Source organism: Lactuca sativa, chromosome 3 (assembly GCF_002870075.4).
Source record: "Lactuca sativa cultivar Salinas chromosome 3, Lsat_Salinas_v11, whole genome shotgun sequence".
Taxonomy (NCBI): Eukaryota; Viridiplantae; Streptophyta; class Magnoliopsida; order Asterales; family Asteraceae; genus Lactuca; species Lactuca sativa.
In genome coordinates, this window is record NC_056625.2 from 205,511,427 (window position 1) to 205,655,605 (window position 144,179).

Below are 144,179 nucleotides of genomic sequence, written 5' to 3' on the forward strand. Positions count from 1 at the left end.
TCGCACCGATCAAGTTACCGTAATCGGATATGGTCGATTCTAAAAATATTCTGATTACTAGAATGGGATGTTATTATGAGTTCTAAACGCGTTAGGACACCCATTAAGTCATAATGGAAGTCCCACATTTATGACTTAATTTAATGACGTAAACGGAAACGAAATTGAAAATGCCGAATGTATTAACGGAAAGGGTTACAAATAATGGAACGAACTTCGGGTTGTCACAGAGATTGACATTTTTTCTACCGATAGTCATGGTCTTTTGACCTGGTGCATTTAGTTTTGGGTCCTCTTTTCTGGCGAGATTCGATTGATAGTATTGGAGGAGGCTCATAAGTCCAAGTTCTTGATCCATCCTGGGGCCACCACGATGTATCGAGATTTGAGGCTTAGTTATTGGTTGCCCTGTATAAAGCGGGAGATAACATGGTATGTTGAGAGGTGTTTGACCTACCAGATGGTCAAGGCAAAGCACCAAAAGCCATATGGAAAGCTTCAACCTTTGGAGATTCTTATGTAGAAATGGGAGCAGATCACTATGGATTTCATCAACAACTTGTCAAGGACGACCAAGTAGTTTGATGCGGTTTGGGTCATTTTCGAAATGTTTTCCAAGAGTTCTTACTTTCTAGAGAAGTTGTCCAATGTCTTTGTGTAAGAGATTGTCGCTCGCCACGATGTATCTGTCTCTATCATATCTGACCAAGAAGTTTAGTTTACTTCTCAATTTTAGCAGAAGTTTCATGAGGAGTTAGGTACAAGAATCCATTTCAGCATTGCTTATCACCCCTAGAATGATGGACAGAGTGAGCGGACCATACCGACGCTCTAGGATAAGATGAGGGCTTGCGTCATTGATTTTGGTAGGAGTTGGGATTTCTACCTTCCCTTAGTTGAGTTTTCTTACAACAAAAGCTATCATTCTAGTATCGGTGCACCATTTTTCGAGCTTCTCTACGGTAGGAAGTGTCATACACCAAGTTGTTGGGGAGAGGTTAGTCATAGGGTTATGGGGAAGGGTGAGGTGGTCCTTTAAAAAAACAGAGCTTATCTAGTAGATCATGTAGAGATTACAGATGGGTTAAAGCCGACAAAAGATTTATGCCGGCAGATGATGGTCTGTGTTAGAATTTCAGGTAGGGGATATGGTTCTATTGAAGGTATCACCTTGGAAGGGTGTTATATGCTTTTGGAAGACGGGCAAGTTGGGGCCCCGATTTATTGGACAATTCCGAGTTGTAGCTAGGGTAGGCAACGTAGCATATTGATTAGATCTGGCTGAAGAGCTTAGTCAGATTCATAAGACTTTCAAAAGTGTTTGGTGGATGGTTTTGTTATGGCCCCCATAAACGACATTCAGGTAGATGAACGCTTGAATTATGTAGAGAGGTTGGTGGCCATGTTGGATAGGAAGACAAAGGCGTTGTACGTCAAGGTGTTATGATTCAAGTGGAGGAGAATTGTAACACCCGTTCATTTCAAGTTAACATTTCATTCATTAATTAGTAAGTTAAGTTCGGGACTTAAGTCTATGTAGGGCATAGATAGCCTCTACGTTGCATAGAAGGAAAGACGATGCGAGGTCTTAATGAACTATGCGGAGCGTAGTTTTGAAGTACGCAAGGCATACTAGCCAGAGTCTAAACCCTAAAATCGGGGTTTGATCCCTAGTTAAACACCTTAACCCTCATAAAACCTTCCACCTTCAGCCACCATTCTCCTCAAACGGCCCCTTTAAAACTCTAATCTCCATTTTTGAACTCTTGAGCATTTTTAAGTGTTGTGTGCTCATATTTGAAGGAATGAAGCTCTTAGAAAGCACTTGGGAAGCTTCAAGTCTTATGGATCTAGACCTTACATCTCCTTAGCAACCACATGATGTATAAAGTTCTGAACTTGGTGAATACTTTGCAAGATCTTGTTAGTTATAGGGTTTATGTGCATTTTTCTCTCATAATCTTGGTCTAGTTGAGTATGAGCTAGTCCAAAACTTATGAGTAGTCTTTTCAGACATTTTGGAGTGCATGGAGTCATAAAAATGTATCTTGATCCTTTATTTCCATCCATGCATGATTTATGGGGCTTAGAATCTTATGATAAGTTAGGTTTTTGGAGTTGGACACTTTCTAGCAATGTAAAATCATAAAGTAGGAAACTTTATGAATTAGGATGCTATTTTGGGGTTAGATTTAAGTATTGGGTGAAAGGTCTTAAGAGGATAAGTTCTTAATAGAGGGTTTGTTTTTTTTCTTGAGTATGCAAGGTGTACTTAAGGGTATGTAGGGCATAACTCTAAAGTGTCTTGTAAAAGCCAAGCTACCCTTTACACTGGGTGTAGAGTTAGAGTATGCAGGTCATGCTCGGTCTAGTAATGATCATTGACTTTGATCATAAATCGTTGACTGTAGACTTTGACCAAGCTTGAATTTAGGTTATATGGGGTAATTTGGGCAGTATATAAGTTGTGGATTGAGGTTTGTTCCTTCTTTTGCTGTATAGGTGACCTATAGTGTCGGTATTTGGAGTTTCGTTCTTTTCAGCTATCATCTTGGTTTTAAGGTGAGTTTTCTCACTATGCCTATAGGCCAAAGGCACCAAGTCCGGCCCATTCTTTATGTTATGTACTTGATGTAGGACCATTACATGATAAATTATTATTTGCATATGTCGGCATATTTGGATGGTTAGGTTGAGACGGGAAGCCAACAAACCTGGATGGTTGGGTTGAGGTACTGCTTCGTGTTGGATGTTTAGAAAAACTCTCTAAGCTTGGGCTTACAGTTGTGGACTTCTTGTTTCAGGTACTTCAGATGATCAGGAAAAGGCGAAGGCTTAATCGTACACAATCACTACAGTTTGTGATTTCCGCCTATTTCGGATACTTTGATTTTGGGATGCTTTTATTTTACACTTATGTTTTGTGACTTAGGTTTGTATGAAAACAATGGTTTTATCGTGATTTTCTAAGTCCCCAAATTGCTTGTGTATCAATCATATCCATTTGATGGTGCGGAATCCCAATCAATTGGATGATGTCAGATCAATATAGAAGAGAAGGAGAAGAAGAATATGATGAATCTTGTATTATTTGATGATTAGAATGTAGACCTAAATACAAGATTCACACACACTCACTTCTTCTCTCTAAATTTCTCTCTCTACAATATGCTTTCCTTTATCTCTCTTCTAGCCGTACACTTGCATGCACTCCTCACCCTATATATATGAGACACCAGCCATACACCCGTGTACGGCCATACACAGGTATGTGGCCGTACACACAAGTACGGCCGTACACAGCCACAAAATTACATATTACATAATAGAAAAATATATTTTCCTAGAAAAGCAAAGTATAAACCATATCTTTGACCCAACAATCTCCCCCTTGGTTTATAACTTTCTTTTCTAATTGACCCAACAAGCTCTCCCTAAAAAGTAGCTGGCTTTTCTTGTCAATCTTCAATGGGAGCTTTGGCTTCAGCTTTAATCTTTGATTTTGTTTACAGCTTCAAGATGAACATATGAATCTTCTATGAATGACTTCATCCTGAGCGGTTGGGCATTTCTTCAAGATTTGACACTGAACGCACATTGGGTGAGGAGGCTTGATGTACTGATTCTTGAAAGATAGCGCTTTCAGCTTGAGAATCTTCATAGAGAACAACAGAGAGAAATAATCTTATGGATTACCTCAGCAGGTTCATAGATAGCAGCGGACCGATTAAGGAGGCTTCAACGCAATCTGTCACATAATCTTCAAGTGCAACTTCACCTTGCTTTAGGAGTTGAGGATTGAATGTCGAAAGAATAATCTTCATTTCTTGCTTCTTCGAATGAAAATTATTTGATGCTCACGGATGAAGCTTCGGTTCAAAAAATCTCGATACAGTCTCCATGAGTCTCATCTACACCTGGATTCACTTTTCAAGACAAAACAAAACTAAAAGAAAACTTAACACAAAAAAATATTTTTGGATTTTTCATATTTTCTGAACAAGAAGTAAAACAGAAATAACACTATGTTTGGATTTTTAATTTTCTGATTTTTGTTTGATTTTTGAATTTTTCTAATTTTTGTTTGATTTTGAATTTTTTTAATTCTCCCCCTAAATTTGTGCATAGATGAAAACTATGAACAAATTTAACAAAAACAAAAAAATATTTGGCATCAAAGTTGTTAGACAGTTTGAACTTGTTTATCAGTACCTTCACCTTCATGAATAGATCTGGTTAATTACTAGTATTGTGGTCCACTTAAACACGAAGCATATCGACAAAATTTTCTAAATAAACCATTTAGATGAACACAACCACGGGTATTGTTGTCCACTTAAATTAAGCAGCGAGATCTACAGACAACCTCTAAATGGTTCAATTTTAGTTGCACTAGAACGTGTTCCCCACTTCCCGATATACACTGGTTATCAAGAACTTCCAAAGAACTCCTTACTTTAGGTGAATAGACAATTATTAAGGAGGAAGTTAGATTTAGAGATAGATGCATATGTTGTGTCCCAGGTCAGATCTCTTTCAATCATGCAGAGGGGACAACATATGACTAATAGAGATAGAGGGGATTGAGAGGTAGAACATTGCATATGATGTGTCCTAGGTCGGATCTTCCGATCACGCAGAGGGGACAACATATGACTAACAAATAGAAATAGTTTCATAGATAATGAGGTGCGTAGAAATAGAGTTGCATATGTTGCATTCCAGGTCGAATTTTCCGATCACGCAGAGGAGGCAACATATGACTGACAAATAGAAAGCATGAAAATAATTTCCTACATACCTACTTTATCTGAACCCCTGTCGCCCTATCAAAACCAGAATAAAGTACATAAGTCCGTACATAAAGGAAAAGTTAAGCCACTGTTCTAGATGCATATTAATTTAGTGTATCCCGTGGGTTCCCGTGTTTATCTCACTGCTCAATCTACCCGAGCGTTGTATGGTCAGTCCAAACAATCCTATCTAAATCCACATTATCAAATCCTTCGTGCCTACCAGCACATCGAACACAAAACCTAGACAATTCAGCTTTGGTACCTTACATAGATTCGGATTGCCTGTTATCACAAGTTTTATATCACTTCCCAACAGAAACCTACTAAAGAAAAACTATAAAATATTGTATTTAAAACGAATCATATTAAGATAAACTCAGGAGTATAGAGAAGAAAACTCAAACCGTAAGTCACTAATTGAATTTGCATCCAAAAGGTCTGAGAACAGCACGCATGATCTCAGAACATATCCGAAAATTCTTCATGTCATTAAGCACTAACCCCATTTGTGATCTCTTCCTTTCCTCCTTTCCCGAAAAAAGGACACATAGTCTCAAACAAAGGTCTGAATGTTTTACAGTTGAGAGATGTCCCCTATCATGTGCCTGGAATAGCCACTACCAACAAACCGAATTCTTATGATATACCTCCATAGCTGCTCCGACACAGAGCGGGATCAGTTTGTCTTTGGAACCCAATCCATTTTGAAACCGGGTCGACCTTTGTCATCATTGTAGGGTACTCTCTCCCATGACATATCCTGTTTATCACAAACAGAAAATTAAGAAATATTAGAATCGTTAGATGATTTCGGAGAGTGAGCCTTTGGAACCCATTTGTAGTTGGGTTTAACCCATTTCTTTTCCGATCTGATGGGTGGCTCAGTACTTGCTTTTGATCTTGACGTCGGCCGTTGAGATGACTTTGACCTAACCGGTCTTTGTTTCACTGGAGCATCTTTTGGATTGGGCTTCTTGGCCGACATTCCCTTCTTGGCCTTGAAAGTTTGATTCTTAGCCTTCTGCGCGTTCCATTCACCATTGTCTGAACGTGACCTTGAGGAGTTTCTTTTGGAGTATCTCGCTCTTAGTGCGTTCTGCCAGCCTTGTACATAGTAGGGAACGTATGTATGATTAGGACAATTTCTTGCAATGTGTCCAGGTGTTCCACAATAAAAATAAGTTTTTTTTTCAATGTGAAGTTGTTTCTTCCTGCCCTTGGTGGCGTATCCTTGCCTTGTCTCTTATTGTTCCCACAATCACAATTATAACAGGCACTCTGTTTCACTGTAATTGGTGGCCTGTATTTCTCAATAGCGAGTTGATCAGAAGCAGCTGAGTTCGAAGCAACATATTCAGAGTTCAAGGAGATGTTGGTTTGTTCAATGGTGTTCTTCTTGTTCTCATTCTCTGCTACTTTACCTGCACATGAACTAGATGTTCTAGAAAAAAGAACATGAGTATTTTCAAACAAATCATCAAATATGTCAAAAAAAATTTAACTCAACATGATCCGGAGTAAAAGCATCACAAGATGTATCATTGATTTTACCATCGGAAACAAAAGAGTTATCATTTGAAACAGAAACAACAGGTTCTGAAACATTTTTATTTTCATAAACATATCCTTCAGCTTCTTGCTTTGATTGATTTAAGGATTGATCTGCATGGGAAGTAGAAACATTAGTATTTTCAACATTAATAATGCCTCCTGAAACAAAACCAACTGGTTTGCCATAAAACATTAGTATCTCATTCTCTGCTACTTTACCTGCACATGAACATTAGTAGAAACATTAGTATTTTCAAAAAAATCATCAAATATGTCAAAAAAAATTAACTCAACATGATCCAGAGTAAAAGCATCACAAGATGTATCATTGATTTTACCATCGGAAACAAAAGAGTTATCATTTGAAACAGAAACAACAGGTTCTGAAACATTTTTATTTTCATAAACATATCCTTCAGCGTCTTGCTTTGATTGATTTAAGGATTGATCTGCATGGGAAGTAGAAACATTAGTATTTTCAACATTAATAATGCCTCCTGAAACAAAACCAACTGGTTTGCCATAAACCATGAATGGATCATTGGCAATCTCCTCTTTAGTCAAAGGGTGATACTGATATGTGTGATTGAAAGGAAGAGGTACTTTATCGTATCCTAAACCTTTTTGCTTGTTATCTTTAAATTGCAGACAATGGTCTATCATGTTCGCAACTACTTCGCTTGACACATCAAATTTTCTAAAATCAACATCTGCAGTTTCAAATTTGCCTTTTAATGTGTCAAGCTCAGTAGTTAATTCAGCAAGTTGTCTCTTAACATAGTCATAATTTTCACATTTATTGTTATAATCTTCCTGAACCCTCCTAAAGTCTTTGGTTTTTGGTTCTAGTTGTTCTTTTAGAGGTCTTTGATTCTTCCTAATTGTGTATCGTTCGTATTTTAGGTCCTCAACTTCTCTTTTTAATATATCAATATGTTCGCGAAGAAATTTAATCGTAGTTTCACAAGCTGGAGTACATGAAACATCATTTACCGGAATGGATTCGAAAATCTTTTTTTTTTAAATTCTTTGACTAAAAACTAAAAAGTCAAACTTAAAAGTCAAACCGAAAAGCTAAATTTGAAAATTTGAAGGTTAAACTAGAAATTCAAAGTTTAAAGTCAAAAGTCAAACTTGAAAGTCAAAGTCTAAATTTTAAGTGCAAAAGTTAAAAATAAAAGTCAAAAATTAAAAACTAAAATTTTGGAAGAAAATAGAATTTAAAATTAAAAGAAATTGAATTTTGGGGTTAAAAGTGAAAAAAATGCGAAACTTGGTGCGACAGGAAGTGGTTATGAATAAAAATTGGAAGGATTAAACCAACAGGTAGCTTGGTCCAAGTGGTAAGACGTGTTGCTGTGTTGGGAGGAGACCTGGGTTTGATCCCCGACACCCCTAAAATTGATTCCAATTTTTTAGATGCAAGGACGTTGTTGCTGAACGAGGCGAGTTGCGAAGCGAGGATCGGACCGTACACGAGACCGAACTACATACCGAGCCGCACACCGAGACCGCACACGTCCGAACCGCACACTCTAAGCCGCACACCGAGGATCTCACACTCCTAGCCGCACACCTTCAACTAGCCGCACACCTGCTTCAGATACGAAAAAAACGACGATTTTGCCCCCTTTTGCTCCAAAACTCGATTATAAACTCGTTTTTACAAAAAATGCAAAGAATAAACCCCCTTATTTTTCAGAGATCTATCTAAAAACGCAAAAATCCTTTCAAAAGATCAAATAAGCTCCATATCTGACAAAATTGATTGATACAATCCAAGCTCTAATACTAACTGTAAGTCCCCAAATTGCTTGTGTATCAATCAGATCCAATTGATGGTGCGGAATCTCAATCAATTGGATGATGTCAGATCAATATAGAAGAGAAGGAGAAGAAGAAGATGATGAATCTTGTATTATTTGATGATTAGAATGTAGATCGAAATATAAGATTCACACACACTAACACACACTCACTTCTTCTCTGTAACTTTCTCTCTTTATAATATGCTCCCCTTTCTCTCTCTTCTAGCCATACACTTGCATGCACTCCTCACCCTATATATATGAGACACCAGTCGGACACCCGTGTACGGCCGTACACTGGTGTGCGGCTGTACACACGAGTATGGTCGTACAAAGCCACAAAATTACATATTACATTATAGAAAAATATATTTTCCTAGAAAAGAAAAGTATAAACCATATTTTTGACCCAACAAATTTTTGGGATGTTCCAGTTTAGCTTAAAAAAGAAACAACATTGTATAGAATATCAAGATTCATCTTACAAATGCAACATCATTCTTTCATAATATCAGGGTTCAACTTAGAAACATTAGCATTCTTTCAGAATAAAAGGGTCCACCTAAAAAAGCATCAACATTATTTCATAATAGAAGGGTCCACCCTAGAACAACGGCAAATTCTTTCTTTAAGGAGAATTATGGCAGAATTCATTCATAAATTTTATATCAATACATTTTTGTATTGTCAAGAATTACATATATCTTTTTCTTAAGAATGGTTGGTAGTAGTTAAAGATCGAATGTAATTTAGTTTTATTCATTAAGAATGTATGCATATATTTTGTGTTTGTTGTAATTCAATAAAGAGCTAGTATTGTTGTTTACGAGTATGAATATTTGTTTGCCTCTTTTTATTAATTTCCTTAAAAAAATCAAATTCTTAAAGAATAGATAAATGTTCACTTCCTAATGAATAAATGAATAAAATGAAAATATACACAAATTTAAAATTAAATTTGAATTTGAATTATGTTTTAATAATCATATTTTTTGAAATATGATAATTAATTATTCCTTAAAATATGAGAATTTCCTTTTTTAAAATCTGGCTTAATTGACTAAAGCACCCTTATAATGAAATTTGTGTGATTATCTGATACATGTTTCTCCATTATAATATCATAAACCCTCATATCATAGTCATTCATTTTTTTTCATCCATTAGTCCATAATTGTCATTAGGAACATACAATAGATGTCATCCATGTTATAACCTAACCCTATAGATGTCATCCATGTCATTAGGAATATATATATATATATATATATATATATATATATATATATATATATATATATATATATATATATATATATATGTATGTATATTAAGCGTAATAATACCAATTAAATATCATAAGTTAAAAACTGATGAGATGTATTGTTTAATTCGTTAAAAATACTTTTGAGTTCTAGTAGTTATTAAATAAGGTGAAATGTTTTGTAGGTTTCAAATCAATTAAAGGTAAGAAGTACTAAATTGAACATCATAAGCTAAAAACTATTGGGTTATAGTGCTTAATTGGTTAAAAATACTTTTGAATTGTCGTAGTTATGAAATAAGTTGAAAAGTTTTGTTGTTATTAAATGAATATGGTGCTATCTACATGGCTTCTTTTATATATATATATATATATATATATATATATATATATATATATATGTGTGTGTGTGTGTGTGTGTGTGTGTGTGTGTGTTGTAAATAATTGGTGCATGGTAAATTAGTCAACATTTCTAACCAGTTACAATTATATGTTAGTAAAATTTGTAATATAAATATCCCTCCATTGTAAAGAATGAAAAACACCAAAAGTTATAAGAGATATAACTTTCATATTCTCTCTAAATATTCTTTCTTCTCAATTAAAGTTCTTATCAAAGTTTACTAGTTTGGTTTGGTTTAAAGTTACATTAACTACGCTTAATTCAGAACACGTTATTAGCACGAAGGCTCTAATCAAGGTTATTAAACAAGTGGAAATCACATCTATCTTAATCAAGGTATGTATTACTTAATAAAAACACTATTAATTATAAAAACCTAGCTCATATTAAAATAATAATGATACTAATGAATTAATAAAACCTATACATTATGAACATTATGGACTACTAACAATTTTTATTTCTTATACTAAAATTTCTTTATGTATTCTAATTTTTATGCATGCTAGCATTTACATTATGCAACTAACTTTTATTTATGCATAATAACATTTATATTAGGCAACTAACTTTTATTTATGCATAGTAACATTTAAAGTGTATTTATTTATACATGTCAATGTTTATTTATGTTTTAGATACTCTTTATAATTTTATTTAAACATTTACTAATATTTATTAATGTTTCTAATTAGTTAAATTATACAAAGTAAAGTTATGTAGTAGTTATAAATCTTATTAAATGATTTATAAAATATATATACATATATACACAATGGAAATATATATGCAATGATTATAAACAGCAAAAACAATGGGTATATTTTTTTTACCATAAATAAACATCTTTACCCTGCTTATTTTACCCACAACAAATATTTCTCTCTTCTGTCAAACAAATCAATTTCAAGAAATCAAGCTTCAAGATGATTCATCCTTTTGTGATAATCATGATTATAATAGTCATGTTACTTTTCATCCCAATCCTTAACATCAAAGATAATATGGAATTTCGTCTACTTTTAGGCTTGTATTCAATGTTAGCTTTACCACTTCTTTTTTTGTGTAATATTTATTGAAATAAATGGATTTTAATTTTAATTTTAATTTTGTTTAAAATTTATAGTTACATTATATCCAACATTGTAATGCTCGAGTTTGCAGCACTTGAAGTTAGTGGGAAAAACTATGTGCCATGGATGATAGATGTAAAAGTTCATCTTGAGTCCATAGGAATCTCAAATGCAATATAAGAATTTAATAATTGTTTGGAACAAGACCAAGCAATAGCACAAGGTTTCCTTCGTAAGCATATTGATAAAATGTTGAGATTTGAATATCTTGATGTTACTGATCCAAGTATTCTCTGGAATCTTTTGAAAGAAAGATTTGATCATGAAAAGGAAGTTATACTTGCAAATGCTAGAGATGAATGGAGAACATAATATGTTCACAACTCAAGTATTGTGGACAACAAGTTACTAATGAAGATATGTTAGAGAAAACTTACTCCACAATTTATGCAACAGACATTACCTTGATGCAACAATATCGAATGCAAAAGCTCACAAGATATTCTAACATTAATGCATGTCTGCTCGTTGCAGAGCAAAACAATGAACTCTTGATGAAAAACCATGAATCTCGTCCAACGGGATCAGTAGCACTTCCTGAAGCAAATGCTACAAATATTGATGGTCATCGAAACAATACACATGGATGAGGGTGTGGTCGTGGTCGAGGACGAGGATGTGGCTATTTTAATCGAGACAAAGCTATTATTAGAACCATAATTCTAGTCGTGGATAAGGTAATAATCGTGGGCGTGGCCAGAAAAGGAATAATTACCAATATTCACAAAAAAACAATGTCCACACACAAGATAAGGCAAAAGTGGCAAGGCATGACACTGGGACATCACAAAAATCTGATGGTTCATGTTATAGATGTAGTAGCACAGGCCATTGGTCAAGGACCTTTTAGACACCTGCACATCTTTGTCAACTTTATCCAGAGTCCATTAAAGGAAAAGGAAAAGGAAAAGAAGCAAACCTCATTGACAATGTTGAATTCACTCTGCTAAATGTTGCTGATTTCTGCAATGACATGGAAGACATAAACTAAATAAAATTCTTTTATTGTACTAGTAAAACCGTTTTTCCTTTGTTTGTTTTTCATGTAATTTCTTTCCTACAATAAATGAACTTTCTTTTTAATAATAATTATGATTATGTTTATTCACTTATTATTCCTTTCATATGTGAAATTTAATATGAGTCCAACTGGAGCACAACACCAAGAAAAGATTGGAGATCTTTGTATAGCAGATAGTGGCAGTACACATACTATTCTAAAATCAAAGAAATATTTTTCAAAATTAGTACCAACAAAAACAGTCATACATACAATATCAGGTCCTGTAGACTTGATAGAGGGAACCGGGAAAGCTCATTTTATATTACCAAATGGTATAAGATTTTGTATAAAAAATGCTTTATTTTCTCCAAAGTCTAATAGAAACTTATTAAGTTTCAAAGACATATATTTCAAAGGACATGACACAAAAATTGTGACCATTGAAAATAAGAAATATATGTATATTATAGACAAAAACCATTTGCTTGAAAAACTACCAACACTTGATTCTGGTCTGCATTATACATATATACATATGATTGAATCAAATATGGTAATCGAAGGAAAACATTGTGATCCTGGGACATTCAGTTTATGGCATGATAGGTTGGGCCACCCAGGATTAACAATGATGCGAAGGATAATTGATAATACACATGGGCATCCATTGAAGGACCAAAAGTTCCCTCAATCCAATAGCATAAAACTATGTATGTCTTGTTCCATTGGAAAGTTAAGTATAAAACACTCTCCAATGAAAGTTGAAAGGGAATCGCCTAGATTTCTAGAAAAGAATTCATAGTGATATATATGGACCAATTCACCCTCCATCTGGACCATTTAGATACTTTATGGTCTTAATATATAAATCTAGCAAATGGTCTCATGTTTGCCTATAATCAATTCGTAATATGGCATTTACAAAGTTTCTTGCCCAAATTATTAAACTAAGGGCACATTTCCCTGATTATACTATCAAAAGAGTGAGAATTGATAATGCTGGTGAATTTACTTAACAACCATTTAATGACTATTGTATATATGTAGGAATGTTGTTTAGCATCCAGTTGATCATGTACACACACAAAATGGTTTAGCTGAATCACTGATTAAACGTCTCCAGCTAATAGCTAGACCACTGAAAATGAGGACCAAACTTCCTATTTCAGTTTGGCGCAATGGAATCTTACATGCTGGATCATTGATACACATGAGACCAAGTTCATATCATGTATATTCTCCACTACAAATTGCTTTCTGTCAAGGGCCAAATATATCCCATTTGAGAATTTTTGGGTGTGAAGTATATGTCCCTATTGCACCACCTCAACGGACAAACATGGGTCCTTAAAAAAGGTTGAGAATATATGTTAGTTATGTATCAGTCTTTATTATAAGATATTTTGAATCATTAACAGGTGATATTTTCACAGCATGCCTAGCAGATTGTCAATTTGATGAGGCAAATTTCCCATCATTAAGAAGAGAAAAGAAGATTTTGGAAAAGGATGTGCCACGGCATGAGCCTTCTTTATCATATCTTGACCTTGCACAAAGCAATGTGACATGGAAGCTTAAAAATAATGCACTTCCATGAAATGGAATATCAATTACCTGATGCATTTACTGACACAAAAAGGGTGTCTAAATCATATATACCCGCTATCAATGTTCCAGCTCGAATTGACATTCCACATTGACAATCTGATGATAAAGTCACTCAAGAGTCTAAAAAACACCTGAAGCGTGGAAGACCATTTGGTTCTAAGGATAAGAACCCACAAAAAAGAAGAGGTGCAGAAAATGAACTAGATCATGAGGAAATTGTTCCTGGAGAAACACGAATTATTCAAATTCCCCCAGGAAAGGAGGATGATGCAAAAAATCATGGTCAAACAAATAGAATATGTGACCAAAATTAAATTTACAGTATAGGTGCAATGTTTTCTTATCCAGTTGAATGTGATATTATGAATGATGATCCCGAACCACAATATGTCATTGAATAACAAAGGAGAAATGATTGGGCTAAATGGAAGGAAGCTATGCGAGTTGAATTAAATTCTCTTAACAAGAGAATGGTTTTTGGGAACATTATCCTCACACCTAAAATTATAAAACCATTAGGATATAGATGGATCTCCGTACGAAAAAGAAATGAGAAAGATGAAATTGTAAGATACATGGTTAGGCTTGTTGCTCAAGGTTTCTCTCAAAGACCTGGAATTGATTATGAAGAAACTTATTCACCGGTAATGGATGCAACCATTTTCATTTAATCAGCTTGGCAGTATCTGAAAATTTAGAGATGCGTCTTATAGATGTTGTTACAGTTTACTTGTATGGATCAATTGATAGTGATATTTATATGAAAATCCCTGAAGGATTTAAAATGGCTGATGCATTAAGTGAAAAACCCAAAGAAATGTATTCTATAAAATTAAAAAGATCTTTGTATGGTTTAAAGCAACCTGGGCGCATGTGGTACAATCGTTTAAGCGTTTATTTGACAAGTAAAGGTTATAAAAATAAAACTATTTGTCCATGTGTATTTATTAAGAAAAAAACATCTGGATATGTGATCATAACAGTCTATGTTGATGATCTGAACATCATTGGATCGAATAAAGAAATCCTTGAAGTGATTGTACTTTTAAAGAAAGAATTTGAAATGAAACATCTTGGAAAAACCAAATATTGTCTTGGTTTAGAGATTCAGCATATACAGAACGGAATATTTGTGCATCAATCAAATTACACAGAAAGAGTCTTGAAATGTTTCAATATGGACAATGCAAATCCTTTAAGCACTCCAATGGTTGTTAGATCATTAAATATTGACAAGGATCCATTTCGTCCATGCGAAGAAAATGAAGTCCTTGGTTCAGAAGTACCATATCTAAATGCAGTTGGTGCTCTTATGTATCTTACCAATTTTACTTGACCTGGCATTTCCTTCACTATAAACTTGCTAGCAAGATTTAGTTCAGCCCCAACAAAAAGACACTGGAATGGAATCAAACATATTTTTCGATACCTTCGAGGAACTAGTGATTTAGGGTTATTTTACCCTAACAATTCAAAACAAGGCTTGATTGGTTATGCATATGCAAGTTATTTTTCTCACCTCATAAAGGTAGATCTGAAACTGGATATGTATTCATGAATGGAGGTACTGCAATTTCCTAGCGTGCGCAAAAGCAAACACTTGTTGCACATCCTGAAATCATGCTGATGTAATTGCACTAAATGAAGCTAATAGAGAATTTACATGGTTAAGATTGATGACACAACTAGTTTTAACTTCATGTGGACTTGAAAAGGATATATGTCTAACTTTAATATATGATGATAACTCAGTATGTGTCACTCAAATGAAAGAGGGATATATCAAAAGCGACAAGACAAAACATATACCTCCAAAGCTTTTTAAGTACACTCAAGAGCTTATAAAGAACCATCAAGTTGAAATCAAATATGTTCAATCCAGTAACAATGCAGCAGACCTTTTTACGAAGGCACTACCTACTACAATCTTCAGGAAACATGTCCATGGCATCAGAATGCGACATGTGCATAGAATATAATGTGACAGATGTCTAAATAAGGGAGAGTCAAGTATATACTGTACTATTTTTCCCTTCGCTAAAGTTTTTTCCTACTGGGTTTTCTTTAGCAATGTTTTTAATGAGGCGGTACATCAATGTTGAACACTAAAATGATGTCATCCAAGGGGGAGTGCTGTAAATAATTGGTGGATGACATAATAATTGGTGCATGGTAAATTTGTCAATATTTCTAACTAGTTACAATTATATGTTAGTAAAATTTGTGGTATAAATACTCCTCTATTGTAAATAATGAAAAACACCAAAAGTTATAAGAGATATAACTTTTATATTCTCTCTAAATATTCTTTTTTCTCAATTAAAGTTGTTATCAAAGTTTACTAGTTTGGTTTGGTTTAAAGTTACATTAATTACGCTTAATTTATATATATATATATATATATATATATATATATATATATATATATATATATATATATATAAGGTTAAGATTAAATTGATTTCTAATTATAGTGTAAGTGTATGACTAAATTATGACTGTTGGATCAAAATATAAAATCGCTAAGATTGGTTGTGGCATTATTGTAATTAAAAGAAAAATGTTTAATCAATTACTATGTGAAAACGTTACTATGGGTTTCTAGCCACTTTCAAATTAGGAAATTGCAAGTAATCTGGGATATTTGATTATTTTAATAAATTATCATCTCTGAATGTGGATTCTATATCCTCAAAATGTATCCATCTTGATCATATCAAAAAATGATAAGAATCTTCAAGAATCATGAAATCCTTATAAATTGAAGGAAATTCCAACACATGCTCACATTCAACATTTGGTAAGAATTTATGTTTAGCTATAGAACATCAGAGGGAAAAAACCTAAAAATGGGATGTCGAACATTAAACTCAAGGTTACATGAGAATTTCGAATCCAAATTCAAGAATTTTGTTTATTCATCCTGGACGACGATGACTTTGTAGTTCCACCATCAGGTTAAATTCTTACTTATTCTTTAAGAATACAAATAATTAACTCGCAAAAGGGATTAGGGTTTTAGTTTTAACTGTTTGAATGTTATATTATTGAAAAAACATCTTTGTAAAACACGGCATTCATTCTTGTAGAATAATGTATTTTTGTTATATATATATATATATATATATATATATATATATATATATATATATATATATATATATATGTTTATAATCCGTTAAATATAACATTCATTTATAACTAGTTACACAACATTCATCCTGACATTTGTACATGTGTAAAAGTTATTTTATGCTAGTAAAAGTATTGTATGAAATATGTATAAAAATTGTTATATATGTAAAAGTTGTTATTTCCTTTAAAGAGGTTCTCATGTAAATACATGAACAAGTTGTTGTCAAGAGACTACAATCTTTACAAAGACATGCTAACGGTTGAAGAAAATATATTTTTAAAGTTGGATATATTGCACAAGTCAATTATGTTTGATGGGAAAAGAGCCATGAAATATATATATATATATATATATATATATATATATATATATATATATATATATATATATATATATATATATATATATATATATATATATAAGAGGTACAATACAAAAATGGTAAACCTTAAATTAGTAGAAAAGGATAAAATGTGTGCTTGTGGTGTTTTGAATTTTTGTTTTAAAAAATAGTTATTTTGTTTGGTTTTAGTTTATTTAATGGCTTTGAATTATGTAACTGTAAAACTAATGCTTTGTTTATGAAATATGGTTACTAGTAATTTTTAGAATGATAATATAAAAGAGTTTGATTCCATATTAATTATATTTAGCATTCCATGAAGCATACTTAATTGATTTAAGAAATACATGTTTTTTAAGAATGTCTTAAAAAATACATAAATTAATAATCTTCAATAAACATATGTACAATGATAAAAAACCATTTAAACCAATATTATTAGATAATGCTCTCAAACTAACAACAAAAACACTACACTTCTTATTATATAAACAAAAATTCAATTTGAATGAACTCTTTAATTTAAAAATACTCATTACTTAAGAATTTGTATGTTAAAATCATATTTATCATAAAAAATAAACAATAAACAGGTAATGCAATAACAAATCTTTATATATAAACAAAAAGAAAACAATTATTTGCATATAGACAATGATTATATCACAATGAACTCTTTAATTTTAAATTACTCCTATAAGAATGTATCTGAATTACTCACTCTTTAAGAATGTGTACAATTCTTAAAAGAATAAACTTAGACTTTGAACATGATTGCATGTCATCTATCTTAAGCTCAGATCTCCTTCTCTCGATCAAGATATCTTATATCCACTATTATATTCTATAAGAATGAGATAACAGTTAAGCAAGCATGTTTAAGATAAATAACATGTTCCTTGTTTTCTTTGGGATTCCAATTAAAGTTTTTGAAGATTTTAAAATTAATACATTAGTAGGGAAGGCCGAATTTTCAACGTAAAAAAATGATAAAGGAAATAACATTGAAAAATTCGTTAATGTTTACCACTTAATAGCATATGGTTCTAGTGAAGAAAAACAAAGTTTGAGAGGATTTAATGAATTCACCCTAAAAGATTTTAAACTAAATAAAAACTTTTTAGGTTTCAAAGGTTTTAAAGAAAAAGAATACCTTTTATTTCTACAATAAGAATTCGCTTCATTTACGAACAAGAGAACCTTTTTTCTTAGTAGTGACGAAGATCAAAGATAAACGTGAAAATGACATAGGGTTAAAAGGATGAACATAAGAACGAGATGTAGTTTGTAACCGCTAGTCTAATCCCTAAATAGTTTTAACCTTATTAATTAAAATATAAATAAATTTACTATAATTTTCTTATAAAATGATAGGTCCACATTTAGCCATGCATTCACACAATATATAAAGTTTATATATGAACCTAATTCTCTTTTTTCTCTCTCTCTCTCTCTCTATATATATATATATATATATATATATATATATATATATATATATATATATATATATATAGTAAAATGTTTATAAGTGTACATATATTTATTTATTGCTTTAGATTAACATATTCATGGAGATTTTATACTTCTTTGTCTATAAAAATAGCTGATAAATGCAAATGAGTTCTTTTTAATTGTTATATTTTTATGATTTTAGGGTTTTATACATATACATCGATTCTGATTTTTTTCGTAAACTATTCTTTAAGCTTAAGATTTTTTCACTTGTGTTTTTTTTATTTACGTTTTTAACATGGTATTCAAATCACATCTTCCTTCATTTATATGAAACTCATCATTAACGTACAAATATATCATATGCATCCATTATTATCAGATTCTTAGAATATAACAGAAAACACAAAATAATAAGGATGATTTTAGAAGTAAAATAATTTTTTGTTTATTTACGGTTTCTTTTTAGGGATTTTGTCATAAATGCCCCAAATTTACATAAAAACTGGTTATGCCTAAAATCGATTATTATTTATTTATTTTTTTTTGCCACAGATGCCTAACATTTGCCCCTCATGTTTCATTTTAATGTTTTTTACCAGTTCCCCTTAACCAATCGGTTACATCCCCATTTGCAACTGGTTACATTGTTAAGCCTGTCTCCTCCGTTAACACTATGTCAACATTGAGACACCCACCACCCTCCCATGCTAGTACTTCTTTAGATATAGGTAATAGGAACTTAAACGTTAAACTCCATTTTGGTGAAGCACTCTCATTGTCTGAAGCTAGGGTTTTTCAAGAGGTAAGAAATTATGGTCTGATCATGGTTTTTACAAGAAATCATCTCCATTAATTGCTTACTTTTCATGATAATGGTTGCGATTGTGCAGGGGTTAGAAATGGGTTCTTCAGACGATGGTTACGACGACCCATTTGCTGGAATTTACGAGCCATTTTTGGGTTAAATGAGATGGATTTTGAGCTGCACGGGATTTACATGGATCGTGAACCATGACATGAGTTTGTATCAAGGCTGAATAAATGTAAGGATCATTTTCTTAACATTCTACTTTGTGATGCGAACATTAGAAATGCAAGTATGACTGATGAGGTGAAAGATCGAGTGGACCATGGTAATGATTTGCAAAACTACGAGGAGGCGGAGGAAGAAGTGAATAACAAATGCATAATACATGATCCAAATGTTAGGTGGGATAAGGTGGAACCTAAGTTAGGGGACGTGTTCGAATCACCTGCACAACTGAATTCTGTGTGACAAACTATGTAGTAAATGGAGGGTACCAAATATACTTTCAGAAAAGTGACAATAGAAGAATTGTTGCAAGATGTGGTAAGAGACATGAAGATAATAAATGACCTTTTAGACTTTATGCAACATGGATGTACAATGACAGAACCATTCAGGTTAAAGCAATGAATTCTGAGCATCTTTGTTCTAAAGTGTTTAAATTTGGGTCTATTGTTACCCCGGAATGGATTGGAAGAGACTATGTTACTGAGATAGCAAATAAGCCCAAAGTTAAACTTAGGGAGATGATCAGTGACATCAAAAAAATATATTGATGTGTGGTATCTATACGACAGGTTAGAAGGGCAAAACAGTGGGCAAAAGAACTGATTGAGGGTAAATTAAATGAACACTATGCAAGAATTTGGGATTATGCCCAAGAGTTATTGAGATCAAACCTTGGGTCTACATGCAAAGTTGGTGTTACTAACAATCCAGATGATAAGAATTATTTTAAAAGGTTTTACATATGTTTCAACTATTTAAGTGTTTGCTGGAAAATAGTTTGTAGGAAGGTAATAGGGTTGGATGCATGCTTCCTAAAGGGTCAAGTAAAAGATGAAATACTCACAGCCATAGGTAGAGATGCTAATAACCAGGTGTTCCCAATAGCTTGGGCTGTTGTTGATGTGGAAAACAAGGATAATTGGACCTGGTTTTTGGAGCTTCTGAAGGATGACCTTGACCTTGGTATTGGCGTAGATTTTGTTGTTATTTCTGATCAACATAAAGTAAGTTCCCTTATAATTATAGTATATTTCAATTTGATTATTTCAATATGGTTATAAATACTAAGATAATATGTTTTGTCACAGGGTTTGCTTGAATCTGTTAAGGTTATTTTGCCACATGTGGACCACAGGCAATGTGCTAGACACATTTATGCAAATTTTAATAAAGCTTTCTCTGGATTGGAGTTGAAGAAGCTGTTCTGGGCTTGTGCAATGAGTTGTGTTGAAGGTGACTTCTTGAGAAACATGGAAAAAAATAAAGACCATAAGCCCTAGTGCATATGAGTATCTAATGTCAAAAGAACCCAAAACATGGTGCAGATCTTACATGAGTGTAGGGTTTTCTTGTGAGGCAGTGGAGAATGGTATTTCAGAGTGTTTCAACTCCATAATTGTAGAAGCTAGAAAAAAACCTTTGATTACAATGCTTGAAGAGATAAGGATATACATAATGGACATATTTTCCTTTATGAATGATGAATGCAGTAAATGGAAAGGTAATATATGTCCAGAGGTGATTAAAAAGATGAATCTTTTTGTATAGAACTTTAGGTAAGACACAAAATAATTGTTTCTTTTTCTAACTGTCATTATACTTTATATATAATGACTAATACACACTATTTTGTCTTTATGTAGGCTTTGGTTATTAGTGCATAGCTTAGGAAATGTATTTGAAGTGAGAAGAGCATGTGCTAGTTACAAGACAGATTTGGATGGTAGGGTTTGTTCTTGTAGTTTATGGGATTTGTCTGGAATCCCTTGTGTCCATGCCATAGTAGCCATTAATTATATCCATGAAACTCCAAATGGATATATTAGTGACTACTTTTCAGAGAATAAGTTCAAGGAATGCTACTCACAAACATCAATCCTGTGAATGGGAGTAATATGTGGCCTCTAACTGGATACAACAAGCCTTTGCCACCTGTTGGTAGGAAAATGCCTGGTAGGCCCAGAACCAAAAGAAGGAGGCATGCTAGTGAGAAAGAGAGTAAGTTTAGTTCCACTTCAAGGGCGAAACTCCCAAGGACAGTGAGATGTGCTAATTGTCTTGAGTATGGGCATAATAAAAAAGGCTGCAAGAATGAAAAAAGGTACCAGTTCCTATGCCACCAAAGAAGATTGGGAGGCCTAGGTAATGTGATGTAGCTGGATCCAATCCACATGTTTCTGTACCCACTTAATCTAGTCAACAAGCAAGTCAACAGGGCAGTCAACCACTTGTAACATCAACTTTAACCACTCAACCTAGTCAACAAGCAAGTCAACATGGTAGTCTGCATGCTTCAAGTTCTAACACTGGCAAGAAAATGAGGAAATTAGGTTGAAAAGGCCTAAGTTTCAGAGTTGGTGACATTGCATCTGTGCTCGTTCAAGTGAAGTAACTGTCCCAGATGTTAGAAGGAAGAAATTGGCTGTAAGAAGGTCAAATAGGAAGTTAACAACAAAATTTCAGGATGAAGTCAACAACCAGGTTCCAAATGAGGTTGCTTAGGCTCCTATACTTAATGATGTTCCTTTGGTGAATGAGATGATAGAAGAGGAAGAAACTCAGGTGTCAGTGAAGGTGCCAGAGCCAATTTTTAAAGAAGTTCATTTGGTCAATAACCAAGTTCCAGTTGATAATGATATTCCAAATAATGTTGCTCAACTTCCTGCAGTTAATGATGTTCCTTTGGTGAATGATGTGATAGAACAGGAAGATGACATTATGGTGATAGAAGAAGAAGTAGTTATGGTGCTAGAAGAAGAAGTAGTTGATGTTCCAGTAAAGGTTGCCCAAGATCTAAAACAAAGTGTTGATGAAGTTGGAGATGCAATTGATCAAATTCTTGGTTCTGGAAACGCATCAGATGCATCTGATGTTCCATTGGTGAATGAAGGTGGTGCAGAACCTGAATTCACTAAAGGACATGCATCAGATGTTCTCCCAGATAAAATCAAGATTAGTGTTGAAGAAATAGCAAATTTACTTGAAGCAAGATATTCCATGGCTGAAATTGAATGCATGGGGTGGTTGGAAATTGAACTTGATGACACTCTACCAGTTGAGATGGTAATTTATTAACCTTGTAATTTTAAATATATGTTATTTATTAACCTTGTTATTTCTTGCATAAGGACTTAAATGAGGATGAGCCTAATGTTGATGAAGGTGAAGCTAACTTTGTAAATGATGTTCTAAATGATGGTGGTGTGATTGAAGGTAAAGGTGAGGCTGACTTTGTAAATGATGGTGACGTGATTGAAGTTGAAGGTGTTGAAAATCAAGATGATGGTGATGTGATCGAAGGTGAAGGAATTAATCATGAGAATGAGGCTGCTGGTGATGTTCTAAATAATGAGGTTGATGATGATGGGAATGTGGCTGATGATGAAGGTCATCTGATAGTGCCTAAGACAAGGAAAAGAAAGCCATCAGAGAGGATCACTAAACTAAAGCTTAAAAAGGCATTTTTGATAAAGATGGCGGTGGTTCCACATGTTCAAATCCAGTGAATCTGGAGTAGTTAGTTATGTATATGGGGGATTTTGGTGGGAATGGTATACTTGGGCAGTTGCACAGGAAGCCCTTTTTGGTACATTTTGTACATCTTAGTTTATACACCCACTAAGTGCACCTTTCATCCAGTTGTTCTCATGTACCTTTTGGGTTGCCTTTTTGGGATATAGTTTTGGCAATTTGGTACAAATGGATGGATGGTACATGTTAGTTGATATTTTGTAATCTTTCTTATTGGTACATGAATATGTTGTAATGAATCCCCTCATTATGGTTATAATATGTTTGTTATTTTATACTATGTTTTTTTGATACATACCATTGGCTTCTATATTATGTATCATTTGTAACTACATTTAGCTAATTTCAACATTGTACTTTACCATTTAGCAATTTAATGTATATTATGAACCATATGTTTGTTATGCTTACCATTTACATTTCACATATAATTTGTATTTGACCATTTCACAACATTATACCATTTCACAACATTGTACCATTTCATTGTACTTCACCATTTCATAATTGTAGTTTACCATTTGCATTTCATAAATAATTTGTATCTAAAATCTTCATCCAAAACAACAGTTATTACCCAACTTCAGCATTGTACTTCCATTTGCAACTAAAATCAATCCAAACATTCTACGAAAAGCCAAGTTGACCCAAAAATTCTACCGAAAGCCAATCCAAAATGATTTACATCTTCAAAACAACTATTGTCACCATTACAAAAATAAGAACCAAAAGACCTACAATTATTTCTACCAAAGTCTTCAACTGTTCATGCCCCTGCCCCTGCCCCTGCCTCTGCTTTGTGTGAGTTGGGTCGATAATGTGGCCATCTTCTTCATTGTACCATTTTAAAAAACCACAATCCTCTTCTTCCACCTAGAAAAAACAATAATTTGTATGAATTACATACAAATTAGGGCAAATTCATTCAAGGTTTCTTCATTGTACCATTTCAAGGTTTCTCAAGAAATTTACAAATTAGGGAAAATTGTTTACCTTGTAATTAGGGCACCCGTAAAACTTCTTTCCATAGTTCTCAGGTGTTTGAGCAATAGATACCTTGTAATTAGGGCACCCGTAAAACTTCTTTCCATAGTTCTCAATGTTGGACCACCTTGGAAGCTTGATTTGGCAGACAAAGTCGATATTTTACAGATAGTTAGGGTAGAATACAGGGGAGGGAAAGACTTTGGATCGATGTTAACGGAAGACGATTATGTTTGGGGGTTAAAAGGGTGGATGTAACCGGTTGGTAAAGGGGAACCGTTAAAAACATTAAATGAAACATGAGGGGAAAATGTTAGGCATCTGTGGCAAAAAAAATCGATTTTGGGCATAACCGGTTTTTTTATGTAAATTTGGGGGATTTTATGAAAAAAACCCTTCTTTTTGTTACATCGGAATTGAATACCTCATCATGTTATCAAAAAATTTCAATCATATATATTAGAGTAAAGTATTCATGAATACTTATATTTTTCTAATTATTACTTACTCGACTTCGGATTTTAATATTTTAAAATAATTATATTATTTTAAAACTAAATAGAAACTTACTAAGAAAGTAATTTAACCAGTTAATTTTATTATGTAACTTGCAATAAATAACTTTTATATCTATTGAAACTTGTTATATATATATATATATATATATATATATATATATATATATATATATATATATATATATATATATATATATATATATATATATATCTTTAAAAAGGCTTCTAGCTCAACAATATATAGTGTTGCCATCCCTTCTTGGCCCATTTCATTATTAGCCACAATTTGGGATGAAATCAATGTGTATTAACGGCTAAATAGGAATCTCCGTGTAAACACCTTAAATTTTTAAAACAATTTTTTTCACTTTTAATTTACCAAAAGAACGTTTCACAACCCAAGTCATCAAAATCATAAGTGTCTAAAACAAACCTCGTCACAAAATATTTGAGTATCTTAAACTGTCCCAGTAACAAATCTTCCAGCGAGTGTGTACAATCAGACCGTTGCCTTCCGGAGGTCCTCAAAAGTACCAGAAAGGCCGAAACACATAAATTAGCAGCTATAAGCATGAAAATTAGTGAGTTCCCCAAGATACCACATACATCACAACACAAATAAACAACTATGAGTTATCAGCAACCCTGGGGACTATTAGTAGTCTTAGTGAGCAACAGCACACCCTATGGGTAATCAGCAACCCTGGAGACTACATGTAGTCTCAGCCACATATAAACAACATAATACAAAATAACAGTAAACCCAACTGGTAATCACAAATGCAATTATCCGACCACACATGTAAGAATAAGTGAAGAGACTCACCTGATACAAATGACAAGTAAATCTCACACCAGAACTGCCAAAACTAGAATCCGCCTAATCAACGGAATAATTAACCCTAATTAATAATTAAGTTCCATAACTCAATTCACGAGTCCAAATCCCACAACTATGTCCTTTAAGGGAAAAAACACCATTTTGGCCTTCCTATGGTCCAAACCCTAAATCTTGACAAAAACTCAAAGGTCAACAAAATTCAATTGCCTAGAGAATACGTTGGGCGTACTCTCTCTTACATGAGGCATACTAATCGATCAACGACTAATCGAGGATTGGCACTAGCTACGCGGGGCGTAGCTAGGAGTACACCCGATGTACTCCGTCTGATCCAACTTCACCAACTTTTATTTCTTAAACTGTTAAGACACCTAACCCAACTTCATATTTGACCACCCTAGGATGTTTTATTCATCAAGTAATCGACTTTAAGCCTTTTCATGGCTTAAAAGGGCCCAATGCAACAAAATCTAACTTGAATCACACTTTAAGTCATTTTACTCATGCATGGGCCATAGGAAATGATCAAGCAACTAATTTTATGAATAGATAAGCACTAAAATGCATGAAAGGACAACTAATAGTCTATGGAGTGCTCCAAACTCATAAGTCATAAAGGTCCAAATTTGGGGACAAAAATGTCATAAAAATCATCCATAGAGATAAAATAGGAAGCTCACAAAGGTATACACTTTATACTTGGAAAAGATGCACATTGATGAAATGATTTATGGATCTACAAGCTTGCAAGCAAAAGCACCTTTTTCTCCAGCCTCCTTCTTCAATAATATGCACCAAAATCACTTAATAAGCTCCCAAACTCTCATAAACAAACATAAACTCAGGATTAGGGTTTGAGGAGGGAATGGTGGTTGATAAGGATAGTCTAAAGGAGATATAATGTGATTTAAATATGGAGCAACCCTTAAAATTAGGGTTTAGTGATTGGGCTAGTACGCCCGATGTACCATACGCATGCCCAACGTACTAGCAGGACACTCGTGATCCCGCATCACATGAGTACACTACGCGTACCCTCAAGTACGCCCAACATACGACTAAAATGAAAAACTTTTACCAGAAGGGACCAATTATGCAACTTTAATAAATTCAAGAGCTAAAATAATAATACCTGATAATCGGATGTTACAATTCTCCCCCACTAGAATCTAACTTCACTCTCGAAGTCATCCTCAGGAAACGGCTCAGGATAGTGCTCACGTATCTGAGACTCAGGTTCCCACGTCCACTCCGAGCCTTTTCAGTGTTTCCACTGAAGTTTGACCAAGTCCACTCCTTATTCTTCAAGGTTTTGGCTTGCCGATCAAGAATATCGACGGGATTCTCAATGCAATTCGGGCGATCATCAACCTGAATGTCCATGAAAGGGACCATAGTTGTCTCATCAGCTATACACTTCCTCAATTGGGAGACATGGAAGGTATCATGAATCTGCCGTTACTTCTCCGATAGCTCCAACAGGTAAGCCACTTTGTCCACACGAGTCAAAACTAGGAAAGGGCAAATAAACTTGGGGCCCAACTTGCCCTGCTTCCTGAAGCAGATAACATCCTTCTGGGGCGACAGCTTCAGAAGTACCAAATCCCCTACCTGGAACTCTAGCTCAGAGCGTCACCGATCTGCATAACTTTTCTAGCGGTTTTGAGCTGTCAATAATCTTTGTCTAACTTGTTGTATAGCATAGTCGTCTTGATCACTACCTCCATGCTCCCCATGACCCTCTCTCTAACCTCACCCCAATAAATAGAAGTCTGACATCTCCTTCTATATCAAAGCTCAAAGGGGGGCATGCCAATACTGGCATGATGGCTGTTGTTATAAGAAAACTCAGCCAATGGGAGATAGGAGTCCCAACTCCCACCAAAGTCATTGATACAAGCACACAACATATCCTCAACCGTCTAAATAGTCGGCTCGCTCTGCCCATCAGTTTTCAGATGATATGCAATACTAAAGTGTAGCTGGGCACCCAACTCCTCGTGAAACCTCTTCCAAAACCTAGAAGGAAAATGCACATCCTGATCTGACATAATGAAATTTGGAACCCTATGTCGAGCCACCACCTCTTGAACATAAATCTCATCCATCTTCTCTATAGATGAGCTCTCGTTAATGTCTAGAAAGTGAGCACTCTTCATTAAACGATCCACTATCACCCTTATTGTCATTAAAGGATCCGCAGTCTTCGACAACTTTGTAATAAAATCCATGGTGATCTGCTCCCACTTCCATAGGGGAACCTCTAAAGGTTGTAATTTTTCATGAGGGCACTAGTGCTCGGCCTTGCCCTTCTGGCAGGTCAAAGATCACTCTACAAACCAGGCCACATCTCTCTTCATACATGACCACCAGTAATTACGCTTTAGGTCGAGATACATCTTAGTAGCCCCTGGATGAATGGAATCTCGACTTGTAGGACTCCTCCATCAAAATCTGTCGGGCCTTACCGTATATGACACCCAAATCCGCCTATGAAGAGTCAAAAACCCTTGGCTGTCGATATGAAAGGCTGAAACTTGGCCGATCACCCGCTCATTTTTCCGATTTTCTTCCTTTATGGCCTCTAATTGTGCTTCTTTGTTAATCTCCAAGAGTAGGGTCATCACTATCATCGTCATGCACACATCCTAAATTGAGGCACTAACCACCCTCCGGTTCAAGGGATCGACCACCACATTGGCCTTGCCCGGATGGTATAGAATCTCATAGTCGTAGTCTTCCACTACATCCAACCACCTTATCTACCTCATGTTCAAGTTAGGCTGATCCATAAGATATTATCAGGCTCTTATGGTCTGTGTAGAAGGTACATCGAACACCATAGAGATAGTTGCATCAAATTTGAGGGCGGAAACCACTGCCGCCAACTCCAAATCATGAGTAGGATACTTCACTTCGTGAGGCTTCAGTTGCCTCAAAGCATATGCGACCACATGCCCCCTCTACATCAACACAACACCAAGCCCTATAATGGATGCCTCAAAGTAGAATATAAAATCCTCCACAACCTCAGAGAGGACAAGTACCGGTGCTTCACACAGACTCTGGTGGAGAGTCTCAAATGATACTTGTTGCTCAAGCCCCCAACTGAACACACCATCCTTCCTTGTCAACCTAGTGAGAGGAACAACAATCTTGGAGAAATCTTTAATGAATCTCATAGAATACCCTGCCAAACCGAGGAAGCTCTGAATCTCAGTTGGAGACCTCAACACTTCCCACTGCATTACTGCCTCTACCTCGCACAGCTAGAAGTCATACTTAGAGAACTTGGTGTAGAGCCTCTCCATCCTCAAAACTCCAAGGATCTCGGAAAAATGCTCCACGTGCTGCTCTCTGGTCTTCGAATAGACTAGAATATCTTTGATAAAGACAACCACTGATCGATCCAACATGGTCCTGCACACCTGGTTCATGAGATCCATGAGCGTGTCGGTGCGTTGGTGAGCCTAAAAGGCATAACTACGAACTCATAATGCCCATAGCGTGTTCATAAGGATTTCTTCTAAATATCATTCTCGCGTGCCCTCATCTGATGATAATTGAACCTCAAATCGATATTGGAAAATCAAGATGCTCCCTGCAGCTGGTCGAATATATCATCAATCTTGGAAATGGATAACAACTTTTCACTGTCAACTTGTACAACTCCCATTAGTCGATGCATATCCGATGCGAACCATGCTTCTTCTTGAAAAAAAGTATCGTTGCTCCCCAAGGATAACTTATAGGCCGAATAGACCCTTTTCCTAACATCTCATGCAGCTGATAGGATAACTCATGTCTCTTATGAGGTCCAAGACAGTACGGTGCCGTTCTAATCAGTACTGCACCCAAAATTAGATCACTCTGAAACTCCACTTACCTTGTAGGAGGCACACCCGGTAACTCCTCGAGAAAAACATCGGGAAAATCGTGTTACCATAGGAAAATTAGAAATGGAAGTCGATCCGTTCTCTTCAACCCGATTATACACTACATATGCTAGATAGCGCATACACCCATGCTGCAAACACTGTATCGCCCTGGCGGCAGAACGAACGCATTATCCTGGCCTAGTACAATCAGAGCCCCAAATAGGCTAAACCAATCCATACCCTCAATCATACAGACATCTCACATCGTAACAAGGATAAGATCTAAGGATAACCAACACCGAAGATCTCTAACACACAACCCCGATACACATTGGTAGCGGAGACCAGATACTCTTCAGGTATAGAGACTCTCAAGGGCCTACTCACGGTATCTCGCGCAATACTAAAACTTCAACAAAAGGATGATGACACAAAAGATCGACACGCACCCCAGGTAAACAGCACAAGTGTAAGCACATAATTCACAAGAAAAGTACCCACACACTCAATAATAAAAACAACATAAACAAATCGGCAGAATAATAAAGATAACGTACCGGCCACGACACCTGGAGCTGCTCGGGCCTCCTCTTCTTTTAACTAAAATTCTCTCCCTCGAGCCCATGGTACCTCAGTCTTCCTCTACCATCCATCGGTAATACGTAGCCAAATGCCCCTTCATGCCACACAGGTAGCAAGTTGTCCCTGGCCGACAGGGTTCCTCATGTCCCTTGCCGCACTTCCCGCAGGTACGACCCTTTTGGCCTACAGCTCTCTAAATAGCGGACTTCAGCCACTAAGTCGTCGGCTGCAAATGTACTGGCCTCCTATCTCTTACCTGGGTCTGCTTCTCCTCCTTGGTCTGGGTCTCCAGCTCGATATCTCTGCTCCTGAAATTGGTCTACAGCTCAGCCAATGTCTGATATGTAGTGTTCAGAACAAACTCATTGATATACCTCCTCAGAATGCTCAAATACCGACTCACATGTGCCTGCTCCGTGGACACGTGCTTAGGAAAAAACAAGGCTCTCTCATGAAACATCTTGGTGATCTCAGTCACCGTCTTTGTCTTCTACTTGAGAGACAAGAACTTATGGGCCAATCTTTCTCTCTCAACTACTAGAACCAACTCAAATCTGAACATCTCACTAAACCTCTCCCAGGTTACTGTAGAACACTTTGCAATAGTGTAATCAACTGTCACAAACTTCTAGAAATCCTTCGCTCTGAAGCGAAGCACGTTCAAAACGAAATGAACCATCAGATTCTACAGACAAGAGCAAGTGTAAAAACATCCCTCAACATCAAATATACATCTCATAGCTGCAATCAAATCCTGGGTCCTATCAAACTCGGGTGGCTTCGTGTCATTGAAATCTCGGTACCACAACGAATCAACCCCGTACAGTCTCACATCAGCAATAGCTGCAGTGGTTGCGGCAGCAGCAACCTCAGTCATGGCAGCATAGCGCTCATCAAACGTCTCAATCGATATGGTCTTGATAGAACCAAACATCTCTGGAAAAGCCCGCTGATTGTTGCAACCACATTAGCAGCGAAAATCCTACACATCTCATCACCACTGGCACTCAGCCTCTCAGGGTCCCTGGAGACTGAACCTCGGGTAACCACCATACTAAAACCTACAAGAAAACCACCAGAAATCATCCTAAAGTGCATTAACTGACATCCATACACTACTACAAGTCCTTTAGTTCTTTAAAATCATTTCTTGAATCGTGTATGGATTTGATGCTTTCAGTATTACGGGCCTAATACTACCTTCTACACCAACCCATATTTGTCTCAAGTCATCCTCTTAAGACCCTATGTCACAAGGACTCTATTTCCTTAGATCAGCTATAGACTCACCCTGCTGCTTCCTAAGAACCAACACTAAGCATCTAGACACTAACTCTAGACTGCTCCCCAACACTGCTTCGCCTCACAAGATCTCGGATGTCCTTGCCATTTGTTTCGCGTATGCCAATTGTACACAATACAAGACTCAATAGACATTCGAGTAAATGGTTCTACCTCAAATCCACAACCAGACAAGGAACATGAAGAAAGGCTAAATTAGGCATTCTAAGGCTATAAAATCCTAACTAAGTACAATTATATAACATACACTAAGCAAATAGAAATGACATATTCAATCTCAAAAGAATGAGCTCTTAGGCTAAAGGCATCACCAGGCAACATTATCACACCATTGCTGCAGGGTCCTTAGCCTACCACTAGCTAGCATGCAATTCTATCAGCACATAAAATATCTGTTGGATTAATGTCTAAGTCCATAACTGTAATTGGTAGGACTTGACCCGACCCGGCATGGTCCATTTGGGTTGCATGGCATCATGCATTTGGATAGACTATAATGAGAGAAATAACCCTTAAGGATGGTCAATATATTATAATTTCTAATATATTAATAAAGATTATTTAATTAGTATTGATCAAGAATAAATCTAGAATTAATTAAGTGATCAAAAGAAGACTAATTAAATATATGGGTTGATTGTGTAAATCATCCATACTTGTATAGTGGGCTAATGCTCCATGGATTATCAATTTGGGCTAAAACCCATATGATTCTCCATGGTGTTTTTGTACCCATGGATCGAGGAAATGAAAAGCCATGACAATTAGGGTTTACCCTTATTGTCACTAACTATATAAGCATCTTAGTGTTGACAAAATCGGTCACTATAGTATGTGTGAAAGGGCTAGCTGATTTTCATGAAGTGTGTATATTCTCTCAAGTCTTTCCAAGTGCAAATGATGTTGTGTAACCATTTGAGGTGTCACACTTGGGGCACTAGGCACTCAATCTTCATGAAGACAAGCTACATCAAAGAAAGGTATGTATTCTATCCATTTGATTACCCAAGTATCAAAGATTGTTTGCTAGATAGGGTAATACCTTGGAAAGATCGTAATTGCAAGTATAATAGAGAAAACATAGATCCAAGATATTTAGGGTCGCATGTACACTTAGGAGTGTTAGAATGCTCAAAACCCAACAGTGGTATCAGAGCCTAGGCTTGTTTTCTCGTTATAATTGCTTAAACTGCTTAAAATTTGAATTTTGGTGCTGTCAGCACAGCAGACTTGCCGAGTCCACTGATGGACTCGCCAAGTCAAAGGAGAAAAGCATCCAACTCGCCGAGTTGGTTCGTGTACTCGACGAGTTGAACCCCCTGATAGCATATATCCGACTGTTTTGGCTAGAACCGGACTAGGAACATTACCCTAAAATGTTTTTGGACTTATAAACTTGTTTTTGATGAGGTAATATTCATGCTAACCCATTTTCAAAGATAATTGTCAATAGATTCATGTTTTGTATTAGTTTAAAAGTTATGCTAATTAAATGAAAAAGTTTGATGTGATTTATCTTTGTTCATATGAGTTGCTTAGATTAATAGATAAGTTAATTGATTATGTGTTTTCAATCCATTTTAATCTAAGAGATGATTCTAAAATGTGGTTGTGTAACTTGTCTTCAAGTTACATGAAAGGTCACATTAAAGTTTCTTAAAACTTATAAAAGTTGGCAATGGTTACAAAATGAAGAGTCTTGTCCTCATTGCATGGTTTTATGACTCCATAAATTTTCCTCAAGTTATGGAGGTTCAAGAGTCACTTCATTAAATCATTAAAATGTGTAACCTTAATTAGTTCCATAAGTTACAAAGAAGAAGAGTTACATTCTTTAATAGTTTAAAGTCTCCCATAACTTGTCCTCAAGTTATGGAACTTGAAGAGTTTTTAATTAAAACTACTTTGAACTCATAAGTTATGGAATTAATTAGTTTTAAATTGTTTCAAAACTTGCCCTCAAGTTATGGAATTTGAAAAGTTTTCACTTATGAATACTTTAATTCCAAGTTAGCCCTTAGAATTTTAAAAGTTAAAATTCAACCCTTATACTTTATAATATAATAAGTTAATAATATATATATATATATATATATATATACATATGTATATATATATATATATATATATATATATATATGTATATGTATGTATGTATAAGAGTAAAGTCAGTCTTACCATTAGTAGGCCTCATTCACGAAGTTGGTCTATAAGGGTGTCTAAGGTTACTGCGTATAAAATGGCAGTTTAATGTAGGGGTGAGCAAAAACCGCACCGCAACTAAAATTAACCGCAAAAACCGCATAAACCGCAACCGCAAAAAAAAAACCGATGGTGAGGTTTTTTGTTTCTCAAAAACCGCAAATTTGCGGTACGGTGCGGTTATTAGTTTCCAAAAACCGCAAAAAAACCGCACCGCATATATTATATACAATTTTTTTTTATCAATTATTAGTTTATTAAATATTAAAAATAAGACAAGTTTCATGAATGAAAAACGGATAAAATACTAAAATATAAAAATGTTGGTTTTTTCAGTTTTTCTTATGTTTAACTTTGAAAAAATGATGAAATTAGACAATTTTAAGATATTTATTGTTAATTACTATTGATTTGACGTTTTCAAGATATTAGTTGTTTGTGGTTTAAGTTAAATAGTTAATTGTTTTATACCTTATGGTTTTTTATTATTATTACAAGTAATATGTTTGACTCTTAAAACTATTTGAGCTCTAAACTTTGGTTAAAAACCACACAAAATAACCGCATCAAATCCATGCGGTTAATAACCGCAACACAGAAAAAACAAACCGCACCGCAAAAATAACCGCCTAACCGCACCACAAAAATAACCGCACCATGCGGTTTTGAAAATGGATTAACCGCATTTGCGGTTAGTGGTGAGGTTTTGGCTAATAACCGCACCGCGCTCACCCCTAGTTTAATGGGTGTCCACTCTCACCCACCGCTTCCTTGACCGGTGCAGGGTCGTTAGCCGAATGGGTAGGACAAGGACTAGAATTCTCCCTTTATTATAAGTATTAATGATAAATACTAAGTAACTAAACTCTTATTAATACCCAATCTTAGTTACTTAGGAAAATGTGAATAAGGTGCTAATCCATGAAATTAAACTTTACACTTTGTTTAAGCCGTTAGTGGAGCGTGTGTGGTTAACCGGCACACCAACCTAGATTTAACAAGGAAGGCAAAGGGTAACTTAATATTTATCATAGTATCGGTGGAGCATGTGTGATTAACCGGCATGTCGATTGAGGGGTAAATATTAAGGGTACCAAGTATATTTTCATGGTTACTTCACACCTTGTTTTGTGATCCTCGGCATCCCAGTCAAAAAACCTGAAGGGCACACTCGAGATTGAAACATGCGATTGAAAAGTTCAATGAATCTCAAAAGAATCTAGGATTTTCAAAACTAATTAAAACCTAACAATACATTTCGTTTATCTTGGTGGAAATTGGTGAATCGTCATTCACCTACCTTCCAAGTTATAAAATAGTTTTTTGGGTCCTAGCCTTAATATTTCATATTGGGTGTTATATTAAGAACTTTAGATCGACTATCTTGAATATCTCCCAAAAGATGTCTAGTTCAGACATCTATTATCTTCACAAATCTCTTGGAACTTCACTTCCTCCACCTCCTCCAATTATTTTCCTTATCCCACAAGTTCAAGGTCACTAAAGCCCTATTGGCAAGGCAAGGTCTAGGTGTGATAACTTCTTGGAGATGAAGTCACATATTGGCAAGCTGAGAGAGTTGGGTGTCAAAGTTTTGAGAAAGTTGGTGGCTCAATTACTTTCTAAGTCACATAGTGAGTTCCTTTGGGACTCCTATGAAACAGACTATGACAAGGCCCTTAATGATCTTATCTATTTGCTAAGATCAACTTCCCAAATCTTTATGGACATTGATAATGATGACACTAGAAATCCAGAAAAAGCATTCTCTTCCCAATGGAAAGGGATCGGCCATAGTCAATTCAGTTGACCAAATGGTAAAGAGAAAGGCTAAGTTTAAGATAGTCCCATGTACCATTACCAAAGGGTCCATATGGTTATACTGACAAAGTAAGGGGCATTGATTGCAAAGCTACCAAATTTACCTAAGGATGTTAAAGTCAATAAGTTTGACTCTACTTCAGGTAAAGTCCACTATCTAACTCTGTTAAGTTTCTATTATGAGATTCTTGTTACAAGATGTGACTGGGTCACATGTTGATGTTTTAAGAATCAAAGAAAAGTGAAGAAACTTAAAGGAAGTATATGCTGATTCTAATCGCGAAGATGGATTTTGATTGCATCAGAATTTTGAGCTGTTACTTAGGAGTTATGACACATTGCTTAGGAATAGACAATAGCAAGGTTTTCATATGGATTGTAAGGATATGTTTTTCTGTAAGGTTTTAAAATAAAAGGAAATTTTTTATTTTACTTATTTTAAGTATCCTTACAATGAGATTTGTGAAAAAAAGTGTTGCTTATATGATTCCATTGATAGCAATATTGGAAATATGAATTTGATTCTTTCATTAGTGGTAGTGTCTAAAGTTACCAAATAAGGAAAGATTCTCATCACCTAAGTTTCAGTTGGATATAAACTTTGAATCATGCAAGTTGTATAGTATGATGAATGAGAATCTTCAAGCATTGGAAAATTAAGACTAACTACTTGTTCATATGGATGTGTGAGTCAAGTAAAGGACTAAGGGATCGAGTACACATTCTTGTGCACTGGTCAAGTCCACCACAAAAGATCGATAAGACTATTCGACATAATTTACTAAAGCTTAGTAAATATGGTTATACTTACAAGGTTAAAGTATAATTATGAGACATTGGAAACGGTTCCAATGTATGGCAGAGAGAATAAGAAGAATCAACATAGGCAGAAAGTTAAAAGTTTCTCAAATCTGAAAAGATAGGAGAGTACTTTAGCATCATGTTTTGTGATCGTCTTAATGATTTAGAAATCATGTCACTATTAGTCCTCTAAATTCATCTTAGTGTATTCTTATGACTAAGAAGAGGAATCTTGAATTGTTGAAATGATTAAATCAAGAAGATGAGCCATACTTCGTTCCAAAAACAATTCTTAGAGTCATACTCTAAGATTGTAACTTGAGTGACATATCTTAAAGAATGTTTATTAACACTAGTCAAATGTAAGAGTAAAAGTTTTTCTACTCTTGTACATTTTAAATTGGAAAGTTGTGATGTTTTGGATAAAACAAAGACCAACTTAGGCCAATTGTGTAAAGTGTTAGTCTTGATAAAGAATCTGCACTATCTCTTGAATGTTTGACAAGAGAGTCTTATATGTCAAGAGGACAGTGGGAGTCTTAAAGGTCTTGAAAGTCTCAAGAACTAATCAAGAATAAAACCTAAAGTTCTTCACTAGTACACGACTTGAGGTTTATAACCTATCGTGTTAACATATTATGTGCCCATTACAGTTAAAGTTGGCTATACATTTGAGTTATACATGTTCTCAATTGTTTGCATAACTACTTGGAAGCAATGGCAGGCCCTATACTTCCTGGTGGCAAGAAGTTAAGGTTGCACAAGCTCGATCCATATGACAAATTCATGTGGATAAGAACACATACACCACACAAATCTAAGGGTCATAAGGTTTCTCTCCGATTCATGAAAATGATGGTGAGGAAACACTTCCACCAAGTAGATTTTAAGTAGATAGCAATCTTTGCATTCTCAAAGTCGTTAGTAGGGCACACCAGCTTGGAATTATGAGAAATAGCAAAGGTCTAAACAATTGAGACTATGATTACGACATACCTTTTCATAGTTCTGAAATTGTTTAGACACGTATGTGAGCTATCTAAGAAAAGGTGTGTGATTTTGATAAAGACATATCAAAGCAATCTAGTATCAGAAATCTGAACTTTGGAAAGAAAGTCAATAAAGTTTTGATTTCTAGAAGTCCAGCTGATTTTTGAGTACATGTCAAAGCTAGTGGGAGCATAAGTGTTATGCTAATAATCATCATGTTAGTGGGAGCATGATAATTGTGATAAGTATTGCAAGTTAGCAATGTTAAATATAGAAAACAAAAGTTTCAGTTACTTGAAAAAGGTGTCTTGCTATAATTAAGGGAGAGGAAATTATACTTCATGTCAATTCTTAAAGTCTTAGAGTGATATTTTAAGCTTAGATTAAGATTTTAATAATCTTTAGTCAAGAATATATATATATATATATATATATATATATATATATATATATATATATATATATATATGTGAATTTCATGTTGGATTTGTTTAACATGAGGAAATTCTATATATTGCGTTCTCAAAATTCGATTATGATTACGACATCCCTCTTCGTAGTCAAATATTGAGAACATGGAAAATAAAATTATTGTAGCAAAAGACTGGTCCAGAATCATGTCTTTATGTGATACATCATGAATTGTGTCCCATTTTCTTTGGATACAGGATCGATTGCATGTGCTATAATATTGATCCTTTCTATTTTTTCCAAATGCCTGGAGCATTAAGAGGGGAAAAGGTATAGAATTGGATTTGACTAAAGTGATTAAGTAATTTTCAAGGACAATCTAATGTTTTACCAAGGATTGGTTGCTTAAGGACAATTGGAAGTATAGTGTTATCTTTGGAAGGACCATATTGACCTAATCTGAAAAGAGGCAACTCTTGTTCAGAAGGGGTAGTCAAAATGGGAATATGGAGTTGTCTACATAGGTGGAAGTTATTTGTGTAAGATTAGAAAACCTTAATACAAGAAGCATGTTCAAAGCAATGAACTTTGAATGTAAGACTTCGGTTCCATGGAGTTGATCTCCGTTTGAATACTCTGTAATGTTTGTTGACAAGTCTTTGTGATTTTGTGCATAATCGTTACAAGAGGACCAATGCATATAAGTTTAAAATCTAACAGATTTCGATAAATGATAAGGATTTGGAATTCTTACATTTACAATAAGGATTTGGGAGTGTGAAATTAGAATCATGGTTCAATTGGTTTATTTCACAAAGTAAGGATCATAGATAAACATAGTGTGCATACTTGGTGTATGGCATGAATAGTGTTTAGAAAGACATAGTGTACATGCTCGGAGCATGGGACAACTAGTGTTTTTTAATTTAAGAGTAAAGTTGATAGCTGAAACAGTATGCAATGAATAATGTGTAATCATATGGTGATAAATAAAAAGTTTTTTATTTATATTCATAAGTTCTGAGACCATATTGGATTCAATTATTCTTGTGTTTCATTTTGCATGTTTTGACTTCCAGAATAACTAGGTCGTTCTTCCTGAATGACTAAGTTATTCAAACCATCCACAATCGGTCATATGTTGGAAGTAGATATTACTCAAGAATGTCATGGGTTGGGCTTGTAGATGTCTAAGATGTTGGACAAGGTGGTGCTACAACACTCATGAGTGCTCATAAGTTCTGAGTATTGAATTCAACCCACGCTCATTGGAATCACTTCATGGAATTTATAACGAGTGATCATGAGAAGATAATATATTATATTCTTAAAACCTAGAGATATGAGTTGTTACTATGAGTTAGTTGTACATTGATTGCACGAAAACGCATTGGTAACTCGATCTTATAAAATGTGCCTTTATGTATGATTCAACAAGTAGTTGAACAAGCCATCTGAGTCGAAGTTTATTCATTCCTTTTACCTTTAGGAAAAAAGCGATATCTATGGGCCCCTCGATGATTTAATGATGATATATGTGAGTGCTTGGCCAAGCCATGATTGATTTGATTTGTTCAATCAGTCAATCATCATGAATCGGAAATCGGGAAACAACAAATGGACAGAGAGAATGATTTATAATCGATGTCTTAGTCCATATGATATCTAGAATGGAGGAATATATGATCCCTTATCTAATGGACAAGTCGTTAACAATGGTCAGAGATCATTGGCAAGGTCAGAGTTCGACGGAAGCTTTTGAGAGCTACGATTGCCAGTCGGTTCTTGAAGTCATACGCAATAATAGTTTTAGACTTATCCAAGTGGGAGATTGTTGGATTAATCTAAGTCCATAACTGTAATTGGTAAGACTTCACCTGACCCGGCATGGTCCATTTGGGTTGCATGGCATCATGCATTTGGATAGACTATAATGAGAGAAATAACACTTAAGGATGGTTAATATATTATAAGTTCTAATATATTAATAAGATTATTTAATTAGTATTGGTCAAGAATTAATCTAGAATTAATTAAGTGATCAAAAGAAGTCTAATTAAATATATGGGTTGATTGTGTAAATCATCCATACTTGTATAGTGGGCTAATGCTCCATTGATTATCAAGTTGGGCTAAAACCCATATGATGCTCCATGGATGCTCCATGGTGTTTTTGTACCCATGGATCGTGGAAATGAAAAGCCATGACAATTAGGGTTTACCCTTATTGTCACTAACTATATAAGCATCTTAGTGTTGACAAAATCGGTCACTACAGTATCTGTGAAAGGGCTAGCCGATTTTCATGAAGTGTGTATATTCTTTTAAGTCTTTCCAAGTCCATATGATGTTGTGTGAACCATTTGAGGTGTCACACTTGGGGCACTAGGAACTCAAGCTTCATGAAGACAAGCTACATCAAACAAAGGTATGTATTCTATCCGTTTGATTACCCAAGTATCAAAGATTGTATGCTAGATAGGGTAATACCTTGGAAAGATCATAATTCCATGTATAATAGAGATAACATAGATCCAAGGTATTTAGGGTTGCATGTACACTTAGGAGTTTTAAAATGCTCAAAACCCAACAATATCAACTTTACACTACTCATATTATAAATTGAGTTATTTTGAGAAACTACCGCTCGAGCTCTAGTTGATCTTACACACTACTTCACTTGGTTTTTCTCAAGTAAAAAACTTCATTTCTTTGTTAAGTTTTTATAAAACTCTTCAGATCCTTAGTTTGAGTTTGAAATTACCCTGAGGTTCATCCAAATCCCTCAAACCAGGGCTCAGTTACCAAATTGTAAAGCCCTCAAATTTTAAACCAAATTTTTTTCATTTTTAATTTACAAAATAAAGTTTCACAACGGGATAATGACTTAAAAGGTTAGTATATTTTTTTGATTTGTACATATTTGGTCAATGAGTTTTTTATTCGTCTATATTTACCCCTTCAACTTGTTAAATTGTACACATTCATTCGTTATGATTGATTACTCAAGTTTAGCCAGAAAAATGACTTAATAGAGTAATATATTTCTTATTTTATACACATTCAGTCGTTAATCTTTTTGTACACATTTAGTCCTTAATATATTTTTATTTCAAAATAAGACTTTTTTGTTTTTGTACTAATTCAGTACATATGAATGATTTTTTTAGGTTTTCTCATGAAATCTTACGTAGGTCAATTATTGATGAGGTGTTGGGGTTATTGATGCTTATGTCCATCACGATCTTGATTTCTTGGTTATGTAGGTCTTGTGGTTTCTCTTAGGTCTTGTGTTCTGAATGTCGTAAGTTGTTCATATAATATCAAATTTTGATGATTTTTATATCCTCGTGTTCATTTTGTTGAGTCTACTACAACTTTCATTAAGATTACTCTCGTTAAAATTTAATATATTTTTACTTACGATTTTATAAAAAACATCCATAAAACTGTAAGTAAAAACATATTAAATTTTAATGGGAGTAATCTTAACGAAAGTTGTTGTAGACTAAAATGCGAAGGCATTGGTATAAAGATTGTTTAAATTTGAGATCCTATGAAGAAGTTATGACGTTCAAAACACATGACCTAAGCAACCAAGTAGACGAGATCGCAATGGACATAAGCATCAAAAGCCCTAAACACCTCATTAATGAGTGTATCATGTAATATGTGAGAAAACCTAGAGAAATCATTCATAAGTATTGAATGAGCACAAAAACAAAAATGACCTATTTTGCAACAAAAAAAATATTAAGGACTAAATGTGTACAAAAATACTAAGGTCTAAATTTGCACAAAGTTAGAAATATATCACCCTATTAAATTATTTTTACTGGCTAACCTAGAGTAGCCGGTCATAAGGACTGAATGTGTACAACTTAACAAGTTGAAGGGGTAAATGTGGACGAATAAAAAAACTCAGTGACCAAATGTGTACAAATTGGAAAATATATTACCCTTTTAAGTCATTATCCCTTTCACAAACCAAGTCATCAAAAGCATCAGTGTCTAAAACAAACATCATCACAAAAACTCAGAGTATCTCAAACTATCCCAACAACAAATCTCCTAGCGAGTATGTACAATCAGATATTCGCCTCTCGCGGTCCTCAAAAGTAACTAAGATACATAAATCAGCAACTGTAAGCACAATGCTTAGTGAGTTTTCCAAGATACCACATACATCGTGACATACATAAACAGATATGGGTTATCAACAACCTTGGAGACTATTAGCAGTCCCAGTTGGCAACAACATGCCCTATGGGTTATCAACAACCCTAAAGACTACCCGCAGTCTCAGTCACACATAAACAACATAATACAAAATAACAGTAAACCCAACAGCCCATCACAAATAAAATTGTCCTACCACATAGGTAAGAATAAGTGAGGAGACTCACCTGATACTGATGACAAGTAATTCTTACAACCGATCTCCCGGAACTAGTCTTCGCCTAATCAATAAAATAACCCTAATTAATAATTAAGGTCCATAACTCAACTCACAAGTCCAAATCCTAAAACTAAGTCCTTTAAGGGAAAAAGACCATTTTTCCCTTCCCATGGTCCAAAACCCCAAATCTTGACCAGAAGTCAAAGATCAACAAAAGTTAACTGCCCAGCACATACGCGGGGCGTACAACATGATCAGCGACCAATCGGGTACGATACTGGCGACGCAGGGCGTAGCCTGGAGTATGCACAACATACTCCACCTGAACCAACTTTAACAACTTTTATGTCTTAAAACGTTAATACACCTAATCCAACTTCAGATCTGACCATCCTGAGGTGTCTTAGTCCATAAAGTGGTCGATAGTAAGCATTTAAATGGCTAGAAAGGGTCCGATGCAATAAACTTTAGCTTGCAGCACACTCAAAATGACTTTACTCATGCATACGCCATAAGAAATGGTCAAACAACTATTTTTATGAATCTACAATCTCTAAAATGTATGAAAGGATAGCTTATATTCTCTGGAGTGGTCCAAACTCATAAAGTTCCAAATTTGGGGACAAAAAGCTCATAAAACTCATCCATAGATCAAAAAGGAAACTCATCAAGGTATAAACTTTATATCTGGAAAAGATGCACAGTGAGGAATGATTTCTGGATCTACAAGCTTGCAAGCAACAACTCCTTCTTCTCTAGCCTCCTTCAACAATATGCACCAAAATCACTTAATAAGCTCCCAAACTCTCACAAACAAACTTAGACTTGGGATTCGGATTTGAAGTGGGAATAGTGGCTGATAAGGATAGTCTAAGGGAGGCATAATGTGATTTAAATAGGGAATAACCCTTAAAAGTAGGTATTAGTGACTGTGATAGTACGCCCGACGTACCACACATACACCCAAGATACTCGTAGGACACCCATGATCCCGCTTCACACGAGTATGTTGTGTATACCCTAAAGTATGCCCATCGTATGGCTAAAATGCGAAATTTTTACCACAAGGGACCAATTATGAAACGTTGATAAAGTTAAGAGCTAAAATAATAATACCTGATAATTGGATGTTACATTCTATTTCCATGGGGGGGGGGGGGGGTACAAATGTCATAAGTATGAAAAATGGAATCATTGACATTTGAAGAGCCTACAATTATTCTCGATTTCACTTGTTTCCAAAGTTTAATAGAATCATGTCTCGAGTAGTACAACTTAACACTCTATCACGGTTGGAATTTCATTTTGATTGTTTCTGTAAGTCGAGAGATGTCAAAGTGGTTGAATTGGAAGTGCTTTTGGATGGAAATTTTACAAAATGCTTCTTGAACATCATCGTTGTTGCAAATAAATATTTTTCCATATGTTCTGATATTAAGTTGTGTCGAATCAATACTTTCTTGGTTGATCACTTTGTAAGAACTATTTGTTGGGTGACAACAAAACAAGTTAAGCACTTCAGAAAAATATAAAAAACAAACTTCATTGAACTCACAAAACTTCTGAAAAACGTAAATCAAAAGAATATGATATTTAACGTGGTTCGGTAGAGGTGACCTACGTCCATGGGCGAATGAGAGAGAGAGAGAGAGGATTTTATTAACTTTCTGGAATTATTACAAGCACTCAAAATTTCATCTCATTTTAATATCTCATAGAAATCTAGCAATTTACAATTATGGGGGTATGAGCCTATTTATACTTGAAGGATCAGACCTAAAACCCTAATCGGCCAAACACATTGGACCATAGAACCATGAATGGTGACAACCAATCATATTCCGCCATGCAGTATCTTCTGAAAAATTCTTCCACGTCATATAACCCATGAGCATCATCAACACACATGATGGACCACCTTGACCATAATGGAGCATCATGATGCATATGTGGCACACCATGAACACTAATGGTCAAATATCCACCATGGTGGCACAACATGGTGTAATCCTTGAGCAATATCAACTTCTGAGCATCTTTGAATGGTATTGAGCATCATATAGGACTTCATAGCATACTTGGATCATTAAGTACCAAGATGGTCCATCTTGCGCCATCATGGCACAAGAGGAATATGGATGACACAAATGGCTTCAAGTATGGTACAATAACATCAAGATTTGAGCAACAAAACCACCATGGTGCAATAGGAACATGCATGGTACAACAAGGTCATGCATGAAGAAACAAGGCCATATATGGCGCAAGAGCATACATCATGGCACAAGAGGAGTACCCTATGGCGCAATAGTGAGCCTCATGGCACAAGGGGAACCTATCATGGAGCAAGAGGGAGCATTATGGCACAAGAAGGAATCACATGGCACAAGAGCATCCTTCTTGGCCAATCCCTTTAACATATGGCAACAAGATCGCCTTGCTGCTCCATATCACTCCAAAACACTCCAAACCTCTTCCAGGTGCTCCAAAGTCCAAACTGCCTTCTGCATGATCCGTTCCTTTGGCACTTGATCCGTTCCTTTTTCAGATGATCCATTCATTTCTCAGACGATTCGTTCCTTTGTCACATGCTCCATGAACCCCAAGTTCTGAATTGTGCTCTAAGTGTTCCATGTTGGACTATACTTCATACCCCAACACTTTTCGTAACAGTCTTCAATTACCCACACATCATTTTTGTACCAGCCTTCTTCATTAAATCCTTCATATTCAAATATACAGGTTTCGGGTTGTCGGTTTAACTTCCAAAATAATTTTGTTGGTATAGTTTAATTTACTTGGTACCAGCAAAAACAGAACCTTGTGAGGATGCCATTTTTAGGAAAAAGGATCAAGACTGCAACAAGCACTGAGATAGTTAACGCGTTTTAGGGTTGTTGAAACCAAATGAATCAAAACCTATTGAAACTAGCATTAGAGGGTTAATATGGTTAAATATGGCTAAAATGGGACAAGAACGACCACATTTTGGCTGAAAATATAGTTATTTTTATCATTTTTCCATGTTGAGCAACAAAAGGTTAAAATCCTGATTCGAAACCAGTAAAAAAGACTGGTTAAAAACCGGTTGATGCATACTACAATAACCGATAGAAAACCGGTGGGTAGGTTAAACTAAAACCAGTTATAAAAAAAAAATTTCAAATGTTATTCAACATTTAAAAAAAAAAACTTCAGTTCACAAGCAATTACATTTAATCCATTAGTACACCGTTGTAGTTGATTTATTGAGGTTGATACTCGATAAGTTTTGTAGGGTTATTTTCAATAATTAGTTTATCATGTTGAGGGTAATTATGTCTTTTACATAGTTGATAGACTGAGATAGCTCACCTTGTTAGGTGGGTGAGACAAAACATTTAAAGTGTAGTTGTTATCAATATCAAGTATGAGTCCAATTCATGTGCAACACTGTGTAATAGGGTAGAACATGGTTCAATTGTGTTTTTTATATGAAAAAAAAGTTTGGCTTTGGGTATAAAACTCTTTTTTGTATTTTTGGTTTTGGTTTTTTGGCTTTTCGGTTCCATTGTATCAATTTTTTATGTATTAAAAATCATATTATTCAATTTTTTTTTGTTGTTTTTCAATAGGGATGGAAAAAACCCATACCTAATGTAGAATTCAAAACCCACACTCTATTTGACCAGGATGTGCCTGGATCTACCATTATCCCTTGGTTCCTTGGATAAGGAGACCGCACCCTCGTTGTCATAGAAAATCTCCATATGCTCCTTTACAGTAGGTACAACTCCAAGGTCTCCGATGAAGTTCATTATCCATATTGCCTCCTTCGACGCTTCACTTGCTGCTATTTACTCTGATTCGCACATTGAATTAGCTACAGTCACTTGTTTGGAACTTTTCCAAGTTACTACTCCTCAATTTAGGTTAAATACCTAGCCTGACTGAGAGTAGAAATTCTCTCTATAGGGCTAAAAGCTGACATCACTATACCCTGTCACTCTCAAGTCGTCACTCCCATCGAGGGTAAGGACCCAGTCCTTAGTCCTCCGTAGGTACTTAAGAATGTTCTTTACCGCAATCCAATGAGATTTACTAGGAATCCCTTAATATCTAATGTCACACCCCGAAAACCAAAGGCGGAAACATTTCCGGGGTTGACTCCATGTTGAGTATCAAATCCAATGTACATAGTAATCACAGTAAACAACCATTACATTACATATATTTGAAAGTTTACATTTGTTTCAAAAGTAAATTGTACAAGTGTTATACATATATCATATAAACAAAAGTTGAGACGAGTCTTCCGAGCACTCCGTCTTCACCAAAAGATATCGTCGGGTACCTGTCTAACTTGGACCTGAGAATACAAGCAGTTTGAAAATCAGCATAAAGCTGGTGAGTTCATAAGCGGTTTTATTTTATGAAAATGTATCGGTTTCCTTTAGTTTTCCGAAAAGGTTTGTTATCCAAAAAAATCCCATATTTTTCTTATGTAAAGTTAGTTTGATTATCTTTCATTACAGTTCAGTTACGCGATATACGTTACCCCAGGAAAATCCCATATTTTCCTAATTACAAGACCGATTTAATAACACAGAGTATAGTTTAATACACAAAACTATATATTGAAAATCATGGGATTACTATCCCGAATTAGATATAAAATACTTTAATATACACGAATTGTAGATATAAAGTAGTTTGAAAACCTTGGGACTAACATACCGAACTAGTTACAAGATAGTTTGATATATTTGAAATTATAGATTGGAAACCATGGGACTACCATCCCGTACAAGATATAATTTCTAAACCAACGCTGTGAATAAACTTATATTAATACATATTGTGAGTCGGGTAACCATGCTGATACGACAACGAGACCTCCTTGACTTTTGTCAAACGTCGGACGATATCCAGAATTTGTCACCCCAGGCATGCCCGCCTAACTGTAGCTAGCAGTTAAGGTGTGGGATTGTTAGTCCCGAATAGATCTATTCACAAATTCCTCGCTCTCCCTCCAGGAGACTCTGGTTACACTTCCGGGGAGGATTTACTGATCATCCATAAAAGGGTAGTGACTAACTCACAAACTAGTACTAAACTATTCACAGGGTTCTCATACGATATCAAACATACAAAAGATTATGAAACATAGTACAGTGAATATAGATACATACAATGCAACTATCTGGCAATACATTCAAATGATACGGAGATAAACTGAATCAGACATAGTTTATCTAATAACTTTATATAGATACCAGTACATAATATAAAGAGAATTACATAACTCCAAATTATTCCCATAATAATTTGATTAGTTTGGTTATTTTCTTAACTAAAATCCATTTAGTTGTAATTGATAAATCATTCCTTATGCTCAGCATAATACATAAGGAGTAAAAGTGTTTATAAGTTTTCCAGATATTATTTGAAACATATCAATGTTATGATTTGAAAACAGTTATAGTTTGCTTGTATTCCCCCCCCCCCCCTGAAAACATTGAAAAACACAGAAAAGGCGTAGGGGTATGAACTCACCGAACGAGAAACGTGACAATTTCGGATGCTAAACGTTGGTCTGGGGCTTGCAAACGCATGAGGTTCCTAAGTATAATGTAAAGATACACATTTGTATCTAATTAGGACTTAGTTTATTTATTTGTTAGGGACAATTACTTCTAATCGCGAAAACACCCCGATACAAGTGTTTGGAGGGACCCGGGTGGCATTTGGGGACACATTTAGCTAGGATATTGAATTGGGACTTCAAGAGTAAACTCCTTAGGGAGTTTACGGCCCTAATGAACCCCTCCCCATGAGTTTACGGCCGTAAACTCATGGTGGGTAGTTTATGGTGCAAAATGGCTTGAAACACTTAGGGGATAATTTCTAGGTTTGGTTTAAGGGCTTGGAATAATTTTTAAACACCAAATGACATACTTAAGGGAGTTTACGGCCTACAATAGGACTCATGGCCTTAAACTCCTATAAACCCATGAAAAATTGTGTTTTTGATTCCAAACAAATCACATGTGATTGCTAAAATTATTTCAAAGCCTTACATGAATTTTTATGGGACATTTGGGGAGTTTTTGGAGTTTACGGCCTATGAGACCCCCCTCATGGCCGTAAACTCTCCTAGAGAGAGATTCATTATGTTTTAAGGCCAAAAAATTGTTTGTAAACACTTCTAAAAATTATTCTAAGGCTTTAGGGGTGTTAAAGTGGCTTTCTAACACCTTAAATTGAGTTTACACCCAAGGTTGAGGAGTTTACGGCCCAAGCATATGCCTTGGCCGTAAACTCATATAAATCCCCCAAAATTTATGTTTAAAGTGTTCCAAGGCTAAAGCAATTATTCTAGAAGTCATACCCATGTCTTGTTGAGGTTTAGGAAGGGTTTAAGGGCTTAAAAACCCTATAATTATGAGTTTACGGCCTAAAAACCATCCTTGGCCGTAAACTCATATACAAGTCTCCAAATTTTAGTTTAAGGCATTCTAGGTCCATTCCATAAAGCCATCTAGCCATATCTAAGGTCCAATTGTGTTTTGGAAGGGTTTTTGTGCTTCAAAACCCATTTCATATGAGTTCACGGCCTAGGACTATTCCAGGGACGTAAACTCATGATAGTGGTCCTATTCCATGTTTTGAACTTGAATTTGAAGGCTAGGGAGGTTACATATCAAGTTAGGGAAGGTACCTCAAAGATTTGGAGCCTAAAATTGATGATTTGGACCCTTAAACTTGGATTTAGGAGAGAGGTTAGAGAGAGAGTAGAGAGAGGAAGAAAAAGCTTCAAATGAATGTTTAAACACGTTTATATAGGTCCTAAAACTTGGACACGGTGGAATTCTACCCGACACTGGCTTTAAACGGGGCTTTAGGTCGCACCCGATTAAGTTTCCGTGACCTGGCGGGGACGTTTCTAACTTTTTGAAATAAACATTTTTGGGCTAGATTCATGAGTTCCTAAAGGATTTGGACACTCATTGGATTTATAATAAACATATAAATTTAAATAATTCAACCCAAAACGAAAACGGAACGATTGACAAACGGCGAATCATTACGGGTAGAACGGGTTATCGGTGATGAACAACTTCGGGTTATTACATCTAATAACCATGCTCAAACAAAAGGCTACCTCAGGGCGAGTACATGTCATAGCATACATGATTGAGCCAACGACGAAAGCATATGGCATTCAACACATTTATGCTATTTCGACATCTGTACGCAGACTCTAAGTCTTACTCAGTTTGGTATTGCTTTGGATGGGCAATTCTCCTTTCTTGGAATCCTCCATGTTGAAACGTTTCAACACCTTGTCCAAGTCGGTACTTTGACTAAGTCCTATCAGTCTTTTACTCCTATTTCTCAATATCCTTATTCCTAGAATGTAAGTAGCTTCCCCAAAGTCCATCATATAAAAGTACTTCCCAAGACAGGAATTAACCTCTTGTAAGGTTGGGATGTTCTTAGGGTCAAGGGTATTGTAATAAGTCGAAGTTTACTTTAGAGTCTTCGAACATTTTTTTGTAATCTATTTTACTAGGGCTTTATATTCGAAGCTTAATGTTTTAGTCCTTAGTATATTTTTTGTACGCTTTCCTCTCCTATAAATAGGAGTGTTTACTATAGTTGGACGTACGAAGTCTTTATAGAATTTTCACTTGTACTCTGTAAAACTTGAAAGCGTAATAGAGCCAAACAGATCATATTTACATCGATGTTCAAATCTCGCAATCATATTTTGAATTCACATTCTGATTGATTCAATTCTTGATTCTTTGTTTCATCAATTGTTATCTGAGCAGGAATCATTTATCTGATCTGATTTTCATCTTTTCTAAAGTTTTTAAATCAGTTGTCTGGTTTAAAAGTTTCCGCACTTTGTGAAAAGTGAAAAATTGCATTAGATCTCTGTTGGTGATTCGATTCTGCTATTGAATCTTAGAATCGAGTGTTCTCCTAGTGATTCTGACTTGAATCATAAAGTTTATTGTTCAATTCTCAACGTTTTTTTTCAAAATCTCAAAGTTTTTCTTCCGTATGTCAATGGCATCTTTCAATTTGAATTCAATGACTTCATTCTCTCATCTTCTAGGATCATCCACTAAAATTCCTATGCTAATATCTGAATATTACGATCAATGGGATGATCGTATGCAGGATTATCTTAATGGTCTGGTTGAAGAGCGATGGAACTGTATTTCTAGTGATCACAATCCACCGTCAAATGTTCAACCTATTGGTGCATCGTCTGGAAATTCCGAGGTAGAAAATCAATCCACTCGTCTTAAGCAACTGGAGAAAAGATGTATGAGGGAGTTGCAAGGTGCTTTGCCTCCTGTGGTGTACAATTATGTGAGATTATGTACTACTGCAAAGGAAATCTGGAACAATTTGAAGGATAAATTTCAGGGAAGTGAAAAGACTAAAATTACTTCAGTCAAACAATGTCTGGTGGAGTTGAAATATGTTAAGCAAAAAGATGGTGAAGCTATAGAAGTTTATTATGATCGTCTTAACGAATTGATCTATCGATGCAATCGATATGGTATCACCAGGTCAGCCATGAAGTATAATTTAATTTTTGTGATGGGTCTTCATAAAGAATGGCGTAGTGTGAGCATGATGGTTATGAATCAACAGAGCTTTGATACGTCAACTTTGAATGATGTTTACAATCAATTGAAGTCACACGAAATTGATGTGAATGAAATTCCTAAAGAGAAAAAGGGAAGCCAAGGAGGTCCATTAGCATGTGTTTTGAAGATTTTCGAAAGGGAAGATGAGAAAGACGGTTATGATGATGACGAAGGGTTTATCATGAACTCTGATGATGAAGCAATTGCTTTTTATTCCAACAATCGGGTGAAAAAGTTTTTCAAAAAGCCATTCAATCCGAAGGCAAAGGCATCAGATATAAAAGGAAACTTCGCAAGTAAGAGTGTTGTGGATGAGAAGAAGAAAGAGGAAAAGAAAGATACGAAGCTTACTGAAGGAAAAACTTAGAAAAAGATGAAGGGAGATGCTGGTTTGGATTATCATTACTGCAATGGTCCTAATCATTTAGCAAATGACTTCATGTTGAGGAAGAGGGATGAGAAGAAGAACAAGACGATGGATGAAGCGTACTACGTGGAGAAGCTTGAAGAACTACGTGCTAAGGAAAAGAATCTTTCATTGGTTGCTCATGGTGAAAAATAAGGGGATGGTACATATCAAATCTAGTCATCTGGATCAGATGATGACGAGATGAGACATCCGACTCATGGAGCAATGTATGCGAAACTGGAAGAAGGCTCAGATGAGGAAACATACGAAGCTTATGGGAGATGCTTCGTGTCGAAGACAGCTGAAAAATCACCAATGACTACAAAGGTACGTAACATTCTTGAATCCTTTAATATTCCAGTACATGCTTATAATTTTGAATTAGTCTCCTTTGATGAAACTGTTACTTATTTCGATTCAATTGTGATATCTGCTAGCATTGAGGCTAAGAAGCTATCTGATCAATTGCTAGAGACTCAAAAGAGATTAGATTCGAAAAAGGCTAGAATAGAGTGTTTAGAACTACAAATCACTAATATCATGGTTGATATAGACAATTTGTCTAGTGATTCAAAGTTGTTGTTAGCTCAAAGAAAAATCTACTTTAATTCGGCTAAACGATTGTATGGAAAATTAACTGAACTTCATCATTCATGCGAAATTAGTAAAGAACAACATAGAAAATTATTGCCTTTTTAGCTTACGAAAGAGCTACGGTAGATAACATTTCGTATGACTGTGAAAAGGAAATAGCTGATTTTAACAAAGTTCCGAATGATAAGTATGGATATGGAATAGTCAAAGTTGATGAATGTATTGATTCAGAAGATTCAGTTAACATTGTGAATGATACTTTCACTAAATCTGAACAAATTCACATTTTGAAAAAGACTGAGAATTCAACGTCTGACTCTCAATCTAATTTTGCTGATATTGAAGATAATTCTGATAATATTAGTGAAATTAGTGAGATTGAAGATGTTGATTGTTCTCAGTTGTCTGTTGTTAATGTTTCTTCAACTTCTAATGGGAAAGAAAAATTTAAGGATTTGATGGTTGGGAATGAAACTGATATACCCTTAACTTCGAAAGTTTGTGATATGAACTTCGTGGATCTCAAAGATAGCTGAACTGATGATAGTGATGATGAAGATGTAGAGAAAATTTCGAAAGAAAAGGCATCTTCAAAGGAAGAAGAAATTCCACGAATAGTTGTTGACCAAGTGTATGGTGATACACAAAAGTTCGAAAAAATGATGAATGAAAAAGGTGAACATTATCTTGAAACAAACACGGTGGTTTATCCAAATTTCAAATGCTCAGATGATGTCATTTTTCCAAATCAAGTTTTCTTAACTACCGGAAATGTTAAGATTATCAAACCAGAGTTACAGAAGATGGTTGAAGAGGATAATTCAAAAACAACTGAAGAAGGTTTTTTCGCAAATCAAAACATAGTTGAAAACAACTTAACAAATAATTCATATGTGTTTCAACGACAAAAACCACAAAAACAATGGGTTGAAAAATCAAAAGTTGAAAAAGAGAAAATAATACATGTTGAAAAGGAAAATGAAAATGTTGTCAAATTAAACTCTAAGGAATTTAAAGATCAAATTGACAAATTTTCAAAGGAAAACAACATTTCAAAAACACAAGCAAGAAAGAAAATATTTTGGCAAAATGTTGAGTCTCAAAAGATGTCTGAATTACAAACAACCAAAAATGTTTTCAAAGCTAAAAATTCTTCTTCTTTTTCAAAAACCCAACAATCCTCTCAATCAAATCAAGCAAGGTCTGAAGTAAATAAGCAACCAAAGTTTTCAAAAATTTTTGAAACTAACAAATCAAGAGATTTTTCAAATAGATCTAATTCAAATCAACAAGTTTTTAAACGTCAACATTTTAAATCAAAAGTTGATTCATCCTATGCTTATTCTTCTGTAACAAATCCCAAAGTTGATTTTGTTCCTCAAAAGCCAAATTTTCCTAATCATACGAAGAAACAAACACTAAAGGCTTCGCATGAAAAATGCATAACTTCAAAGATAAACATAGATCACTGGCTTGAAGGACGAGGAAAAGTTTATCAATCCAGCAAATAGTCAGAAAAACAAATCAACGAAGCTTATGAAAAGTATGTCAACACTTCTTCAAATGGAAGTTCGTCTTCAAAAGATTCAAACATCTCCATTAAAGCTTGGAGACCAGTCACAAAAGCGAAGAAAGTTCAGTCACAAACTCTAAATTCGAAGGGTAAAGTTAGTGAACATTCAAAACCATCAAACACCTATGTTTTGGTTTCTTTAGATGAAGAAGTAAACTTAATTCATAGTCTCAAAACCAAAGTTTGTCATTGGGTTAAAAGTTCTTCATTACGTTCGAAATTGAAGTCTAATTTCCAAGGACCCAAAAAGCCTTGGGTACCTAAATTTTTCCATTGATTGCAGGTATTGTGTGACGAGCAATATGATAACAAGTGGTACATTGATAGTGGTTGCTCTCGTCACATGACTGGGAAAAAGGAGAATTTACGAGATTTTCGAAGTCTAAAAAATGCTGGAGTAGTAAAGTTTGGAAACAATCAAAAGTGTCAAGTCAAAGGATCTAGGAAAATCACAAATGGAAAATTCACAGTGAATCATGTTGCATATGTTGAAGGTCTTCATCATAACTTGATTAACGTATCTCAACTTGTTATGGGCACTGGCAATCAAGTTCTCTTTAACGAAGAAGGAAGTCTTATTTCGAATGTTAACACAAAAGAAATATTACTGAAATCTAAAAGGAAAGGTGACATGTTTACTCTGGACAACAATCTAATTGTAGGCAAACAAGCTATATGTCTTCTTTCGAAAGCCTCATTTGATTTAAGCTAGCTGTGGCATCGAAGACTTTCACATCTCAACTTTCGAAACATTAATAAACTTATGGTACAAGATCTGGTAAGAGGTTTACCTGTTCTTAAATTTGACAATGATTCTTTATGTGCAGCTTGTGAAGTTGGTAAGCAACATAAACAAGGTCATCCAATAACGATTGATTCGAAAATTGTTGCACCTCTGGAATTGTTACATATTGATTTGTGTGGTCCTACGATTGTTTCAACTCTCAGCAATAAACGGTACATTTTAGTTATTGTTGATGATTTTTCCAGATTTACGTGGGTTTATTTTCTCAGGCTCAAATCTGAAGTTGCACAAATTATGATTGACTTTATCAGAAAGATGGAAACCACGTTGAAGAAGACTGTTCGAAAAATCAAAAGTGATCATGGAAACTGAATTTAAGAACAATGTTCTTGATTCATTTTTGGTGGACAAAGGAATTTCGCATAATTTTTCATCTCCATACACACCATAACAAAATGGAGTTGTTGAACGAAGGAATCGCTCATTATGCGAAGCAGCAAGAACTATGTTGACATATGCAAATTTACCTCAATATCTTTGGGCTAAAGCTGTTTCAACTGCATGTTTTACTCAAAACAGATCATTCATTCGTCGTCGTTTTAATATTACATCATACAAAATTTTGAATAATCATAAACTTAATGTGAAATTCTTTCATGTTTTCGGATGTAGGTGCTTTATTATGAATCTCAAGGATCATCTTTCAAAATTTCAAGCCAAAGCTGATGAAGGAATTTTTTATTTTATTGTTTCATGTCTAACTTTCCTTGGAACACTACACACACGAAATCCTTGAGGTTTTGAGTAATACCAACTCCGGTTGATGATTTCGAACATCTGGCATATGCCTTTACTTTTTCTCCCAAAAGTGAAAGAGCCTTTTACTCCATTCAAAGGGTTCCGACAGTTACAATTCTCTTTAGGAGATAATGACAGGCTGTGTATACATGACATAAGGTATTCTGTCCGGTTTTGTAGGTGATGTCACAGCCACTTTTTGACGCATGGCTACCTTTCTGTAGTAATGGTCCGATTTTCAAGGTGCCACATCGGATCTTATTAAATGCATCCCGCTTCAAATTCAAAAATTCAGGGTTCCATATAAAAGGGGGTTCAAGAGTGCATTATACGTTTACACGATCAAACTCAAAAATTCACAAATAATCTGTTCATCATAATATTTAAACCCTAACAATGCCGACTTCTGATATGTCGATCCTTCTACTGAAGATATTTCATCTGCACCAGTAATGAAGATACGATCCACGAACTACTATGTGGATGGTGAAGCTTCTCAATATCCTGAAGAATTAAAGATGTTTATTGTGGCCTTGAAGCATTCTGTGTTATCAATGGTGATGTTCAATTCGTTTTATGTTCCATTAATTATCACGACTTTCTCAAGCAGGATCAACTGCAACATACAACAAAGCCTCTGATACGATAACTTTCCATCTTTTGAATGACAAAAAGGTTAAGTTATCCAAGAAACTTTTCTGTCAGATTAGTGATATTCCGAATTAACCTCCTTTTGTTAAGTTTACAATCCTACAAATAGTTCACATGTTCAATGAAATGGGATATCAGCCCCCATTGACAAAAATCAGTGATTTTAAGAAGTCAAGACTTCCACATTTATGGAATTTCTTGTTTGGAATCTTTCTATGATGTTTGACTGGAAGAACTGTTGGGTTAGACAAAGGACGGATGGAAGTGTATGCCATGGTTGCAGGTATTTATTATGATCTTGAAGCAGATTATTCTACACAATTATGGAAGGAATTCCAAAAGGGTATAGAACATACGAATGCAGTTCATGGCATTTCGTGTGCAAGGTATTGGAGCCTTATTCTGCAATATTTTTACAATAAGGAAGGTCTTTTGGTCCCAAATGACGATGAGAACGTTACTTTTCAATCTTATCATTATCCAAAGGAGGTTGTAGATGATAATGATGAATTCCCCATTGTTGCTCGGATTCCAGACGCGATGCTAAAAAGGGTTGATCCTTCGAATTCAGTGTTGGTAGCAGATTTTCAAACAATCGATTCTTATATTCCAACAGGGATCTTGTTGCCTCGAGAAGATAAGAATTCAAGAATGTCAATGTTGGGTCAAAATATGGTTTATACTTTACTTTTCTGGGCAATTGTATTTTATTGTAATATTTATGAATTTATGGTCTAGTTTACGGCTGAGTGTACGGCCGTAAACACCTTATGACCGTAAACCCATTTACGGCCCACGTTATCCGGCCCATGTTCTCCAAGTATAAATATAGGTGTTAGGGTGAGGAGTAGAGATTGATGAACACGAAGAGAGTTTACGGCCAGAGAGAATAAGGAGCGTATGTGTGTGAATCTTTTGTATCTGGAGCTTTAGTTCATATTAATACATAAAAGATTCATATTTTTCTTCTGCTCATTCTCTTCTATTTGATCTGACATCATCCGTTTGATTGGGATTCTGCACCATCAAACGGATCTGATTGATACACAGGCATTTTAGGGACTTACAATTGGTATCAGAGCAGGACCAACGTCAAAGGCATCTTACATTCGCGTATTTGTGCTTATCGTTCTTCACAACGAAAAAGGGTTTTTGTTCCAGTAAAAATCTGAGATTTAAGAAGCTTTCGGTCCAAGCTTACGGCCATAAACATCGAGTTCACGGCCGCAAGCTCTTTAAGCTCCTTCACCGCAAACGGAGTTCTTTACCAGTGAATCGAGTTTTGATTTAAGGCTGCTAATATTAAAGATCATATTTAATCACATTAAATCATTAAAAATAAAATAAAATTTTGACGGTAAATAATTGGCTGTAAATCGATTTCTGATTTTCAGCTAATCGATTTCTGATTAATTACCGTTGAAAATTTTGTTCCGAAATTTTGCCGAGTTCACGGCCGTAAACAAGGAGTTTACGGTCGCAATCATTTTCGACAGTAAATTGAGTTTTGCTCGACAGTAAACAAATTTTCGGAAGTTAATTATTAATTTTCGAAAGTTAACTATTAGCGGCAAACGTTTTTCTGAAAAATAATTTTTTTTAAGCAACAAATTTCGAATTTTGACACTTTTAACCCAAAAACTAAATTTCTTTTAACTTTAAATTCCTTTTTCATCCAAAATTAAAATAATAATAATAATAATAATAATAATAATAATAATAATAATAATAATAATAATAATAATTAAAAATAATAATAATAAATAAATAAAAAATATAAATTAAATTTAGATTAATAAATAAAATTATATTTTAATTTTTTAGTTTTATTTTTAACTTTTGACCTTAAATTTTGATTTTGACTTCCAAGTTTGACATTTGGCTTTAAACTTTGACTTTTTCGTTTAATTTTTAAAATTTTCAAATTTAACATTTCGGTTTGACTTTCAAGTTTGATTTTTTTTGTTTGACTTTTTCATGGTTGACTTTTTCATGTCTGACTTTTGAGTTTGATTTTTTTTATTTGACTTTTAAGTTTTATTTTAGCTTCTAGTTGTTTTTTTAATTGATTTTAAGGTCTACGAGGGACTTGAAAACATGAAAGAGAGTCGTCAGGATATGTTAAGACAAAATTTCAACATTTTTTATTATATCCCTGGAGAAACCCTCGAAACTCAGTTGCAGCGATTTACTACACTTATTACCGAGATGAATATAGTTGGGATCTTCTTGTCTAAATCTGAGATAAACCAAAAAGCTATTGAATTCACTTCCAAAATCGTAGGATATGGACGTGGCTGACATCAAGAAGACAAAAGATCTCAATCGTCTTAGTCTCGCTGATATAATTGAAGAACTTAACGCTTTGAATTGTCGAAAAACAATGAGTTCAGCAAACCTTCCGGTCAATGAAGTGTCGTGTTCTCATTCATGTGAAGTTTCATGTTCTCAATCATGTGAAGATACGATTAAATTTCTTCGGGAACAAATTGATGTATTTAAAAGAGAAGTTGAGGACCTGAGATATGAAGGATATCAACTCAGGAAAAGACAGAAACCCTTGAAGGCTGAATTAGAAGCTAAAACCAAGGACTTTAGGAAACTTCAGGAAGAGTATAGCAACAAATGTGAAAATTATGATTATGTTAAGAGACAACTTGCTGTTGTAACTGAAGAACTTGACACTTTAAAAATTAAGTGTGGAAAAACTGATGTCAGTTTCAAAAATTATACTGCGTCAAGTCAGACAGTCGAGTCCTTATATGAAACCATGTTAAAATTCAAAGAAAATCAAAGCAAGGGTCCAGGGTATGATAGTGTTCCTCCTCCTTTCAATCATAACTACACATCCATCCCCATGACAAAGAAAGAAATTGACAGGGAGGCACATCTTCAATATGGAAAACGAGTTGGATTTGTGTCAGGAGGAGTTATTAATATTGAAGATACTAATGTTGCAACTTCTTGTGCAGGCAAAGTAACAGAAGATAAGAACAAGGAGAAAACCATTGAACAATCCAACATCTCCTTGAACTCAAAATCTGTTGCTTCGAATTCTATTACTCCTAACAAACCTGCCGTTGAGAAATATAGGCCTCCAATTCCAACGCAATAGAGTGCTTGTTGCAAGTGTGCATGTGGGAACAACAAGAAACGAGGCAAGGATACGCCACCAGGGGCAGGAAGAAATAACTTCACAGCGAAGAAAAAGACTTGTTTTCATTGTGGAACACCTGGACACATTGCCAGAATTTGTCCTAATCGCGCATACGCTCCCTACTGGGCACAAGGGTGGCAGAACGCGCCAAGAGGGAGATACTCCAAAAGAAACCCCTCAAGGTCATGTTTAGACAATGCTGATTAGAACGCGCAGAAGGCCAAGAATCAATCTTACAATGCCAAGAATCAAAATCCCAAGGGCAAGAAGGGAATGCCGACCAAGAAGTCCAATCCAAGAGATGCCCCAACAAAACCAAGACCGGCTAGGTCAAAGTCATCTCGGCAATCGGCTTCAAGTTCCAAAGCAAGTGCCGAGGCACCCATCGGATCGAACAAGAGATGGGTTAAACCCGAATATAGATGGGTACGAAAGGTGAAAACTCCAAAATCTCCTAATGCTTCTAACGTTTCTACATCTTCTGTTTGTGATAAGCAGGATATGTCGTGGGAGAGAGTACCCTGCATTGATGACAAAGGTCGACCCAGTTTCAAAATGGACTGGGTTCCAAAGACCAATTAATCCCGCCCTGTGTCGGAGCAGCTATGGAGGCATATCATCATACTTCGGTTTGTTGGTAGCGGCTGTTCCAAGCACATGATAGGAGGCATCTCTCAACTATACAACACTCGGAATTTTGTTTGAGAGTATGTGTCCTTTTGCGGGAAAGGAAGAAAGGAAGAGATCACAAATGGGGTTAGTACTTAATGATGTGAAGAATTTTTGGACCTGTTCTAAGATTATGCTTGTTGTTCTTAGACCTTCTGAATGCAGATTCAATCGGTGAATTACTGTTTGCGTTTTCTTCTCTATACTCCTGTGTTTTTCTTAAGCTGATTCGCTTTAAAGACTAATTTTTGTTTTAGGATAGTTTAAATTTGCGCATTTACTTTCGTTTCTCTCCTATGCACAAATTTAGGGGGAGAAATAAAAACAAAACAAAAATTTTAAAATTTTAAAAAATCCCAAAACATTAGAAAATCAGAAAATTAAAAAAACATGGTGTTAATGGAATGGGCTTACAAGAGATGTTTTGGGAAATGAAATTAGCAAGTGACAACAGGCAATCTGAGTCTGCATAACGTACCCAAAGTTGAAGGGTCTATGCTCTGGTTTGATGAGTCGGTAGGCACGAAAAATTTTAAAATGGACATGACTAGGCATAGTTGAACTTAGGAAATTTTTAGACTTGACAAATCTTGACCTAGTTAGATCCGTTCAACCTGACAATATGACATTCAGATAGGTTGAGCAGGGAGATATATATGGTAATCTACTCGTCACATTAATTGAACCCATACTTGGAACCGTGGTTTAACTTTTCCTCGATGTGCGGATTCTGTCCTTAATTCCGGTTGGATGGGGCGACAGGTAAATTCCGATAAATTAGGTCAGTAGAATATCATTTTCTTTCTTTCCGTCTGTTAGTCATATGTTGTCTCCTTTGCGTGACTTCCAATCCGACCTGGTACACAACATATGCAACTCTATTTCTCTGCAGGCTATATATATATGTGAAATACTTCTTATCTGTTAGCCATATGCTGTCTCCTTTGCGTGACTTCTAATCCGACCTGGTACACAGCATATGCAACCTTCTTCTTCTCAACCCCTCTGAAGTAGTTAGCAATAGAATCTGAATCTCTCCTCTCTCTGAATGGTTGTTTGCTCACCCGGTGTAAGGAGTACTCTGGAAGTTCTTGATGGCTGGGGCATATCAGGAAGCGGGAAACACGTTCTAGTACACTTAAAATTGAACACATACAGATTGTCTGTAGATCTTGCTGCTCAATTTAGGTGGACAACAATATCCCTGGTCGTCGTTAGATGAATGGTCCTTAAGATATAGTATCTAGGAACTTAGGATTAGATATAATATCTAGGAACTTAAGTTCACCTGTCTTGTAACAAATAGTATGTCCTAAATTTGTCACAATTTTTCGTGTTTAAGTTGACCACAATACCGACGATCGACCAGACAAAGATGTGAATATGGAAGGTACCGACAAGTGGATAAAGGTTGTCTAAAAACTTTGATCCCAAATCATTCTTATAGTTAGATATCATTTTTATTTTTGTTAAATTTGTCATAGTTTCTTTTAATTTAAAGATTAGGGGAGAATTAAAATATAAAAATAAATAAAATAAAAAAAATTCAAAAAAATTCAAAAAATCAAAGCAAAATCAGAAAAATTAAAAATCCAAAAATAGTGTTATTTCTGTTTTATTTCTTGTTCAGAAAATCAAAAATCCAATAAATATTTTTGTTTCTGTTTTAATTTGTGTGCTAAGTTTTCTTTTAGTTTTGTTTTGTCTTGAAAAGTGATTTTAGGTATAGATAAGACTCATGGAGTTTGTGTTGAAGATTTCTGAGCCAAAAGCTTCGTCCGTGAGCATCGAAGAATTCTCATTCGAAGGAGCAAGAAATGAAGCTCATTCTTTCAACATTCAATCCTTCAACCCCAGAAGCAAGGTGAAGCTGAAATTGAAGATTATGTGACGGATTGTATTGAAGCCTCTTCAATCAGTCTGCTGCTATCTATGAACCTGCTGAAGTGATCCAGAAGATTATTTCTCTCTGAAGATTCTCAAGCTGAAAGCATCATCTTTCAAGAATCAGTACATCAAGCATCCTCACCCAATGTGCGTTCACTATCAAATTCTAAAGAAAAGACCAAGTGCTCAAGATGAAGTCATTCATTGAAGACTAATGCTGAAGCCAATCTCTCATTGAAGATTAACAAGAAAAGCCAGCTACTTTTTAGGGGGAGCTTGTTGGGTCAATTAAGAAAAGAAAGCTATAAACCAAGGGGGAGATTGTTGGGTCAAAATATGGTTTATACTTTACTTTTCTGGGCAATTGTATTTTACTGTAATATTTATGAATTTATGGTCTAGTTACAGCTGAGTTTACGACCGTAAACACCTTACGGCCGTAAACCCATTTACGGCCAGGTTATCTGGCCCATGTTCTGCAAGTATAAATATAGGTGTTAGGGTGAGGAGTAGAGATTGATGAACATGAAGAGAGTTTACGGCCAGAGAGAATAAGGAGCGTATGTGTGTGAATCTTTTGTATCTGGAGCTTTAAGTCATATCAATACATACAAGATTCGTATTTTTCTTCTTCTCATTCTCTTCTATTTGATCTGACATCATCCGTTTGATTGGGATTCCGCACCATCAAACGGATCTGATTGATACACAGGCATTTTAGGGACTTACAGTCAAAGAAGGTTGATCCTGCTTCATCTGAACAGAAAACAAAGAGTTCGAAATCCTCAAAATCTCCAAAGAAATATTGAAATGACAGTTGATGAAACCCAAGTGATTGAGCCAACTGTTGAAGAAACTCAAGAAAATGTGATAATTCCTTCAAAAACTGGGATGTTTCAAAGAATCAAGATGAAATCCACTCATAAACACAAATCTCCAACACAGAAAATGCTTCGCAAACATCAACATACTCATCAAGGAGTATTAATTCGTGAAGTACCTGCTCCTGTTTCTCCGGGGTCAAAGAAAAAGGCGGCTGAGGATATGGCAAAACACTTGTCACGAAGAAAAAGAAGAAGACTCGAAAGCTTGCTCTATCTACTGAGTCCACAGAAGAAGATGAACGCATACCCGAAACACCAGAATTCACTCATATTGTTCCAAATTCCACTCCTACGAAGACAGATGTCATACTACCCAAAGTTTCGATTGCCAAATCAATTTTTTAGGAGGTTCGAACTTCAGGCGTCCCTACACACGTATCTAATATGAATGCAAATGTCGACATGGGTAAAGATGGTTCGAAGAATGCAAATCAAGGTCCAGTTATCTCTACTCCTTTCGCAACCATTGTTTCTGTTACACCATCCTCTACAATTCCTATCACATCAACTACAGACTCTCCTAACTTCGAACACATTATCAATCAACCCATTACTTTATTTTCTCTTCTCAATCCACTGATACACCCAAACCACCTTCACATATTCACGAAAACATTGAAATGGAGACTGAAACTTACAATGAGGGGTTTGGTGGTACATGCGAAGAGTTGGAGTTTCACGAAGAAGAAGAAGAAGAATTTCCTGATCATATGCTGATGACTATGAAGCAGTATAAAATTCTTAATCAGAAATTGAACTCCATCATTTAATCTCAAGCCGATCTTGGAGGAGGTTCATCTATTTCGAGTTTGGAGGTTGAGTCCATGCTGAAGCTGTTCGAATCAAGAATCATTACCAAAATCTCTGGGATGCTGAAAGCTTCTGAATCAGTTATTTTGGAAAAGGTTGATTACACAGATCAGAAGAATGAACTTCGTGTTAACAATCAACAATTTGATTTTATGGGAGAAGTTAAGGATCTAAAAAGCATAACAAAAGAACGGCATGTTCTTTTTGTTCAGGAGGTGAAGAAGGTGAATGAGGATGTTAACTTGTAGATTCATGAACTTTGTGAAGATATGAAAAAGGAAGTACACTCTATTCAACATGATTATGCATCATTGCATTAGAAGTTTGACATTATTTCTGATGCATTCACTCGTTTTGTCAAACTATATGAAGGTTTGAGTCCTCAAATAACTCAAATCTCAACATCCGAAAATGCAAGTTTTGAGGAAGCGATAAAGTTGCTCAAGGAGTTGAAGGAGATTTCAACAAAGCCAGTTTCGTCTTCACTGATTACTCCAGAATTTTGTCTCAGAAGTTTTTTCAGTTCGAAGCCATTCTCAATAATCAACTTGCACCACTCTTTCGTATCTCAAGTCTTCTTCCTACAACAACTGCCCCTCCTGTTTTCATAGGGGTACAAGGGGGAGAAAGGAAGTCAGCAGAAGAAGAAGTAAAAGTTGTGGGCAAAGTGTTTCCTTCGAACATCCCCTCAACAAAACTAGTAATTGTATTTGTTGAACCAATTACCACAACTATCGTAACAACGTTGCCAATTGCAAGACCAATTTCGAAAGGAATTGTGATTGGTAAACCATTGGAAACTGGTGGGAGTGGTTCAAAACCAAAAGAAGTAACTAAAAAACCTGCTTCAAAAGACAAAGGGAAATCAATTCTTATTGAAAAATCAAAAGAAGAGAAGAAGTCAGAAACAGAAGCTGAACTGGAGAAAATGAGGCTCATTCAAAGTATCATGTCTCAAAGGGCTAATGATCCGAATGGGATGGATAAAGGTGATCCAGCAAAACACTATAACTACAAAAGAATCGAAGCCAAAGTTGTTTTCAATCACATGTACTCATTTGAAAAGAAGCCAAAGCAGAGTTATGTGATTACAAATATTGATGCATGCCAGTTGGATTTTCCTATAAATGAAATGATGTTTATCATGCCATAGTTCGAAGCTGAAGGGAATTTCAAGGAAAAAGATGAAGGCACACACATGAAAATTCGTTTTCGTGTTGTTCTTGGTAAAGCCCCTGAAGAGGTTTGGTCATTGATTAAAATTAAAAAGGTGATAAGCATGAAAAAGGATGTGGTTTTCGAAAACATAGTTCAAAACATCAAGCATGATGTGACTAGGGCGAATGGAAAGACATGCAAATTCACTATTGCAGATTTTCCTTTGATGAACTTGTATGACCTTATACAAGTTGCATTGCTTTTGAAAGACAAATCCTTTTCTTTGCTTCAAAACACATATCCATAGGAATTCAAGCTTGGAGTTGCTCATATCAAGATCATCATTTAAAATTACTATGAGTGCCTAGCACTGACTGATGTGGAGTTGGCTACTACCAATGGAATGGAGATAAAAGTCCCAATGGCTCCTTCGAAGACTCAGGCTGAATTAAAGAAATATGTTGATGGAGAAATTTGTTTAAAGCCTTTTGGACTAGTCTTCGCTGGAAAAGCAAAAGCTGGAAAAGCGAAGAGATTTTTGTTTCAAGCCAGCGAAGTGGAGAGATATTCTACTTCTCAATATATGAACTTGATTCTTCGTATGAACCATTGCAAGAAGAACAATGAAGGAGACAATAAGGAATTGAAGAAAATTATTTCTTGGTATACTGAGGTTCGAAGAGGTTTGATGTACTCTGTTACACTACTTACAAGCTGAAGACTTCGACTTTGATTACAAAGGGGGAGATTGTTAGGGTCAAAGTATTGTAATAAGTCGAAGTTTACTTTAGAGTCTTCGAACATTTTTGTAATCTATTTAACTAGGGCATTATATTTGAAGCTTAATGTTTTAGTCCTTAGTATATTTTTTGTACGCTTTCCTCTCCTATAAATAGGAGTGTTTACTAGAGTTGGATGTACAAAGTCTTTATAGAATTTTCACTTGTACTCTGTAAAACTTGAAAGCGTAATAGAGCCAAACAGATCATATTTACATCGGTGTTCAAATCTCGCAATCATAGTTTGAATTCACATTCTGATTGATTTAATTCTCGATTCTTTGTTTCATCAAATGTCGTTTCCTATGAGCAGTATGTCATCCACATACAATACCAGAAAGCTACCTATACTCCCACTAGCTTTGACATATACACAGGACTCATCCTTGCTTCTCGAAAAACCAAACTCTTTGACTTTCTCATCGAAATAAAGATTCCATCTGCGAGATGCTTGTTTTAATCCATAAATAGATTTCACAAGATTACACTCTATTAGGGTATTTTGCATCTACAAAACCATCCGACTGATTCATGTAAATATCTTCAGCCAACTTCCCATTAAGGAATGCGGTTTTGACATCCATTTTCCATATTTCATAATCATGAAATGCAGCTATGGCTTGCATAACCCTTATAGACTTAATATTCGCTACTAGTGAGAATTTCTCGTTATAGTCAACTCTAGGAGTTTGAGTAAAGCCCCTCACAACCAATCATGCATTATAACTTTGTGCTTTCGCATCCATGTCGGTCTTCTTCTTAAAGATCCATTTGCTCCCGATCGTCTTACGACCTGGTACACTGTCAACCAAGTTCCAAACCTGAGTGTAAAACATAGACTAAATCTCGCTGTTCATCGGCTCTTTCCATTTTGCGGACTCGGGGCTTGCCATGGCTTCCTTTTGGTTGTTAGGTTCATCCAAATTTACCAGTGTACTATCACTGATAAATGTATCACCTTCAGCAGTAATATGGAAACCATAAAACTCAGGTGCCATTCTAACTCTACTAGAACATCTCATAGGTAAGGATTCGTCAACTAGTTTAACTGGAGTTTCCTCCTATGGTTGAGCGCTAGTGTTTGAGGCTTCTTCATCACTTGAATCTTGAAGCTCTTCAAGGTCAATTTGCCCTCCACTGTCCCCTTGGCATATAAGTTCTCTTTCGCGGAAAACCCCTCTCCTCGTAACGAAGCAGCATTGTCACTCGGTCTAGAGAAGATATATCCAAAGGATTTTTGTGGGTAGTCGATGAAAATACAACGCTTACTATGAGGTTTGAGTTTGTCATTAGTCTATCATCTTGTGAAAGCCTCTCAACCCCAAACCTTGATATGTGCTAACGAGGGAACCTTCCCTATCCACATTTCGTGAGGTGTTTTGGCAACCTTTTTAGTTGGGACTAGATTAAGGATATGGGTGGCAGTCTTTAGGGCATACCTCCAGAATGAGATAGGTAACGAAGTTCGACTCATCATGGAACGAACCATGTCCAACAAGGTTCGATTGCGCCTCTCAGCCACACCATTAAGCTGTGGTGTCCTAGGTAGCGTCAAATGTGGAACAATTCCACATTACTTAAGATAGTTGTGGAACTCGATACTAAGATACTCAGCACCTCGATCGGATCAGAGCATCATTATCTTCATGCCCAATTAATTCTCCATTTCTTGTTTAAACTCTTTGAACTTTTCAAAGGATACTAACTTATGCTTGGTTAAGTAGATATACCCATATCTACTATAGTGATTAGTAAAAGTCACGTAAAAGTGGTTAGCATCCTTTGTGGCGAATCTGAAGGGTCCACAAACATCGGTGTGTATGAGATCCAACAAACCTTTAACCCATGCAGAAGAACTAGTGAAGGGTGAATTGGTCATCTTTCAAAGCAAACAAGATTCACATGTGTCATCCGACTTTAAGTCAAATGACTCCAATACTCCATCCTTTTGGAGTTGGGCTATGTACTTCTTCTTGACATGTCCAAGACGACAATGCCATAAGCATGCTTTATCCAAGCCATTAGACGAATCAATATGTAACACATTATTTTCTAAGTTATCTCAACCATCATAGTTTCATATATACCATTACAAGGCAATGCTTCAAAATAAAATTTACCATTATAATAATCTTTAATACCACCAATCTCATTATTAAATGAAAAAGTAAAACCTTGTTTATACAAACCATGAAAAGAAAATAATATTTCTCGCCGTATCAGATGAGTAGCAGCAATTATTCAATTCTAAATTTAACCCACTACTAAGCAATAAAGAATAAACTCCAATCTTGGTGACATGAGACACTTTCCTATTCCCCATGATCAAGTCCATATCCCTACTTCCTTTTAGACCCTGCAAATCAGAACGAAAGTGAAAACCACATTTTGTATCAAGGACCCACGAATTAGCATGTGATGAGTTATTAGAAAAAATATTATAAATACCTGCAAAGGTGGGCTTGATCTTCCTATCCTTTATGTCCTGTAAGTATTTGGGGCAGCTTCACTTATAGTGCCATTTTTCATGACAATGGAAGCACTATGCTTCCTTTGGATTGGAAGAGGGTTTAGTAGAACCAACTTCAGTCCCACTAAAAGAGGATCCATCATGGGGGTTTTCCTTGTAGCTCTTAGAAGGAGCCTTCCTCTTCTTTCCCTTCCCATGTCTAATTCCCAAAACAGTGGTAGTAGAACTAGGAGTAGGAACAACAAATTTTCCTTTCAATCTACTTTCAGTAGTTCTCAGTACTCCTTGAAGCTTGCTAAGAGTGACCTCCTCCTTTTTTTATATGATAAGCCATACAAAACTGATCATAACAAGCAAGAAAAGATTGTAGGATAATATCAATGGCCAACTCTTCGTTCAAGTTGACATTCAACTTCAGCAAGCAGTCCACAAACTTTTGCATCTTTTGCAAGTGGGCGGTGATGGACTCTCCATCCTTCATTTTTGTTGTGATCATGGAGGCAGTGATTTCTTACCTTTCCTGCCGAGCACTTTGATGGTAGCTTTCCATCAAGTCTTGGTGCATCTCATAGGACCAAAAGTCCTCATAAGACTTTTGAAGCTCTGTAGTCATGTTAGCAATCATGATACACTACACCTTTGTCGCATCACTTTCGTGGGCCTCATATTCAACAATCTGTTCAGGAGTTGCAGTAGACTCGTCAATATCCTTAAGCTCTTTGTCGAGGACATATTTCTTTTCCTCATATTAAATGTCCATATGAATGTTTCGAATCCAATCATTGAAGTTCGATCCATCAAAGATGACCCTCCCACATAAGTTCACGAGGGAGAAAGATCCAGAAGCTGTTGAGTTTGAAGCAGTGATTGAAGTAGACATCTGAAAAGAAAGAAAATGTTTTGATTAGATAAGGATCCCTAATATAAAACCCAAATGAAATATTAAGAATAGGATCCAAAACAATATTCTACAATTCGGAAAAGGGATTTCGTAATCGAATTGCAAAATATTTGAAGGTAGGTAAATGACAATTTACCAATTTCCACCATCAAAAACAAAAATGAAGATTAAGTTTTAAATGAATTGAAATTCCTAGATTCTTTGAGATTCATTGAACTTTTCAATGGCATGTTTAAATCTTGATTATGCCCTTCAAGTTTGTGACTGGGATACTGAGGATCACAAACAAGGTGTGTGAATAACCATGCAAATGTGTATGGTACTCTTAATGTTACTTATCACCTAATCAATCTGTCGGTTAACCACACACGCTCCATTGATCCATGATTAACATCAAGCTACCCTTTGCCACCCTTGTTATTACCAAATTAGTGTGTATGTTAACCACACACGCTCCACTAACGACTTAACAAGGTGCAAAGTTCAGTTTCATGGAATAGCAAAATTTTCACATTTTTCCTAAAGTAACTAAGATTGGCAATTTATAAAAGTTTAGTTACTTTATAATATCATTATACTTATTAATGAGTACTAATGACCTATCCTACCCATCCGGCTAACAACCCTCCACTGGTCAAGAGTGTGGTGGGTAAGAGTGGATACCCAATGATGGTCATAATGTAGGCCGCTTCCTTAAACACCCCTTATATACTAGCTTCGTGAATGAGGCTTACTAACGGTAAAACTGACTTGTCTTATATATGTATGTATGTATGTATGTATGTATATACATATATATATATATATATATATATATATATATATATATATATATAGGTATTAAACTTTAATAATATAATAGTCTAGGGTTGATTTTTAAACTTTTTAAATTCTAGGGTTTTGAATTAAAGTTTCATAAATGAGACTTTTCAAATTCCAAAACTTGATGGCACGTTTTGAAACTCTTCAAGACCTCTTGAGTTTTAGAATTTATGTTACATAAATCAGAATTTCCAAGTTCCATAACTTGAGGACAAATTATGAAACTCTTCAAGACCTTTGGAATTCTATAACTTAAAAAAGTTAATGTTTCATGAATGAGACTTTTAGTATTCCCTAACTTGAGGACAAGTTATGAAACTCTTCAAGAAACCTTTAGATCAAATTTAACCAATACAATTATCATATAATTTATCATATACTAATTTGACATAATACTAGTCATATAGCAAGATAATTTCAAATTCTACAAATAATTAGTTTTTCACAAAATCAAGTAATCATCTTAAAATTTGAACCAAAACAGTTTGTGGTAATGATCTTAATCCAAGACAGGCCACAAAATCGAAAATTCTACCAACAGATGATTCAACTCATCGAGCCATGCAATGGACTCGTCGAGTTCATCATCATATGATCCAACTCATCGAGTTCCCTTATGGGACTTGTCGAGTCAGCCTGGCAGAATCCAGAATTGCAATTTTTCAACTTTGAAATTAACATAATTGAATGAATATAACATCAAACTACCCTAGGCTCTAATACCACTATTAGGTTTTAAGCACAAATAACATCCCTATGGTGCACATACAACCCTAATGCTTTGGATCTAAGTTTTCTCTAATTATACATGAAATATTCATTACCAAAGCATAAAGCCTAACTAGCATGGAAATGTGATATTTGAATCATAAAAAACTAGTTAGAATATTACCTTTGGATGTAGCTTGTACAACTTGGCCTTAAAAGAGCTTAGCACCCCAAGTGTGATGCGTCAAACAAGTCACAAACACCAATAACCTTTTTCTCAAATATCTAATCTATCAAATTATTCTGGCAAAGGTAACCCGAAATGGACCATGCTACTATCAGGTCAAGTACATACAAATCATAGTTATGGGCTTAGACACCTAATCCAACAGTAACATGGAGATAAAGTAATCTTCCTGTGAGTCTTTTATACTAGCTCGCATCAATGTGTGAACTATCTTCACATTTGTCTAACTTTAGGTTTTATTCCACAGGAAAAGTGCTTGGCCGGAAACCTTGCATCTTGCTTTCCTAAAGAATGTCCAGAATGTATTTTTGCTTACATAAACGAAGCCATAATCTGTCCTTGCGACTTTAATTCCCAAAAAAACATTTTAATGGACCCAGATTTTTAATGCTGAACATTTTATTCAGATATTCTTATAGTGACCTAGATTGTCATGACATGTGCGGAATAGTAAAGATCAAGTGAATCCCACAAACATGAAGAATCCAAGGAGTAAATAAAATCAGTTTAAGCTCCATTAGAATAGTAAGAGTACAAGCGGGTATCGTTAATTTCTTTCACTAAACTAACTTCTCCTAAATCGGTCTTACATTACATGGGAGCCACTCACTTCCTATTTACATGAAAGGCTAAACCCATTACACATTACAAGAAGGTAAGCCATATCCAAGGAGAATTTTGCACTCTATCATTCTCCCCCTCGAAGTAACATCGGTCTTCAAATCCGCATTGAAAAGGAATACCCGATAAGCTTCGAATACCCATTTCTATATTCTTCCCTTTCTATAATCAACAAATGATTATAAAACCCACAAAGGATGAGAAGCGCTCGAGGAATAAACTTGAAGAAACTCGTCCTCTATGTGTGACAAAAATGAAACCGTGAAATTCTTGCATGAAAAACAATCATTAAAAGCCGAGAAATTTTTCCAAATTTTGTGAATTTTTTTGACTTTTGGGTGAGAGTTGCAAAATTTTTGAAAACTGAGTATAAACTGTCAATTTTGTAAATTCTATATTGACCAGTTGCACCAAAATAGCTTCAAATGTGAAATTTAACCCCAAATGCGAAACTAGGCATAAAGTGTCAATACGCATCAATTAGAGGGACCGGATTTGAAATATTTTCCTTTTTCTCAGAATAATACCCCAATGTCGAAATTGGGCAGAACCTATTAAAACTCTTAAACTTCAGGGATTCGAAATGAAAAATCTTCATTTTTCCCAGAACAGTGTCCCCATATTGAAATTGGTTAGTTTCTGTTAACTTGTTGAAAGTATAAGGACTCGAATCGAAATACTTGTTCTTCCCCAAACATATCCCATAATGCGAACAATCGGACTAAACATTCATCACAAGTCGAAATCGCTAGGCACAAGTTGAACCACTCCAACTGTTGGGTTTTTTATTCAAAAATCAGGTTTCACAACCGATAAAATTGACAACGGAAGCTTTAAAAAATGTTGGATAAAACTAAATGTAATGACCAACAAATTCCAACCAATTTAAACTTTTCAAAAAAAAAAACCCAGTTTCATTAAGTTATTACAAAAAGGGTTTCAATACAATTATTATTAGAGTCTTCCCAGAACCACATCATAAAACATAATCATGAGGAGCGGTACGATCACCCCTTTGCCTTGCCACGGTCTCCTGAAGAACCTAAAAAACATTAAACCACAACTGTAAGCCCAATAGCTTAGTGAGATACCCCCAAAATACCAACCACATATACCATACACGCATAACATGTCATATCACAACAGAACACAGAACAGCCATGCACTTCGGGTCTACTGTGTGACTGGTCCGCCACACCGGCCTTCAGTCCACCTGGTCCACATTCCGAGTCTAACCACATACATCGAGTCTACAGTGTGATTGGTCCGCCCGCACCGGGCCTTCAATCCACCTGGTCCACTCCCTGAGTCTACAGTATGACTGGTCCGCCCGTACTCGGCCTTCAGTCGGCCTGGTCCACTCTCCGAGCCTCGGCACGTCTGGTCTTCCCTCTTGGGGCCTACAGCCTATCCGGACCGCTTGCTGGGCCTTCGGGATAACCGATCCGCCCTGGGTATGTTGGCATACAGCACAAATCCGGACCCGCCTCAACCCAACCCCAGTCCAACAACCATGTGCACATAAACATTCAAACATATAACAATTCGCATCCAATCAAACCGGTCTAGCAGATCACATAGCATAACATCACCCTAAACAGGATACCGACCTAACAGGTCACTAGCATAGCATCATCCTATGTACCAGGATTCCGACCTTAACCAGGTCTCTAACACATACCATCCTAACTACTAGCATGCAAACATAGCAAGGCAATAACATAACAACGATACCCAGATCACAATTCGAAAACGGTCCGGCCTTGGTGCTGTAGACCCTGTCGATATAGTGAGGATAACTCACCTCGCAACTGCTCACTTAAAAGATAAGCCCAAGCTGCTCCGACCACTGACACGATCTCCACCACTAGCCAACACCAAAACACTGGACTCGTAACAAACGCCAATAATTACCAAAATGCCCTTGGAAATCACTGGTCAACCCTTGGTCAAAGTCAAAGTCAAAGTCATTCTCCTGACTGACTCTACTCGCCGAGTCAACCCGATGACTCGCCGAGTTCCCATGCACATAACTTCCCTAAACCGCGACTCAACTCGCTAAGTCACCCCGAGACTCGCTGAGTCCAACAACTCTGAGTCCTTTCTCACTCAACTCACTGAGTCATCCCTTGACTCACCGATTCACGGCTCAACCAGAAGAAGGTTAGGGCCTCACGACCAAACTCGCAGAGTCCAAGAACAGACTCGCCGAGTCCAAGGCTATCTTCAACCAACTCGCCGAGTTGTTCTTCCAACTCGTCGAGTTCCTGCCCATCTTCAAGCAACTCGCAGAGTACACCTTTGTGACTCGCCGAGTTCCTGCCCATCTTCCAGCCGCCGACTCGCCGAGTTGGCCACTTAACACGCGACCAGAGTCGCGACCCTACTCGCCGAGTGCACTCGTGGACTCGTCGAGTTGCCCTTCCATAATTACACTTTGCACCCTGAACTTGCACTCCTGGATTCGGGATGTTACAATTCTCCCCCACTTAAATTAGGCTTCGTCCTCGAAGCCTGCGGTAACATAACTCCAGAACTACTCTCGGAATGCACCACCTGGCATTAACCAGACCAGGCTCCTCAAAATACAACCATCGAAACCCGAAATCAAACTTCCTTCCTGCGGTGTTCTGACCACCGCTTCAAGCCGGCCACCAGCCTCATCCTCTGATAACCACACTTATCAACCGAGTACCACTCCATGATATCAGTCGCTCCAAATCACAACAATCACATGACTCATACGAGCTAGAAATAACCCTGAACCACCAGAAGCCCGATCGGAGTCCAACTTTATCCACTCCATGCTGACAGAAGGACACATCCTTCAGTCTTAGAGTAACTCCCATGAGTTCTCCTCCGCAATCTCATACCCATGCTGAACTGGCTCTAGCATCCTCGGGTTGGGAAAAACCGATACACTGACGACACCTCCAAACATCCTCCAGGCTGAATTCCCACCACATACATAATTCCTTGATCAAAATCAAACCGGAAATCCAAGATTCCATCCCTACATCCTTTCCGAGCCTATTGGCTCTACACCCGCGGAATTCCTTCCGCAACCTCAGCAGACATCCGACCCGGATATGATCTCATACCAACGGTGCAACATACTGCTCACAACCATAATTGGAACACTCCCATCAAAACTCTGCACTACGGCTTTCACTTCCGTGAACTCACACTCCCTCTCGGAGGTACATTCCTTTCCCTTCCCTTACCAAGGAAATCCACTTGGCTGCCTTGACACTACCACAAGTGCCACGGTGCTCACTCAATACTACACCATTTCCTTATAGCATAACCGCTATCCCATGCTCCCCACGTGCTCTGGATCTGCTCACAAGGACTCTCAAGTCCATGCACTACCTTCCACTCACCACCATCAATACCCGGGGCCAGACCTTCTTATGCTAAGACATCGCGACACACTCAATCCATTTCCTCGTACGGATCAATCAACACATGCAGAGTCTTCAGCATGACTGGACCACCTTACCAGGCCTTTAGCCAATCTGGACCACTCTCAGAACCTTCAGCAGGTCTGGACCGCCCTCCCGGGCCTTCAGCCTGCCTGGACCGTCCTCCGAGCTTTCGACCAGACTGGTATGCCCATTGGCCTTCAGTCTATCTGGACCGATCAACTAGCATTCGTCATCTCAAATTATCCTTCCAGGGAAACTCTCCCCTACATACTGTTCTAGCCCTCTAGGGGCTCCGAACTCTATCTCCATCCTACATACTCAATCCCGGCCCAATCTGAGGCCTTCCACAATCAACCACCCTTGGTCTGTATCCCGCCCCGTCTGTCTGACACTTGCTCATACCAGCCTACTCCCGGCTGACAGAACCACTGTTGAATCCCAACAGCTAAACAACCTCTCATACTTAACGATCTTCCGGAGAATTCTCCAATTCTCCCCCACTTAGAGCACTGACTGCCAATCAATGGTCGCCATCACTGACCTTCCTCGACAACCCTACACAACACAACCCCTTACACGCGAACTAATTCCCACTAGAACGAGCAACCTTCATAAAATTTCATAACAATACCGATCATCTCGGGTTTGAAAGAAACCCAACCTTCAGCAACCACTCCTCAGACTGCAGATGCTACCCAACATTTAGACCAAAAGCCAGATTCCCACTAATAACCCTCATGAATGATAACCAACAAAATTTCCAACACCAAACCCATAACCATACCGAAAATCACACAATGAGACTAGTAGATAAGCAATACTCCAAAAAAAATCAGAAGATAACAACGCATCAAGAAAGAAACATACCCGCAGCTGCATCCGGCACTGCCCGGACCTCCTCTGTTGTAAGCTGAAAAGCACGACCCTGAGCCCTCGGGGGCTCCGCTCCACCCTGACCTCCACCCGCAATCCTCAAAGTGGCCGTTGTTGGAGCCTGCATCGGTCCTGCAGCATGCTGTGGACAGTTGACCCTCAAGTGTCCAACCTGATGGCAATGATAACAAATCCTCAGATCCCGAACCGGGGATTTCTGCCGACAATCCCTCGCATAGTGCCCCTCCTTCCTGCACTTGCGGCATGCACCACCGGACCTACAAACTTCGGTGTGACCCTTCCCACACTTCCCACAAGTGTGGCTGCTCTGATCTCCCAATCTAGAATCAATGGTCTTGGACCGTTTCATCGTCGGCTGCAACTGCACAGGAGCCTGCCTCTGCTCTCGCAACTACAACTCAATCTCCAACTCACGCCGCCTGGCAGCCTCCTGCAACTCCAACAAGGTCTCGCACCTCTGCATGGACACAAACTGCCTAATATCCCTCTTGAGCATACTCAGATATCGGGACATCTGAGCCTGCTACAAAGCGAACTCAGGGCAAAACATCGCCCTCTTAGTGAACATCCTGGTGATCTCCGTCACCGACTCCGAATCCTGCTTCAGTTCCAGGAACTCCTAAGCCAATCTCTCCCTCTCAACCCACGGAACATAACGAGTGCTAAACATCTCCCGGAACTAATCCCATGAAACTGCAGCTCTCTGCGCATCCGAATACGACCCTATGGTCAATCTCCACCAATCCTTCGCCCCGAGCCTCAATAGGTTCAAAGCACACCTCACCCTCTGATCAGTAGGGCATGAACACGTGAAGAAACACCCCTCCACGTCCGACAATCATCTCATAGCAACAATTGGGTCCTGAACCCCATTGAAGGTTGGGGGCTTCGTATTATCGAAGTCCCGATATTGAAAACCTCGACTGTCTCCTCCCCTGCCGCTGCTACAACCGCTGTAGCCGCCACGACAGCCGTCTCTATGAGAGCTGCATAGCGCTCATCAAAATACTCAACCATGGCGGTCTTGATCGACCCAAACAGTTCTGGCAACTCGGTCTGGAACAATGCAGCAACCTCATTATGCAGGATCTCCCGAATCCTAGCGTCTAACTCGTTTGTGCTTATCTGACCAATAACCTCGGGCGGTACTGACCCACCCTAACCGCCCTCTACTACTTCCGATCCCGACCCGGATCCGCTCCCAGCATGCCTCGAAACCTCCATACTGAAAAACATCACAAGATCTCAGATACTTCCCACTAACCCAGGAACCAACCCACAACCCATCCGTAGAGGTTATGGTTTCTTTGATACGCGTATGGGTCTAGTGCTTTCTGTAGTACGGGCCCATACTACCTTCCACACCTACCCATATTTGTATCAAGTATACTACAACACCCTAGTGAAGAACATACATAACAAGCACTCAACCTTCACTTCTAGAGGAACACTGGAAATCTCCCACAGAAGAAACCCTAGGCTAGCAGGCATCATAAATCAGGCAACATTATCATGAAATCCTGAAGATCCCTAGCCTAGTGCTAGCATGCTGTTCTATCAAAGCTCAAAAACAAATATCATGTATGGTATTTTGGGTTTACTTACTGGCTCCGGCTGATCGTACCTTCGCGTCCTCCTTTACTCATTTTGAAAATCATTTTAAATTATCTTTTGAAAACTCTCCTCGATTTGAGACTGGATTCACACGAATGTTCCTCCAATTCACTCAAACCAAGGCTCTGATACCAACTTGTAATGACCATAAAATTCCAACCAATTTAAACTTTTAAAAAACAACCCAGTTTCATTAAGTTATTACGAAAAGGTTTTCAATACAGTTATTATCAGAGTCTTCCCAGAACCACATCATAAAACATAATCATGAGGAGCGGTACGATCATGCCTTTGCCTTGCCACGGTCTCCTGAAGAACCTGAAAAACATTAAACCAGAACTGTAAGCCCGAAAGCTTAGTGAGATACCCCCAAAATACAAACTAGATATACCATACACGCATAACATGTCATATCACAACAGAACACAGAACAGCCATGCACTTTGAGTCTACTGTGTGACTGGTCCGCCGTACCGGCCTTCAGTCCACCTGGTCCACCCTCCGAGTCTAAGCACATACATTGAGTCTACAGTGTGATTGGTCCGCCCGCACCGGGCCTTCCATCCACCTGTTCCACTCCCTGAGTCTACAATATGACTGGTCCGCCCGCACTGGGCCTTTAGTCGGCCTGGTCCGCTCTCTGACCCTTGGCACGTCTGGTCCGTCCTCTTGGGGCCTACAGCCTATCCGGACCACTCGCTGGGCCTTCGGGATAACTGGTCCGCCCTGGGTATGTTGGCCTGCACAAAGCAGGACCCGCCTCAACCCAACCCCAGTCCAACAACCATGTGCACATAAACATTCAAACATATAACAATTTGCATCCAATCAAACCGATCTAGCAGATCACATAGCATAACATCATCCTAACCAGGATACCGACCTAACCGGTCACTAGCATAGCATCATCCTATGTACCAGGATTCCGACCTTAACCAGGTCTCTAACACATACCATCCTAACTACCAGGATGCAAACATAGCAAGGCAATAACATAACAACGATACCCGGATCACAATCCAAAAAAGGGCCGGCCTTGGTGTCGTTGAACCTATCGATATAGTGAGGATAACTCACCTCGCAACTGCCGACTGAAAAGATAAGCCCAAGCTGCTCCAACCACTGACACGATCTCCACCACTAGCCAACACCAAAACACTAGACTCAAAACAAAATCCAATAATTACCAAAATGCCCCTAGAAATCATTGGTCAACCCTTGATCAAAGTCAAAGTCAAAGTCATTCTCCTGGCTAACTCTACTCGCCGAGTCAACCCGATGACTCGCCGAGTTCCCATGCACAAAACTTCCCCAAACTGCGACTCAACTCGCCGAGTCAATCCCGAGACTCGCCGAGTCCAACAACTCTGAGTCCTTTCTCACTCAACTCATCGAGTCATCCCTTGACTCACTCATTCACGACTCAACCAGAAGAAGGTTAGGGCCTCACGACCAGACTCGCCGAGTCCAAGACGAGACCCACCGAGTCCAAGGCTATCTTCAACCAACTCGCCGAGTTGTTCTTCCAAATCGCCGAGTTCCTGCCCATCTTCAAGCAACTCGCCGAGTACACCTTTGTGACTCGCCGAGTACCTCTAGATCTTAACCTCCTACAACCCATCCATCACGTAAAGTGGCAAACTTTACGTGAATCCAAGGAGATCTAGGCATTATACACTCTAGAGCTAGGGTTTGGGACAAAAGAACTTCACCAACAACTCTTGAGCATAGACTTTATGGCTTTCAGGATCATTAACAATCTAGATCTGGGGTAGCAACCCCAGCTCTTGCACCAAACTTGAGATGGACCTCATACCCCAAAAACCCCACAATTGATAGATCTAGGTGCACAAAAGCTCAAACAGAAGATTATTACCTCAAATGAAAGCTCCAACTGAAGAATAAGCTGAATCTTTGCAAAGCCCCTTGCTCTAACCTCCTTGCTCTTCGATTTCTCCCTAAGATTCCCTCCACAAAGGCTCCAATCTCTCACAAGGAAAGCTCACACGAAACTAGGGCTTCTGGAACACAAGGGGTAGGTAAAGAGGCTGGGGGAGAGGATATCATGTTCTTTATATAGGGCTCAACCCCCGAATTAGGGTTTTCTCCACTCAGCACCAACTCGCCGAGTCCAGCCGCCGACTCGCTGAGTTGGCCACTTCACACGCGACCAGAGTCGCGACCCTACCCGCTGAGTCCACTCGTGGACTCGCCAAGTTGCCCTTCCACAATTACACTTTGCACCCTGAACTTGCAGTCCTGGATTCGGGATGTTACACTAAAACTATTTTACACGATCACTTTGCAAGAGTTAGAAAGATTAAAACAACCATAAAAGTGAAAGCATAACAACCTTTGAAGACTTTGTTGTTCATAAGCCTTTGAAATATATATACAAGAGTTACACTTTGCACCCTGAACAATGGGACTTTGTCTAGCATCAAAATGCAAGAGAATGGAGGAGAAGAAGAGCTTGTAAAGCTTGAAATTTGGCAGCCCTCTTTGAGAGTATGGAGCTCTCGGGTTTGGCTTCTAAGAAGAAGAAGAAGAATGCTCATAAGAACTCATTCTAACCTTCCATTCTGTTCTTAATATAATGGCAAAAAAGCAAAGGGATAAACAATTCAAAAGTAGACCATGCTTGGTATCCTCTCTTATTTTCGAAAAAACACGTCTCAAAGAACACAAAAATTGTCTCATGGCATGTATATATACACATACATGTTATCTTTATAAAAATCGTCATTTTTATAAAGAATTCCCAACACACACACACACACACACACATATATATATATATATATATATATATATATGTATGTATATGTATATATATATATATATAACTAGTCATATATAAATATCTATTTTATATAAAATTATCTTTATATAAATTGTAACTAGCTTATTAAGATATAAATATGAATATACAAATATCTTATTTTATATAAAGCTACATTTTATATAAATTGAACTAGTTTATTAATATATAAATATAACTAATAAATAATCATACTTTATGATATATTTTATAAGTTGTTATTTCTCTAATAAATATTATTTCCACAAATAATAAATTCCCAATTAGTAGAATATTATTTCCATGAAATAATAATTTTCTAATTAAATACAAGTGGTAATGTATTTATAAATAATCAAATTATATTAATAAATAATCAATTGACAGTAACTTGTTATATGATGTGATCCTATAGGACTATATATTGTTAGCAATATTGTTCTATAATGACTATTGGGCATAATAGATCTTTCAATCTCCCACTTGCACAAGAATCATCATAGATTGATATAGGCAGTGGTGAACATCTAGCAACATTTCGCTACCCCCAATAACATATAACGAAAAATGATATTCATCAACATCCAATTCCCAAAAACTCTAAGCTTTAATTGATGTATTCAGGTAAGTTTATCAATTATCCATTTATTGCAGACATGTTGTTGAACACGAGTCTTGGATCACAATCAATCTCATTTGTAATTTAACTTTAGGTAGTGTGCATCAGAAGTCTAACTCTCAACGCATAAGAGAAACAAATCTCATATTGACTACATAAGCCTCTTACAAAGTTCATACCATACCTTGAAATGAATTTTATAACTGCACGGTTAAGGAGCAACATTTGGTCATATCAAAGCACAACTCTCGCTACACTTAAGTCCCACTATGTGTCTCAGGTGTTAAGTATACAAAGATAAAGCCTTTTAATCAAGTGTCACTTACGACTGTGATCTATGAGATGATCTTGATGCACGTCCATTCAGTACTAGTTCTCTAACAAGTACCTATGAAACTTGGTTAGAACTTCTTGCCTACTTTCATCTGGTAAGAGTCAACCAATCCTTTTCATATTACTCTTCCTTCATAATTGCTCCCATAATCATGACTAACTATGAACATTTAGAATAATAAGATTATTCATGGATTAAGCATGTTAATGTAGAACACAACAAGTATTAGTGTAATGATCATATCCCATTATATCAAAACATTATTTAATAGTTGTTGTTACAATGTTCCAATACCCATATACTAAATTCAAATCAAAATCTCATTACCAGAATAATAAAAGTCTTATGGCTGAAGTGTGACCACTCATACTTAGCTTAAAATCAAAGACTTTATTAATAGGTTTGACTAAATTCAATTTGTGTGAATTCTATGAATACAATGATCTCCATATTTGACATTACTATAAGTATAGTTAAATATTTTGGAGAATATAATTAGTGCTCTTATGTGACATAGATTTTCTTAGCGTGACTAAGTATACTCTATTACTCACAAAATATCTCTAGGTTATCCCTGAATGGAAGGATTCAACATAGTTTTTCAATGATCTAGTTCATCCAATTATATTTTATTTGAACTTCTAAAAAGTAGTGTATTCTTATTTAGTAGATTGTGCTATTTTGTTTTGCTTGGACCACATTCCATTTAAACTTACTTTTCATTCCATAATGAAGACATAATCAAATTATAATTCATAATTACCTATATTTATTTAGAAATGAAAAGTATATGTAGCTCTTTACATTAAGATTTTGTTCTAAACTAGTTATCTCATATACATTCTCTTAGCTCTTGTTAAGTGCTCTTAGAATTTTCTCTTAACCATGTAGCCATATTTGTATCTCATGATATGACATAAATGATTGATTCATTTACTAAGAGAATAGAATATAAATCATTTTATCTAGCTCAAATCTAGGGGCTAGATCCATTTGAGACAAAGTAAAATATGGTGTCATGTGACAATGTCAAGAATCATTCAAAGGAATCTTGTATCTTGACCTCTTTCAAGATATTTTCATTTCATTAAAAATGAATGTAACACCCTGTTTATTTAATAAATAAATAAACAAATTAATGAATGAATAGTAGCCCTAATTGTCATGACTTTCCATTTCCTTGGATCCATGGGTTCAAATACACCATGGAGCATCCATGGACCATCCTATGGGTTTTAGCCCAACTTGATTATCCATGGAGCATTAGCCCACTATACAAGTATGGATGATTTACACAATTAACCCATATATTTAATTAGTCTTCTTTTGATCACTTAATTAATCCTAGATTAATTCTTGATCAATACTAATTAAATAATCTTATTATTCTTATTATTAATATACTAGAACTTATAATATATTAATAACCATAAGTGTCTTATTTCTCTCATTATAGTCTATCCAAGTGCATGATGCCATGCAACCCAAATGGACCATGCCGGGTCGGGTCAAGTCTTACCAATTATAGTTATGGACTTAGACATTAATCCAACAGTCTCCCACTTGGATAAGTCTAAAACTAATATTGCGTATGACTTCAGGAACCGACTGGCAATCGTAGCTCTCAAAAGCTTCTGTCAAACTCTAACCTTGTCGATGAACTCTGACCTTTGTCAGTGACTTGTCCATTAGATAAGGGATCATATATTCCTCCATTCTAGATATCATATGGACTGATACATGGATTATAATCATTCTCTCTGTCCATTTGTTGTTTCTCGATTTCCGATTTATGATGACTGACTAATTGAACAAATCAAATCAATCCTGGCCTGGCCGAGTACTTCCATTTGTCATCATCAAATCATCGAGGGGCCCACAGATATCGCTTTTATCCCAAAGGTAAAAGGAATGGATAAACTTCGACTCATATGGCTTGTTCTACTACTCGTTGAATCATACACAAAGACACGTTTTATAGCACCGAGTTACCGAATGCGTTTTCGTGCAATCAATATACAACCAACTCATAGTAACAACTCATATCTCTAGGTTTGAAGAATATAAGATATTATCGTCTCATGATCACTCGTGATAAAATCCATGAAGTGATTCCAATGAGCGCGGGTTGAATCCAATACTCAGAACTTATGAGCACTCATGAGTGTTGTAGCCCTTTGTCCAACACCTTAGACCTCTACAAGCCAACCCATGACAGTCTTAATTCATATCTACTTCCAACATATGACCGACTGTGGATGGTTTGAATAACTTAGTCAATCAAGAAGAACGACCTAGTTATTCTGGAAGTCAAAACATGCAAAATGAAACACAAGAATAATTGAATCCAATATGGTATCAAAACCTATGAACATAAATAAAACACCTTTTATTATCACCATATGATTACACATTATTCATTGTATACTGTTTCAACTATCAACTTTATTCTTGAATTTAAAAACAATAGTTGTCCCATGCTCCAAGCACGTAAACTATGTTTTCTAAACACTAGTCATGCCATACACCAAGTATGCATACTATGTTTGTCTATGAATTTTACTTTGTGAACTAGATCGATTGAACATAACTTCAATGATTCTCTTTTCACACTCCCAAATCTTTACTGCAAATGCAAGAATTCCAAATTCATTCCATTTACCGAAATCTGTTAGATTCTAAACTTATATGCATTGAACCTCTTGTAATGATTATGCACAAAGTCAGAAGGACTTGACAACAACCATTACAGACCATTCCAAAGGAGATCAACTCCTTGGAGACATCCTTTTTGCATTAAATTTCTTTAATCTTGCACAGATTGAAAATTCTAACTTTGAAACATTTCCAGATTCCATTTTGACTATCACTTCTGAACAGGAGTTGCCTCCTTACAGATTATGTCAATATGGTCCTTCTAGAATTATCACTATACTTCCAACTGTCCTTAAGCAACCAATCTTTGGTAAACCTTAGATTGTCCTCGACAGTTGTTTAATCCTTTTAGTCATATCCATTTCTAAACCTTTTCCCTTCTTAATGCCCCAGGCATCTGGAAAATTTTAGAATGGATGAGTATAGCACATGTAATCGAAACTATATCAGAAGCATATGGGACACGATTCATGATGTCTCACATAAAGACTAAACCAGTCTTTTGCTATAACATTTCCATTTGTGTTTGCCAAGTTCTTCATAATATAGATTATGAAAAGGGATGTCGTAATCATAATCGAATTTAAGAACGCAAATAATGGACCCATATACAGAATTTCCTTATGTGGAGCCATTCCAACATGAAATTCATATATATATATATATATATATATATATATATATATATATATATATATATATATATATATATATATATCCTTGACTAAATGATTAAAACCTCACGATCTAAGCTTATTGAGATGAAGTATAAATTTCCTCTCCCTTAATTATAGCAAAACAACTCTTTCCCAATTGAAACTTTTGTTTTCTATAATTAACATTGCTAACTTGCAATACTTATCAAAATTATCATGCTCCCACTAACATGATGATTATTAGCATAACACTTATGCTCCCACTAGCTTTGACTTGTACTCAACAATCAGCTGGACTTCTAGAAATCCATACTTCATTGACTTTCTTACCAAAGTTCAGATTTCTGATGCTAGATTGTTTTGATAAAACTTTATCAAAATCATACACCTTCCCTTAGATAGCACACTTGTGTGTCTAAACAATTATGAAGAGGGATGTCGTAATCATAATGGTTAGACCTTTTTGCCACTTCTCACAAGTCCAGGTTAGTGTGCCGGTAAACCACACACGCTCCACTAACGACTTTGAGAATGCAAATGTCACAATTGCTATCTAGCTAAAATCTACTTAGTGAAAGTGTTTCCTCACCATCATTTTCATGAATCGGAGAGAAACCTTATGACACTTAGATTTAATGGTGTATGTGTTCTTATCCATGTGAATTTTCAAACAATAGTCACAAGACAAGGATAATGACAAATCCAACCTCATATGGACTGAACTCAATCTTAATTTCTTACCACCTGGCAGCTCAAGGGCCTGCCATTGCTTCCAAGTTGTTGTGCAACAAATTGAGAACTCTAAGAACTCATATGCGAAGCCAACTTTAACTGGAATGGGCACAGAATATGTCAACACGATAGGTTATAAACCTCAAGTCGTGTGCTGGTGAAGAACTTCAGGTTTTATTCTTGATTAGTTCTTGAGACTTTCAAGACCTTATGACTCCCACTCTCCTCTTGACATATAAGACTTTCTTGTCAGTTATTCAAGAGATAGTGTCGATTCTAATCAAGACACACACTTCACAAAATTGGCCTAAGTTTGTCTTTGTTTTATTCAAAACATCACAACTTACCAATTTCAAATGTACAAGAGTAGAAATCTTTTACTCTTACATTTGACAAGTGTTTTAAACCTTCTTTAAGACATGTCACTCAAGTTACAATCTTGGAGTATGACTCTAAGAATTGTTTTTGGAACAAAGTATGAATCATTTTCTTGATTTAACCACTTCAACAATTCAAGTTCCTCTTCTTAGTCATAAGAATGCACTAAGATTTTTCCTTAGAGAACTAATTTTGATATGGTTTCTTAATCATTAAGATGATTACAAAACTGATACTAAAGTACTCTCCCATCTTTTCAGATTTGAGAAACTTTTATCCTTCTACCTAATTTGATTCTTCTTATTCGCTCTGCCATACATTGGAACCTTTTCCAATGTCTTAGAGTTACACTTAAGCTTGTAAGTATAACCATATTTACTGAGCTTTAGTAAACTATGACGAATAGTCTTATCGAATACTTGAAAGTTCTCATTCATCATGCTATACAACTTGCATGATTCCAAGTTTCGGTCCAATTGAAACTTGGGTGATGAGAATCTTTCCTTATTTGGTAAATTTAGACATTACCACAAATGAAAGAATCAATTTCATATTTCCAGTCTTGCTATTAATGGAGTCATATAAGCAACCATTTTTCCTCAAATGCCATTGTAAGGATATTTTAAAATAAATAAAATAAAAAAATTTCTTTTATTTTAAAACTTTGCGGAAAAACTTATCCTTACAATCCATATGAAAACTTGTTGTTATCTATTCCTAAGAAATATCTCATAACTCCTAAGAAGCAGCTCAAGAATCCGATCTTCAAACTACGCGATAGAAATCCATCTATGCAATCAGATTCAACATATTCTTTCTTTAACTTTCTTCACTTTTTCTTTGATTCTTAAAGCATCACCATGTGACCCAGTCACATCGTGTATCAAGAATCTCATAATAGAAACTTAACAGAGTTAGATAGTGGACTTTACCTGAAGTAGAGTCAAACTTATTGACTTTAACATCCTTAGGTAAATTTGGCAGCTTCGCAACCAATGCCCCTTTCTTTGGCAATATAAACATATGGACCCTTTGATAATGGTACACGGGACTATCACAGACTTAGCTTTTCTCTTTACCATTTGGTCAACCGAGTTGACTATGGCCGATCCCTTTCCATTGGGAAGAGAATGCTTTCCTGGATTTCCTGTGTCACAATTGTCAATGTCCATCAAGTTTTAAGGAAATTGATCTTAATGTTGGATTAGTGTCTAAGTCCATAACTATTTTGGTATGTACTTGACCCGGTGGTGCATGGTCCTTTTGGGTTGCCTTCACCAAAGCAACTTGATTGGAGAAATAAATAGAGAGAGAGGTTATTATGATTTATTAATATGTTATAAGAATAATATATTAAAGGAGAAATCATATTTGTTTAATTAATATTGGTCAATAATTAATTAAGAATTAATTTTGTGATCAAGTGTAACTAATTAGACTAGAGGGGCTGAATTGTAATTATGTGATAGTTACAAAATAAGGTAAGGATTATCTTTAATATAGGGTGAACAAATTTAAGGAGATAATGCCTTAGAATTTGACTAGGATAAGGGTTTCTAAGACTTATCTTATGGTTGCTTGGTGGGCAAGCAACTAGATAAGGATAAGGACTAAAACCCTAATCTTTACACCTATATAAACCTCCTAAGGCTCATGAATTCGTCCAAGCCTTCCCAAGAAGTCCTAAGGACGAATTCCTACCTCTCTCCTCTCTCTTTATACCTTCTCCATTTGCTTTTGGTGGTTGTAAGCCATTAGAGGAGTGACACTTGTGACTCTAAGCCTTCCAAAGTCAATTCAAGGAGGAATTAGGATTGTTATTGCTACATAACAATCAAGGTAATATCATAAACCTAATTATATGTTAATATTGATTTCCATATGCTTCAATTAGGGTTTATAGTCTTGAATTCAAAGCATGTACAATAGAGAAACCTAGATCCAAGCATTAGGGTTTGTATGAGCACATAGGATGTCTTATGACCAAAACCCATCAGTGGTATCAGAGCCTTGATTGGTTTCTATTGTATTGATGCTTGATATGTTTGAAATTTTCGAATTTTGTGTTTCTGGAGGCTGGACTTGCCGAGTCCATAGATGAACTCGCCAAGTCCATGCCTGACTCGACGAGTCGGCTCGTCAGATGGAGGGTATTCCAGGATTTCTTGCTGTTTTTGCTTATGGATAGTTACCTTATCATGTTAGATCCATATTAATCCGATTATATGATATATTTGACTATATTTTTGATCTAATTGAAGATATTTATCAAATAATAAGATAATTGTTTCCTTATAAGATAATTGATTAATTATTTTGAGTAAATTGATAAATTGTTTTGCAAGAAATCATTAAATAAATCAAATGTGGATAATTATGTGATTAAATGTTAATTTGAATTATTTGTTATTTGATCCTTGTTGTTATGAAAGGTTTCATATTTTCCCCTTAAGGTTTTATAGTTTAATTTGAACCCCAAAAGTTTTGTTGTTTTGAAATTTAAATAGTTGAAACCCTAATGTTTTGAAAAAGGTTTCAAAACTTGCCCTCAAGTTTTGGAATTTAAATTTTGATTAAATGGTTTAATTTTGATGTATATTTAAATTCTAAACCCTAATGTTTGAAATGTTTCAAAACTTGCCCTCAAGTTTTGGAATTTAAAAGTTGATTAAAAGTTTAATTAGGAATGTTAAATTCTAAAACTCTAGTATAGTTTTGAAAAAGTTCAAATCACACCCTTATGGTTTTATTAATTAATTAAGGTGTATAATTAAAAGAGGTTTAATAAATCCATAAACGTTTAGGTTTACAATTTAATTGAATTAAAAGTATAATCGTTAAATTAGACCACCTAGTATTTTAAAAGTGTAAAATACACCCTATAATATATATATAACATTAAAAGTCTAACATTATATATGTATGAGTAAAAGTCAGTCTTACCGTTAGTAGGCCTCATTCACGAAGCTAGTCTATAAGAGGTGTTTAAGGAAATTGCCTATAAAATGACGATTGAATGGGTATCCACTCTTACCCACCGCACTCTTGACTAGTGGAGGGTCGTTAGCCGAACGGGTAGGATAGGACGAAACCTTCCATTATAAGTATAATGAAGTATAAAAGTAACTAAATGTTTTCATAAAATTCCCTATCTTAGTTACTTAGGTAAAAGTGAATTGATGCAATTCCATGAAATTACACTTTGTGCCCTTGCGAAGACATTAGTGGAACGTATGTGGTTTACCGACACACTAAATGGTTCTAAGCAAAGGTAGAAAAGGGTGACTCAATGTTTGTCATAGTTCGGTGGAGTGTGTGTGGTTTACCGGCACATCGAATAGGTGACTGTAACATGTGAGGGCACCATGTAAGTTTCCATGGTTATTCACACCCGCTTTGTGATCCTCGACACCCCAGTCACAAACTAGAGGGGCATGTCGAGATTTAAACATGCCATTGAAAGTTCAATGAATCTCAAAGGATCTAGGAGTTTTTCATAGATTTAAAACTTAAATTTCTTTTTCGTTTTTTGTGGTGGAAATTAGTGAATCATCATTCACTTACCTTCAAATGTTCTGCAATTAAGGTTACGGCATCCCTCTCCCGCGTTGTGGAACATTGTGTTGGGTCCTAGCCTTAGTATCTCATTTGGGTGATTTACTAAGGACTCAATCAATCAACTTACTTGAATTCGTTTTCTCCCGTATTGTAGATGTCAAAGTTTGACAACTATGGTCTTCCCAAATCCCATGGAACAAGCGTTCCACATGAAGATGATATTCCATGATTCGATCGAGGAACAAGAGATCATGCTTCACTTCCTCCTCCTCCTCCAATTATTCTCCCTAACCCACAAGTTCAATGGCTTGAAAAGTTCAAGATCACTCAAGCCCTTTTGGCAAGTAAACATAAAGAAGGAAAGTCGGTGTGTACAAACGTCCTAGGGATGAAGTCATACATTGATAGGTTAAGAATGATGGAATCCGTTGTCTGTGAGGAAATGGCTGTTGATTGGGTTCTTCAGTCGCTTCCTAACTCGTATGGTGAGTTCATAAGAGAGTACTATATGATGAACTACGACGTGGCCCTTATATATCTCACCTATATGCTTATTGCTGCTGAATCTGTTGGGTTTTGAGCAATCTGACACTTCCTAAGTGTGCATGCAACCCTAATAAACCTTGGATCTATGTTTGTCTAATACATGCAAAATAATAATTTTCCAAGGTTCCTAACCTATCTAACATGGCATGGGGAACATTTAAACATAAAAGAGTTAGATGAGATTACATACCTTTTTTACGAGATTGATTCTTTGGAGTTTGAGAGCCAAGCACCAATAATGTGAATGCCTCAAATGGAATCACAAATCACCACAAACACTTGGAAAACTTTGAGAGAGTGTACACACACTTATATTTTCGGCCACACACAAGCACACACACTAGTGGCTATTTCATGCAACATAAGCATGCTTATATAGTGTACATGGTTAGGGTGAATCCCTAATAACCCATGACCTTTCCTTTTCCAAGGACCCATGGGTTAAAAGCTCCATGGATCATCCATGGAATTCCATCCAAGCCTAGCCTATTAACAAATGAGTGTTAGCCCACACCATATAAAACCAACAGCCCATAATCTAATTAGTCTTCCTTTTAATCTCTAAATTAGTTCATAATTAATTTAAGACTAAGACTAATTAAATAACATAACTTCATATTAATATATTATAACTTATAATATTTTAATAAACATATGTGTATAACTCTCATAAAATTATCCATAAATTGTTCGGGTGAAGTGCAACCCAAATGGACCATGCCGGGTCGGGTCAAGTATATACCAAATAAGTTATGGACTTAGACACCTTATCCTACAGACTCCCACTTGGATAAGTCTAATAACTGTATTTGCCTATATAACTTTAGTAACCAACCAGCAATCGTAGCTCTCAAAAACTCTGTTGAACTATGAAGCGCCATTTTAAGACAAGTGATCATATAATCCTCTGTTCTCATGATATCAGCCGGAAAAACACATGGAACTATGTCTTGCTTATTGTCTGGCAGTTGTTTCTCGATTTCCGATTTGTTTGACAAAGAACTTTACTGAACACATCAGTTTAGTTCTGACCGGGCCCGGTACACGGGTCAACACAAAATCATCAAGGGGCCCAGATATCGCTTCTACTTCTAGAAGGAACAGATAAAATTCGACTCATATGCTTGTTCTACTACTTGTTGAATTGTACACAAAGGCACGTTTTATAACATCAAGTTACTGATGCGTTTACGTGCAATCAATGCACAACCAACTCATAGGTAGCGACTCATATTTCTAGGTTTGAAGACTTATATGATATTATCGTCTCACGATCACTCGAGATAAATTCCATGAAGTGATACAAGTGAGCATGGGTTTATACGAATACTCATAACTTATGAGTACTCATGAACGTTGCAGCAACCATTGCCATGTCTAAACACCTTTAGCCATCTACAAACCCAATTCATGACAATCTTGATTCATACCTACTTCCGACGTATGACCGATTGTGGAAGTTTGAATAAATTAATCATTCTAGAAGTCAAAACATGCAAAACTGAAACAATAGTAAATAATTGACAATGACAGTAACATTTTACTCATAAATAAATCACAAATTTTATTCAGCATCAAATGTCGATTACATTTTACAAGTTTCAGGAAAACTATCTAATCTGTAAAACTAATATCGTCCCTCAGCCCGATGCGCCTCGCATGCTGAAAATGCTTCACCCTTGTCAGTCCCTTCGTAAGGGGATCTGCAGGATTCTCATCTGACGATACCCTCTTTGCCACGAGGAGTCCTTCTTCAATCTTGTGTCTTATGAAGTGATATTTTCTGTCAATGTGTCGGGATCTGCCATGATCTCTTGGTTCCTTGGCTAAGGCAACCACACTATTGCTCTCACAGAAAATCTCCATAGGTTCTTTAATAGCTGGTACAACTCCAAGGTCTCCGATGAAGTTCTTCAGCCATATCGCCTCCTTCGCTGCTTCACTCGCTGCTATATACTCTGATTCACAAATCGAATCAGCCATCGTCTCCTGCTTGGAACTCTTCCAAGAAATTGCCCCTCCATTTAAGGTAAAGACCCAGCCCGACTGAGAGCGGAAGTTATCCCTATCAGTCTGAAAATTGGCATTACTATACCCTAATACTCTCAAGTCATCACTCCCACCAAGGGTAAGGATCCAATCCTTAGTCCTCCGCAGGTACTTGAGAATGTTCTTTACCGCGGTCCAATAAGCCTTGCCAGGGTTCCCTTGATACCTGCTGACCATGCTCAAAGCAAAAGCCACATCAGGGCTGGAACAAGTCATAGCATACATAATCGAGCCAACAGCGGAAGCATACGGTAATTGGCTCATCTCAGCTATCTCTGCCTCTGTACTCGGACTCTGAGTCTTACTCAGTTTGGCATTGCTTTGGATCGGTAAATCTCCTTTCTTGGAATTCTGCATGTTGAACCTTTTCAACACCTTATCCAAGTAGGTACTCTGACTAAGTCCAATTAGTCTTCTACTCCTTTCTCTTAATATCCTTATCCCTAGGATATAGGCAGCCTCCCCTAGGTCCTTCATAGCAAAGCACTTCCCAAGCCAGGACTTAACCTCCTGCAAGGTTGGGATGTCATTTCCTATAAGTAGTATGTCATCCACATACAGTACCAAGAAGCTAACTATACTCCCACTAGCTCTGACATACACACAAGACTCATCTTCACTTCTCGAGAAGCCAAACTCTTTAACCTTCTCATCAAAACAAAGATTCCAGCTACGAGATGCTTGTTTTAATCCATAAATGGACTTCTCAAGCTTGCATACTCTATTAGGGTACTCTACACTGAAAAAACCCTCTGGCTGATTCATGTACACATCCTCAGCCAACTTTCCATTAAGGAAAGCGGTTTTGACATCCATTTTCCATATTTCATAATCATGAAATGCAGCAATGGCTAGCATAACCCTAATAGACTTAATCTTTGCTACCGGCGAGAAGGTTTCATCATAATCAATACCCTGAGTCTGAGTAAAACCCTTCACAACCAGTCGAGCCTTATAAGTATGCACTTTTCCTTCCATGTCGGTCTTCTTCTTGAAGATCCATTTGCACCCAACTGTTTTACGGCCTGGTACATTGTCAACCAAGTTCCAAACTTGATTGTCATACATGGACTGTATCTCGTTGTCCATAGCCTCCTTCCATTTAGCAGACTCCGGGCCTGCCATGTCTTCCTTAACACTGCTAGGTTCATCCAAATTTACCAGTGTACTATCGCTGATAAACGTATCACCTTTCGTAGTAATATGAAAGCCATAATAAAACGAAGGTGTGTTCCTAACTCACGAAAGCCTCGCAACCCCAAATCTTGATGTGGTCCAAATTGGGAACCTTCCCAGTCCACAACTCATGAGGTGTTTTGGTAACCTTCATTGTAGGGACTAGATTAAGGATATGGGCAGCAGTCTCTAAGGCATACCCCCAAAAAGAGATTGGTAGCGAAACTCGACTCATCATAGAGCGAACCATGTCCAACAAGGTTCGATTACACCTCTCAGCTACACCATTCAGTTGTGGTGTCCTGGGAGGAGTCAATTGTGAGACAATCCCACACTCCTTAAGATAGTCAAGGAACTCGGTACTAAGATACTCACTACCTCGATGGGATCGAAGCATCTTAATATTCCTGCCCAATTGATTTTCTACTTCCTGTTTGAATTCCTTAAACCTTTCAAAGGTTTCTGACTTATGTTTGATTAAGTAGACATACCCATATCTACTAAAATCACCAATAAAAGTCACATAATACCGATTAGCATCCCTTGTGGCGGTTTTCAATGGCCCACATACATCAGTATGTATTAGGTCCAACAAACCCTCACCCCTTTTACAAGTTCCAGTGAAGGGTGATTTTGTCATCTTTCCAAGTAGACAAGATTCACAACTATCATCCGATTTAAGGTCGAATGACTCCAAGACTCCACTCTTTTGGAGTTGGCCTATGCGTTTCTTGTTTACATGTCCAAGACGACAATGCCACAATGATGCTTTATCTAGGCTAGTAGAAGAATCAATATACAACACATTATTTCCTAAGTTGTCTACAATCGACACAGTTTCATACACACCATCACAAGGTAACGCTTTAAAATAAAACACATTTTTAAAGAAAGCATTAATACCACCACATTCATTATCAAACGAAAAGGTAAAACCTTGTTTGTACAAAGCATGAAAAGAAATAATATTCCTCGCCATTTCAGATGAGTACACACATTTATTCAAATCTAATTTTAACCCATTATTAAGCAACAAAGTATAAACTCCAATCTTGGAAACAGGTGAAGCCTTCCTATTCCCCATGATCAAGTTTATCTTCCGGTGCTCCACATTCTCACTTCTTCTTAGGCCCTGCAAATCAGAACATATGTGAATACCACATCCTGTATCAAGCACCCAAGAGTTAGAATATGTTGAGTAATTAGACAATATAGTGTAAATACCTGCATGGGTGGGTTTCACTTTCCCATCCTTTAGATCCTGCAAGTACTTAGGGCAGTTTCGCTTCCAGTGTGCCTTTTCATGGCAATAGTAGCATTCAGCATCCTTGGGAATGGCAGAAGGAGTGACAGAACCACTCTTGGTCTTCGATGAGGAACCTTCAAGATACTTTCCCTTGGTACCCTTCGAAGGGTGCTTCCTCTTTTTCCCTTTGCCTTGCCCGATAGCCAAAACAGGGGTAGATGTTGGAGTAGGAGTAGTAGAGGTAACAACTGCCTTTCCCTTAAGACCGATTTCAGCGGTCTTCAAGAGTCCTTGAAGCTTGTTGTGGGTAACTTCCTCCTTGTTCATATGATATGTCATACGAAATTGGTCATAACAAGAAGGTAAGGAGTGCAAAATGATGTTAATTGCCAACTCCTTAGGGATGTTCACATTCAGCTTCAGCAAACGGTCCACATACCTTTGCATCTTTTGCATGTGAGCCGTGACGGAATCACCGTCATTCATGCGGGTAGTTATTATGGAGGAGATTATTTCATACCGCTCCTGACGAGCACTCTGATGGTACCTTTCCATCAGGTTTTGGTGCATCTCAAAAGGGTAGAAATCTTCATATGACTTTTGGAGCTCGTCTGTCATCGTGGCCATCATGATACATGCCACCTTAGTAGCATCTCTCTCATGTGTCCTGAATTCAGCGATCTCCTCAGGAGTAGCAGTAGACTCATCAAGCTCTTTTAACTCCTTATCGAGGACATATTTTCCTTTTCCTCATAACGAGTAACCATCCTGATGTTCCTAATCCAATCCATGAAGTTGGAACCATCAAAGATGACCCTCCCACAAAGATTCATGAGAGAGAAAGAACCAGTTGGGTTAGAGCCTGAAGCATTAGTGTTGGAAGACATCTGAAAGAAGAAAGCAAGTTTAGATTAGATATATAGAATCCTTAATAAGACACCCAAATGTAATATTAAGGCTAGGACCCAATCACAATATATTATACTTAGAAGAGGGATGCCGTAATCTAAGTAATAATATACTTGAAAGGTAGGTGAATGACGATTTACCAATTTCCACCATGAAAAACAAAATGAATTATTAGGTTTCAATTGGATTTGAAATTCCTAGATTCTTTTGAGATTCATTGAACTTTTCAATGGCATGTTTCAATCTCGATTGTTCCCTTCAAGTTTTATGACTGGGATGTCGAGGATCACAAAACAAGGTATGAATAACCATGCTAATTCACTTGGTACCCTTAATATTATCACCTAATCAATGTGGCGATTAACCACACACGCTCCATTGATCCTTACTAGTCCAAGTTAGTGTGCCGGTTAACCACACACGCTCCACCAACGACTTGGTAAGGTACAAAGTGTGAATTCCATGGACTAGCACCATGTTCACATTTTTCCTAAAATAACTAAGATTGGGAATTACAAAGGTTTAGTTACTTTATAATAATCATTATACTTGTAATGAGGATTTAAAGTCATTGTCCTACCCGTTCAGCTAACGACCCTCCACCAGTCAAGCAAGCGGTGGGTGAGAGTGGACACCCATTAAGTTGCAATTTTATAGGCAACAACCTTATACCCACCTTATAGACCGGTTTCGTGAATGAGGCCTACTAACGGTAGAACGACTTATTCTTATACATATATAATAATTAACCATTAATGTTATAAATAGTATAAGGGTTGAATTTTAACTATTAAAACTCTAAGGGTTGGAATTAAAGTTTATTGAAGTGTGTGAAACTTTACAAATTCCAAAACTTGAGGGCAAGTTTTGTAACTATCTAAAACTTTTCATTTCATAACTTATGAATTAAAGGTTCATAAAAATGAAGACTCTTCATTTTCATGTAACTTATGTGTTTAAATGTGTGTGTTAAAGAAAAGTGACATTTGGATATCCATTACTTGAGGACAAATTATGGACTCCATTAAAACACATAAATGATCAAGAATTTATTCTAAACAATTCAGCAAATAATTCCTATCATCTTCTAAATTCATAAGAACATGAACATGATCATCAAAATTTCAAGAATTATATGAACACATAAAAATCATGGAATTTTGATATATGCTATTGTAAATGGATTAGAACAACCATTACACCAACTAAAACAAGTTTTAAAACACCAAAACAGTTTAGGATAATGTTTCTAGTCCATTTCCAGCAACTAAAGTCGAAAATCTGCACTCTGTGGCTCCTACTCGTCGAGTGCATGAACCTACTCGGCGAGTAGGTTGAAGATACACATGAACTCGGCGAGTCCCCCCATGGACTCGGCGAGTTCATCAGGCAGACAGCAAGTTTTTCGACTTTTTCAACTATTTTGCATCAAGTATCAAACAAACAAGCCTAGGCTCTGATACCACTGTTGGGTTTTGAGAAATCTAACACTTCCTAAGTGTGCATGCAACCCTAATAAATCTTGGATCTATGTTTGTCTAATACATGCAAAATAATAATTTTCCAAGGTTCATAACCAATCTAACATGGCATGGGGAACATTTAAACATAAAAGAGTTAGATGAGATTACATACCTTTTTGATGAGATTGATTCTTTGGAGTTTGAGAGCCAATCACCAATAATGTGAATGCCTCAAATGGAATCACAAATCACCACAAACACTTGGAAAACTTTGAGAGAGTGTACACACACATAAGCATGCTTATATAGTGTACATGGTTAGGGTGAAACCCTAATAACCCATGACCTTTCCTTTTCCAAGGACCCATGGGTTAAAAGCTCCATGGATCATCCATGGACTTCCATCCAAGCCTAGCCCATTAACAAATGAGTGTTAGCCCACACCATATAAAACCAATAGCCCATAATCTAATTAGTCTTCCTTTTAATCTCTAAATTAATTCATAATTAATTTAAGACTAAGACTAATTAAATAACATAACTTCATATTAATATATTATAACTTATAATATTTTAATAAACATATGTGTATAACTCTCATAAAATTATCCATAAATTGTTCGGGTGAAGTGCAACCCAAATGGACCATGCCGGGTCGGGTCAAGTATATACCAAATAAGTTATGGACTTAGACACCTTATCCAACAGAATCAGTAATGATTTGGCGCAATAGAAAAGCAAAGTTAATTGGTGAATCTGCCTTCGAGACCTCTTTGGATATAGACAATGGCAACGAAAGACATGCTATGATCGAAAAGTTTGATCATAAGAGAAAGGCAATGTCTGAAGTAGTTCCATGTACTGTTCCAAAAGAGTCGGTTTGTTTTATTGCCAAGAGAAGGGGCATTGGAGACGAAGCTGCCATATTTACCTAAGAGATCTAAGAGATGGGAGAGTCGAAACGTATGGCTCTAATTTAGGTAAAATCCATTGACTAACTCTTTTAAGCTTCATTCTAGATTCTAAATACATAATGTGATAAGATTACAATTGATGTTTTGTAGGATCGAAGAAAAGAATGGAAGCTTAAGGGAAGAAGTGAGCAGAATCTAACTGTGAAGGAATGGATTTCGATTGCATTTCTCAAAGATTAGATTCTTGAGCTACTACTTAGAGTTAGAATTAGATTGATAAGAAAGATGTATTAGCATAAGTTTTTCAATGAGTTGCATTGTAAGGACAAATTTTTTCCGCAAAAAAATAAATATTGATTTTGAATTTTATTTATTTATCCTTACAATGGCGTGTATGAAAAATTGATGTTAAAATGTTTCTATTATTAGCAATAATGGATTTGGTTCTTATTATGTTATTTATGGAAAGTCGAGAATTTACCAAATAGGGAGAGTTTCTCATCGCCCAAGTTTCAATTGGACAGAAATTTCGAGTCATGCAACTTGGTTGCACGATGAATGAGAAATTTCATATTTGGAAATTAGACTAATTCGTTGACAAGGTGTCGAGTGAAGGACTAGGAGATCGAGTACACAAAGTTGTGTGTTGATCAAGTTCACCATAAGAGTAACAAAGATATTCGTCATGATTTGCTAAAGGTTTAGTAAATATGATTATACTTACAAGATTAGGTGTAATTATGAATTGATTAAAGGGTTTAGATCAATAGCAGAACGAATAAGAAGAATCAAGTAGGCAGAAAGATAAAAGTTTCTCCATTCTAAGAAGAAGGGAGAGTACCTTTTATGCTTTATGATAGGTCTTAATGATTAAGAACCATATCTCAATTGATCCTCTAAGTGAGTCTTAGTACAATTGTATGTTTAAGAAGAGGAATCAAGAATTGAAGAAATGGTTAAATCAAAAAGTCAATCATACTTCGTTCCAAAACAAGTCTTAAAGTTAACATTGTGACATTGAGTGAATAGTATTAAGAAGGTTTATAACATTCATCAATTGTGGAAAGTTGTGATGTCTTGGATAAGACAAAGACCAACTAAGACCAAAATTATGAAGTGTTTTGTTTTGATAAAAGCTACACTAACTCTTGAATATTTGTTGTCAAGAAATGTTTTGACAAGAGAATCTTATATGTCAAGGAGTCAGTGGGAGCCTTAATGGTCTTGAAAGGTTTCAAGAACAAATCAAATAAACATTAACGATCATCACTAGCACACGAGTTGAGGTTTACAACCTATCATGATGACATTATTTTGTTTCTGTGCTATTCCAATTGAGTTAATTATGCATGTGAGTTCTATGAGTTCTCATTTTGAACGCATAAAAGGCAAAGCACCTTAATCAATGAAAGGTACATTGATACGAAAAGGTGAGCTGCTTAACTACTTGGAAGACATGGTGGGCAGCTGTGCTACCATAAGGCAAGAAATCGAGATTAAGAAAGTCCGATCCATATGAGTTTGAATTTGTCGTAAACCTTGGTTTTAACAAATTCACATGGATAGGAACACATACACCGTTTAAGTCTAAGTGTCATAAGATTTCCTCCTTCATGAAAATGATTGTGAGGAAATGCTTTTACTAAGAAAGATTTTAAGAAGATAGTGATTGTAAAATTGCATTCTCGAATTCGATTATGGTTACGGTATCCCTTTCCATAATTTGAATTGTGAGGTTTGGCAATTAGTCTTAATTGTTTAGACACACATATGAACTATCTAAAGAAAAAGTGTATAAGAAGCCTTGATAAAAGATTATCAAAGCACTAAGTATTAGAAACATGAACTTAAGAAATTCAATAAGTATTGATTTTTTGAAAGTTAAGATGTTTATGGAATACATGTCGAAGCTAGTGGGAGCATAAGTGTTATGTTTTATAATAATCATCATGATAGTGGGAGCATAAGTGTTATGATTGTATGATTGCAAAGTTGGCAATATTAATTATAGAAAACAAGAGTTATACCTTGCAAAGTAGTAAGGGTTATAAAGTTGTTTTGCTATAATTAAGGGAGAGAATATTATGCTTCATTTCAAATATAAAGGCTTAGGTTGAGAAATGTTAATAAATTTAGTCAAAGGTACATAGTGTGTTCTAAAAATTTCGATTATGATTACGGCATTCCTCTTCACAATTCGAATTTTGAGAACATAGCAAATAAAACATTATGCGTCGTGTCCCATACGCTTCGGGTATAGGATCGATTGCAAATGCTTTAATGTTTGACCATTCTAAAATTTCCAAATGTCTAGCGCATTTTGAGGGAAAAGGGACTAGAATCGGTTTTGAATAAAATGATTAAACAACTATCAAAGGACAATCCAAAGTTCGACGAGGATTGGTCGCTTGTGAGTAGTTGGAAGTATAGTATTGGAAAATATGGAAATGTTTCCATATTGGATGGACCATATCGACATCATTACGAATAGATAAGATTCTATTAAGAATGAGTTGTCATATGGAAAATATGGAAGCGTGTCCATATTGGGAATTGAATATTGAAAATCTATGACTAGATTAGAAACTTCTATGCAAAAGGATGTTCAAAGAATGTACTTTGAGTGAGAGACATCACGTCTATGGAATTGTCTTGTAACAATCTCCAATAGAGGACTTTGTAATATCATTGGCAATAGTCTTTGTGACTTTGGTGCAGTGACATTACGAAAGGATAGTTGCATAGAATGTTAGAATCTAGCATATTCTATAAGTAGCAAGAATTTGACATTCTTTCACTAATGGAAAAAGGATTTGGAGTTGTGAAATGAGAATGATTGGAAATGTGTTCAATGTGATCTATTTCACAAAGTAAGAACCATAGGTAAACATTGTGTGCATGCTAGGAGCATGGGACAAGTGTTGTAATTCAAGTAAGAAGTTGATTAACCGAAACGACAAATAATGAGTAATCAATATGGTGATAAATAAAAGGTGTTTTATTTATGCTCAAAGGGTTGAGGCCATATGGGATTAGTATTATTCTTGTGTTTCACATTTGCATGTTTTGACTTCCAGAATAATTGAGTTTATTAAGAATAATCGAATTATTCAAACGGGCCACAGTCGTTCATATGTTGGAAGTAGATATGAATGAAGACTGTCGTGAATTGGTGTGTGGATTGTCTAAAGAGCATTAGACATAAGCAAATGTTTTCTGCAACGTTCATGAGTGCTTATGAATGTGATTTGAGCATTGGATTAAACCCACGCTCACTTAGATCACTCCATGAATTGTATCACGAGTGATTGGTGAGACGATAACATCTTATATTCTTGAAACCGAGATGTGTGAGTTGTATCTTGCGAATCGGTTGCACATTGATAATATGTAAACGCACTAGTAAGTTGGTGTTATAAAACATATTGTTGTGTGTAATTCGATGAGTGAGTGCAAGCAAGCATTGTATCAAAGTTTATCCGTTCCTTTTATCCAAAGTAGGATAAAAGCGTTATCTTTGGGCCCCTCGATGATTTTGTGATGACAAACGTAAATGCTCGGCCGGGCTAGGGCTAATTTGATTTGTTCAATTAGTCAGTCATCATAAATCGGGAATTAAGATATAGTACAAAGAGAATGATTTGAAATCATATCTCATATGATATCTAGAATGGAGGAATATATGATCCCTTATCTAAGGACACGCATATTTGATATGATCAGAGTTGACAACGACTTTGGAAAGCTACGATTGCAGATCGGGATCCGAAGTCATACACAGAATAGTTGTTAGACTTATCCAAGTGGGAGACTGTTGGATTAGTGTCTAAGTCCATAACTATTTTGGTATGTACTTGACCCGATGATGCATGGTCCTTTTGGGTTGCCTTCACCAAAGCAACTTGATTGGGGAAATAAATAGAGAGAGAGAGAGGTTATTATGATTTATTAATATGTTATAAGAATAATATATTAAAGGAGAAATCATATTTGTTTAATTAATATTGGTCAATAATTAATTAAGAATTAATTTTGTGATCAAGTGTAATTAATTAAACTAGAGGGGCTGAATTGTAATTATGTGATAGTTACAAAATAAGGTAAGGATTATCTTAAATATAGGGTGAACGAATTTAAGGAGATAATGCCTTAGAATTCGACTAGGATAAGGGTTTCTAAGACTTATCTTATGGTTGCTTGGTGGGCAAGCAACTAGATAAGGATAAGGACTAAAATCCTAATCTTTACACCTATATAAACCCCCTAAGGCTCATGAACTCGTCCAAGCCTTCCCAAGAAGTCTTAAGGACGAATTCCTACCTCTCTCCTCTCTCTTTATACCTTCTCCATTTGCTTTTGGTGGTTGTAAGCCATTAGAGGAGTGACACTTGTGACTCTAAGCCTTCCAAAGTCAATTCAAGGAGGAATTGGGATTGTTATTGCTACATAACAATCAAGGTAATATCATAAACCTAATTATATGTTAATATTGATTTCCATATGCTTCAATTAGGGTTTATAGTCTTGAATTCAAAGCATGTACAATAGAGAAACCTAGATCCAAGCATTAGGGTTTGTATGAGCACATAGGATGTCTTATGACCAAAACCCATCACTTAACACATAGATAAGATCATTAAGGGTCTTGTCATAGTCTTTTTCATAGGTGTCCCAAAGGAACTCACTATGTGACGTAGAAAGCGATTGAACCACCAACTTTCTCAAGACTTTGACACCCAACTCTCCCGGCTTGTCAGTATGTGACTACATCTCCAAGACGTGACCACACCTTGACCTTGCCTTGCCAATTGGGCTTGAGTGACCTTAAACTTTTCAAGAACTTGTGGGTTGGGGAGAATAATTGGAGGAGGTGAATGAAGTATGATTTCCAAGGGACATCATCTTCATTTAGGAAAGCTTGTTTCAAGAGATTTGGGAAGATCATAAATGTCTAAACCAGACATCTTTTAGGAGATATTCAAGATAGTTGATCTTCAGTCCTTAATATGACACCCAATATGAAATATTAAGTCTAGGAGCCAACAAACTATTTTATAAATTAGAAGAGGTATGTCGTAATCCAAGCTATAAAATATTTGAAGGTAGGTGAATCACGGTTCACCAATTTCCACCAAGATAAACGAAATGTATTATTAGGTTTTAATTGGTTTTTGAAACTCGTAGATCTTTGAGATTCATTGAACTGTGTAATGGCATGTTTCAATCTCGAGTGTGCCCTTCAGGTTTTGTGACTGGGATGCCGAGGATCACAAAACAAGGTGTGAAGTAACCATGCAAATTACATGGTACCCTTAAGTGTTTACCCCTCAATCGATGTGTCGGTTAACCACACACACTCCATCGATACTATGATAAACATTAAGTTACCCTTTGCCTACCTTGTTAAATATGAGTTAGTGTGTCGGTTAAACAAACACGCTCCACTAACCGACTTAAACAAAGTGCAAAGTGTAATTTCATGGATTTGCACCTTATTCACATTTTCCTAAGTAACTAAGATTGGGTATTATTAAGAGTTTAGTTACTTAGTATTTATCATTAGTACTTTTAATGAAGGGAGAATTATAGTCCTGTCAAACCCGTTCGGCTAACGACCCTCCACCAGTCAAGCAAGCGGTGGGTGAGAGTGGACACCCATTAAGTTGTCATGTTATAGGCAACAACCTTATACCCACCTTATAGACCGGCTTCGTGAATGAGGCGTACTAGCGGTAAGACTGACTTTACACTTATACATATATATATTATTAACTTATAATATTATAAAGTATAAGGGTTGAATTTTAACTTTTAAAATTCTAAGGGCTAACTTGGAATTAAAGTATTCATAAGAGACAACTTTACAAATTCCAAAACTTAAGGGCAAGTTTTGAAACTATTCAAAACTAATTAATTCCATAACTTATGTGTTTAAAGTAGTTTTAATCCAAAAGCTCTTCAAGTTCCATAACTTGAGGACAAGTTATGGAAGAATTTAAACTAATAAAAGAATTAACTTTTCTTTATTTTATAACTTATGGAATTAATTAAGGGTACACTTTATTTATTTATTTATTTATTATTTAATGTAGAGACTCTTGATCCTCCATAACTTGAGGACAAGTTATGGAGTCATAAAACCATTTAATTAGAACTAGACTCTTCATTTTGTAACCTTTGCCAACTTTTATGAGTTTTATGAAACTTAAATGTGACTTTTCATATAACTTGAGGACAAGTTACAAAAACACATTTTAGAATCAACTCTTAGATTAATTTGGATTGAAAACAACTATTTCACTCAACTTTCTATTAATCTAAGCAACTCATAAGAACAAGATAATTCAAATCAAAGTTTTTCATGTAATTATTCTAAACCTTAAACTAATACAAAACATGAATCTATTGACAATTATCTTTGGAATTGGATTAGCATGAACATTACCACATCAAAAACAAGTTTATAAGACCAAAAACATCTTAGGGTAATGTTCCTAGTCCAATTCCAGCCAAAAAAGTCGAATTTATGTTGTCTGGGGGTCCAACTCGTCGAGTGCACGAACCAACTCGGCGAGTTGGATGCATTTTGCCTTGGACTCGGCGAGTCTGCTGGGCAGACAGCATCAAAACTTGATTTTTCAGCTACTTTTGCAAGTATAACAAGAAAACAAGCCTAGGCTCTGATACCATTGTTGGGTTTTGAGCATTCTAACACTCCTAAGTGTACATGCAACCCTAAATACCTTGGATCTATGTTTTCTCTATTATACATTCAAATAAGAACTTTCCAAGGTATTATCCTAATCTAGCATACAAAACAATAAATATAACAAGATAGAATACATACCTCTTTGATGTAGAAAGTCTTCATGAAGCTTGAGTGCCTAGTGCCCCAAGTGTGACACCTCAAATGGTTCACACAACACCAAATACACTTGGAATAACTTGAGAGAATTCTACTCTTCATGAAATCGGCTAGCCCTCTCTAGAATGATCCTAGTCGCCGATTTTGTCAAGAATAAGATCTTTATATAGTGTTACAATTAGGGTAAACCCTAATTGTCATGACTTTCCATTTCCTTGGATCCATGGGTTCAAATACACCATGGAGGATCCATGGACCATCCTATGGGTTTTAGCCCAACTTGATTATCCATGGAGCATTAGCCCACTATACAAGTATGGATGATTTACACAATTAACCCATATATTTAATTAGTCTTCTTTTGATCACTTAATTAAGCCTAGATTAATTCTTGATCAATACTAATTAAATAATCTTATTATTCTTATTATTAATATACTAGAACTGATAATATATTAATAACCATAAGTGTCTTATTTCTCTCATTATAGTCTATCCAAGTGCATGATGCCATGCAACCCAAATGGACCATGTCGGGTCGGGTCAAGTCTTACCAATTATAGTTATGGACTTAGACATTAATCCAACAGTTGGTATCAAGGAGTTAACTATCATACTTTTAGAAGGCGGGGACTACTTGTTAAATTATATTGAAGGCAGGGACTACTTGTTAAATTATTGAGACTTAATTTGAAGAGAGTTTGAATGCTAAGGGTTGAATGGTAACATATGGACTTCATTTGGAAGTAATTTGTAGAGGAGGGGCTGTTTGGTAACTGTTGGATTTACAACGAAAAGAATTACAAGATAAGGGGTGAAACCGGTAAATATAAGAACAGTTTTGAGAAGATTTTTATGGAGAGGGATTGGTCTTGGCATTATAGAAATTTGTTTATAGGGACCGGGTATATAACCCATCACCCTTACGGGAACCCTAACCCTAATAGAAGCAATCGGCTACCACTCCCACTTGTAACTCCAGCCGCCATCAGGTTCGTTCCTCCGGTTCGTGGCTACCAAAATCACGATCGTCTCCAGTCGAAGTCTCTCCCGCCAGTGAGAGCTGTCAACCCCCCACTGCTACCGTCATCGCTCCAAATCGCTGACAAGAATCACGAACACCTCTTTGCTGCTGTTGCTGTACTCGGTGGGTTTTGCACCACCATTTTCCTCCTCCGATTCTCTCTGACGACCTTCATTCCTCCCCCAACGCCGGATTCGCTCAAGATTGTTGTGGAGTGGTGGATTTTGAGTGTCACTGTTCTTCCGCTTTACTACCACCAATTCTTTTTCTCTTTTTCTATTAGACGCTGCCCCCGGCTGAATGTCGTGACCGCCGCCGCTAGCGCTACTCTTTCCACCTTGCAATGTGGCTGACGCGCCTTTTCAGCCGCTCACTGACCCTTGCAAGCCACTAAGTGGGTGGTTCCCCCTTATATTAAAATATGTAGGCTTGAATGCTATTGTTGCAAGTTGTGTATGTCGAGATTGTGTGATGGCTTGGCCAGAAAATTGAAGAAGTCCACAGCCACCATCAAGAGGTGGTGGCTACCACGATGCACCACCAGTGGCCACCACAAGGTGGCTGTGTGTGTGTGTGTTTATCTATTTATTGCGTGTTTATTTTTTTGGGTTAAAGCATCATAAAATGTAATTAGAAAGTGGAATAATTAAAAAAAACTCAAACCACCACCGTAAGGTGGTGGCTATCGCCTCCTGCCACCACCAGCCGCCATGTTGGGTGGCGGTGCGCTTAGTTGTATTTGGATTGCTTTTGGAATGCTTGGACTCGAGTGGACTAGAACCCTAACCACCAATATGAGGTAGTGGCCGCCGCCGTGAGCCGCCGTTGACCATCACTATCTGGTAGTGGGTGGTGCCCCACTTGTGAAACCCAAGTGGGCCTATTGAAACCCTAATCGGCCTAAGGACTTATCTATTGGGCCTAATTGGGTTGTGAGGGGTTAGAAACCCTAATTAGGGTTTAGAAAACCCTAATTTTGGATATGGGCCTTGGACTTATTGGGACCCTCATTAGGGCCATTTTAATGGAATTGTGAATTACACCTAATCACACAATGTGATTTATCTAGTAGACTGATGGACTTAATGGATTAAGTCCTAAAAGGCTTAAGTAAGATACACTTAACCCTAATCGTTATTTTATGTGAAAACCCTAATTTCGCTTGGGCTTTGAGTTGGGCCTTTCTATTGGGCTTTGGTAATTGGGCTATTAATGAGTCATCCAAAAAACAAGCATAAGGACTAGAATAATTGAATGGACTTTAGGGTAAGGCCCATGTAAGAGGTTTGGGCCCAATTTGGAAAATTAGGCCATAATTGGGCCTTTATGATTATAAGATATTGGGCCATTAGAAATGCCAAATGTTTGGACTGGACTAAAAGGTTGGGCCTTCGAATAAGACCATGTAAAGGTTTGGGTCCAATTTGGAAAATTGGGCCATAGTTAGGCCTTGGTTCATTATTAGACTTTTGGGCCTTGGGCTTGATTCAAGCGAAGTTAGGGGTAAAGTAGTCTTTTACCCCAAGCATGGACTTATGGATATGTGTTGGGACCCAATTATTAATTGGGTGTTATTTTGATGTTCACAGATTCTGGAATCTGTCATCCAGCAACTAGGGTTTTGTCAACAGGACCTCATCTGTGTGAGGTGAGTTTTCCTCCAGTAGGAACGAGTCGAAAGCACCAATTCTGGCCCATTTATGTATATTAGTATATACCAGGCTTAGGCCTGATGTTTGGGTTAGCCTGATGTAGCTTGTATGTTTCGGACTTCGGTTCGATGCCTGGGGAAAGCCATATGAATGTTTGTATGCATGATTTCTTAGTGATTCTTGCATGTACTTGTTTATGTGTTCCGGACTTCGGTCCGATATCGCGGAAAGCCCGAGGAAAGTTAAGCTTATATGTTATGTGTTATGTGTTCCGAACTTCGGTCCGATGTCGGGGCTAGCCCGAGGAAGCTTTACATGATTATGTCTATGTTTATGTGTTATATGCTTCTTGAATGTTATATGTATGCTAGATTTCGGTCTGATGTTGGGCGGAGCCCGATGCCGGACTTCAGTTCAATTTCATGCGGGCCTCAATGCTAGATTCGTCCGATGTCGGGCGAGGCCCGATGTAGTGGGCTAGGCCCCAGTTATGTTTATGTTATTTGCATTATTGATGTGTTATATGTATACCGGATTTTGGACCGATGTCAGGCGGGGCCCGATGTAACGGGAAAGGCCTAGTGTATGGTATGTGGTAGTATGGGGATCTCACTATACTTCGTCCATACAAATTTTGGTTTCAGGTACTTTAGCTAGCAAAGGGAAGGGCTTGGGATGATCGCATGGCACACACCATAGTTTTCTAGCCTAGGAGATTTACTCTAATATTTAATATGTGATTTTGATATGTTGACAGATATTATTATATTTTGGGATTCATGGTTTATGATTTTATACTATGGTGATGATATTTAGGGCTTTAATAATGATTTAAGAACAAAATATTTGGACCGTGTTTTTGGGATGTTTCAAGTTCATATCCGAGCCTTAGTTTTAGGGATTCAGGCACACTTTTAGGTATGTCTAAACTCAAACTGAGGAATTGTTATAGAAGTTTTCAAAAGAAAAACAATGTTTATAAAGTGATTTTGATACAAGAAAAGAGTTTTAGAAAAAGAAAAAAGAATTGTTGAAAAAGAGAAAAGGTTGTGGTGCATGCAATCAGCCGAGCTCAAGTAAGTACTCCCAAATTACCCATACAAGTTTATGTTATTATATGTTTATTGGATTTATGAGAACAGCATGCTACATTAGGACTAAGGATCTAGGAAGGATGCCTTATGTGCCTGCTATATGTGTATCAACTTAATGAACTGCATGCTAGTACAGATTAGACAGTATGATAGCCTGATTAGTATATGGTTGATTATGTGTACTCAATGCTCGAATGTTTCTTGCTTTGTGCTTTAAGGAGTTCTAGTTGTCTTTTACTAACTAGTAAACAAATATGCTAACTTACATATTGTGAGGACTAAATAATTTCAGAAGGTTAGGTCTAGTTCTATTTCGCAGCTCTTGTTTGAGTCCAACCGTTGAAGGGTAGGATCTCTCATTCGAATAATTATCTAGTCTGAGTGATATGTAACAGTATTCACGAGTTATTTGAGGGAAGATAGTAGGTACTTCTTATGCAGCTGATGGCGGAGAGTGGATTTGTGATTACCCTAGGGCAAGCCTAGGATGTGAGTATCAAAGAGTAATAGCAGTAGAAGGGACTTGGTGTGTAACAACGTAAATTTCCAAAAAAAAAATTAACACAATAAAAACTTGTATCATAATTCTCAAAACACATGTCCCAATTGTTAACAAAAGAAAACACAATCCCAGAATCATAAAAACAATCTCATGCCTGTGTGTACAATCATGTCGGTGCCTTGTCACGGTTTTCGAAACTACCTAAACACATAACACTTAACATGGTAAGCATAAAAGCTTAGTGAGTTCCCTAAAATACCACACATAGCACATTAGCCACTCAAGGCTATTACTCAACTAGTAAACGAATATGCTAACTTACATATTGTGAGGACTAAATAATTTCAGAAGGTTAGGTCTAGCTCTATTTTGCAGCTCTTGTTTGAGTCCAACCATTGAAGGGGAGGATCTCTCATTCGAATAATTATCTAGTCTGAGTGATATGTAACAGTATTCACGAGTTATTTGAGGGAAGATAGTAGGTACTTCTTATGCAGCTGATGGCGGAGAGTGGATTTGTGATTACCCTTGGGCAAGCCCAGGATGTGAGTATCAAAGAGTAATAGCAGTAGAAGGGACTTGGTGTGTAACAACCTAAATTTCCAAAAAAAAAAATTTAACACAATATAAACTTGTATCATAATTCTCAAAACACATGTCCCAATTGTTAACAAAAGAAAACACAATCCCAGAATCATAAAAACAATCTCATGCCTGTGTGTACAATCATGCCGGTGCCTTGTCACGGTTTTCGGAACTACCTAAACACATAACACATAACACGGTAAGCATAAAAGCTTAGTGAGTTCCCTAAAATACCACACATAGCACATTAGCCACTCAAGGCTATTACTCAATTAGACCCTTTGGTCAATGTGTCTCAGTGGGACCTTCCATCCCCACAACTCTGATGGACCCTCTGGTCCCTCAAATCAGAATCTCAATATAATACAAAGTAAGTATATCACAAAACAAATAACATAATATCTCAATACATAGCACATACACATAAGACCCTATGGTCACACATAAGTTACCACTCAAGGTATGTATAGTGAGAAGACTCGCCTCGGGAAATCTCAGAAAGTCTCGAACTCGAAATACTGATCTAGCCTCCGCCTAATTACACAAAGTAAATTACCTCTAATTAAAATTGATTCTCAAAGGCTAGACTAATCCCTTCATATAATCTCTCAAAAGGGGAAAATACCATTTTACCCCTCCACTGGTCCAAATGTCTAAATGTTGACCAAACCCTAAAAGTCAACGAAAGTCAACTCCAGTCAATGGTCCAACCTTGACCACACTCGTCGAGTGCACTCGGGTGACTCAACGAGTCCATGTGTGTTCTTTGAATCATCCTAAGGCCTCACTCAACTCGCCGAGTTAACATTTTACTCGATGGGTTACCACTGATCACGAATCACGGAGCAACACGATACGACTCGTCGAGTCCTCTCATGGACTCGGCGAGTTTTCTCCATGAAAATGCTGAAACAACCTTTTAATGTTAGATCTATTTATAACTTATAGATCTGACCTTCTAACACCCAAAAGTCATGTAAAGGTCCCATCTTTACGTTCATGCATCGCACATATGGCTCTATTTGATGAAATAACTCATAAAATGGTAACCTAGACTCAAAACTCTCATGGGACTGCATAAAGCTAGATGATTGGGACTCTCTGGACCTCTCAAGGTCCATATCCAAAGTCTATTCCTCATTGGGACTCCATATGTTCAATATCCCAACTAAAGAAATGGTAAAGAAACCCTAGATTCATGGGTTCAACAATATTCACGAAAATAGGCATGGATTCATACCTCAAACAACAACCATTGATGAAGTGATAGCAGATCTAAGCTCCTCAATCAACCTAGCTTTGAATCCCCTCCTTCCTGCTTGTAAGAATGCACAAATGGTGAAGAATAAGCTCTTTCCCTTACTTTCTATGCTCTCTAGTTCGTTAGGGTTTCTCAAGTGGGTGTGTGGCTGCAAATGAAGGCCATAAATGCCTTTAAATAGGGCTCAGGCCCGAAAATTTAGGGTTTTTGTCAATAGCGCAGACTCGTCGAGTCGACTCTCCAACTTGTCGAGTCCACTCATTAATCTGGGTCATCAATCGCGATCCAACTCGATGAGTTTAGGTGCCAACTCGTCGAGTCCCTCTTCTCATCTCAAAACACATATTGGAATTACGATACCTAGAAATCTGGATGTTACATGGTGGAGTCAAGGCAATTATTGAGGAAAGTACAGATAGATGTGGAAGGTAGTATTGTCCCATACTACTGAAAGTAGAGGATCCGTACTCGAATCTAGGAAGGGTGAGATAAGACCAGGGAACTTGTAGTGTGTGACATCCCTTGAGTTTTGACAAGTATTATGGTAATTATGAAGGTATATTTCCGAGTATGGTGGCACTACGTGGTAGACCAAAAGGCAGTTCTAGTGTCGACGATGGAACATGCTCGGACCCTGGAGCCGGATAACATGATGGTCAGATGAGGGAGTTTATTCCATCTGAGAGTATGCATAGTATCACTTACCATACTCCTGTGATCTTTGGTATGATCAGGGAGGGCATTTCAGATATTTGTGATGTGGTACATAATGCATTCTGCACTGAGATAGCAGTCATGATAGGGACACGTACGTTGATGTTCAGGAATTCAGAGCTTGAGAAGCTATAGATTGTCATGGGGGTTAGGTACTCCATTGTTAGCAACAGATGGTTGGCAGATGTCGCCAATGCTTTTCGTACCAACCCCAGTCTTGAAAGGGGACAAGATCCAACTTACTTCCTGTCTCCTGAAGGACAGAGCACGTGATTAATGGAAAGAGGTTGGTACTAAGTTGCGTGATGATGTGGTCGATGTTATGTCATGGGATGACTTTTCGACCAGATTCTAGGAAAAATTTGTCCAGGCGATTGAGGTGCAGCTGTTGTCGCGAGAATTGTTAGATCTCCGCCAAATTATTGAGACTGTGACAGAGATTGTTGCCAAGTCTCGTGAAAGAGCTTAGTTGGTACCGTAGTGTGCAACAGATGAGGAAACGAAAAAGGTAAGGTATCGTGACATACTGCAGAATGATACCAGGTTGATCGTGAGTAGCTTGGGGTGTGAGACCCTGAATGATATGACTTCTAGAGCTCGAGAATGGGATGCTGACTAGGTACACATTGGGAAGAGGGAACCAGATCAGTTTTTTATATTGAAGGGTCTCGGAAGGAGACCCAAGATTTCGGATCAGCTTTTGAGAGGCTAGCAGGGCTAGATTTAGTGCAATACTTCTATTTGTGTTTGAATTATATTTTCAAGAGATGTCGTATGCCAATTGCATACCGAGAATCATTAACGGATAGTGAAAGATCATTTCCCTAATTGCAGGATTGGGAGCGTACAGCGTCATCTTGGTTTATTCCAAGACTGAGGAGGGGCACGAGGAGCACCTGAGAGCGTTTTAGAGACTCTAATAAGGGAGATAATTTTTGCAAATCTCCCCAAATGTGAGTTCTAGTTGCGCGAGGAGCAATTTCTTGGGCACCTTATCAACCAGAAGAGTATACTAGTCGATCAGGCCAAGATAGAGGTCGTGATGCAGTGGGAGATTCTGAAGTCTCCAACTGAGATTCAGGGTTTCCTGGGTTTAGCGAGTTATTACCGGAGATTTATTCGGGACTTCTCCAAGATTACAATTTCTTTAACCCAACTGACCAAGAAGTCAGTGGCCTTTCTTTGGGGACCTGAGCACCAGGAAGCCTTCAAGACTATCAGACAGCGGTTGTGCAAGGCACCGATCCTCACCCTGATAGAGGGTGTGGAGGACTTTGTGGATTATTGTGACGCTTGGATCATGGGCATGGGTGCGGTACTGAAGCAGCGGGGTCATGTGATAGAAGGCCTTAGGGAATCAGGTTGGGGATTCCAGTCAGGACTTGAATTCAGTTGAGTGTTAGGCTAAGCACATTTTCGACCCAGTATGGAAAGTGTTGTAAGTCGGTGGGTGTAGTAGTAGCATTCACTAGCAGTGTTAGAGTGTTCTAAGTCTGAGGGTGTAGCCGTAGCCTTCTCTAGCAGCCAGATAGTGTGAGAAAGTGTTACGGGTGTAGCTGTAGCATTCACTAGCACCCAGATAGTCCTAGAGTGTTGTAAGTCTTCGGGTGTAGCCGTAGCATTCACTAGGTTAGTAGATAGCATGAGCATGTTGTTAGAACGCAGAAGGAATAGCGGTACCACGAGTTCGGGTGTAGCAGTGAGGGCGTGGCAAATCCACGGATTTATTTATGGATTTCCTAAGAGGGATTAGACCTGGCTGATCTAGTGATAAGACTGTAGAAACGTCACTACAGTTATGAGATTAGGGAAGCAATGGATTGTTGTGACAACCCGAAATTTCTTTTGTACGACCTGTTTAAAAATAAATCAATTTGGATTTATTTTTGATCTCGTTAGTATCATTTTGGGTCGAACTAAATATTCTAACCTCAGTACAATCAAGGTTTGGGTCCGAGAACGAGCTTTTCAAAGTCATATCGTAGCATTCGAGCCGAACACCCCTTCGAGAGGAGTGTATGGCCACAAACTCGAGTATATGGCCGTACACCCCCCACCCCACCCCTTGGCCGAAAACTCTACCCTATAAATAGAGTAATTAGTCTTCATTTCATCCTTTACCCACTCCAAAGACTTTCTCTCTCTACTCTCTCTCTCTACCATCGATTTTGGCTCAAGAATCCTCAAGATTGTAAGTAATTCTTCACCTTGATTATGTTTCAATCCCTTATCTAATGATGAATTCATGTTTCATCTCAAAAATTTCATCATGTGCTAGATTTTCTCTCTCACTAAGAACACCAAGAACACACATTAGTTCTTGGTGGCTAAAAATCTCATTCCAAGCTTCCTAATAGTAAGCAACTATCTCCTATGCTTGATATCTATTAGAAACCTTCAATTTTCACCTGGAAATCGACCAAAAATGCATGAGCATGAAGGTTTTATGGCTGTAAACCCATGTGTATGGTCGTACACCCCTCATTGGCCGTAAACCCTAACATTTAGTCAAGGATTGACCTTAAACACCACTTTTAGCTATGCATGGGACTTAGAACACTTCCAAGAGGCTAGAAAGGACCTAGAAACACCATGAATCACACTTTTCCTCAAGTGTTTACGACCGTAAACTCATGGGCCGAAAACCCATAGGCCGTAAACCCATGGACCGAAAACCCTATTTCACAGTAAACCCCTGACCGTACACACTTGATTACGGCCGCAAACTCCCCATCTTCAAATCACATGTCATTCTAACACTTAGTTCAAGTGTCTCCTAGTCCCTAAGGAGATTTCCTTCCATAAATAATAATATTATACCCACATCTAATACATGTATGTGCTACTACATGCAAAATAGGATCCGTTTTTGTCCGAGGTTTCTTTTGGCACTCAACATTCCTACAGACTTACCTTTGGATTTCCACATAAAAACTGTGAGTTCATACTCCTGCGCTTTTATGATATTTAAATGTTTTCTGGGGCAATACAAGTAAAAGAACAAGTAATCTTGTGTTCAAATATATTATTTGTCTTAATATATTACTGTTATCAATATACAGCGAATCTAGAAATCAATTTTACACAATGCGTTAGGATAAGAACCACACAAAAGTCTTTTTCAAAACCAATGAAATGAACTTACGAATCATTAAACCAAAAGTATTATCTTATAAAGATTTCTTAAATATCAAAAAGGTTTTTTCGTGTATTATTATTCATAAAGTCGTCCTCTTAATTGTGAGACTGTCCTTTGGCTCTTACAACTTAACCTAAGTGGAGAACTACCTTATGAACCATAATTTCCTGGAGGGAAAGCGTGGATTTTTTGTATAGTTCTATACGAGACTGACTATCCCGCACCTGACTGCTAGCTAAACTCGGACCGCTAGGTCTATGGGTGACAAATGTTATAAAGGATTTCGGCGTCCGTTTCACGTCCAGTCAAGTTTAAGTATGGTCCTAAAACTCGCCAACTGAACGATTCTTTTACGTAATAATAACATACCTCTCCTAAATAATTGCTTTAATAATATAAGAGTAATAATTATACCCCACGATTTCGAATCCATTAAAGCTAAAATCTCACGTATTCCAGGGAAAATAAGGGATTTTCCCAGCCTCAACCTCTTCCTGGTGGTAGCCAGGGTTTTCAAAAAGGAACTATGTATAACCTATATAAGTATGGTAGATACTTATACCTTCTGATTTAAAACGATTAATTCAATAGTTTTCACTTAAGGGAAATATACGATTTTCCCAGGGTAATCATCAATATTTTATATATAGCTGATCTATCATTCAACTAACAAACTTTCATTATTGCTTTGATGATTCCTCAGTTTATACATAACTAGTATGAACCAAGAAGTTATAAAAGAAATGGGTTTAATCATGCTTTTCATAAGAAAATGGGATTTTCCTGAGGAACACTTTCAACTAGTATCAAAGAGTCATTGTCCTTAAGGGTCATATATTTTACAGGTCAGTATGAGATTTTCCGGGAAAGATATTGCACTTTTTCAAAGGAACCGAGAACTGTTTTTCCTAAAACAAAATGCTTATGAACTCACCAGCTTTATGCTGATATTCATTCAAAACTTACTTGTATTCTCAGGGCCCTAGTAGACAAGTACACTCCCGAAGTTTTGTGAAGACTTCTTAGCACCAGATTACGACTCCTGTTGTCTTTTTGTACTTTCCTCGATGTTCGAATATGTAATGTATAAAATACTTATGTAAAACTTTTACTTATTAATGCAATCGTTGGATGTACTTTGATTACTATGATGCATGTGTTGTGATACTTACATGACGTCATCCGCCCCCGAACGTTTCTGCCATTCTGGTTTGGGGGTGTGACAGATTGGTATCAGTGCCTTGTTTATAGTGAACTCAGTATATCAATCATAAAAGATATGCAACTATAAACACAATGGGATAAAAACACTCTGACCAAGAATTATACTTTAAAAATATATCATTATGTTATAAAAGTATAAATATATATATACCGAATATGTATATACTAGAACAAGAATCATAAGAAGAACACAATAAAAATATTTGGAAGTTGTACACTGCGGTTAAACCTGAGCAGTTATGTAATCATGTCTAGGATCAATATAGCCTGATCAACTATATATATTTGAGACATGACCAACATGCGCTTAGGAGTGATTGTAGTGTTGCAACAGCTCTAAAACTTACATAAATACTCAAAAAATTCTAGAATCAAACATAACGGTTTAAAATACTATAGGAGTATTTTAGTTACTATAAGATAACAACAAAGTACCGATGATGCAATTACAACACTATAGAAGTAGTACTAAACTAAGCGTCTGTTAGCTATCTCTTTACCCCCATTCTCGTGTAGATAGCATGGCAGGATTTCATCTCCCAGGTGACCCGTGCTTTCGCAACCAAGGAAATGGTGGATGGATGGATGATGAGCCAGAAGAAGAACCTGCAATCCCCTTATATGATCACTCCGCCGAGAACTATTCGGAGGGTTCCGACACCGAACTCGAAGTCAATAATCTACCCCTGGTGGCTCCGGTCCTAATTCCTAACCCTCATCCGGTTTTTCAAGGCCTGATGCCTCCATGGGTGGAAAGCTTAGAAGCATGGAGTAAAGAGTTGAATCAACCCATGCCCTTCAATGGAGATAGAAGCTTCTATGATCTGAGTGTAGGAGGCTCAGCAGACAGAGTCCTACCAATCTTGGTCCGCAGGGTTGCTCAAAACGAAATACAGGGTAGGGCAACCCTCAATAGAATCATGGAAGTGGATGCCAATGCGAGAATGCATACAGTTCGCACCATCCATCTTGAAGATGCTCGTGAGAGGGTATGAGAGACAACGAGGTCCTGCGACGAGAGCTTGCTGCAACTCGAGCTGAAGTCATAGAACTCCAAGTTTGCCAAAGAGTATTCGAACAACACCTTCTTGACATGGAGCACCAGCTGGCTAAATTAAGGATCAGTTCGAGGAGTGCTCGCCACTAGTAGGAAATACTCTACTCATCCTTTCTTTTAGTTAAGAATAGCCTTCCTACCTATGCTCTATGTATCACTTTTTCCCGTGAACGTCTCTGTATTGCAAGTTCTGTTTTACTAGTTCTTCATGCTGTCAAATTTTCCCTTTGTTGGTATGTTGTAGACCTACTCGTAGGTCAAAATTTTCCTAGCTCAGTGTAATCTTAATACCAACTATAGAGACAGTAGTCTTAATTCAGTTAAAGGTCATTGTCAGCAAAAATATATGTTAGATCGGTAACATGCGAACCAAGTAACTTCGTCAAAATCACACCATTATTTCATCTTCGAAACGTATTCATAGGCTGTACTCGTACCCTAGATGATCACTCTTTTTCCATCAATGTCATGCCATTATCCATAAGGAGCTTCGAGGTTATAATAGGCATGGATGGTTTGAGCCTCAATCATGCTAATAACCTCTATTTCGAGAAATCGATTTGTCTCAATCTTCCCTCTGGAGAAGCCTTCACCATTTTTCGTGATAAACTCAGGTTGAGTCTTTGTATTGTTTCGTGCATCAAAGCCCAGGAGTACCTGCAGAAGGAATGCTCTGCATTTCTAGCTAATGATGATGAAATGCAAAAGGTTAAAGACCACGATAGCTTTCCCTGAAGTCTACAATTTTCTTGACATCCTTCCCAAAAATCTTCTAGGGATTTCTCCCGAGCACTAAGTCAAGTTTCGTATCGACTTAATCCCTGGAGCTACCCCTGTAGCCAAACCTTCATATCGTCTAACGCTGGAAAGAGTGCAAAAATTTTCTAGTCAGCCCAATGAACTGATCAGCAAAGGATTCATAAGTCTGTGTTATGTGAACTTTATTATGAATTATTTTCAAATCCTTTCGAATAAATTGGAAATCAATGTTCACCAATCAAAGGTAACTTAGTTCGGATGACACTCAGTCCCTAACCATTCTAGAGGCTTACTCCCATTCCTGCTAGGACCACATCATAGGGATGTGGGTCGAATCAATGAGAACCAGATGATAGAACGGGTAATTTTCATATATATGTATATATATATATATATATATATATATATATATATATGTATATATATATATATATTCTAAATGCAGACATATATATATATATATATATATATATATATATGTCTGCATTTAGAATATATCCGGAGGCGACCATTGTTGCTCACAAGCTCCTTTTCTTGACAATTAGCAAATCATGCCTCCGAAGAAACTTAATCAACCCACCAGTAAAACGCCAATCCTTCAGATGGAATCAACCACGTTCCAAGCTACCGTCACACCAGCCATAGTAGCCGCTATAGCTATCCTTAACACTAACAACACAAACGTGTGTGCAAACGTTGATGACAATCCTAATCTTGGTGATAACCAATGTCAACAACTAGTGCCTACTAGAGAAGGCACACCTGACCTCAAGCCTAATACCCTAAAACAGAAGTTCAAGAACGAGAAAGGGAGTTGTTCAACCCAAGTACCTACTGAAAGGAAACAAACTCGGGCAGTCATTACCCCTGTTAACTCTGCTATTCATACACAAACCACACCCTACTTGGGAAACCTCCCGTACTGCAGCGAATGCAACTACCATCACTATGGATTATGTCGAGTGTTGCATTGCGCTAAATGCAACAAGAAGGGACACACCGTCCGCACCTGTAGGACCCCAGTCAAGATCATCACTCCGACTACCAATGATAGGGCTAGTCCAGCGTGTTACCGATGTGGTAGAGTAGGACATTTCAAGAGAGACTGTTCAACAGAGAAGAACGGAGGGGAAGCAGGAGGAGTTTGACCCCAGAGAAATGGGGAAACATCAAATAACTCTGCTATATTTTGGTACGCTTTCAAAACCCCAATAATTTCCTATAATTCTGATTACTCTTTCGTTCAAATTAAATTCCAACATTCATACAAGCTTTGAAGCCCTAACGGGTAACTATGATGGATTAATGTATACGTCATGGTCGGTCATACATAACTAGTATGCACCAAAGGACTATAGAGAGACCTAGTAAGGATCGTTTCACGAAAGCACATGATTTCAAAGTACCAGAACCCTCGTACTAGTAGTACCTGCCAACTTCTAACCAAAACAGGAAACATCAGAAATATACACCCCGAAGCACCAATGTTCTAAAAAACCGCACCATCCGAACTAACGTAATGCGCGATTCTACGATGCCATTCCGCTTTGTCCGACTAAGTCTACTTCATACCAAACTCGTACGTTCCATTAAGGAGACCCTTCGAATTAAACCACTAGAACTCTAAAATTCATGTCACTCATAATGACAAACTAGATGCAAACTTCGAAAAGTACATCTCACATCCAGAACCCCAAAGTACGCACGCGAAGAGTATAAATTCCACCCGCAACTTTCCTTAAGCTTCCTTGGTAGACAATTTTGGAATTACCATTTGGGCAATAAGGCCATTTCCGACGCAGAGGTTAGGAACAAATCCGGTTAACCATTCCATGAAGAATGTATATACGAGGGTGGTATATAATTAAGATTCTAGTGACTTACGATGTGTGTGTCCGCCTTATCTCCTGTTCCTTGTTTGGTTGCGGACCTAGGGAGGAGTCACTAATCCGACCGTCTTGTCAATCTTAACTGTATACGAATTTTGTACACAGAACAATAAGGGAAGAACCAGGCATGAATCTTACCGCGAACTTCAAGTCGAAGACTGCTCAAGACCTCAAAAAAGGGGGCATTCCACCAGTTGGTTGAGCACGATAGAACCAGCTAAGCCTACCCACCCTTCACAGATCAGAACAGCAGATACAGTAGTACAGGTCCACCAAAACATCCAATGAGAATCCGAATTCACAGGAGAATGCAAAGGCTTATGAAACCCAGGTACCATACCGATCTTAGGAAAGTGTCTATTTGATAAGAAATTGTGATACCCTTAATCTATTCCAAGTCCAGGAATTATATTCCATTTTTGAATTTCGGGACAAAATTTCCTCTAACGGGGGGATGATGTGACAACCCGAAATTTCTTTTGTACGACCTGTTTAAAAATAAATCAATTTGGATTTATATTTTATCTCGTTAGTATCATTTTTGGTCTAACTAAATATTCTAAGCTCAGTACAATCAAGGTATGGGTCCGAGAACGAGCTTTTCTAAGTCATATCGTAGCATTCGAGCCGAACACCCCTTCGAGAGGAGTATATGGCCGCAAACTCGAGTTTACGGCCGTACACCCCCCACCCCACCCCTTGGCTGAAAACTCTACCCTATAAATAGGGTAATTAGTCTTCATTTCATCCTTTACCCACTCCAAAGACTTTCTCTCTCTACTCTCTCTCTACCATCGATTTTGGCTCAAGAATCCTCAAGATTGTAAGTAATTCTTCACCTTAATTATGTTTCAATCCCTTATCTAATGATGAATTCATGTTTCCTCTCAAAAATTTCATCATTTGCTAGATTTTCTCTCTCACCAAGAACACCAAGAACACACATTAGTTCTTGGTGGCTAAAAATCTCATTCCAAGCTTCCTAATAGTTAGCAACTATCTCCTATGCTTGATATCTATTAGAAACCTTCAATTTTCACTTGGAAATGGACCAAAAAAGCATGAGCATGAAGGTTTTACAGCCGTAAACCCATGTGTACGGTCGTACACCCCTCATTGGCCATAAACCCTAGTATTTAGTCAAGGATTGACCTTAAACACGTCTTTTAGCTATGCATGGGACTTAGAACACTACCAAGAGGCTAGAAAGGACCTAGAAACACCACGAAACACACTTTTCCTCAAGATTTTACGGCCATAAACTCAAGAGCCGAAAACCCATAGGCCATAAACCCATGGGCCGTAAACCCATGGACCGAAAACCCTATTTTACCGTAATACCCTGACCGTACACACCTAATTACGGCCGCAAACTCCCCATCTTCAAATCACATATGATTCTAACATTTAGTTCAAGTGTTTTCTAGTCCCTAAGGTGATTTCCTTCCATAACTAATAATATTATACCCTCATCTAATACATGTATTTGCTACTACATGTAAAATAGGATTCGTTTTTGTCCGAGGTTTCTTTTGGCACTCAACATTCCTACCGACTTACCTTTGGATTTCCACATAAAAACTGTGAGTTCATACCCCTACGCTTTTATGATCTTTAAATGTTTTATGGGGGAATACAAGTAAAAGCACAAGTAATCTTGTGTTCAAATATATTATTTGTCTTAATATACTACTGTTATTAATATATAGCGAATCTAGAAATCAATTTTACACAATGCATTAGGATAAGAACCACGCAAAAGTCGTTTTCAAAACCAATGAAATGAACTTACGAATCATGAAACCAAAAGTATTATCTTATAAAGATTTATGAAATATCAAAAAGGGTTTTTCCTGTATTATTATTCGTAAAGTCTTCTTCTTAATGGGGAGTCTGTCCTTGGGCTCTTACAACTTAACCTAAGTGGAGAACTACCCTTATGAACCAGAATTTCTTGGAGGGAAAGCGTGGCTTTTGTGTATAGTTCTATACGAGACTGACTATCCCGCACCTGACTACTAGCTACAGTCGGACTAGTAGGTCTATGGGTGACAAATGTTATAAAGGATTTCGGCGTCCGGTCAAGTTTAAGTATGGTCATAAAACTCGCCAACTGAACGATTCTTTTACGTAATAATAACATACCTCTCCTAAATAATTGCTTTAATAATATAAGTGTAATACTTATACCCCACGATTTCGAATCCATTAAAGCTAAAATCTCACGTATTCCAGGGAAAATAAGGGATTTTCCCAGCCTCAACCTCTTACTGGTGGTAGCCAGGGTTTTCAAAAAGGAACTATGTATAACCTATATAAGTATGGTAGATACTTATACCTTCTGATTTAAAACGATTAATTCAATAGTTTTCACTTAAGGGAAATATAGGATTTTCCCAGGGTAATCATCAATATTTTATAAATAAATGATCTATCATTCAACTAACGAACTTTCATTATTGATTCCATGATTCCTCAGTTTATACATAATTAGTATGAACCAAAAAGTTATAAAAGAAATGGGTTTAATCATGCTTTTCATAATAAAATGTGGGATTTTCTTGAGGAACACTTTCAACTGGTATCAAAGAGTCATTGTTCTTAAGGGTCATATATTTTACTAATCAGTATGAGATTTTTTGGGAAAGATATTGGACCTTTTCAAAAGAACCGAGAACTATTTTTCCTAAAACAAAATGCTTATCAACTCACCAGCTTTATGCTGATATTCATTCAAAACTTACTTGTATTCTCAGGGCCCTAGTAAACAGGTACACTCCCGAAGTTTTGTGAAGACTGCTTAGCACCAGACTGTGACTCCTGTTGTCTTTTTGTATTTTCCTTGATGTTCGAATATGTAATGTCTAAAATACTTATATTTACCCCAAACATCAACACGTAATAATTCAAAGCAGCTACTAGTTTTTATTGAACTTTTTGGAAAGGAGGCCTAGTGTGCTTAGCTTTAATACAAGAATTGCAAACTCTATTTTTAATTCTGGAAAAATATTTCTAAGAATCTAAATTGATCTAACTTTGAACTGGAAGCGTGAACCAATCTGTTATGCCATAATTCAACATCAGATGCTATCATCATAGCTCTTCTCTACTCTACAACCAATCTCATTCGGTCTTAACCACGACCGTACTCACCTTCGTCAATCAGCTTCTCCGAGTGTAAGTCCTACATAAAACATCGTTTGGGAAGAATGTTACCACACATTGTAAATCGTTAGTCAAACGGCTAACTGATTGTAAGTTACAATTAAACTTGGGATATGAATAACTTTGTTGATTTTACTGTTATTTTTCAAAAAAAAAAAAAAACAATTGACCTTTCCTTCCACGACTATAGTCTCGCCATTAGGGATGGTAACGGGAGTTTCAAGGAACTCACTTCTTATGTTTGTAAATAGTCCTTTGTTGCATGTTATATCCTCAGTTGCTCCTGAGTCAACAATCCATGCATCATCTAGTTCAACTTTACCAACCATGTTGACTTTTGGTACTTCATTGTCGCTAATTTCTTCCTTGGAGAAGTGTTTGATTAGTTTTTGATATTGCTCCGATGATAACCCAGATATAGGGCTAGTGTTTGTTTCAACATAAGTTGCTTTAGTCTTGTTCCTCTCAATCTTCCCTTTGCCTGTCCTCCATTCCGGGTAGCCAATTTTTTTAAAGCACCCATCTTTATTGTGACCGTTCTTTGCACAAAAGTACACACTTCTATTTCTTCATCGTTGTTTTGTTTTGAATCCTTTGGAACAAAATTATTTTTCTACTAGGTTGAGTTTGTGGGCATCTCCTTTCATCCAAGGCTAAAAGCTTGGAATGTGGTTATATCAACAAATGGCTTCTTCATTGCAGAAATCGCCCTTTGCTGCTCATCTTCTACAATAAGATGATAAGCCGTTTCTAGGGTTGGTGTAGGTTTCATGGAGAGGATTTGGTTTTGATTGTGGAATATTCATTATGGAGTCCCATAAGAAATTCATAAAGCCTTTCGTTTTTGGGTTAATACCATAAAATCCATAAGTTTTACATCCCAATTCTAAATTAGCCCTAAATGGATTTTTTGTGTCTAATTAGCCATTATGTATGTGTTGACTTTTGCCTCAAACCCTGTTAGCCGGTTTCCGCCGGTTACCCCTTTACAAATAAGAGTTTTACTGTTAGAAACCCATCTTCCACCTCCTACGTCTACATTCTCCGACTTCTTCCACGCATCAACTTCTTCATGGCTAGTTCATCTACAGGGTCTACAGGGTCAATGACTTCAGGATTTCAAAATGTTAATGTCAATTTCAGGAACAGAAACAACCCCATGGTTTTGTGTTGTTGTGGTGTTGAGGCTAGCTTCTTAATTTCATGGACGAACAAGAATACTGGAGGAAAATTTAGGGGATGCACCAACTACAAGCTATGTTCTTCACTCTTTGATCCAATATAAAGTTTTGTTATGGGACTAAGGGCAAATTTGTCAAAAAAATGTGCAGGATCCTTCCAGGTATTTTAAGTTCTTCATGTGGTTGGACCCATCTTTGCCTAGTGAAGATTACAAAAACCTCATGTACCAAATGCATTTAGCTCTGGTTGGTATGGTTGATGGCAATGCTCAATTGGAACAGGTGAATGTGGATCAAAATAGGAGGTTGATGTTGATGATGAAGCTTATGTTCATCATGGTCATGCTATTTGCAATGATGTTGGTAACAGGGATTGTATTGCTGGTGAGATTATAGGAAGTTAGGAAGTTAAGTTCAGTATTTTGTGAAGTTGTTAGTTAGGTGAAATTATATTAGATGCTTATTTTGGCACAGTTGTAATAGCATCTTAAAACATTTTGATGGTTGTAATATGGATACCTTTGTAATACATAGTCCTATGGGACAGTTAATATGAAAAGCATTAACCAGAAATTGACAATTTACTATCCATTACAAACTGACATAGAAATTTGAACTTACTACAAACCACAATCTTTATAAACATAATAGCCAAATATATACATGAAGGGTAACAATCAGAACCAAACTTCCAATTTTACAACAATGTTTACAAGCTAAAAGATGATTTCCCAAAATTAGAATGTTACTACAATTTACAGTCAAAAGATAACATGTTGTCAACAAATTGGAAGCTTGTTACCAAAAGATGCCTTCACAAAAAAGGGCTATCAAAAGATTTATGCCCAATTAACCCCCCGTCCATAACAACATCAGTCCAATGTAAGTTCTTTCTCAATTGTTGAACCACCTACATCTGGATCATGCATTGCTTTTTACAACTTAATCTTGATAATTCTTTTTGAGGGCTTCCTTTTTCTTACCAACGGATCTTGTGTTTCTTGACTGGTCTCTTCATCAACTATACTCTCAACCAACATCTTATTCCTCTCTTTTGTCAAATGTGAATAAGAAATTAACATAAACATATTATCACATAATGTTCAAGAAAATTGTGTTAATAATTAAATTTATAACCACACACCTTATTAAAAGCTTCAACAATTTCCCCATGATCATATCCAGATGCCTGTAGATCTTTAATATTTTCAAAATCTTCATGGTCAAGCTTTTCATGGCAGGTAAGTACAACTTCATCAGCACCTGCCACATTTTGACTTATACTACCATGCGTAGCCCTTATTCTCCCTACATATTTGATCTTACCTCCCCTCCTTGCCATCATCTTCATTCTCTTCAAAGGAGAAATTGACTGATCAACATCTATCATCTTACCTGCTTCCTTTGATGTGCCCTCAACAACTTTCATCTTTCCCTCACTTGCTTCTTTTGATGTGTGATCAACAACTTTATTATGTCCCTCATTTACTTCTTTTTATGTGCCCTCAACAACTTTCTTCTTTCCCTTATCTACTTTCCTTGGTGTCTTTGCAATGTTCACAGCTAAATTCCTTCCCCCATCTCCCTTTGGTCTACCATTTTTCCTTTTAGGGACAGGGTCACTTGGACCTTCTCCCTTCTTACAAGACAGCTTATTATGGCCAAGTTTCCTACATTTCCCACACCTAACAGTCCTACTAACAAAATTATTATCAATGTATAATAATTAAACAAATTGATAGTATAATTTACCTTGTGCTGATCGGAAATAACCACAAGACCCCTACTACAATCAAGGTCAAGATCCGCAACTAACAGCTCAATAAAACAAGTCCAATTATCTTTGTTATCTACATCAATCATTGCCCATGCTATTGGATATACATGATTGTCTGCATCTCTTCCAACAGCAGTCAAAAGTTCTCCCTTGATCTGACCCTTTAGGAAACAACCATCCAAACCTAGCACACGTCTGCAACCCCTATTCCAACCATCCTTAAAAGCCTTTAAGCACACATAAAACCTTTTGAAATAGTTCATGCCACTTGCATTAGAATCTACTCCCACCTTACAAGTGCTCCCTGGGTTAGACCTGAGGATTTCTGCAGCATAGTCCCATACCTTTGCATAATGTTCTTCTAACTTACCTTCTATCATCTCTCTTGCCTTTGTCCTAGCCCTGTGACATTGCCCCTTAGATACATTTACTGAAAACATCCTAAGTACATCTTCCTTCATCTCAGTTAATGTCATCTTTGGCTTCATAATAATATCCTTCAGGTAATGTTTGGCCAACCAGTTACAACTAACCAAAGTTCCAAAATTAAAATTTCTAGCACATAGATGTATGTTACATATAGATTTAATCTGAAATGTTCGTTCATTATACTTCCAAGCAACATAAACTCTAAAGGGACATCGGTCTTTTTTATATATTTTCCCACACCTAGCAATCACTCTATGCCTATCACTCTTCATAACCCACAACTGATATCCATTAGCTACTGCATAGTTAGTTAATGCAAACCTGAGTTGACAAGGGGACTCGTCACACTCTCCGACTACAGGCTTCATTTGTTTCCAATGTATGTCTGGATCATGAACCCTGTACTCTACACCTACTTCACCGTCATTTTGATCATCAATATGATCATGTTCTGGATCCTTAACACCAACTTCCTAATCATCATCTCCCATTCCATCAAGAGTCCTCCTTAGCATATTTTCATCATATAATATGTTAATAAATGGGTCATCAGACAGATTTGAGGTTGGTTTAAAGGTCTCTGGTGCAAAATCCAGGAAAGAGAAATCTATGAGATCATCATCAGAGTCCTCGTCCCTTACATAAACCTTTTCAGGCCCTTTCACCATTTTAGTTCTGAATGATGAAGCCATCTGTTCAAAATGAAAAATTATACTTGTAAGTGACACTATGGAACTCGATTATGTAAGATAAGAACACACATACACATCAATTTCTTATTGGCACCCCATGTACCTTTCTACTTTAATGATTTTCAACTTCAAAATAGAAGCTTTTTTGCATGCAACAATGGTGTAAGAAACCCTTTTCAAACCCTTCTTCTTCCTAAGACCAACTACTTGAAACCCTTTTTTGATGCAAGATGTTTCTGTGAAAAGTGATATTTGGTGGTGTATGAACGATCGAATAGTATAGGAGAATGGTGACCGGCTGCGTACCTTGACCTGTTGTTAACCGGCTGATAAAATGATTTTGAAACGGGGTCACAATTATTTAGGCTAATTAGACACAAAAAATCCATTTAGGGCTAATTTAGAATTGGGGTGTAAAACTTATGGCTTTTATGGTATTAACCCTTCTTTTCTCTTGGACTCGTTGAGGCATTTTCTTACTTCGCATGTGAAAACGATGCAGGTACATTGTGGAGTTGGAGACACGGTTCGAATCTCATCCTAGAGACCTTGTAGTTTAGTGTAGTAGGTGGATACAGACATGCCGTCGTGACGCTTGATTATGAGAGATTGCTTCAATTCGTATGCGCTAGGGCGCTTTCTTTACCGAATCTTTCCTTAAGGTTTTCCCAAATTTCCTCTAAAGTGTACACCTACTTCACACTGGATCTAATTCCATTCTCCATAGTTGTGGTTAGCCACCCTTTGATAATCGCATCACATCGCATCTAAGGCATGTATTCTTCTGATTCCTCTTTTGGTTTTTAAGAGTTCCATTGATGAACCCAATTTTATTTTTGGTAAATAGAAAGTTTCACATCTCTTACACCTGGTCGTTGTAATTGTTGTCGGTGAGAATACCGTTCGCCTGTAATTGTCAAGGGTAATCTGAGGAGTAGAGGTAATAAAGAGAATTGGAATCGATGGTTCCTTCTTGTTTCTTTCCTACCGATTCCGACTTGTCTCCTCCTGCCATCGTTGGAGCTTCTTATCACAGGTACAAGACCCACTCTGATACCATAAAAGTTTTGATGGCTCAATCGTATTATCTTTCATACCACAAGCAAGACATTTAAATACATGAAGAATCATTATGGAGCAAGGAAACAAAAGAATCCTAATCTAGAAACAAATAGGAAACGATAAACAAAAGGGAACCGACTTTAGAAAAGAAATTAAATAAGGAGTGTTTCCTTTACATAGATATTAATATTTAAAAATAACACAAACATATATTTATAGTAAAATTTGTAAGCCCTAAAATTTGATCCAAGTAATCAAGTTTATTAGTTTTTTCTTAGTTGAAGTTGTATTCTTCATTATTCGGTTATCTAATTTAACAAAGCACACACACACACACACACACACACATATATATATATATATATATATATATATATATATATATATATATATATATATATATATAATTTGTTCCTTTTTGTTGATGCATTGTTACCTGAAATATCACTCTTATAATTTTTTTCTATTTTAATTTTCCATGTGTCTATTTAAATTTTGTAGAAATTTTGTTTAAAGTTTTTTATACAATCTATGGATATTTTTATGTTTGTAAATTCATTAAACTTATGATAGTAAAAATTAAAAATTAAAAATTGTCTTTGTAAAATTTTCATATTAAAATAGAAAAATAAAAATTCTAAATTCTCCATTGAAGATCCACGGTCCACATTAGGGTGGGGTGACAATTTATTTAAATTTTTTTGATAGAAATAAACATTACACGATGATTCAAGTATAGAGATGGAGATTGGGGTCACGGCTATTCCAAGACCTTGTTCCAATCTCTATTTTCCAATTTAATATTCTTGATTAGCAAATTCGCTGAGATGCAACGTATAATCATCCATGTTTATTCTAAACTAGTGTGTTACCGTTAGTGCTTAGTATAGTTTACAATATAATTTTTTATGCAAAATAGGAGAAAGTTTTGTGGAAAATGAATATAAAGATATTTCAATTTCCAAAGAATTAATCAATTAACTTACATATAAAACAAGTAATGTGTTGTTTTGAGTTTTTCTGTTCTACAATAGAACCGAAACCAAATTTAAAATATCAATTTTATGAAAACTAAAACTGTAACTGCTAGTTATTTCAAAAGGTCCCGTTTTAGTACCGTTTCCAATGTTTGGTATGGTTTCGGCTTTGTTACACGTTATTGTTGCGTAATACAAAAGGAGGCCTTAAACTAAACACAGATATTGTACATAAAAATCTGAAAATATAATAATGTTTGTTCTAGTCTTTTTCAACGATTCTTGCTTCTGTTGAATGTTTAAAGCAAGTGGTATTACGTATTCATGTTCAAATAAGTCCATTGTGACATTGTGTGGGAATAATTGTGTAGCTGCCCGCCTGTCCGCCTCTTTCACATTTAGCAGAATGGCTGGCGGCTGCCGTTGAAGTTTTTGTTGCCGATTTCGATTTGTTAATTTTGGCATACGGTCAAGGTCATGGGCAAGTTTGTTTTGTCAAACTTTGGAATTCTTTTGAATGATATATTATTTAAAAGCACAGTTAAATAGATAACTGTTTTGAGTGATTTATAAATAAACAAAACGATTTAAGTTATATTTTACCTCCGATGGTAAAATGTAAAAAAAATAATAAAAAAGCTCGAAAAGAAACAAGTTGAATTTTTGGAAAAGTATATTCGTAATGTATACTACTTGCTAAATCGAGTTATTCGGCAAATTAAACCAAATATATATATATATATATATATATATATATATATATATATATATATATATATATATATATATATATATATATATATATATATATATATAGAGAGAGAGAGAGAGAGAGAGAGAGAGAGAAGAGTTATATAGAAAATAAATGATTAGGGCAATACATATTTGAACCAATGAAAACATGACAACACATCACTTCCACAATAACTTTCACAATACATTGCTTGTGAAGAAAGAAATGGACACGTGTCATTTGATTATTGGTTCCGGTATATGTTGTCCTAGTTATTTGTTTTTCATATATATATATATATATATATATATATATATATATATATATATATATATATATATATATATAAAGGAGGGTTCAATTGAGAAAAAAAAAGGTTGGGAATGTGAGAATCATTCTCAACCACTCATTTATTTTTGTCGCAAAAGCCTCCATCGTACCAGCAGAAGTGGGAAAGGAATAGAAATGTGTTTTCGAACAAAACATGTTTCCTTAAACTATGTTAAACATTACCTTAATCTATACAAAAACATAGTTTTTTCGATTTTTTTAATTTTTAAGAAGCTATTTTTATCGAAAAATGATTTTAAATATACCAAAATTCATGATTTTTTATTCTCTACAAATAGACATCCATATTGATATAGTTTTAAGATAAAATAAAAAATTTATTTTTTTTATATTTTCAGCTATCGTTATTGAAAAGTGAATAAAAATGAATCAGATTTTTACTACAGTACATTCGTTATTCAGTTATGAATAAAAACTATGATTAATTTTTTATTTTTTTTACAGTTTAAATATCATTCATATATGAATATAGCATATAATAAACATAGTATATTCATATTTAAATATTAGACGATGCATTCACTTATGAATATTACATAGTATATTCACTTGTGAATATTAGATGGTATATTCACTTATGAATATTAGATAATATTTTAATATCTGAATATTACATAGTATTACATGATATATCACATGTGAATGTTACATAGTATATTTATTTGTAAATATTAGATGATATATTCACTTATGAATATTACACAGTATATTCACATATGAATATTACAAGGTATTTTCACAAATATATATAACTTTTATATGTTATTCACATATGAATAACATACAGACTTGCATATTTGGTTTTTTGTTTTAATAATCATATACCGAGAAAACATATTCATATATGAATATAACGTGCTAATTTAGTTCATGCATTTCATCAAACAGTTGGAGTCCATACAATTTAACTTTTTTTTAAAATGTTAGAAACATGATATTTTGACTATTTAAATCTACAAAAGAGTAGATTGATAGAGAATTATATGAAATTTTTCAAAAAAAAAAAAAAAAACGATTTGATATTTTTCTAACCTCAATTTTCAAGTTTTATTTGATAATCCATGTTGAATGAATGAATGATATGGATTTTTGTTGATTATCGATGATGTTGATCTAATAACGCTGAGAGTATAATTAATCATAGATGTTGAAGGTCTGATCGTATTCAAGCACAATTGAAGGTTGAATTAAAAGAATCAAAAACGAATTTTTGTTGTTAACTGTTGAATCGTGTTGATTATTGACGAAGATCGATGATTGATTAGCACTGGATGATGTTGATGATGATTTAACTAAAGAAATCTAGATGATTGTTGAAAGTTGGAGAAGAAATTTGGATGATGAACGATGAATGGGTTTGAACTACAGATATGTATTTGAGATTGAAGGTTGTTCTCATATTTACAATTTTGCCACCGTGTCTTTTTATGCTTGAATAAAATGAGTGGCTGAGAATGATTCCCCCATTCTCAACATTTTTTATTTTCTCAATTGAACCCACCTCTATATATATATATATATATATATATATATATATATATATATATATATATATATATATATATGGGTTCACGTGATACGACTTAATTTTGTGAGGCCGTGAGACGTAATCCTAGACACTTATTTAGTAGATAAAACAAAATGTTAGGGTATAAATGTTGTAATATGTCGAAGTGTTAGTTATGTTGTTACGAAGGATCTTTAGTCTTCGTAAGAAGTGTCTTCGGATGTAATGTTATAATTACTAAGGCATTTTAATGAACTGTCTTAATGTCTAGTCCTTAGTATTTTTATTATGCTTTTGTTTTCCTATAAATAGGGGTCTGTACTAAGTGAGTTAGTAACTTTTACTTCACTCTTTTACAGATTATTCCTTTGTACTCTGTAAAATCAAAAGCATAATATGAGCTGAACAAATATTATATTTACTCTCGTGTTTATCGTATTTCTTCTTTCTGAATTCTTAATTGAATTGATCTTAAACTCGATTACATATCTCATCAATTGGTATCAGAGCAGGAATCCTTTCTGTGATCTGATTTTCATACGATCAAAAAGGTTTTTGAATCTACTGTTTGATTCAAAAAGTTTCCGTCCTTTTGGAAATTGAAAAACTCTTCTTGATCTCAATTAAGGATTTGATTCTGCAAAAATATTTGTTAATCGAGTGTTCGTTGTGTAATTCTGATTTGAATTATACAATTTGATTTCAAAATTCTCAAAAGTTTTGTATCATCTTGAAGTTTTTGTCCGTACAACAATGGCGTCATTCAATCTGAATTCGATGACATCATTTTCTCATTTGCTTGGATCATCAACAAAAATTTCAATGCTTATTCCAGAATATTATGATCAGTGGGCAGATCATATGGAAGATTACTTGAACGGATTGGATGAAGAATTATGGAAGTGCATCACAGGAGAAATCAATCAACCTGCACAAGTTCAGCCAATCGGAATGTCTTCAAGTAGTTCGGAAGTTGATAATCAAACCGATCGTTTAAAACGACTGGAGAAGAAATGCATGATGGAATTAAGAGGTGTGTTGCCTCCTGTTGTGTACAATTATGTCAGAACATGCAAAACAGCTAAAGAAATCTGGAACAATCTCAAAGACAAATTTCAAGGAAGTGAAAAGACGAAGATCACATCTGTGAAACAATGCCTGGTGGAACTCAAAGATTTCAGACAAAAAGAAAATGAGTCTATTGAAGCATACTATGATAGGTTCAACGAGTTAATCTATCGTTGTAATCGTTATAGTATAATAAGGTCACCAATGGAGTACAATTTGATATTTGTAATGAGACTTCGAAAGGAGTGGAGAAGTGTAAGTATGATGGTGAAAAATCAACAGAGTTTTGATACTTCGACTTTGAATGACTTGTACAATCAACTAAAATCTCATGAAAATGAAGTTAATGAAATAGCTGAGGAAGCGATAGCAAGTCTTGGTGGTCCATTGGCTCTAGTTTCGAAGGTTTTAGAAAGAGAGAATGAAAAATCGAAGTATGATGAAGAAGAAGGTTTTTTGATGAATTCTGATGATGAGGCTGTTGCATTTTACTCAAACAATAGAGTAAAGAATTTCTTTAAGAAACCTTTTAATCCAAAGAAGTCATCAGATTCGAAGGGTAGTTTTGAGAACAAAAACAAACTAGATGAAAAGAAGAAAGAAATGAAGACAGATTCGAAGAATGAGATGGAACAAATGAAGATGTTATTGAAAGGTGATACAGGAATTAATTGCCATTATTTCTATGGAGCAAATCATTTGGCAGTAGATTGTTTGTTGAGGAAGAAGGTGGAAAAGAAAAATAAAACAAAGGATGAAGCATACTACACTGAGAAACTGGAGGAAGTAAAGAAGAAAGCAAAGAATTTGTCATTGGTGGCTCATGGAGAAACTGAATCAGATGGAACATATCGAATATGGTCTTCGGGTTCAGATGATGAAGAGATGAAGAATCCAACTCATGGAGCTATGTATGCAAAGATGGAAGAGGATTCAGATGATGAACAGACTGACGAAGTGTGTGGGCAATGCTTCGTTTCAAAGTCTACTGACAGGTCGCCCATGACTACCAAGGTATGTAACATTCTTGAATCTTTTAACATTCCAGTTTCTACATATAATTCCGAGTTAGTATCTTTTGATGAAACTGTTACTTACTTTGATTCAATCGTTGAGTCTGCTAGCAATGAAGCGAAAAAGTTAAGTGATCAATTACTAAAGACAAGAAAAATGTTGGATTCAAAAGTCACTAGGATTGATTACTTAGAATTGCAAGTTTCAAATATCATGGAGGATAGAGAAAAATTAGCAAAATAAATAAACTTGTTGTTAGCACAAAGAAATATTTTCTGTAATTCAGCAAAAAGATTGTATGGAAAATTAACTGAGTTACATCATTCGTGTGAAACAAGTAAGGAACAACATAGAAAATTACTACCATTTTTTGCTTATGATAGAGCTAAGGTTGATAGTATTTCATACGATTGTGAAAAAGAAATTTCTGATTTCAACAAAGTTTCAGATGATACGTTTAGATTTGGAATTGCTAAAGTCGAAGACTATCTTGATGCTAATGATTTAGTAAAAATTGTAAATGAGACCTTATCTAAATCAGAACAACTTCGAATTTTGAAAAAGGCTAAGAATTCTACATCTAATTGTGAAACTGATATTGCTGATATTGAAGATAATTCTGATAATATTAGTGAAATTAGTGATTTAGAAGATGTAGATTGTTCTCAATTGTCTGTCATAAATGTAGCAAATTCATTTAAAGGGAAAGAAAAATGTGAAGATTTATTAATAAAAATTGAAACTGATAAACCCTCAACTTCGAAAGTTTGTGATATGGAGTTTGTGGAAATACATGAGAGTCAAACTGATGATAGTGACAATGAGGAAGAAAATTCAAATTCAAAGCAAATTCAAAGGTCGAAAGAAATTGAAATTCCTCGAGTGGTTGTTGATCAAGTCTATTTGGATACACAAGAATTTGAGAAAATTCTTAGTGAAAAAGGTGCTCATTATCTTGAATCGAATACTGTTGTTTATCCAATCTTCAAATGCACTGATGATATTGTGTTCCCAAATCAAGTCTTCGTAACAACATGTAATGTTGAAAACATAAAGTCTGAATTCAAAAAGATGATTGAGGAAGACAATATGCAAACTTCAAGTGAAGGATTCTTTTCAAATCAAAGTACAATTGAAAACAATCTTACAAAGAATTCATATAAATTTCAACATCAAAAACCAAAAAGAGTATGGGTTGAAAAATCAAAAGCTGAAAAGAAGAAAGTTAACCCAACTGAAAAGGTGTTTATAAAACATGAAAGTGTTAAAATAGATGTTAAAACAATCAACAAAGCAATAAAGTTAAATTCAAAAGAATTTAAAGCTCAAGTTGAAAATTTTTCAAAGGAAAATAATATTTCGAAACGTCAAGCGAGAAAAACAATTTTTTGGCAAACTGTTGAGCCATCAAAAATGAGATCAACAAATTTTTCAAAAAGAAGAAAAGCTTTTAAAGAAAAATCAAAATCTCAAATTTTTGAAAAGAAAAATGCTTCGTTTTCAAATAATGAATCAAAAGTTTCAAATGAAATACAAACAACAATAACAAGAAAAAAATTTTAGAAAAAAGTTGGAATACAGACTTCAAAGTTTCAAAACAAGACATCTTATCATGAATCATATCTTTCAAAACCAAAAGTTGATTATGTTCCAAATTCAGCAAAATGTTATAATCCTTTGAAGAAACAAGCTGACAAAGTCTCATATGCAAAGGGAATAACAACAAAAAGAAATATTGATCATTGGTTGGAAGGAAAAGGAAAAATATACCAATCAAGTAAGTTTTCGAAAGAACAAATACAAGAAGCATATGACAAATATGCTAATCCTTCAACGAATGGTAGTTCATCATCCAAAGAGTCAAATATACCAGTTAAAGTTTGGCAGCCGGTCACAAAAGCAAAAAGTGAAAAATCACAAACTCAAGATGCGAAGGGTGTAATTAGTGAAAATTTGAAAATAATAAAAACTCATATATCTGACCCTTCGAATGAAAATGTTAGATTTATTGACAGTTTCAAAACCAAAGTTTGTGATTGGGTTAATGGTTGTACTTTACAATTGAATCACAAACCTAATATGAATGGACCCAACAAAGCTTGGGTACCTAAATTTTTCCAATGATCGCAGGTACTTTGTGACGAGCAATATGATAACAAATGGTATATTGATAGCGGTTGCTCATGTCACATGACTGGGAAGAATGACAACTTGCATGATTTTCGAAGCCTGGAAAATGGAGGAGTGGTTAAGTTTGGCAATAATCACAAATGCAAAGTCAAGGGTTATGGAAAGATAATGAATGGAAATTTCACTATCAACAGAGTTGCATTTGTTGAAGGTTTACAACACAATTTGATAAGTGTTTCACAACTTGTTGTGGGCACTGGCAATCAAGTTCTTTTTAATGAAGAAGGAAGTGTCATTTTGAATGTTAAGACAAAGGAAGTTTTACTTAAGTCAAAAAGAAAAGGTGATATGTTTACATTGGATATTGTTCCTATTGTTGGCAAACCTGTTGTGTGTCTACTTTCGAAGGCTGCTGCTGATGTTAGCTGGTTATGGCACAGGAGATTATCACATCTCAATTTTCGAAACATCAACAAACTTGTCATACAAGATCTGGTAAGAGGTTTACCCATTCTTAAATATGATAATGACAGTTTGTGTGCAGCTTGTGAAGTAGGAAAACAACACAAACAAGGTCATCCTATCACAATAGATTCGAAGATTGTTGAAACCCTCGAACTCTGGCATATTGATTTATGTGGTCCTTTAACAGTTGCTACTCTTAACAAGAAAAGGTACATTTGGTAATTGTAGATGATTTTTCAAGATTTACGTGGGTTTATTTTCTTAGGTTAAAATCCGATGTTCCACAAATGATGATTGATTTTATCAAGAAGACGGAAGTTTCATTGAAGAAGTCAGTTCGAAAAATTAAAAGTGATCATGGAACTGAATTCAAAAATCGTGTCTTTGATTCATTTCTGGTGGAAAAAAGGAATTTCGCATAATTTTTCATCTCCTTATACACCACAACAAAATGGTGTAGTTGAGAGAAGAAATCGATCATTATGTGAAGCTGCAAGAACAATGTTTGCTTATTCGAATTTACCTCAATATCTTTGGGCTGAAGCTGTTTCAACTTCATGTTTTACACAAAATCGATCATTCATTCATAGACGGTTTAATGTTACTCCTTATGAAATCATCAATAATCGAAAACCTAATGTCAAATTTTTCCATGTTTTTGGATGCAGGTGTTTCATAATGAATCTAAAAGATAATCTTTCGAAGTTTCAAACAAAAGCAGATGAAAGATTTTTCTTGGGATATTCACACAATTCAGTTGCTTATAGAGTGTTAAATAAGCGAACTCGCAAAGTGGAAGAAACTTTTAATTTGACATTTGATGATCATTACATTAAAAAGTCTAATCATAAATTTGCGAATTATCCTATTCTGCAAAATTCTTCAAATATAAATGATTCAATTGAAATAGATGATGTTAATTATGATTCGATTTTTGGTATTTCAGATCAAGCAATTGATGCAGAAAGAAATGTAACTGATAATCAAACATCAGAAAATTTGAAGCATAACAATGATTCAATTTCGAATTTGAATCTAAACCCAAATGAACAAGTTGATGATCCAGTGGAGGTGGAGCACTTGGATTCAAATATTTTTGTTGAGGGGGAGCGTTATAGTGAAAGAGATAACATGTCAACAAATGTTAATGTCGAAGAGGAGCCAATTCTTGAAGAAGAACTGATCAGTGAACCAGAGCAAAATATCGAAATGGAGTCAATCATCGAGGGGGAGACAATACTTGAGAATAATCCAATTCTTGAAGAAGAACATTTTGATGATGCTGATGATTCAATTTCCATAAATGAATTAGAAACAGATGTTATGTTCGAAGATGCACTTTCCACCATTGGATAAATGGACAAGAAATTATCCAAAAGATCAAATTCTTGGTGATCCACAAGCAGGTATAATGACAAGAGCACAACTTCATACACGAAATGAGGTACTGAATAATCATCAAGAGTTATGCATGTTTAATGTTTTTATTTCCAAAATCGAACCAAAGACAGTTAAGGTTGCAATGGAACACTCTGATTGGGTTGTTGCTATGCAAGCTGAATTGTCTGAATTCGAAAGAAACAAGGTTTGGAGATTAATTCCAAAACCTGATGATGTGTCAATTGTTGGACTCAAATGGATTTATAAAAACAAATTTCACAAAGATGGAAACGTTATTCGAAATAAAGCTAGACTTGTTGTTAAAGGATATTCTCAACAAGAAGGAATTGATTACGAATAAACATTTGCCCCTATCGCAAGACTCGAGGTTGTTCGTATTTTTCTGGCTTTTGCAGCTCATAAAGATTTTGATGTATATCAAATGGATGTAAAATGTGCATTCTTAAATGGAGAACTCGAAGAAACGGTATATGTTGAACAACCTCCAGGTTTTATAAACACAGAACATCCTGATCATGTTTATATTTTAGATAAAGCTATATATGGGTTAAAACAAGCACCAAGAGCATGATATGCAACTCTGACATCATTTTTGAAACAATCTAAATTTAAACAAGGCTAAGTTGATCCTACTCTATTTCGAAAGAAAATTGGGAATCATCTGATGCTTGTTCAAATTTATGTTGATGATATAATTTTTGGCTCAATTGACCCTACTTTATCTAAAGAATTCGAAGATCTGATGAAAAGCAAATTTGAAATGAGTTTGATCGGCAAATTTAATAACTTTTTGGGTTTCAATATTCGTCAAAACAGGGAAGGCATATTCATTAATCAGGAGAAATATACGAAGAATTTGTTGGAAAAGTTTGGAATGACGAATAGCACAAGGTTACGAATACCAATGGCAACGGGCATAAAGCTAAATCCTTCGTTAGATAAATCTGCTGTTGATATTACTTTGTATCGAAGCATGATTGGGTCTTTATTGTATTTAACTGCAAGTAGACCTGATATTATGAATTCTGTTTGTAATTGTGCAAGGTATCAATCAAATCCACGTGAACCACATCTCACTGCAGTAAAGAATATTTTCTGATATTTGAAAGGCACTACTTCGTTACAAGCTTATTCGGATGCGGATCTTGGAGGATGCAGTCTTGATCGTAAAAGCACAACTGGTGGGTGTCAATTTCTAGATGGAAAGTTGGTCAGTTGGCAATCGAAGAAGCAAACATGTGTTTCAATATCAACCGCTGAAGCTGAATATGTTGTTGCAGCTGCATGTACATCACAAATAATTTGGATTTAAAGTCAATTAAGAGATTATGCAATCAATATGAAAAAGATTCCTCGATATTGTGATTCACAAAGTGCAATAAGAATTTGTCATAATCCTGTGCAGCATTCGAAGACCAAGCACATTGCTCTTCGATATCATTTCATCAAAGATCATGTTGAAGATGGTAATATTGAAGTTCATTTTGTAAAAACAACGGAACAATTAGCAGATATTTTTACACAGGATTTGGATGAAAAATCGTTTCTTCGTATCCTAGAAGGATTGGGAATGATTGATGGAAATTCACTTCAAATTGATAAAAGCGAAGAGTGATGGTTCTGAATCATTTGGTGTATGGACGGAAAGGGTGATTCAGTATTCAGAGGTTACTGTTCCTGGTCAGCGCTTCGAACGCTTCGCATTCGGAAGTTTTATTTCTTGTTGAAATAAATAGTCAGAGGTTACTGTTCAAGTCAATGGTTTGAATGCTTCGTATTTGTACACATTTCAACTAAGGTTAGTTTGTAGTTTGTTTAATTTTTTTTATGAAAAACCTGAAAAATCAAAAATATTTTCTTTTATTGAAAAATTAAAAATCCAAAAAGATTTTGTTTCAGTTTGTCTTTAATTTTTTTTTTTGAAAAAGTACAAAAATACCAAAAATATTTTTCATTTTTTAGTTTTAACATGTGTATTGTGAGTTTTGTCAAGTTTCAAATACGAAGGATTCATGCGTCTCGTTTTGAAGGAAAGGTATGATCTCGATACATTTTGGATTAGTTAGGATGTCCCTAGAAGCATGCTGCTGCATGTTGTCTCAAGCCTCGTATGATTCTATGTATGGGAAATGAAAGCCTTGATGAAATTATCTCATGAAAATTTCTTCCCAACAAGGCTTGTATTTGCCTAAATCAACAAGAGCTACCTTACTCTTCTCAAATGAGTTAAGAGTTTTCTGTTTTGTCCAATATAACAGAGGTACCCTTCGATTCTTATCCAATCTTTTTAAACCAAACAATTCTTACATTCTAAATATTCGAAGAAATTTGTCCTTGAGGTTTTTGATCAAACCAATCAAAACCTTGACAAATTACAAATCTGTGTTTATGATCTAATATCATGAGTCCGTGATAGAAGTGAAACCCAAAATATCATAAACCTTAAGGAATTGACGGGGAACCATGTTCCAGATCTTACAAAGAATTTATTTCAATACCTTTTATACTCCAAATCATATTCATTTCTTTTGAGTGGTCTTAATCAAACATTCGAAAACTATCATGTTTGTTCCCAACAAGATCCAGCATAAATGTTTTTATGAATATGATTTCCGTGTGAGTATATTTTCAAAATCCTAGTTACTTTGAATATCATTCGCAACCAAGTTGTCACTAACTAAATTAGTTATACAACTAATTTTGTTTACAATTTCTCACCTTATATTAAGGTTGATATGTAACGAAATTTTCGAAGCCACCCATTTGACCTATAAAAGAAACCCTTCGAAACTTCTCTACAAGTTATCGATTGTAATTCACGGGAAACCAAACAAGCTGTTAATTATCTCTCTTGATAATTTTCGAAGATATTTTGGAACACAGCACACACGAAATCCTTGAGGTTTGAGTAACACCAACTTAAACTGATGATTTCGAAATTCTGGCAAATGACTTCGCTTTTTAAACCTCAAAGTGAAAGAGCCTGACCTCTATTCCGAAGGCATCCGACGATTACAATTCTTTTGGGGAATACCAAACAGTCCTATCTCTTGATGACGCATGGTGTATGATAAGTGTGTAAGGCGTGTTGACAGTTACGATTGTTACTTTTTGATGAGTACATTCCGTTTTTCAAGGTGTCATGTCAGCAAGCATTTATTGTATCCCGCTTCAAATTCAAAATTCTAGGGTTACATATAAAAGGGCAAATCAGAACTCAATAACACTTTATGAGATCAAACTCTCTGAAACACAAAATTCTCTGTGCAATTCATCTTCTTCATACGTTCTTTACTCAAAATCATCTTCAATGGCGACTACTTCCTCACCAACTACAGATGAAATCATCAGTGTTCCGATTCTGAAGATCCAGGGTTCCAACTACCAAGTCGAATCGGATTTGTCAAAGTATCCGGAAGAACTTCACATGCTTGTGGTTGCTTTACAAAATTCAGTTCTGTTCAAAGTAATGTTTGACTCATTTGCTGATCTGATGTCCTGGTTATCAAAGGCAGGTTCTACTGCATCATACAACAAGGAGACTGGGTGTGTGGAATTCACAATGGTTACAGATACGAGAATTAGGGTCTCCAAGCGGTTGTTTTGCAAGATTTTGGGAATTCCGAATTCTGGCCCTTATGATGAACTTACTTCTTCACAAGTGGTGTTTATGTTCAATGAGATCGGTCATCAACCTCCATTGACGCGTATTAGTGACTTCAAGAAGTCGGGGTTACCAACAATCTGGAACTTTTTGTTTGGCATCTTTCTTAGATGTCTTACTGGAAGAACTGTGGGACTGGATAAAGGAAGGATGGAGGTTTATGCAATGGTAGCTGGGTTGTACTACGATTTGCATGTTGATTATTCTAAGCAATTATGGACAGAGTTCATAACAAGTATTTCGAAGACAAGTGCTAAGCAAGGGATTTCTTGTGCACGATATTGGAGTCTGATAGTCCAATATGTCTATCAGAAGGAGAAAATCGAAGTTCTGGATTACGAAGAGAAAGCAGTTTTCCACATGTATGGTAGTCCGAAGGAGGTACATGATGATCCGGCTATCTTTACCATAATTGCTCGAATTCCGGATGCAATGCTCAAGAAGGTGGATCCCACGAATAATGTGTTGGTGTCATATTTGCAATCTATTGACACAACAGTTGTTACTGGCATGTTACAACAAGAAGAGAAGAAGAAATCCAAGAAATCCAAGAAGACAGAGGGTGAGTCTTCGAATAAAGGGGTGAAAGAAGAACCAAAGAATCAAGAGCCAAAAGCAACATCTCAAACTGTCGAAGAGGTGTCTCCTGTTTTAACTTCAGTGGCTGATACACCAGTTATCGAAGCCTCTCCATCAAAAGAGACAATTCCTTCGAAGACGGGGGCTTTTCGAAGAATAAAAATCAAAAGAAAATCTCAGTTGGTGAAGAAAACACAGGTTACTCATCAAGGGGTCACCGTTCGAGAAATTCCAGCTCCGGTGTCTCCATCTTCTAAGAAACGAAGGGCTGAAGATATGGCGAAATTTTTAAAGAAAACCCAACGTATCGAAGAAGTTGATCAAGTTCATGAGACTCCTGAAGATGAAATTCCTAAAGAAGTAGAGATTCTTCAGTCTACTGAATTTTCGAAGCCTGCTGATGTAAAGCTCATTGAACCAACATCTTTACCTCAGGTTACATCCAGAACTGATTCTCCAACATTTCAATCTATTATGGATCAACCTTTCACCACTATCTTCTCAACACAATCAACCGATCCACCCAATCCATCCTCACCTGTTGCTGAAACCATGGTTGTTGATGAGGAAACTGATAACGAAGGTTTTGGAGGAACATTCGAAGCTCTTTCCTTTGATAAAGATGAAGAAGATTTCCCTGACCACATGCTGATGACAATGAAGCAGTTCAAGATTTTGAATTCAAAATTGAATTCTATATTGCAATCTCAAGCGGATGTGGGAAGTGCTGGAATCACTATCATGGAAGTTGATTCCATAATGAAGGAAGTGGAAAGCAGGGTTATTTCGAAGGCATCAGGGTTAATACGTGATTCTGAAAGACGAATTTTCTGAGATCTGACTTTCTGAAGGAGGTGAAAGATTTGAAGGCTGTTACGAAGGAGCGTCATGTGCTCTTCGTACAAGAAGTTAAGAAAGTTCGTGAAGATGTTAATATGCAGATTCGTGAACATCGAGAAGAAATGACGAATGAGGTTATACATTCAACAAGGGTATGAATCAGCACATCAGAAGATCGACATTATTTGTGATGCGGTCGTTCAGTGTGTTAAAATGTTCGAACAAATGAATCCCCAGATGATCTCTCTTTCAGCCAAAGAAGAACAAAACTTTGGAGAGTTGGTCAAATTGTTGAAAGAACTTCAAGACTTATCTTCGAAATCTTCCTCTCCAATAATTTCTCAAGAGTTTCTTTCTCAGAAATTCATACATTTCGAAGCCATCCTACAAAAACACCTTGCTCCATTACTTCGCATTTCAAGCCTTTTTCCGAACGTATCAGATGCCCCACCTACTGTCACAGGGGTGCAAGGGGGAGAAAAGGTTGGTCAAGAAAAGGCTGGGGAACATGAGAAGAAAACTGAAGATACGAAGGTGGTAGGAAAGGTATTTCCTTCGAAAATTGTTGTTAAGCCAACAATTGTTTCAGCTGCTCCAGTCATTTCAACTGTGACTACAACTGTTCCAATTTCAAGACCTATTGCAAAAGGTATTGTAATTGAGAAACATAATGATGGTTCTTCGTCAAAGAATGTAGCTCCTTCGAATGTTAAAGACAAGGGAAAAGGAGTCTTGGTTGAGAAGTCTAACAAAGCGAAGAAAGCTGAGGTGGCAGCTGAGGTTGAAAGAATGAGGCATGTTGAAAGTATAATGCGACAAAGAGCTCTGGAAGGTTCAAATGTTGATAAGGGTGATCCTTCGAAGATATACAATTACGAAACAATAGAATCCAGGGTGATGTTCGATCACATGTATTCGTTTGAAAAGATTCCGAAGAAGAGCTTTGTGGTGACAAATACTGATTATGGTCAACTTGATTTTCCTATCAATGAGATGATGTTCGTTATGCCACAGTTCAAAGCTGAGACAAAGTCTATGGATATCGAAGAGGGAAAGAAGATGAAGATTCGATTTCACGCAGTATTAGCAAAGGCTCAAGAAGAAGTTTGGTTCTTGGAGAAGATTAAGAAGGTGATATCTATAAAAAGGGATGTCATTTTCGAAGGGAAATTTCAAAATCTTAAATATGTTGTGGCAAGGGCAAGTGGAAAATTACAAGAGTTTACTGTGGCGGACTTTCCGTTGATGAACACTTATGATCTCATCAATGTTGCCTTGATACTTAAAGACAAGTCCTTCTCTTTTCTCCAAGAAACAGAACCAGATGTTTTCAGTCTTGGGTGTAGGCACATAAAAATATTCTTGGAGAATTATTTTGAGTGCTTAGCTCAAACTGATGTCGAACTTGCTACTGTTAAAGGCTTTGACATAACTGCACCAATGGCTCCTACGAAGAAGTAGGTTGAGTTGAAAAAGTACGAAGACGGTGAAATATGTTAGAAGCCATTGGGGATTGTCTTTGCAGGAAAAGATAAAGATGGAAGAGCTATAAGATTCTTGTTTCAAACTTCTGAAGTGGAGAGATACACAAATTCACAATATACGAACTTAATTGTTCGTATGAATCATTGCAAGAAGAACTCAGAAGGGGACAAGAAGGAGATAAAGAAAGTTATCTCTTGGTACATGGAAATCCGAAGAGTGTTGATGTATGCCGTTCAACTACTAACTTCATGAAGACTTCGACCTTTATTCCAAAGGGGGAGATTGTTAGGGTATAAATCTTGTAATATGTCGAAGTGTTAGTTATGTTGTTACGAAGGATCTTTAGTCTTCGTAAGAAGTGTCTTCGGATGTAATGTTATAATTACTAAGGCATTTTAATGAACTGTCTTAATGTCTAGTCCTTAGTATTTTTATTATGCTTTTGTTCTCCTATAAATAGGGGTCTGTACTAAGTGAGTTAGTAACTTTTACTTCACTCTTTTACAAATTATTCCTTTGTACTCTGTAAAATCAAAAGCATAATATGAGCTGAACAAATATTATATTTACTCTCGTGTTCATCGTATTTCTTCTTTCTGAATTCTTAATTGAATTGATCTTAAACTCGATTACATATCTCATCACAAAAACATTTTTAAAATTCAAAATAATTGAAATTTTCGCATTTTCTTTTTCCAATATTATTTTCGAAATATATATTTTCCAAAAAAAAAATACCAAAGAAATTTAAAAAAAAATACAAAAAAATACATTTTTTTACATATTCTAGTAATATTCTATTAGAATATTTCACATATTTTTAAAAAAGAGAGATTTTTTTATTATTTTAGTTAATTTAAGTTCCGAAAATAATATTTAAACAAACAATTTTTGGATTTTTCCATTTATTTTGCATTTTAAAATTATTTTTTAGAATATGTACAGTGTAATATTCTATTAGAATATTTCACGCATTTTAAAATAAAACGGGATTTTTTTAATTTAATTTAATTTTTTTTAGTTAATTCAAGTTCCGAAAATAATATTTAAAAAAAGAATTTTTGGATTTTTCCATTTATTTTGCATTTTAAAATTATCTTTTATAATATGTACAGTGTTATATTCTATTAGAATATTTCACGTATTTTTCAAAAAAAACGGGATTTATTTTATTTTATTTATTTTATTTATTTAATTCAAGTTACGAAAATAATATTTAAAAAAAGAATTTTTGAATTTTTCCATTTTTTTGCATTTTAAAATTATTTTTAGATTTTGTCTCACGGTCTCACAAAATTAGAATGGTGTCAAATATATATATATATATATATATATATATATATATATATATATATATATATATATATATATATATATATATATATATATATATATATAAGGGTTCAATTGTTAAAAAAAAAGGTTAAGAATGAGAGAATCATTCTCAGCCAATCATTTAATCTAAGCATAAAAGACATGGTGGCAAGCTTGTAAATATGATACTAACCTTCAATTTCGAATATGTAACTGTAGAGAATTAAATACCAGTTCAAACCAATCCTAATTGATCGTTCATCATCCAACTTTCGT